General features: G+C 37.6%; 1 long non-coding RNA gene across 5 annotated transcripts; it reads right to left on the bottom strand.

Annotated features, from left to right (window-relative positions):
* Positions 1 to 37,367: 37,367 nt before the first annotated feature.
* On the bottom strand, positions 37,368 to 104,243 carry LOC131066085 (uncharacterized). Of its 5 annotated transcripts, XR_009111565.2 has the most exons (7): positions 104,001 to 104,243; positions 94,589 to 94,677; positions 87,847 to 88,789; positions 82,233 to 82,403; positions 81,999 to 82,130; positions 81,561 to 81,817; positions 37,368 to 37,604 (listed from the first exon to the last, which is right to left on the bottom strand). It is a non-coding gene; the product is annotated as an uncharacterized LOC131066085 (long non-coding RNA). The 5 variants fall into 5 exon arrangements; XR_009111563.2 differs by lacking the exon at positions 37,368 to 37,604 and having other exon boundaries at positions 81,418 to 81,817; positions 82,219 to 82,403; XR_009111564.2 differs by lacking the exon at positions 37,368 to 37,604 and having other exon boundaries at positions 81,418 to 81,817; positions 82,233 to 82,399; positions 104,001 to 104,241.
* Positions 104,244 to 144,179: the final 39,936 nt, after the last annotated feature.

Below are 144,179 nucleotides of genomic sequence, written 5' to 3' on the forward strand. Positions count from 1 at the left end.
CATACCATAGCATTCTTCTTCTCGGGTTTATTTGATAGTACATGAGCATTCACATTTTTGTATCAGTTAGTTAAATGTCCATATTTGTTGCAACTGCAACACTTAGATATTCCTCTGTCCTAAATTCACCGAATTTGTTCTAGATCTGCATTGATTAGCTTTGTGACCAAATTTATAGCATATGTGACAATAACCTTCAAAGGGCTTATTTATATGTGATCCATTTATTCCATTCACAAATGCTATATAGCTTCTATTCATAACTTGATTACTGTAGTTATTAGTCTTATATCCAAAACTTTTACAAATAAAGCATTGAGTATTCTAATTTCCTTTACTTCTGCAATCTACAGCTTTATATCCAAAACTATTGCACTGAAAACAATAACCATTAAAAGATGGGTACCTTTGAACATTAGGTTGACAAACTGAAGATCTATTTGCAACATGTCTTGGATTCTGGACTTGGGTTGAATCTTCAAGTTTCTTCTCAGATTCCACCTTCTCCTTTCCTTTGCTTTTGTCATTCTGATTTGAGCACTCTTCGAAATATCCTAATCCTTTCTTGTCTTTATTAGATTTATGCATTGTTAAGAGTTTATCGAACAATGCACTGCTTTCACTGACTTTTGCTTCTCACTTCAACTTCATTGTTTCTTGTTCCAGCATCCCACATTCTTCTGACTTCTGATTAATTGTATCCTTCAAACATTCTTCCACCACCTTGCTTTCTTCAATTTGTTGCTTCAAACTCACAATAGTTTCATTTGTTTGCTTTAATTCCTTGCTAACTTCTCAATACCTTTCTTTGAACTTCCAGATCTAATCTCTCAGCTTCTTCACACATTGATTTGCCACTTTAAAATTTTCTTTCAAATCTTCATTCTCAGATTCCACTCTCCAGATCTTCAAGCATTGTCTTCAATTCTTCATCCAAATAGTATTCTCCTATCATATCCAAAGGAGCCATCTATTCAAATCAAGATCTCCCTCAAGCAGTTAAGCTAGCAACAAGGAACCAAGCTATGATACTAAATTTAAACACACATAAATTCTAGAAATAAATTTGATCACAGTTAACTTTACCATGAAGCAATTGAAATGAAATCCAAAACACATACAACCATAGGAGAGACACCATTTTTATATATGTGGAAAACCCAAATGGGAAAAACCACGGAGAGGGTTAACTCTCAAGATAATATAATTAGTTATATGGGATTACAAAAGGAGACTCACTGCCCAAATTACAAAGGCTTGCTGCCAAGAAGAATAAGAATGAACTAAGAAAATTGCATCTACATATGTATGTGATTAATTCCTGTTAAACTCAGACAATGCATCAATTGCTTGCAGTACATTCGGTTAAGAAACTCTGCAACTCATTCACTATTTGCCTGCTCACATTCAAAATAATATCTCACAAATATTGTCCTTCTTCATGAATCTTTCTCACTCTATTGCTTATAACCTTCTTCACTCATACTTCGCTCTGCGCTGCTCTCTCTCTCTCTCTCTCTCTCTCTCTCTCTCTCTCTCTCTCTCTCTCTCTCTCTCTCTCTCTCTCTCTCTCTTATGTCTAATATATCCGAACATAATGCGTATATGTATTTATATATATATATATATATGTGTGTGTGTGTGTGTGTGTGTGTGTGTGTGTGTGTGTGTGTACCGATAAGAATATACATTAAGTCGGCCTTAGACACACTTACCCAAATGGCATCCCAACGGTAGGATCACACGCTATAATCACCAAAGTAAAACAATAATAAAAACATTTAAGGTCGGCTTTGTTGAAATCAAGGGAACACTGAGAGGGGGGGTGAATCAGTGTTCAACAAATTTTAACTTTAATGATCGGATCTTCAACCACTTAATGCAAATAAAGAAAAGTAAAGTGCAGAAAACACAAAATGTGCACACACTTCCCATATGTAGGCTCAACAACCTCACCCACACAAACAACCACCAAAATCATTCCACGCGATCTGCACACAGAATCTTCACACACTACAACCAATTAACATTGTTCTACCAGAAAATTGTCTATTGGATCTTCTAGCTTACTCAAAACTTATCAGTGGACGCCACAAACCTGGAATAATGTATATCATATGACCACAATGCTTTGCCGAGATCCACAACAGCAAATGCTCACCACAACTGAATCACCAACCACAACATTGTGCATTCTATCATATGACCTGCTCTTCTCACGGACCTTACCAAACCTCAATCATGAGCTGCGGATTGGATATCTAGCTCAAGTTGCCTCAAGTTGCCATCAATGACAACATCTGATCATCAATGTAGTGTCTCTTGCCAACAACCCTGACCCAAAATGATCATAACCTTGAACTTCCACAAGAACACACTACCAAAGCATAAAGAACACAATCCACCTTAGCATAGGAAATTTTATGGACATGAACAATAGATCATCAATAGGATTAACATTAGATATCAAAAATTGGAGGCAAACTGGAGCTCATAGAACCGTTAGACACTACATAGTCAAATATATCTTTGTAGCACAACATTCAAAGCACAACTTCTGAAGCACCAGAGCTTGAATACAACAATGTTGAGCAATGACAACCAACGTATCAAAAAATGTACTATCATATCTACAACGAGACATGAATGTGGAGCACTGCAATCTTGTCAATTGAATATCCCCAGACTGCGATATTAGTAAAGCATATACATCTGAAGCGTGAAACTAATTGCCACAACCAACATCAAAACTTAGACACTATGAGAAAGATGTCCACGAACTGACACTACACAATTCTGAAGCAACAGTCTACCAAAAGAGTATACTTACAACCACTATTGTTTGTCTTTCATTCATACATAACTATCTTCCATTGTTCTGCACTGCCAACATTCTGCATACTCAACATACAATGCAAACACTATATACTGCAATATCTAAATCAATCCAGATAACCAGGATTGACATCAATGATAACCAATCAAGCATTTATAACAACATCCAGCCATATATGTCATGGTACCAACATCAAAGCCCGAAACTCAACAATCATAACCTAATAGGATAAACACAGGCCCCTTTGAGGAATCTCTCGTCGCATCCAAGCAGACTCTGTCGACCTGAGTGGTTGTGCCTATACTCGATCGAACTATCATGACTCCCTATGTAGTAGGTGTCCTTCAATGATGTACGTTGTGTGTCAAATCAAAAATCTGGTTTGATAACAGTATGGGATCTCTCTCTCATCATCCTCCCATGGCTCACAATCCAAGTATGGTCGCCAAATCCCTTTATCAATATCATTTATCACACAACGCCAATACTCCATCTTCCCAAGCTTTGGTTGGGAAACGATCATTTGGTACATATGAACATAGGGCCAGCCTACCCCACACCCCCTGTAGCAAATAGGCCTCGTCACTCCTATATGCTAGAAAGCCCAAATCTGTAATAGAGGGACCCTTGGTAAAATGCCACAACCTCAAATATACACGAACCAATGCAAATCATGGTGCAAATGAGCCAATAGGCATGCCCTCCAAGTGAATTGTGTGCCTTGAGTCACCATAATCTCCATGGCTTTGCCCCATCAAATGGACATGCCATGGGTCATCTGATCCGGACAAATGCACCCGTTGATGACCCTATCGACAACTACTCCCTGAACATATCTTTCTTCGTTTGAAGGCAACTAAGATCTATCTAATCGAAGGGAGTTTTCAACAAAAGCAAGCATAAGGAGCCTTCTATGTAGTGAAAGAGAAGCCTATGTGGAGTCTTCAAAAACATTCAACAAGCATTTGTCAAGCATTCATCATCAATTAGGAGCCTTGAAGACATTGAAGAATAATAGGACATCTAGTGGCAATATCTCTCCCTTGGGGATTGGTATGATTTCATGTTATTTCCATGTCTTTGTATGAGCTTCTTTACATCAATTTGCATATTTACATTCATGCTTTAGATCATTTAGCATATTTGGTTTGAAGCATTGTTATTTACATTCACATTTACATTTAGGGTTTACTCTCATGCGTAGGGTAGATCTAGTTTCTTTCATTTTAGGATCTTGCATACACACAAGGTTCTAGCACACACATTTTCAGTACATTATCGGTTATTTGTGGAGGTGGAAATCACCAACACGGGGGTTTGACTAAGGCAAAACCCTATATAGCCACCCAAACCTTCCCTTTTTAGTTGCAGGTGCAGGAATAGGTACCCGGAGGCAGTTTTGGACCAAGAAAAGGCATCAACACCACCCAGAAGTCTCAAAAGTGCTAGAAAACTGTCGAGGACAAGGGCATGGCGCCCTGGTCCTGTTCAGGACAGGGGCATGGCGCCCTGGTCCCTCCACTTTGTAGTGAACTTTGACAGGTTGCAGCTCCAAGATCTCAGATTTGTTGTTTCTCAATTATAGCTCTATGTCAGTCCATCAAGGACAATGGCATGGCACCCTGGTCCTAGTCAGTTTTGTTCAATTTGCAGCATCAGGTACACATCCAAAATCCTCTCCCTTTCATGCTTTCAGTATCTCAGTTTTAGATCTACAAGTTTGTTCAATTTCAAGTTCATTTATGCTTCATTCTTCATCTTCTAGTCTAGTTGATCATTCAAACCCTAGTTGTTCTCATCATTTGCAACAAGAGGAATAGAAACCCTAAGAGTTAATCCTCGGCTCTCTCTTTCTCACAAGAAGTAGCCAAAGTGAGCTATCTCCCTAGGCTCTTTTACCCATGTGTTTGTAAAAGTAGGACTAGGTCCTAGTCACCCGATCTCGCTTTTCCCTCCTCCACATTTTGGTGAACCCGACGTGAATCCAACCTTCTTCAATTCAGATTTATGTTCTCAGATCTGAGTTTTTTTTTTTCTATTTCAAATTTAAATTTACATTTACAAGTTTCAATTTCTTGCAAATTTAAAAAATTTAGAGGTTAATTTTGTTAAAACTCTAATTTTTCAATTCAAAATTGAACTTGAGGGTAGCTTAATTTGGATCATTAATTTCAGATCTGATTTAGGAACACATTTCACTCATAAATTTCATTTTCTAAATCAACATTTAGAGTGCTTGCATTGGTTAAAATTTAACATTTTCTTTTATTTTGCATATATTATCATTTGAAAGAGGAAATTTTTTGTCATGATGCATTCATTTCATAAATGTGATAATGGGTTAGCTTCCCTTGCTTCAATTTTTCCTTCTCTTAGAGAACCACCTCTTATTTATGACAACATTTTAGTTCCTAAAAGAGTTGTTACCAATCCCTTTAAAACTCTACCATGTTTTAAAGATGAAGATTTGAAGAGTGATCTTGACAATTCTCCTAAAATGTGCCCTTCTCATCTAGCTATATTAGAGGAAGAGTATGATATCATAAACACTTTTCTTAATGTTACCTTACCTTACTTACATGATGCCTCTCTAAGTGAAAAGGTATTGATGGACATTGACTTATCTTCTCCTAAATTTCATCTCACCAATGGGGGCATGTTAGTACAACAAGAGGTTATGAGCACTTCTTCCAAAGATCTCCTTCCTAAGCATGAATCTTTGGAGAAAGATGTCCATCTCCCTTCTAAAGAATACTCCCCTCATGAGGATCATTTTGTGCAAGAAGACTCTATTGTCTCTACTTTTCTTTGTGATGGCATTTCCTCTTTTGATTACAACAAAATTCCCACTAGAGATAATGCATTAATAAGAAATGCTTTCCCTTCTCCTAAAGTTTGCCTTACCCCTAGAGATGCCTTAGAGAAAGAAGATGAAATCATAATAAATTTCCTTAATTCTCTCTCCCCTAAAGATCCTATTGAAGACATTTTGAGGAAAGAGGATGATTTAGATACATGTAGTGATTCTCTCCTTCCTAAGGGTGAAGAATTAATGAACAATGTTATCCCTTCTCCCAAAATTGGCAATAGCAAGAAGGACATCTTTGTGCAAGATATTTCTAATACTTCTCCTAATGATCACACTATTTGGGATGAACCATTAGAAGGTGGTGTTGATTATTCTCTACCCCACGAGAGAACCCTATCCCAAGGGGATGAAATCATGATTGATAACTCTCTTGATAGCATCTCACCTTCCATGAATCTCAATCATTTTGTTTCTAAAGGTAAAGCATCTCCCTCTCTTCAATTTGGTTCTACTCATAAGGATACCCTAGTTCAAGATAAGATGGTTAACATCTTTTTCAAAGATCTCCCTCTCAAAGGTGAGACTTTAAAGAGTAATGTTGATCCTTCTCCTAGAGAGTTTATTCCCCATGTAGATCATTTGGTGATAGAGGATGATATGACCTTTCCTAAAACATCAATGCCTACCCCTAGTCTCCCTCCTAAAATTGATCTTATCCGTGATAATATCTTAGTGCAAGGAGAGACTATCAACAATACTTCCAACAATCTTCTTCATTCTTCTTCTAAGGACGCCTTTGATATTCCTAAACCATCCTTAATCAATTTGATACATGTGAATGAAACACCTAATAAACCCCTCTTCACAGTTCAAGGTGCTTCTTCTTCTCAAAATTCCCCACGTAAGCCTATCTTAGTGGTTCGAGGTGGTTATGTCAATGATTCTTTTTGCACTCCTAAGAAACCTATTATTACTGTGCAAGGAAGTTATCCTACTAAGAGCCCTTATGAGTATGCTAAGAAAATTACAAGAGAGAGTTGTAATACGGTTGCTCATACTTACAACACAAGAAACAATAGGCAACCTAGTCCTCCTCCAGTTATCCCAACTTCGCTTCCTCTCAACCTATTCTTCCACAAGCACCTCGTATATCAAATCTTAGCAAGGAGTATGATCTCATTGAACAACTTAAGGCCACTCCTGCTAAGATTTCTATTTGGGATTTGGTTCAAACTTCACCTGTTTATCATGGGATGTTACAAGATGCTTTGAAAAACTTAGATGTCCCACCTGCGGTGACACCTAATAACATGTCTTCTTTGGTTGATCCTACAAACAAATTCAAAGCTCAAATTGTATTCACACAAGATGAGTTACCTTCTCTTGAAATCCAAAATCAATATGATCCTCTTATGATTGTGGTTATCATCCATGACAATGCTATAAGAAGAACCCTTGTCAACAATCGATCTGGCCTTAATGTTTGTGGTGTGGACTTATTGGATAAGATTAATGTGGATCATTCTCTTATCGAACCTTCTTCTTTTACTATTCGAGGTTTTGATAATGTGGCTAAACAATGTCTAGGTGTCATAACCTTGCCTGTTAGAATAGGTCTTGTTGTGTTACCTACACCTATTCATGTTATACATGGTAATTTGACATATAACCTTCTATTAGGGAGACCTTGGATTCATAACATGCAAGTTGTCCCCTCAACTTTGCATAGGCAAGTCAAATTCATTTATAACAATACAACATACACCTTATTTGTTGTCAAACCTCAAGAACCATTAAAATCTTGATCTTCTTGTTCAACTACTTCCCATTCTTCTTCCAATCCTTCTTCTTCTTCAAATACATCTATTTCCTTTAATGATGTTGTTCCTTCTAGTACTCCTGATTCTCCTACTCAATTGGAATCTCCTCCCAAGGATATATTTTCTCCCGAAGAAGTGCTTGCAAATGATGATCTCTAGACTTTACCCCTACTCTTATAGGAGAATATAGAGTATCTTGGAAAGGATCTAAGACTAAGAAGGAGAAATCTAAAGAGGAACCCAAAGGGCAACCTACTTTGTCTAAACAACTAAGTAACAACTTTATGGCTCCTTCTAATTCAAATAATTCTTCAAATCCTTCCTCTAAATCATATAGCACTGAGACCTATGGGGCATCACCATCTCTTTCCGATTTGGCATCCCTTTATGGTCCTGGTTTTCACATTTTAGCTAAGAGTGGCTATGATGGCAATGGTTGTGGTGCAAATGAACAAGGAATTAAAGTTCCTTTGGAACATAATACACATGAAGCTTCATTTGGACTTGGATATAATCCCTTTAAGCCCACCAAAGCATCTTGTAGACACCTAAAATTGTCATGTCTAATTAAATAAATATTTTATTTATTTAATTATCTAAGCCTAACTCTTCTATTAATTAAATAAATTTTTATTTATTTAATTAATTCATTTATCCTCTTCTAGCCTTATTTCTCATTTAAATAAATACATTTATTTATTTAAATTATCCTTTTCCTAAATTAAATAAATATTTTTATTTATTTAATTATCCTACTTCTTCTATTAATTAAATAAATCTTTATTTATTTAATTAATTCATTAGCTTTTTCTACCCATGACACATGTCATTCATCTCTTAATTCATACACTACCTACCTCTTTCATTATTTTGGTATTTCTTTTACCTAGCCGACCTCCTTTTTTACACCTCTCAATCTTATCCCTCCATTTCATATTGTGTCTTCTATTTAAGGAGATGCTTTCTTCATTGTCAAACCCTAATCACACATGCTAATGATCTTTTATGCAATTGACTACACTACGATCCTACTTGCAACCACATTCCGTTCTTTGTTGAGCTCTTGTGCATATAAAAATCTGAGAGCAAATATATCAAGCAAGATCAATGGAGATAGGAAGAATGGAGATCAAAACCCTATTGGACATGTGATGGTATAATCTTTGTGATTTTGAGTTATTTTGCATTGTCTTAGGTTATCTTCATATGTTATGGTGGATCTTTGTTCATTGTTAGGCTAGGGTTTTGTGGTTGGATTCATTTAGTCTTTCAATATTGTTGTTTATTGTTATCCATTTTCACCATATACATTTTGGCACGCCCGGTGGGACCCTTGTCCCTTTGCATTTAACAATTTTGTTGCAGATTTTGCATTTTTGAAGTTGCAGATCGGACAGTTTTCGATGATATTTTAGGTTTTTCCGCGTCTGCGAGTGTTCGGATCACGTTTTTGTGTTTCAGAAGCGTCTGCGATATCGGGAATCGCGTCTGTGTTTTTGTCAATTTTTATTTTGCAGGTTCCCGAAAGGTGCGTCTGTGATTCAGAACCGCGTCTGTGCGTTATATTATCGCGTCTGCGTTCGGGAGAGGCGTCTGTGACCTCTGATCACGTCTGTGAATTACAGAATCGCGTCTGTGTCATACAGACGCGTCTGTGTCTGGTATAGCAGCGTCTGTGCTTTCTGTTTTGCGAATTTCAATTTTCTTTGATTCGGATTTTCGGATTTTGTACTTAGGGTTTCAGATCTGGTTTATTTTCGGCTAACCCTTGCAGATTTAGCTAACCTGGTTTGTGCAGCTTGCTTTGGAGGCAAAAACGTTTTTGTTGAAGACCCCTTTTCACAAAGTCTTTTGGGTTTTCTAAAATTTACCTAACTTGTGTGCTTGCAGGAAGGGGTGATCATTTGAAACAACCCAAACTACTAACAATTTTGTTGCAGGGCCTTAGCTAGGGTTTTGTAGTTTTGTTGTGTGCCTTGTTTTCATAGCTTAGCAAACACTTCCATTGGTGCACTAAAATTGAATCATTGTCTTTTGTGTCTTGAGCAATAGGCTCTTTTTGTTTAATCTTTAGAGGGCCTGTCTTCCCGTGTGGTCATTAGGACTACTAGTGAGAAGAGAACGACCCAAGTGGTAGCGAGGAAAACCCACATCTTCCAAACCACTATAATCAAATGTATTCATGGTGAAAACTATGGATAACGTGTGCTGATTAGTTCATACCGACACTATGTCTCCCCATAAACCCGTTTGATCAAATTTATTTGATCATTTGTAAGGCGTAACCCCTACCGGCTGGGAGCCTTCTGTATTTACAGAGCTGAAAGTGCCGCATGTATGGCCACACGAGCGGATGCCCTTACTAGCACCTTTTTGTTTTAGAAGCCCAAATCCTTCTAGTTGTTGGGGCAGGAGGTCGGACCTCTGGTAGCGGCCCACACACATATGGTTCTTAGTAGAGATACAAAGTTCGCCATGGGGAGTTTTCATGGGGACTGATGCTTGGCTGACCCGAGAAGTGAGTGCCGAGGGTGGAGCCAGTGAGGTCAAGCATCTAAGTATCCGCTCTGAATAGCATAGCCTCGGGGGTAAAACCCTATGTGGGATCAACAACTATTGTCTTGGCCAGCCCTAAGATTTGTGCTTGTCTTATGCTAAACACTCAAACATTCAAGACAAAACAACAAAACATTGTGTCTTTTGTGTCTTCAAGTGTATGCAAAAACTTTTTACATCAAACAACACACTTTTGGAGTCTAAACAGTTTGCAAACATTGAGTCATCAACATTGTGTCCTTTTGTCACGAAAAACAGTCGAAAAATCAAATTTGGTCACAACAAAACAACTTCACAGATAGGAAAAATTGCACTAAGGTTACAGAAACGCGTCTGTGTCTGTTCAAACCGCGTCTGTGTCAGATAAGCGCGTCTGTGAAGTACAGAATAGCGTCTGTGTTCTTATCAGCGTCTGTGTCAAACAGAGAGGCGTCTGTGTCTGGGAAACGCGTCTGTGAAGTATACAGAGGCGTCTGTGTCAGGATTTGAAAACTTTAACAGTCAAGCAAACAAGAGAAATCAGTTTCGGCATACTTGAGCTTCTTAGGTTGTCTCTTCAGGTTTCACCTAGCATTCAGCCTGTTCGAAGGTTTCACACAGTCCATCATTGCTTCACATCTCATTTTACATTCATACTTGTCTAAACTTGAGTCAAAAAGGTCACTTGCTTGTCCTCACTATACTCTTTCAACACACTACATACAACTACACTTTGCTAAGTGGTCCCTCATCAAGGTTTCTTACCTTTGGGTCTCATTTGGTCTTACTTAGAGTCAAGGTCAGCTTACCTCATCAAGAGAAACTATCCTCTCTTTGGAAGTCACGCCTACTCTACTACTTACATACTTGGTCTTACACTTTGGACATTGCAAGTACACCTCAAGATTCATTTACACTCCATACAACTCTTGGTCTTCCATATCTTCTCACTTTTCGTCTAGTTTCTTACATATTGGTTAAAAACCTAGTTCATGGTTGAAACCCGCCTTCAAAAATCTAGGAGAATAGCTAAAGAGGCTCAAGAATCCGTAAACATGAGTTCTTATGAGTATGACAATGATCTATTCTACAATCCGGAGCACACTACATTACCAGACATGAATGTTTATAGACACAATCCAAATGTGGAAAGCGCAAACACTATAAACAACAATGCTACACACAATGACACAGTGGACAACTCTTCAATACTATCAGCAGACATACAAGAATCCATAATGGATCCTCAATTCAATAGATTGGTTGAAGAGATAATGAGGAGAGATCGTCAATACTTTTTAAACATGATGGCACAAAGTGGAGCTAAAATACCGCATGATTTTGACTTATCTCAACTTATGGAAAGTCGACCCTCACAACAAACTCAACCCAACATGGATCAAAGGAGACCAAATAGTGGAGGAAATAGATGACCGAATAATATGATGTCGGAGTCACCATCAGCTTTGCTTCAAAAACCAGAGATCCCACATACACAAGCTCAAACATATGATACTTACACTCAAGGACCATCATGGAGGCCTTATGCTCAATCACATGCTCAAGGTATGAATCAATCAAAACAAGTGGATACTCAAGGACATCCTCAAAATTTTGACACAAGGAGACCTCATGTCAAAATTGGGGGCAACACAATGGAAAATGAAAGGCCTATTGAACATGGTTTATACACACAAAACAGATATGGGGTCCCTCAACAAGAAGTTACGCCAAGTGCTCCATATATGTCACAACAATATAGACCTCCATATGGACATGTCTACGATCAGTATCATCCATACATGCAACAAGCTCCTCCTCAAATGGGTGTTTCAAACATGGGGTATGCTACAAGAAATCCATCTCCTCCCAAGAATAATTTGGAGCAACAAATTAGAGATCTACAAAAGAAAATGGAGGACATGAGTACACCAAAACCTACATACACTATGAGAGATATATGTCCTTATCCCTTTGATAAGAGCATTCCAATGCCTCCATTTCCTCCACATTTTGTAACGCCAAAACTTGACAAATATAGAGGGAGAGGAGACCCCAAGGCACACATAAGACAATTCTTCACAGCTTGCATTGAGGTAGCGGCAGAAGAAACATACTTGATGAGGTTATTCCCACAGAGCTTAGGCGATCAAGCTATGGAATGGTTTTCTCAATTACCTCCTGGTATTAAGTCATGGGGCGACTTAGCAGAGGCATTCATTCAGCATTTCTCCTACAACATTGAAACAGATGTCTCAGTTACTACCTTGTGCAATACGAAACAAAAGGAAGGAGAATCTTTCGCAACATTTTTACAAAGATGGAGAAATTTAGCTAGCAGATGCTCTTGCGAAATCCCACAGAAACAAATGGTGGAGATGTTCACACAAAACGTTAATAAGGCTATTGGCTATGATCTAAGGAAAGCTTGTTTGTCCACATTCAAGGATGTCATTGAAAAGGGCATAGCAACAGAAAAGGTCTTAATTGAACAAGGAGTTATCAAACTATTTAAAGAAAACAAAGAGGACTTCAAAGGAAAGGACAAACCAAAATTTTGGAATAAGAACAAGAACACGGTTAATGATGGTGTTGTTGATGCCAATACAGTGAGACCAAAGTTCGTCTTCTCTGGATCAAGTTCTACCAACAATCAAGTGAACAATCAAACAACTTATAAACCACGAAGGAAGTACACTCCATTGGGAGAACCACTTGAATCAGTATTCAAAAAGCTTGTTGCAAACAAAGTGATTACAGTTCCAGACTTTCCTCCATATGAACCAAAGGTCAAACCGAATTGGTGGAATGATGATGAGTTTTGTGAGTTTCATAAGAGCAAGGGTCACAAGACAGGTAATTGCCATCGATTGAAAAACATTGTGCAAGATCTCATTGACAGAGGAGATATAGAGATTGAGGGACATTCATCTAATCAAGAACATGAGATGTTTAAGGAACCATTCCCAAAACATGACAAAGGAAAAGGCAAAGTCACAGATGATCAAGCCAATTATACTAGAGCACCTTACAATTATGATTCTATTATCAATCACATCTCAATGGACAATCATATCTCTACCATTACTGTCAAAAACAAAAATCCTGAGAATTCTTCTCAGAGACCCAAGATCGTCCTAAAAGGTGTGGGATCTTCATTCGAATCTACCTCTGAATGTCATGTTACAACCCGTCGAGGTAAGATCACCTTGCCAGGTGCCTTCACTAAGAATACCAATCTTTCATCAACCAAGCCTGAGTACGACCTTGTAGAACAACTAGGGAAGACACCTGCACTCATCTCTATTCTTGAGCTCTTACGTATATCTCCTGCACATAAAGCTATCCTTGACAAAATCTTGAGAGATACTGTTGTCCCTACTGATCTGAACGTGGACCAGTTTCAAGCCATGGTGGGATACCTATCCGTTCCACACTCCCTCACATTCACAGAAGCCGATGACGCCTCCATAAGTCAGCCACACAATGCACCTCTACATGTTGAAGCCTTCATACATAAACACCGAATAAAGCGAGTCCTGATAGATGGAGGAGCAGGTCTTAATATTTGTACCTTGAGTACCATCAGACAATTGGGATATTCTGACAAAGCTGTGAATTCTACAAACCAAATCACCATTAAGGCTTATGATGATGAGGAGCGCTCGTCCAAGGGCACGGTCACCTTACCACTAAGAACAGGGCCAGTCACAAAGGATGTGGTTTGTCAGGTCCTAGATCTAGATCTCACGTATAACATATTGCTAGGACGTCCGTGGATTCATGAAATGAGGGCAGTCCCATCAACATACCATCAGTGCATTAAGTTTCCTCACAATGGAGTCGAGGTAACGGTCAATGGTGATCCAAATCCATTCATATATTGTAATAACTTGAGATCACATAGTGAGACTATCATCCCTAGCAATCGTGAGGCTACTCCTTCTTCAGCGTATATTGATCCTGAGTCATTAAAGCCCTCGACATCCAAACAAGGTGAACTTAAAGCCAAGTTTCAAGACAAAGGCATGGGAGAATACACTTTGAATCAAACAATGTTTTTACGACAAGTCATGACCTCTCCCAAGGAATATGGGAGGCCGCATCCTAACAAGCAAATCTCCATCATGATGCTCAAATGGGATCCTACCATCTTTCAAAAATGGGGTGAACTAGAAGAAGAAAATTTATATAAAATGCTCTATAAGGACGTTGAAGAGGACACACATAATCAGATTATTATACCCTGTGAGAACTATGGCAACGGCTTCAAAATTTTGCAAAGATTCGGGTATGATGGAAAAAGCCCTCTAGGACTACGCAAAGAAGGTGTCATGGAGCCCTTACAACCTGAGCTAACTACAAGAAGAGAACGCTCCAAGGGGCTTGGTTTTCTGAATCCCAGACTACAAAATAAAAGAACAAAAGAGGTATGGCGAATCAAAGTTGCCGAAGTTCAACAAGAACATTAATATTCCACAGATTCCAACGAATGGGAATGGGGTTCAGACAAATCCTCCAGTGACTATGAGCTCACTGAAACATTCAGAGAGCCAGATGAACCCACAGAGAAGGAGGAATTTTACAAAAAGTTCAGAGTTGGTCAAGAACCAACCCATAAGGATCCCGCACAAGCTTCGTTTCAAGGTCCTAGGTCAAAATCACATAGGATGAGGACACCTGTCCCAGAAGGCTCTACTAGTGATGACAATTTGGATTCGCTCACGATCGAAACGGATGAGGAGAGTGCCATCGATGACCTCGACGATTGCCTTGACATACCTGAATATAACCACATCTTCACTATTAGTCCTGCAAACCCTGAAAGCACTAAAGACCTTCCCCTTGTTCACCCCCAACTCATTGACTGGGATCATGAAGGACCAGCACAATTTGATACATTTCAAAATGACGAAGCTATTACCGACTACCTTGGCATTCGAGATGATCTTCCCCCTGGAGACCACAAAGCAGGATACCTCATAGAGCTCAACAACATAGCATATTTTGGTGAGGGTGTCGGGCCTTCTAGTCGCAAAAATGTGAAAATAAAAACAAAACAAGGATCTTTTGGCGAAAACCACACTATGGCGCTATCTGACTCCAAAAAAGTAAAAAGAAAGGACGTATCTGAGGGTGAAAACCTCTCTCAGGCGCCCGAAGATGGAAGGCTCGACATTCTCCCAGCATCATACGAGGAAAAATCATCCATATTGGTAGAGGAGACTATAAAGACAAACATTGGTGCAACAGAGGTTCCACACAACATATTTTTGGCTCAATCATTGACAGAGGCCGAGAGAGCAAAATTCATACACTTCTTTAAGGGACGACAAATCAACTTCGCATGGTCTTACGCGGATATGCCTGGGCTAGACCCGGATTTGGTGATGCATCATTTAACAGTCAAACCGGGGGCAAAACCAGTAAAGCAGAAATTAAGGAAAATGCATCCACAAGTGGCATTGCTAGTCAAGGTAGAGCTAGAGAAATTATTGGATGTCGGATTCATACGCCCAATTGATTATCCTGAATGGATTTCTAATTTAGTACCTGTCAGCAAACCAGATCGCAGCATAAGGATATGTACAGATTTCAGAGACATCAACAAAGCTTGTCCGAAGGATGACTTCCCATTATCAAACATTGACTTGATCGTTGATCTCACAGCAGGTCATGAAATGCTATCTTTAACGGACGGATTTTCTGGATATAATCAAATCAGGATTGCGCCTGAAGATCAACATAAAACATCATTCACTTGTCCATGGGGAACCTTCTGTTGGAATGTCATGCCCTTTGGGCTGAAAAATGCAGGCGCTACTTATCAAAGAGCGATGACCACTATTTTTCATGATCTCATGCACATAACCGTAGAAGATTATGTTGACGATCTTTTGGGAAAATCGATAGACAGAGATACACACTTGGACATACTTTCAGTTGTCTTTGATCGGCTGGAAAAATACAAAGTAAGATTAAATCCAAAGAAATGTGTCTTTGGAGTAACCTCCGGGAAGCTCCTAGGATTCATTGTGTCTAAAAGAGGAATCGAGGCCGATCCAGCAAAAGTCAAGGCTATCTTGGACATGCCGCCACCGAGGAACATCAGTAAACTTCGATCTTTACAAGGGAGACTCCAATCCATACGAAGATTCATAGCACAACTTGCAGATAAGTGTAACCCTTTCCAGCACCTGCTACGCAAAAACATTCAAATGGGATGAGAATTGTCAACAGGCTTTTCAGGCGCTCAAAGATTATCTTTTAAACCCACCAGTTTTGATGCCACCAATTCCAGATCAACCTTTGTTACTCTACATATCAGCTACTCCAACGGCACTGGGGGCACTCTTAGCACAACAAATACCTGACGGCAAGGAAAAAGCAGTATACTATATCAGTCGCACACTGGTGGGATATGAGCTAAATTACACACCAATCGAGCGTGCCTGTCTCGCTGTGGTCTTTGCTTCACTAAAATTACATCATTATATGCTCACTCACAAGACTAAGTTGATTGCCAGAATTGATCCATTAAAATATCTTCTCAACAAAGCTACACTTATTGGGCGGCTGGCCAAGTGGGTAATGATTTTGAGTGAATTCGACATTGAATACGTGGATAGAAAAGCTATAAAAGGACAAGCAATTGCAGACCAATTGGCAGATGCTCCCATGATAGATGATGCTCCTCTACAGTCAGAATTTCCAGATGAGTCCATTCTAACAATATCACCTGCAAAGCCATGGCAATTATATTTTGACGGCTCATACACACAGCACGGGGCAGGAGCGGGTATACTCTTTATAACTCCCCAAGGCGATTCTATACCAAAGTCATACCGCTTATCATTTCCTTGCACTAACAATATAGCGGAATACGAGGCATTAACAACTGGGTTAAGAATTGCAGTTCAATGGAAGATCCAAGAACTTCGTGTTTTTGGGGATTCTCAACTTGTCATCCGTCAAGCAACTGATGATTATCAAACAAAAGATGAAAAGCTAATGCCTTACAAACAACTGGTAGATGATCTGAAACAGCACTTTGCAAAGATAGAGTTTGAGCAGATACCAAGAGAACAGAATCGCGCTGCTGATGCCATGGTTACAATTGCTTCGCTCATTGATCTACCACAAAACGAGACCTGCTATGAATTCCTGGTAGACAACCTGCTGATTCCGTCATATGAGATCACTCCTACGGAAATGATATGTGTTGTTGGTCCTGAATCCCAGTTATATGGTCCCATATTCTCATACCTTCGCGACAATATCTTACCTCCCGATCTATCGAACAATCAACGCCGCACTTTCATTCGCCAATCCTCTCGATACGTCATTTTAGCAGATATCCTATACCGACGAGGTCTAGATGGCACCCTTCTTAGATGTTTAGAGAATGACGAAGCTCAAATTGCGTTGCGAGAAGTGCATGAAGGGATATGTGGTCCGCATACTAGTGGTCCTACCTTGGCCAAGAAACTCATCAGGACTGGATACTACTGGCCTACTATGGAAAAAGATGCATATCAGTTTGTCAAGAAGTGTAAGCAGTGTCAAATTCATGGAGACCTCATACATGCACCAGCACAGGAACTACAACCACTTGCATCTCCTTGGCCCTTTTGTCAGTGGGGACTCGATCTCATAGGCAAGATTCACCCTCCTTCTTCCAACGGTCATAAATTCATTATCACAGCCACAGAGTATTTTACAAAGTGGATTGAAGCCGTGCCTCTCACACAAGTTACTGGGAAACAAATTGCTACCTTCATCCTAAACTACATCATTTGCCGATACGGGATTCCTACTTCCATTATTACTGATAACGAGCGTCCCTTCAAAAATCAGGATGTTCGTGAACTCTGTGAGCGCTTCCATATCTCCCATCGTTTCTCCACACCATATTACCCCCAAGGTAATGGCCAAGCTGAGGCGTCTAATAAAACAATTCTCAAAATCCTTAAAAAGACAGTTGACGACGCTGGCCGTAACTAGCATATCCAACTCAATCCTGCACTTTGGGCCTACCGCACAAGTGTTCGCACACCTACAGGAGCTACACCCTACTCACTTGTCTACGGCACTGAAGCCATCTTGCCTATTGAGGTCGAGTTACTTTCTTTACGGGTCTCTTTGCAAAACATCATCAACGATGAAGATTACAGGGTCTCTCGCTTACAAGAACTAGAACTGTTGGATGAATGGAGACAAACTGCTTTTAATCATCTCAAGGCTTACCAACAACGAATGAGTCGCAGTTACAATCACAAAGTCAAGCCTTGCACATTTGAGATAGGTGACTTGGTTCTCAGAGAGAACCCCAAGAATTAACAAGACAGAGATAAGAAGGGCAAGTTCGAACCAAACTGGCTTGGTCCTTACATCATTACAGCAGCCTATGGATCTGGGGCATATCAGCTCTCAACTACAGAAGGTGAACCTTTGGAGGATCCTATCAACAGCATGCACCTTCGCAGGTTCTACACATAGCTCGTCGGAGTATCCTAATTCAAAAATACAAAAAAAAAATCAAAAAATTCAAAAAATACAAAAAAAATTATAAAAACAAAAAAAATCGTTACTTGGTGAAAACCTGGCAAACAGGCGCCTTGTGACACAAAAAACATTGAAAAATTGAAAAAAGTAAAGAGAAATAATTTCGTCCAATGGTGAAAACCACTTCGGTGGCGCCCTGGGCAAGTACCATGGTGAAAACTGGGTCACCAGCGCCATGCGTAGAGACTTTGCTCCTCCCTCTCTCAGGATTCTCTTTCATCTTTCACTTTGCACACACTCACAACCTATTTGTCCATAATAAACTTACCCATTCCCATCATGGCTTGTTATTGATCTACCTAAGATTGGTTAGCCATCCATAATCATCCATTTTCACTCCCTTTCCATCCATAATAAATCAGATCCTATCTGTGGCTAAGGCAATTCCTACGTCTAGTGATGGATGTGGAACTGAGAACATCACATGTTTCGAGGAGTACAGTTTCTTCCAACTTCCTCCAAGTCTATCCGCGCACAATCCACAATAAAGCAGCATTTGCATCACAGATCCGCAATAAAATTTCATCTTCTCCGCAATAAAGTATCAGTTTCATGGATTCAGTCAGTTTCAGATGAGACACAGCAGCAACAATGAGCTTCAACAAAATCAAATCTTTCAACAGACTCAGACAACATATGGTTCAGTGTTAATCTATCCCTTTTGTGAAAGTGAACATTGTGACCACAATCAAACATGACTTATACAAGTGACAAGAGACACTAAACTTGAGGACTACAGTGGATGTTGGTGTCGAGTCTTGGTTTTCTTTTGATTTCATCTTTTTTGGTGACATGTCTTTTAGCTTTTCCGGGATGTCTTTGACTAGAGATTCTATCTCCAGGATGTCTTTGACTAGAAAGGCAAGGATGGGGTATCGTCACCTATTTGTATTTGTTGTCTGTGGATTGTCTTTTTAGTAATGCTATGACTTGTCCAAGGATATGAGGACACTGTGAGTCTAGTGTGAACTGGGGCATTCCTTGTTTGTGACTGTCTTATCTCCATGCAAACGGGTACAATGACTTTCTGGGTCGAACATATGCCTCGATTGTCATAAACTATTCTGCCATAATAAAGCTCAATGATGATAACGCACAAGAAGCTCTTTCACGTTCATATCTTCCGTCTTCCATACCCCTTTCTTGATTGACTTCCATCGTCCTTCTCGAGTCCGCGTAGCCCGCTATCACATGACTGAGTATAATGACACACCAAAAACATTTGCATTTCATGTAGCTGCACCTACATCACCACATATAAGCATTTCATACATACATATAGATATCACAACTGCATCACATCCTGCACACAACACCTGTTAGCACAATTTACATCTGCATTATCATATTCATTTGCATTACATACATTCACATTTGCATCATGCATCACATATACAACATAAAAGAACAAAAATATATTGCATTGCATCATATACATATTTGCATCATATCATAAACATACATCATAAGAACATCTCATCACATAGGTACACATGCATATAGCTACCGCAAAGATGCATCATCTCATATATATATAAAGTGTCATGATACAATGATGTCAAAATCATATGGCTACAATCACCCGTAGGTGTCTACATCATTATATAAAATGGTACAAAACTGATACAGAGGAACTCACTTATCACTCCTGCCAACACTATTGGTAGTGCTAATCCTATCCATGTCATGGTATCCCATGCCACGTGTCCTGCCCTCATCTCCAGTCTTGGATCCTAGAACACTCATCTCAGTGCATCCTTGTCTCCATCTCAATCGTAGGGTACTAACTCCCCATCGATCGGTATATGCAGAATCCTGTAGACGTCCTCAAGCGTCACTGTCATCTCCCCCATAGGCAAATGGAATGTGCAAGTCTCGGAGTGCCATCTCTCTGCCAGTGCAGTCAGCAAACCCATGTTTGCCCGAAACTCGGGCACATATAGCACATGTGTGAGACCCATCTCCTCAATAGAAATCATGTCCTGAATCGACAACTCTGGTCGCAACCTCTGAGTCGATGGGAATCTCTCCCGTGACTCCAACATAGGCAGATACTCCTGCAGTCAACCAATCAATCATGTCAGTTATCGTGGCATTCACTGTTTATCACAAAATGCTATTTGCTATCTAAATGCATATGGTTATCTATCCTAGTGACACTCACTGTTCATCACAAAGTGTTGCTATCTATCCTAGTAGTGCTCCCTGTTCATCACAAAGTACTACGTGTGTGACATTCCCTGTTCATCACAAAGTGTTACTCACATTCGCACTCCCTGTTCATCACAAAGTGCTGCCTATCCTGGTGCTCCCTGTTCATCACAAAGTGCCTTGATCTATCCTAATCTTCCTAGAGGACCTGCTTGAGTGTATCTTCTCAACAGCTTATCCAATCGACAGCGTATGATCATCACAGAACTGCCGATTTGACCTAAAAGACTCAAACTATGCATTTTGACACACAAACGCGCTTTAAACTCCTAAACGCGCTTATAGACTGCACAAACGCGCTTCTACAACACAGATGCGCTTTCTGAACACAAACGTGCCTATACCATGCACAAACGCGACCAGGGAACACAGACATCCCTACATGACATAAACGCCCCTACAGGGCACAGACGCTTCTACATTTCACAAACGCGTCCGTATTCAGCACAAACGCGGTTCCAGGCATAGACGCGCCTGGACCCGACACAGACGCGCCTGTCCGACACAGACGCGCCTGGCACTGGCATAGACGCGGTTCCGCATTTTTGCATATTTCAACTACCCTATTCCTAGCGCATTTATTGCTACTTAGCATGCATTAATGACAAAACTTGAAATGCGTGAAAGTACGAGGAGGTTTTCGGGTACTTACCGGCTCTCCTGCATCTGCTGGTCGTTGAAATCGGCGAACGCGATCGGATCTGTGTACAAAGGCCATCACTGCTGACTGCTGCTGCTCTTTTTCTCGCTCTGCACTGTGATCTCGTGAAGGTGTAGATGACAATGAGGATGTCTTTTGCCCGTGGTCTATCTTATAGCCTACCCTCGCCCTCGCCTTCATTTCCCGAGTCAGTATTCTTCATCCTGTGACTTTGTCACTTTATTCGGTCAACCCATTCTATCCCGTCTTTCTTATCGAGAGATTGTCTGCAATCTTTTCAGACATTTTCATCCAATCTCTCGAGGGGGCATATCATTCCCATTCTGGGGCAACTCTGTATCAGTTCATCTTATCTTCTTTGAAACAACGCGACAAGCCGCATTGTCTCAAAGAGGGGCAAAATGTAGACACCTAAAATTGTCATGTCTAATTAAATAAATATTTTATTTATTTAATTATCTAAGCCTAATTCTTCTATTAATTAAATAAATTTTTATTTATTTAATTAATTCATTTATCCTCTTCTAGCCTTATTTCTCATTTAAATAAATACATTTATTTATTTAAATTATCCTTTTCCTAAATTAAATAAATATTTTTATTTATTTAATTATCCTACTTCTTCTATTAATTAAATAAATCTTTATTTATTTAATTAATTCATTAGCTTTTTCTACCCATGACACATGTCATTCATCTCTTAATTCATACACTACCTACCTCTTTCATTATTTTGGTATTTCTTTTACCTAGCCGACCTCCTTTTTTACACCTCTCAATCTTATCCCTCCATTTCATATTGTGTCTTCTATTTAAGGAGATGCTTTCTTCATTGTCAAACCCTAATCACACATGCTAATGATCTTTTATACAATTGACTACACTACGATCCTACTTGCAACCACATTCTGTTCTTTGTTGAGCTCTTGTGCATATAAAAATCTGAGAGCAAATATATCAAGCAAGATCAATGGAGATAGGAAGAATGGAGATCAAAACCCTATTGGACATGTGATGGTCTAATCTTTGTGATTTTGAGTTATTTTGCATTGTCTTAGGTTATCTTCATATGTTATGGTGGATCTTTGTTCATTGTTAGGCTAGGGTTTTGTGGTTGGATTCATTTAGTCTTTCAATATTGTTGTTTATTGTTATCCATTTTCACCATATACACATCTAAAAGACCATCTCTCAATGTGGATGCTATATTTAGTAGTGATGATAACCTCACCTCAATTAAATCATCTTCTACTTCTTTCAACACTCATCCCCCTCATAAGGAAATCTTGGTGATGAACAAATCTCTTTATGAATCTCCTCAAGAGATTTCTAATCCCCCTTATGAGACTTTATCTTCTACTCATTTTAAAATCCCTTCTTCTAGGAATAAGGCTCTAATGAGTTACACTTATCCCTCTCCTAAGATTTCTTGTGTGCAAAGAAAAGTATGACTTAGTGACCTATTCTACTCCTATAAACTTCTCTTTCTAAAGACTTTTTAACATTCATCATCTTACACATGTTTTTAATCTCACTTGCAGTAGAGTATTTACCATGTCATATTCAAATACCTCATTCAATCTATCATCTCTTTAAATAACATTAATGGCTATTATGTTGCTCATCATTATGTGACATTGGTACCTCACTTACTGGGGACTCATTGTCATTCATGATGGTACAATTTCATGTGCAATTATACTTTTTTGAAGCAACATAATATTCTATTTCTATCCCATCTCTTCTCCCTATATATATAGGGGGCAAGAGTGATTTCAAACATCTCTCCTTCTTAAGATTAAAATTTCCCCTTTGTGAAGTAGTGTCTTCTATGAGGATTTCTTATTGATTGTAGAGGTGTATTCATACTTGAATTCCTTCTCTCATATTGGAACAAGCATCCCTAATGGGTATCTTCAGTACATATCCTTAATTGGGACCTCCTCCTTGGTGTTGGAAGTCTTTGATCATTCATCAATTTATTTTCTTCATTGAGTAGTATCTTTTATAATAAACCCTTCTATTTTGTGCATGTGCATATCCCTCATGAGGATCTCTTGCCTTCCTTTACAAGAGTGTTGTTATAAATAATCTCTCTTTCATGTCATCTCAATCCTCTGCTCTTTTCAAATCTCTTGCATTCATTCATTCTAGAAGATGTTATATTTGTCTAAGACAACTCCTCTTGAAGGTAGATATCTTTTGAACAAAGATCTCTTCTCCTCCAAGGATCTCCTTTACACTTATATAGCAAGATATCTCTTTTGAACTATCTTATCCTTGCTTGAAGAGTATTGTGTTTCTTGCTTGGATTTATGACATTGCTGCATGATGGATATCTTCTTGGTGTCGAAGGTAGGTATCCTTGTTCTACTTGCACACACATGCAAGAGGTTGAGTGGAACTAACCGTGTTCTCACTCTCCTCCCTTACATGGATCATCCAGATGGACTCTGGGGACTAGTTTTCCATGTCCTTCTATCCATAGATCATCTAGTGTTAGGGGTGAGATGTTCATGGTTCATGTTCTCTTCTCATGAATCACCAAAGTGCGTATTCATGCTTTTCTATCTCTTCTTCCTTCTCTTTGCATTTGTTTCCATTTAAATCTTTCATCTTGTGTTAGAGAGCTCTCAAATCCTCGCACTCTTTGTTGTGTTGGAATTGAGGCTTAGTTCTCTTTCTTACCAAATGATTCTCCATTAATTTTTGATCTTGTATCAAATCTTCTTGTGAGCATTTGTCATCAATCTTCTTTCACAATTCGATGTGATAAACATGATACCCTGTTTCAACTCACTAAAGTTAGCAAGCCGAAATAAAGGGGGGCATATAGCTACCCTCGAATTTTCATCACCTTCCTTAGTAAGCATTTAGTTGATTTTGTGATTTTATCTAACATTAGTTTTTGTAGGGTGTGGATCATAACTGTGTACTGCAGATATCGTTGGGGGCTTCATTTGACAACTTGTGGATATATCCTTTTTCATGAATGTTTACTTTTATTTACTTTAGTTTGCATATACACATAGTGTCATATGACCGCTAAAGTGGGGGCTAAATGTAGTGTCGTAAATTGTACATCCTTTCTAGGGTGGTACAATTCCACACTTAGGTTAGCACCCGCCTTAGTGTGTCTTGCATCTTGCATTTCTAATTTCCCTTTAAGCATTTAATTAATTAATTTAATTAAATGTAAAGTCCTATTTAATAACTTCATACATCATAAAATTGAGCCCTTTACCCTAAGTCTGCCCCTTTTTATTTTATTCCTCCAATAAATCATTTAATCATAAACCCTAATTATGTCCTATTTCGACCTTTAAGGCCCGATTTCGCATATCAAAACACGACGAAATCAGTTGTAACTTTGGGATTCGCTCTAATATCATCATATCTAACGACCCTAAAAATTTGGTGAAAAGTTGGTCGGATTGTGGCAGGAGTGCACATGGTCCTCGGCTTTTTTCCCAAAATTTCGGGACTATAATTCTATGATATTATAATGCTTAACCTCAAAATATTGGCGGGAAATTCAATTCCTAGGTCGGCCTAAAGATGGAATTAAGTCAAAATTAAGATCTAGGGTTTCATACATAAGAGCTCTCTTTCTTCATTTCAAGGCAACTAAGATCTATATAATCAAAGGGAGTTTTCAGCAAAAGCAAGCATAAGGAGCCTTCTATGTAGTGAAAGAGAAGCCTATGTGGACTCTTCAACAAGATTCAACAACATTCATCAAGCATTTGTCAAGCATTCATCATCAATTAGGAGCCTTGAAGACATTGAAGAATAATAGGACATCTAGTGGCAATATCTCTCCCTTGGGGATTGGTATGATTTCATGTTATTTCCATGTCTTTGTATGAGCTTCTTTACATCAATTTGCATATTTACATTCATGCTTTAGATCATTTAGCATATTTGGTTTGAAGCATTGTTATTTACATTCACATTTACATTTAGGGTTTACTCTCATGCGTAGGGTAGATCTAGTTTCTTTCATTTTAGGATCTTGCATACACACAAGGTTCTAGCACACACATTTTCAGTACATTATCGGTTATTTGTGGAGGTGGAAATCACCAACACAGGGATTTGACTAAGGCAAAACCCTATATTGCCACCCAAACCTTCCCTTTTCAGTTGCAAGTGCAGGAACCGGTACCCAGAGGCAGTTTTGGACCAAGAAAAGGCATCAACACCACCCAAAAGTCTCAAAAGTGCAGAAAACTGTCAAGGACAGGGGCGTGGCGCCCTGGTCCCTCCACTTTGTAGTGAAATTTGACAGGTTGCAGCTTCAAGATCTCAGATTTGGAGTTTCTCGGTTATAGCTCTCTGTCAGTCCATCAGGGACAGTGGTGTGGCACCCTGGTCCTAGTCAGTTTTGTTCAATTTGCAGCATCAAGTACACGTCCAGAATCCTCCCCCTTTCATGCTTTTAGTATCTCAGTTTTAGATCTGCAAGTTTATTCAATTTCAAGTTCATTTATGCTTCATTCTTCATCCCCTAGTCTAGTTGATCATTCAAACCCTAGTTGTTCTCATCATTTGCAACAAGAGAAATAGAAACCCTAAGAGGTATTCCTTGGGGCTCTCTCACAAGAAGTAGCCAAAGTGAGCTATCTCCCTAGGCTCTTTCATATTCCCAATGTGTTGGTAAAAGAAGGATTAGGTCCTAGTCACCCGATCTCGATTTTCTCGCCTCCACAAAACCTAACCTAGATGCGCCAAGACTTGACATAAACACATTTTCGGCATTTATCCTATTGTCGTTTTTTTTGGTGACCTACTTCCTGGACCTATTTATGACATGTTGGGACTTCAAAAGTTTTGTCTAATTTTGAAGACCCAGGCTCGACATCTTGTAGATTGCATTCAGAATCGCCTTTCAAAGCAGGCTTTTCTAGCTCAGTTGGTAGGCTCATATTTTTGCAATGGAGAATTGTAATGCAAAATCCATTTGGGGTATTGTTGTACACCTTATAGACATGCCATAAACCTGTTTGCAACTTGCTTGAGTCAGTTCTGATAAGTTTGTGAAGTCTCCTTCGGAGGGCCTGAGGTTAGGGTTGTTGATTTACACCTTTTGCATTTTTCCAAGTAGCCAAACGGAGAGTTGTATGTGACTCCCTGCTATGTTTTGAACCCCTATGCCAGGTGGCAAAGCCCCATGAATCCATCTGCTCAGTTTTCAAAGTTGATTCAATTTGCAAAAAGTTCAATTTTGCAAACAAGATAGTGGCAAACAGGAGTTTGAAGTCCACTTTGTAAATTTGTATTTCATGCCTAGTTAACCTGCAATTCAAATCAATTGTACCCCATGATTCCCTATAAAATTTTCTACCATACCCCGGATTTGTAGCCCCCCAGCTTGTCATTTGAACACTTTTTGAAGCCCATTCCAAATGAACATTTTTAGGATTTCAAGAGCAGCATGTTCAATAATTTCAGAGAAGTAAACTTTGAGAGTGAATAATTTTCACATGATGCCCAATTAGGTCAAACCCTCTTACACACTCATTCAGGGTATATTCATCTACAAGTGTGCCAAGTGGCGGCTCATGAAGATGTGATTTGATATTTTTTTTAAATCAGGTTCTAATTGCTACTCAGGTTATTTTCACTAGTGCATATTCACAAAAGCTTGAGTTTGCAACTTTGTGGGTTAATATCTTTTGCCTCGAAATTCATAATGAAGATCCATCAGATGCCCTGGATTCTTCATATTACAATTTATCAATGTGTCGGCTTGCAGGGCTTCATAAGGTGTTTTGATAAGTTTTTGAAACTTACTCCGAAGGCTCATTAGGTGTTTACGGCTAGGTGTCAAGGTTGCAAAAATGTCAAGTTTATGAGTTGCTCGGTCTATTTCTCGCTCCCCGAGCACATTCAGTTAGCGTATCAGAGCATGTTGAGCAGTTCGTTTGTTTCAAAAAGGAAAAAAAAATCCCCAATGACACCAATTAAAGCTCAATGAATTAAATGTAAATTATTCAAAATCAAATGGATTTGAATAATGCTATATTTAAATTGATTTAGATGGTAAAAATGACAAGTGAATCTTTTAAATCATCAAATTGGTTTAAATATTGGGCTAGGTAAAGGGAAAAGGAATATTAAAAATGATTAAGTGGTGGCCATAAGAGACTTTTTAAAATCTTTTAATGATTTAATTTCTAATGCCTTCATTGTGGCAGAAATTTGGTGGGCCCGCAAGGGTAAAGGATCAGAATGGAGTAAAAATTCCCTATAGTTTTCACTATTTTCCTTGAAGGGGGGGGAGGCGGGGCGTGGGCATAAAGTGCAAATTGAAGATATGTTGCAATTTAAAAAAAAATCACCTTCGCAAGGAAATGAGTAGAAGAAAAAAAAATTAGTAAGCCTAGCAAATTATGATGAGGGCCCAAAATCAAGAGGCTTTACAAAATCTTCAAAATTTTCATCCTACAAAGTGTCAAGAGAAGACAATGAGCTCACGCGGGCTGGCGGGAAAGGAAGAGGGTTACTGTCTTCATTACCCCGCAAGATATTTCATCAAGCAAGGGATGGACTGCAGCCTAGCGGGAAGGGAGGCTTAGCTTCCTTGCCATCGCGCATGAGGCGCTGAAGATGCCAAAGTCAAGCGCGGGACAAGAAAGACAACAAAGAGCCCTCTCCTCCTGCCATCCTGCAAGGGCAGGTGTGGCTTGGAAAACACAATGCAAGATAACAAGAGGTCACAGAGGAAAGCTCACGAGAGGCAAATACAATTAGGGCATTAGCTAGAGATGGCATTGTGAGGAGTGAATTAAGTCTAGGGAAGCGAAAGAGATGGAGAGATCACCCACAGTGCCCAAAAATGAAGAAATTTTGAGATTTCGCCAATGATGGTGACACAAAGTTTCAGAAGCAACATTGGAGGTACAAATAGTTTGCATTGATTTGTTTATTGCGGGTATGGAAGCACAATGAAAACTAAAAAATTTCACACTGAGGAATCGATAGGGGTGATTTGAGAAATGGACGATGTGACTGTTTGAGCATAATGTGATGTAAATCAATGAAACAATCAGAATGTGGAGTCACAGATTGGGCTATCACGACTTGCTAAATGTTTGCTCCGAGAACACATTTTTCCCCGAATCCTGCAGTATTCATGAATGTGGAAGGCCGAATCACGAGGGGTATGTTCAAGCCTAATTGCCAGCGGTGGAAGACCATGTCCCGACAATAGCAGTCTATAATGAATAAATTATGTGACTATGGTTGCATATTGAAAATGCCTCAAGGAGGCGTAAATCCATGAAATGCCATGAAGTTGAAACGAAGGCTAAAGCAATTTAGCACTATGTATACCATGAAGTTGAAGGAAGGGTGAAGCATTTTAACACTATGTATAACAACGAAGCAATTTTATATTACTCAAGGAAGAAGCATCAAAAGCTTTTAGTTCCACGGGTATTGAATAATTGTTGCAATGTCTTTTGACTGTAGAAATTTGTGAAGCAACGAATACATATACGCTATCCTGAGAATGTGTCTAACCTATATGCAAATGAATGTAGAATTACAGACAGGGCTCTTGAGTTGTACGAAGGTGGAATCCCAGTCAAGGGACGTGGTCTGTCTCACAGACTCAATGGAAAGCGGTGATTACAGCGTATGCACAGAGAGTTTATCTGATGAAAAGGCTTTAGAAAATTTCAAACAAATATGGGCAAGCATAAAACCTCAAGCCACGATGGGTGCATAGGCATTACTTACCTATGGCAAGATGGGATCCGTTGGAGCGGGCCATGGATAATTGCCAACCCACAGATAAGATGCACATAGATGGTCGTGTTCCTCAAAGACGATGTCATCCCAAAGATGCATCAATTGTAGGATATGCATAAAATATATTTGTTCAAAGGGATTTTCATGCAGATGCACACGTTGACGTATTGCTAAGCTCCACACCCACAGCAGCGAAGAAACTTGGAGATAGGGTATGCACAGGTTAGGTAGAATGGCGGGTTTAAACCAAGGTTCACACTTGTTTCTTAGCAAAGACAAAGTGGAAAATGCCCTCAAATGGTGATTTTGAAATGCTCAATGTTATGCTTTGAGTTGTATTGATATGTAGAAGGTGAAATAATGCAAACACTTTTCTGATTTCCTTTCTATGAGGGGACATGTGCTCGTTCCCTAAGACCAAACAAATACACAAAAGGGGGTATGCAGTGGGGATGACCATTTTATCAAAACAAAATAACCATATGCAAAAAACAAAACAAAGGGAGATATTGTCATCTTTAACCACTAAATGTATAATTTCTTGTGATGAAGATGGTTTCTCACGAGGCATTTCTTCTAAAAGGGGGGTAAAATGGTTTTACAAGAACAGTGATGACATATGGTAACAGTTTTTCATCAGTAAATATAAAGTGCAGTATTATCAAAATGTTTATGTGGAAGAGGGATTTACTGAGGACCGTATTATTTTTCCCCTCGCGAAGTGGTCTATAACAATGGAGTAATTGTTTTCCATGAAAACATCATGAGCAAATCAAAGAGGTGGAAATCATTTTATCCAAGGGGAGATATGGAAAAAGGTGCTCAATTGGTATTTTATTCAGTAAGGGAGATATTTCAAACAAAGGGGGATTATTTCATTTTTCACTCAGAGGTATATGTGCAGAGATGAAAGTGACATGTCATCTCCAGCTGTGGGAAGATTTTTTATTTTCTAACCCAAGGGGGAAAAGTGCAACTAAAAGTCATTTTTTGACTTTCATCATAACACTTTCTTCAGTTTTCATATTATAGAGAGAAAAGAGAGTTCCTGCAACAGGAGCTAAATGTGGAAAACTTTGGCCAAAGTGCAAGAATTGAGTTGACAAGTGCAACATAAGGGGTATTTTCAGATTTTCAACTCAGTTTTCCAGCGGGGTGCAGGTGCTAGTTTTAGCAAATTTTGAAAGAAGAAGAGGAGCTGATTTGAAATGTAGATTTCAAGAAGAAGACAAGTCAATTCTCAAGATGCCTTTAGGGTTTTGATTAGGTTTTCTTCTTTTGACGTATATCTTTCTTCTTCTTCTCAGTTTTTGAGGATTCTGAATGTAATTCTCATTCTGGAAGCAAGGTTTCCATGCATATAGTGCAAGTTTTAATGTCAGTTAGAGTTTTCTTTCAATTTGTAGTTTTCAATGTTTCAAACAGATTGTAACCAGAATACAAGCAGATTTAGAGGTTTTATTTGCAGTTGTCTATCTAATGTATGCTCTATTTTATGAAATGAAATGATCAAGGATTTTTTGTCTTGTCCATGCAAGTCAGGTATATATCTTGTTGTTTGCTTCTCTTCAAGGAAGAGATTAATTTGCTTCTTCAAGGTATAGAAATAGTGTTGTGTATATGTGGCATTTTCAAGTATGGTTGTTGGGGAAACCAAAAGGGAGAATGTTGGTGTAATGCATTAACATTTCAAGCTCAATGGTTGCATGTTACCCTATTTGGATGTTAAATTTGCATATTGTGAAGTTAACTCTGCTACACATACAAGGCACTGGTCATGGAGTTGTTTTCAGTTTTAAGAACCTTTTCATATTTAAAATCTCTTTTATTTTATGTTTTCTTTTCTGCATTAGGAGTAGGATTAGTGTAGAAACCCTCCTCAATGAAGTGCATAGATGCTTAGAAACTAAGGTTAAAGCCAAAACTAGGAGTTAAACCATCTTCCTTAGTAAATTTTCATTGGGATGATTTGTTGTAAGTTGTAGTGTCCAAAGTGTTTTGAAGTTGAAAGTTGTTAGACACTGCATAGGTTCACCCGACTTGGTCTCGTAGAGCCAAAAGAGTATGATACCGCATTCCTGTGACTAAGTCTTGTTCAGTTGGCCAAATCCTTCCCAAAGTTTGTCGATGAGTTAGTGGCAATTCCTCTAGAACTTGGGGACTGTTGGTTTGGGAACCAACATGACCCAACAAATGCATGAAATCAAAAGGGTGAGAATGTATGCACCGACTCCCCATACTCCTTTGATCGCTCGTTCTGTCGGATTCGCTCGAACCTGTGAAATCACCTCGCCATAGCTCCACTGCTCATCTCTTTAGCTCTACTTCACTCAACGCCTTGATCAATGAAAGTAATTGATGCAAATGAAGTGGTCCTTATCCAACCCTCTTATTTATAGGTATGAAAACCCTAAGTGCCCATGGTGACCCCCAATGGTCGTCGTGATCCCTCAAAACCCCATTTTCACCCGTCATTGCCTTTTTCACCTACTTAACCTATCTTAGTCTTTTTTTTTCCTTATCGGGAGATTGTCGAAGTTTTTAGAAAAAAATTCACCCAATCTTCCAAGGCGACATGTTGTCGTCCTTACTAGGGGTAACCTATTGTATCAATGTATTAGTTTTATTTAAAATAAGGTGACAAGCTGCATTGTTTTGGGCAAAATGTAGACACCTACAATTTTCCAAGCCTAATTAAATAAATATTTTTATTTAATTAATTATTTTAACTAAGCCTTCTATTAATTAAATAAATCTTGATGTATTTGATTTATTCATAAAGCCTCTTCTAGCCTTTCCCAATTTGAATAAATATTTTTATTTTTTAAACTATTCTTTCCCTGAATTAAAATAATAATTTATTTATTTAATTGGCCCTACTTCTATTAATTAAAAAAATCTTTATTTATTTAATTAATTCATTAACCTTTTCCCCCATGACAAGTGTCATTCATCTTTTAAGTTAGCTTTAACCACATCTCTAATATTTTCTTATCTTCTATAGCTACCCTCTAATCAGAAACGACCATTTATCTCTCCACATCTTAATCCCAGTCCTCCATTTCTAGGGTGCTCTCTATAAAAGAGATCGCTTTCCCTATCTTTCTATACAATCAATTAATTGAAGTATCTACACTTTGTCGAGTTGCATACTTAACCACATCCATTCTATATTGAGCTCTTGTGCACATAAAATTTGAGAGCAACCATGATATCAAGCAAGCTCAATGAAGATGGGAGGACAATGATGATAAGCCCTTAGTGCATGTGAATGGTATAATCTCTTTTATTTTATGTTCTTGCATGATCTTAGGTTTTTCATTGGTTTTATGTTGGATTCCATTGTGTAGGACTAGGCTTTTAGTGGTTCAATCTATTAGGTTTTACAATATTGAAATATCCAAACCTAGCATAAACATTAGGAATATGACATCACTTTGTCAATATCCACATCTTCACCAAATCTTTCCAATCCACCTATACATTGAATTCTTGAAATAGCTTTAAAATATTTGTAATATCTTTAGTATGGGAATGTAACAATATATGGTCAACATACAGTTACATCCCAAATCTCACGATGACTTTAGTTCTTGAAAAGTCAACAATTACTCTTTAACTGCATTTAAAATAAGCAATGACATTATTTTGAAACCCAAAAGTTACAATATTTCGTATCCAACATCCCCTTTAAACTCCACAATATCCTTATTGCCCTTGAAACTCCAAAATAGCTTAAAAAGGGAAATTAAATTAATGATTTCAGTAATGACAACAAATTTTGAAGACACAAGATCGATGAATTATGGTGAATTAGGATGAATCGTCTACTTTTTGCATTGCATACTTCTTTATGTGGACTTGGCTTTATGCCCATGGATTGTACCTCTTGCAGATTGAATGTGAACCTTTTTGTGGTGATTGATCTTGTTTTGGACTCTTCATTGTTGTGTTGTATGTGATTTTGATTGTTATCTTATGCTCTACTTTGATATATGTTCATGATAATACTAGACCAGTGATGTATTGGACTGCTTCGTGGTGACCTTGATTATTTTACTGCATTGAGATGCATGATTGCTTCCTTGTGCCTAGTTGTGAGAACCATTGCATAATTGGTTGGATACATGACTCATTGGGTTGTTGTTATGGCATAATCTAGACATCTTGTGCTTTAATGATTTAGATAGACATATTGCATGATTTGGTGTTATCATATGTGAAATTTTTATGAGTCATGATTACAATGAGATAAATGATGTTAATTGGATTAGTTGATTAAAAGTAATAAATCATCTTTTATTTTATTTTTTAATGGCGTTGACCTAATTTAGGGAATAGAGGAATAATATTGATGATGTTATTTATGGAGGTAACTAAATGAAATTATTATTATGAAAGTTTAATTGGTAATTAGAAGTGAAAAGGATGATATCGTACCATTCAATTATATGAGAATCCATATGATGTTAAAATCCCCTTCAATGATTTGAGGTATTTGATTATTTATATATGCATAAGTATGTGCACTGGACGTGTAAAGGCTTCAATGACAATAGGTGCAACGCATCTACTCCACCTGGCTCCATAGCTCTGAGCGTGTTTGCATCCCCGATGGTGGTTAATAGGAGATTGGACATTGGCCAATTATCCCAACCCAAAACTTGTGCCCCTAATTAAGGCAATTCCCCAAATTTTACTATTTTAATTATTTTATGGTTTTGCGCCTCGACAACCGTAGTTGGTAGATCTCAGATACCCATTCGACATGTTGATTCGACTCATAATGATTGTTTGTGCATCTCCAGATAGTTGGTCATTTATTACATGCATCTATGGTAATTTGGTATTGTGGAAGTAATCCAATATTTTAATGTGGTATGACTTAAATGTATTTGATGGAATGAGATTTTAATTTATTAGGGGGTTTTTCAGGAGTTTATTGTATAATTGGATTTTAATTTGAGTTTATTATTTATTTTTTCTCACTCATAAAATTGAGTCCATCTAGATAGCATATCTAGAATAGGGCATTGTCATCTAGATGCGATGGTGAGCACAACCTCCTATGCACACTTTGACTATAGTGTAGACAAATATTACATTGTGGTGAACGTTCTCCACTCTCCCATTGTTTCTAATCAACTTGAATTCAATAGTCATATGTTTGCTAACATACACTCAAGAGAATGGTTTTCTCATATGTATAATTATCTAAAGTATTTAAGTTTTCCCGACAACACTAGTAAGAATACTCGTGTCTAGATTCAAAAACTTGTAGCTTGATATATCATCTTATCTAGTATTCTTTATCATAAATCTTATAATGGTCTTCTTCTTTGAAGTCTAATTAAAGCCAAGATACCCATCACCCTTTAAGAAGCTCATTTAAGTTGTAGAAGACAGTTGTAGAAGACAATTCACAAATTGATTTATATGGGATAATACTAGCAAACAATAGAACATGATTCATTTTCCTTTGTCAAGAAACGTCCTCAAGGTTAGCAACATAGCAATCTCATACAAGCTCTTGCACAGTATCTCTAAACTCAAACTTCTACCTGGCGTTTCAAACTTTCGAACTTGACATTATTAGGAAAATATCTCCCCCTTCTTCTAAAGGACACACCTTCACTATAACCGCTACAAATTACTTTACGACATGGGTTGAAGCTATCCTGCTAAGTTTCACTACTTCTAAAGCAATTCATAACTTTCTTCTAAACAACATCATTTCCCGTTTTGGATTGCCTTCAAACCTTGTTTGTGATGATGGTATTTCATTTAAAAACAAGGAGGTCAAACAATTCCACGATAAATTTCATATTCAACATCAATTTTTTACACCTTACTGTAGACACCCAAAATTGTCCAGTCTAATTAAATAAATCTTAGCTTAATTCTTCTATTAATTAAATAAATCTTTATTTATTTAATTAATTCATTTATCCTCTTTTAGCCTTATTTCTCATTTAAATAAATACATTTATTTATTTAAATTATCATTTTCCTAAATTAAATAAAGATCTTATTTATTTAATTGATCCCACTTCTTCTATTAATTAAATAAATCTTTATTTATTTAATTAATTCATTAACCTTTTCTACCCATGACACATGTCATTCATCTCTTAATTCATACACTACCTACCCCTTTCATTATTTTATTATTTCCTCTACCTACCCTCTAATCATAGCCGACCTTCTTTTACACCTCTCAATCTTATCCCTCCATTTCATATAGTGTCTTCTATATAAGGAGATACTTCCTTCATTATCAACCCTGGCTAATGAATTTTATGCACTTGACTACACTATGATCCTACTTGCAACCACATAATGTTCTTTATTGAGCTCTTGTGCACATAAAATCTGAGAGCAAATATATCAAGCAAGATCAATGGAGATAGGAAGAATGGAGATCCAAACCCTATTGGACATGTGATGGTATAATCTTTGTGATTTCATTTGATTTGCATTGTCTTAGGTAATCTTCATATGTTATGGTGGATCTTTGTTGTTGTTAGGCTAGAGTTTTGTAGTTGAATTCATTTAGCCTTTCAATATCGTTATTATTGTTATCCATTTTAAATCCAATGGTAAAGTTGAAGCATCAAATAACACCATTGAAAAGATTTGCATAAGATAGTTAATAAGCATGATAAGAATTGGCATTCTTAGTTAGCATATGAATTGTGAGCATATTGCATGAGTGTTCGTACGACTACTAGAACTATGCCCAACAACCTTGTGTTTAATGTTGATGCAATCATGCCTCTAAAGTTGGAAATTCCTCCTTGTGAGTTTCCTTTATGGGGTTAATTGATGATGACACCTATCATACTCACCTTCTCAATTAGCTTGAGTTGCTTGACAAGCATTGACTAGAGGCCCTTCAGCATATTAGTACAATTAAAATGTTCTCTCTCATACTTTCAAAATAGGTAAACTTGTTTGCTATAATGATCATAGAAATGTAAATGTGTTACCAGATATAAAGGAACAATTTAGTCCTAATTGATTCAATCAATACATAGTCACGTTCGTTTACAATTTTGGTGCCTACGGTCAATTTCACATGGATGGTACACCACTAAAAGAACCTGTAAATGCCACACACTTGCATCAATACTATGCATAGAATTACCATGTGTGTCACGTGCATGATACTTAGAACCTTAAGTTAGTTATGTTATGACATTCCTTCATTAATGCATTCTTTTGTTTCCTATGTTTTGATTAAAAAAGCAGTGTTAACTAGGATGCCAACCCTTTACATAGTCAGAGACTATAAATAACACTTTTACAACAACTAAAACCTTACAATTCAAAAACAACCCAAACCCAACTTAAGGAGGGATAGGGACACCCGAGCAAGGAGGGGTAAGGGGGAGCAAGGAAGAATTCCCCTTTCGCCTAAGACAAACAACAGTCCAGGCACTACTGTCATTGGGACTGTGAAGAGAAAGATCAGGCGGTAAGAACCCTGCTTCGGTATCATTAATAGATTCAAGGGAGTGAAGCTGCAAGTATTTCCTATGTTATGATGTATACATTTGTATAATTAATTTCATTATTTAAAATTTAGACATGTATGTTTTATTTCTATGCATGATATCAAGGTCTTATTTTGTTAAGTCATTTATTTTCTAATTTATCATTTATTTGGCATGTTCTTTTATTTATTTTGAATAAGGCATGACATTAAACCATACATCTACATCATCATATCATATTAGATCATCATGGTATTTTAATTAAGCATGTGTTTAACATGTGTGAAATGAAATGATCATAGCATTTAATCTAGTCACGCATCACATAAGCATCCATAATATACATGAAATCAAATGCATACACCCATAAAAACACAAGTGATGGTAGAATCAAATCATCATCTATATATCAATGTATAAGTTTGAATGTACATATGTTACATCACTACAAAAACACGTGATGTTGATATACGTGTATATGACTACATGGGTGTGTGTGTGTGTGTGTGTGTGTGTGTGTGTAAAGAATTATATGCATCGTCAAGTCTAGGATTAATGTATCTATATCAAAAGTTTATCTACGTAAAAAAAATTGGGCTCACAATCCTCCTGGTGCACAGATCTTGGAGCCTACACGCACTAGAGGATCTCGATCTATGCATGCTAGTTGATGGAATCAATAGGACTAAGATCGAGTAGCTAAAGCACTCCTGGTATGGAATCCCCTCAACTTTGCCATCATCTATGGTATAGTCTATCAATAGGACAATATTTTTCTACCAGATTTATGCCCAAATCTATATCCAAGAGGATAGTCCAAATCTCCACAATGGCACGATCACTCTGCCCCATGACGATGCTCACTTGTCTTACCTCTCTATACCAAATTGACTTGTGCCTCCTCGTAAGTTGTCTATAGTCAATTAAAAGCACAAAATTGTGTCATGTTTAAGACCTACTTATCATCATAAATGAATTTAAGTAATTCTAACTAAAAATTAATTTTAGTCAAACATATGGTCTATAGAGATTCTTTATAGATATCTTATATATGAACCACAACTTTTCCAATTGGAATTGTCTACTAAATGTATAAATTATACCACTTTGGATATATAATTACCAACTTTTATTTTTATTTTGAAAAACTTGATGTTTCAACAACTCGTACTCTTATAAATAATATTTTTTTTGAAATGTAAAAATATCCTTTTATAAATCTATAAGTGAATTTTCCAAAATATATATATATTTCATTTAGTTTTTATATTTTATATTTTATTTTTATTGAAAGTAGGTCATCAGCACTAAAATATAAATTTAATTATCTTTTAAAAGAAAAATATTATAATTTATTTAAAATTTTCGAAAAAAATAAATGCACTAGGGTGAACTCACAATACTTGTTCCCACTTTTTGACACATCTTGATTTTTGTTGAAATCATACATTTTTTATAAAATGTAATGATTTAATCTTTAAGAGGTCCCATTTGAAATAATTAATTGAAGAGAGTTAGATCAAAAGCTCTTAGATCAAAATTTCTTCGATAGAACCTCTTTATTTCTAAATCATACTCGCAATGGAGTCTCCTTTGCATCTATCAAATGCTGATAAAAAACCAATTTTACATTAGCTTTTGGGGGGTCAAATCAATTCATTTAGAAGTTTTTTTTTAAGTATTTAGTCCTTATTATAAGCTTTCCAAATAGTATAATTTTTAATATATTTAATTTCATTAATATATTTTTGTTTTATTACTTATGAATGTAGGTTTTTCACCAAACATCAACTTCTTTGATCAACACATTGGGAAAAATAGAAAAATAATTCTAAAAAAAATCTATGCCCTAGGTATTAATGTCTTATTTCTAACAATAAATAAATAAAATTGAATATATAAAGAACAAGTTATGTGTTCAAATGTGCACCTATATCTATATTATAATTAGTCAAACTTCAAAACTTAATAAAATGAAAAATATTCAATATATCACTATCAAATGTACACATATACCTATATTATAATTAGTCAAACTTCAAAACTTAATAAAATGAAAAAATATTCAACATATCACTATCAAACCAACTGCATGCCCTGGGTATTGATGTTGCAAACCAAAATTCAAAAGAATTAAGTTTTTATCATTTATACAAAAAAAATTATACATTTCAAGATGCACATCACTCTTAAAAAATGTTGTTTGTTGTCAAAAATTACTTTTTGAGGGAGATGGAAAAATCAATAAAATTTCATTTTAAAAAAATTGAAAAAATATATTTAAAATCTACAGACAAGATGTTACAAATCATTAGTTGACATCATCTTAAAATTCTTAACGGTTTAAAAGTTATAGGTATCGAAAAGTGAAGGTTTTTTTCAAAATGTTCATCTAAGTGTCAAAGTTGCTCAAAAAGTGGGAAGCAGTATTGTGAGTTCACCCACTAGAGAAAAGAGTCTATGTCAAGATGATATAATTATTTTTCTAATTTGGATAAATAATTAAGAAAAAAGGTGATGCCAAATCGAAAGAGTTATATTTCAGTACACACAAATTTTCAAATTTATTGAAAAATATATATGTAAAAAATTGTTGAAAATATATTTTTGCACTACAGTTTCAAGTTATCAATATACACAAAAAAATTAAAGAAAAAAACGTAAAATTTACTATAAAAAGTGTGATGCCCCGTGTAACTTCAATTTTAGTATGTTATCAGCAACTAAACCAGCGTTTACTTTATAAGTTATATTATAAAAAAACTTTAAATTTTTTTTTTTAAATTACAAACATAGAATACACAAAAAAAAATACAATTTATTAGTTTATATCATTTCAAAATTCAAAACACATATTTCACTTTCTATTGATTCAATTTAAAAAGTTGAATCAACATTGCCCATTTCCCTTATAAAAGTGTGACACAACTTTGCGCTTTTACCCTGTGCTATGGGCTCGAACAATTGGACATGTCGCCTGACTAACTCGTAAGTTCGGTAAGCACCTAGGAATATGTTCGCCATCTAAACATCGAAGATGGTCTCTATTAGTGCTTGCTATATAATCCCAAGCCACTCTAGTACATGCATTGCATACACAGAGAAAAAGATCCATATTAGTATCTATATCATATTGAATCATACAAATCATCAACTAAATCAAAGGAAATATATATAACACTCAAAATCACAAGTGTACCTAAATCTCCTGTCTACCAATTGCAATCTTCTGGTGGAGCCCTACTGCTCAAGGCCCCTGGAGTCTCCACTAGTACAATGGCCAATATGCTGACTTGCAATGGTTGTGGTGCTGTGCTCACTAATGGTGGGGATGACTGAAGACTTGAAGGCGACCTACCAGCGATGGGGGTAGCTACATGTTGTCATCGTCTCGTCCTCTCGAACTATGACTCTACTGCCCGGTTGGCTCCTGCTAGTATGGCCCCTACTGTTCAGAGTCCTCTACATCTACTACAAATAGCCTTGGGTCTCCATAAGGTGCGTCTGCCAAAAACAAAGGAGTTTTCCTTGTCACAACCCACAAGTTATTGAATCTGTCGGTGACGAGGCGAGAGGGCACACCGACTTCTTCCATCTCAACCCTTATTCTTAGATATCTTGTTCGTCTCTTATACTAAATAGTTAATAAAATGAAAAAAATAGGACTACGACACATGAAATAAATAATTACGACATCATCAATGTCTAGCTACGAAGAGAACACCATCATCATCACCCACTAGTGGACTGTATAGAACTTCATATGCTTAGCTACTAAGGGTCTTGTGGCGTCGCACTCCTAGCAGACCTCACGTAGGTAGTGTTTGTACTTACCCAAAATATTGCATGCATCACAACCAATAGTGGGGTACGATGATGTGACCATGACAATAAAAAAGGAACTAATCATTTTTTTTCTGAGGCATTTTTCTTGTCTATGGGCCACATATCCATGTCTTGGTAGGCTTGCCGAATGATAGCCAATCTCGCATCGATCATTGGTAACCCTATAATACATGAGATGACCCATTCTCTACTCACCACACCTTACTGGCAAGCATGGGCTCGCAACATGTCCACAAGAATGGTGCATAGATACCCTATCAACCTCATACATATGATGTTCACAAAAACCCATACCTGCAACAACGTGCAAGTGATAATGTTGTCGTAATTATGGTGGACGTACTAGCTCAGATCATGATGTAAATGGTCCAGCATACTTCGCCCCTAACAAAATATTGAACCATTATCCATCTCTCTAATGTATAAAATGAGGTTCGTTGGAAAGTGGAAGTCATTTGCATCTGACGTGACTCAGAGCACCAACATCGTAATCATGATTCGACGAATGAGTGGCATCTGTACACATCCTTACTTGAGACACCAAAAGTAGATATGTTCAATCGCATCTAAACTCAGCCTGTGCACCACTCCTATCTATCTTGGAGCTCTTCTGTTGATAAGTGCATATCTACCAATTCTTGAGGACCTTGGATGGGTAGATGGAGGATCTTGTATACATCAAGTAATGTCAACATCATCTCCCATGTCCAAAGATGAAATGACATAGTACCAACATCTCATCTCTCGATGAGTGCTCTCAATGTGGGTTCTGAAATTTGAACTTCGGGATCAAGTACATCCACCAGAGTCCTCAACGTAGCAACATTCGATATCCTCCTTGCAACTCACCAATGTGATCACACAACATAGTTAGCAGATGCATGTCGATATGCTCACAAACCTCCAAAATAACTTGCATCAGTATAGCTCCATTAGTTTTACATTCTAATCATATATACATCATACGCTTAACCATTTTTTTACTCTATCTTTTTATCTCAGTCCTAAGGACGCTCACGCAAACTTAGGATGTCAGCACGTTCGGGTCCCTAGACGCCAATGCATCTGAGGGACGCTAGTTTATTTAAAGGACACTAACATAGTCCTCATCCACAAACAAGTGTGCAGGTCCGAAACTTGAACACATACGCTATGATAAAAATTCAACGTGCTATAAAAGGTATGAAAAATGCAAAAAAGATGTGAAACTAAGCTTACCTCATCTGAATAGTCCCTCACAACAGTGTGCAACTCCTCAATGCCAGTAGGCTAGAGATCTTGTCTGTGTGGCATTTTCACTGCGGCTCTATATAAATCATAGGGGAAATCCTCACTATCAAAAGTGAAAATGACCCTTCATAGGCCCACCTCTTGAGTACATGGCCAAATTTCACAAATAATTTGCAAATATTTCTTGTGGTGGTTCTGGATCATCCTACATATTTATCCCCACCTAACTAGGTGCAAAACACAAGGGACCATATACACATAATTTATCAGAATTTTCCATTTGACTCTTACCAGTGCCTCTTAAGCACTCTTCTCATTGAATTGTCTTCCTTCGATGTTGGCACTAACCAATTTTAGTTTGCAATACCTATATATTCACACTAAACACTGTAGCTTTTCATTGAGCTATGGGGGCATCATTTATAACCACCTGGTTGACCTTTGTGGCCTCTACAATATCCTTTTTCAAAAAATTAACACATTTAATGCGCTACATGAGTTTAATGAAAATATCTTTCTAAGCTAATTTAGTGTACATGATCCCTTGAGTCGACCAGTTCACTAAAGTGGGGGCAAAATGTACTATAGCAAATTGCACCTAGTCCATTTAGCAAACTTTTGTATTAAGCCTGGTGCATTTACGATGGAAATTCATGATCAAAATTTTACCATTTTAACATCATATGCCCTTAAAAATGTAATGTTAACAACCCCTGATCCAAACTTGGGATTAATATGGTTAGATGGTAGTGCAGTGCACAAACCTCCTTAGAAGATTCTAGATTCAAACGAGTATATTCTATATCAAGCTTCTTTCAACACATGTCATTTCATTTGAGCACATTGGAAACAATCCTTCCCACCTATTTTGAGCAAGAAAACTCTATTTTCTCAACAATTTTCACAACTCCCACTCTTGGATCTCTCAGTGCACAACCAAGTTGTTATCTTAAAGAAGGTATTATTAGTATCTAAAACTCTTCTTCTCTTATCTCTCTTATCCATTGCATTGCAATACTATCTAGTTTTATCAAAATCTCTACGCGCATCTACTATCTAGTTGCATTTAATCTATTTATCATTTTATCTCTTGGAATAGGGGTTTTCCTCCACTATGTGAGGTTTGTTTCTATTGCACAATCTAATGTATCTCTTTATCCAATCTATCTATTTGGCTATCCATGGAAGTGGAAACACAAAATCAGGGGTTATATTGAGTGAAACCCTTATACAGCCTCAATATTTTTCTTTGTCAATGTATGCAACGACAAATGCATCCAAGGACCATGGAGCTGTTTTTGGGGTGATTTCTAGAACTTTATGTTCTCTGGTTGTATAAACAATAGCATGCCACACAAACGTCCCAACAGCACACTTGTCTCTAAGAAAGAAGCTTAACCAAAACAATGGTAAGACTTGTATTTTGTGATCTTTTTTTCTCTATAGTCAAAACATTTTTATGATTTCATATTCTTTTGTCATTTAGTAATTTATGTTTATTAGTTTACTATAGTTTGTGTCATTTCTTTCACATTCATCTCCCTAGCTCACCAAAGCGCCACTTAAGGTAGTGTCGAACTTATTTACTCCTTGAGATCTTGTCATCTAGAGGACAACAAATCCCATCCTCTACGCATTGTAAGTTACTTAATATATCTTTGTGAGAATAGATGAAAGCAATAAATCCAAGTAGATATTCTTGTCTCCATTTTTCCCTTCTAGGTCTCCATGAAAATTCAATATTCATTACGTGGGTTTGTGTTTATGTTCAATATTCTTTTTGATGTTATAACTTTGGCTCCTTAGGTATTCCTGAACATCTCAGTAATCTCTTTTACTTCTTCTTTGGTGTTGTTATTACCAAAGATCATTGGACTCAGGAGCTTGGGAGAAAAATGAACCTCCATTAGGTGAAATCTTCGTAATAACTAGTCCAAGATGTAAAACAATAGCCCCGTTGTTATCTAGGATTACATGATTCTGAATGAGAACTTGATAAGGTATATTCAGTCTAATGCTATGCATTGGGATACCTAATATCGCAGGACTCGCTATATTTTGCATTGCTTCAGTGCTTGGTCCAGTCGTTGGGCCATATCATATTTGTCTCATCCCTTTGTTTACGCTTATAGCTTTTGCATATGCTTCAGAGAAATTTGTTAGTGCGAAGACTTTCCTAGTTACAAACATTGAGGTCAAAGGTTCTAGGGCTACATAATATATTGATAAAGCAACTTGTTCAATTAATGTGCATGAAGTTTCTAGTTTGTGAAAGGCTCTATGAAATTTATCATTGAAGCAATCTATAGGATGATGTTGCTCTCTACGAATCAAAGTGAGCTGATGATATACTGTTGCAGGATCAATAAGAGCTTTGAAACAAGATAACAAAGCACTTTCTAATAAATCCCATGAGGTTATGGATCTTGTAGGCAAGTTGATATACAAGAGATACGCTTCATAACTTAAAGTATAACGAAACAATCTACAAACTACATCCTCCTGTGGAACTCGAGCCCTTTCGCACATGTCTTTAAAGATGCGGAGATGCTCCTCAGCATCACTGTGAATTTAAAATTTTGGACAATTTATCCGTATTCTTTGGCAAGTCATGATAATTAGCAAACCGGATGGGTGAATTAGCATTAAAGAAAGACATTGGTTGGGGTGGAGGCAGTAATTACACAAGGTTAATTGGATTTATATGATTTTGAGTCGAAGTCTTATTGTATGAACCCGAAACAGGACCAACTGAGTTAGCCCTGGGCCTATCATAATTCATCCTATCAGTTAATTCAACAAATTAAAATCCCGGTTCACAAGACCTAGACGTAGTCACTCTCCTGTACTCTAGCCTATGGATTCTAGTAAAACTAAACTTCTGACCCTCCTTCTACCACCAGAATCTGTTGGTGTAGATTTTGAGTTCACTTCAACTTGATAAACTCTCACTTCGGAATGAGTTTATTTATTCGGAAGATTAATAAAAATCTTAATCTCAAGGCTCACTACATCAATGTTTAACCCTGTGATGTTCATGCACGACTCATGCATCAACTATTATTCCAAAGGGATTTTTGGTGATCCACTAGAATTCATACACAATTTTTTAAATCCTAGGGTATATCTTCTCTGAATTACTCAACCAAACTATATTACTTCATGAAATGAAAGAAAAGAAAAGAACATGTGAAAGTAAAATATATTCCTATCTATTGGCCGACCTCAAAATCAAATACAATCTTTTAAAGTAAATTGCTATCGATAGAGAAAATTGCATAACACACCAAAACTTGTCTACATAGAGCTATGTATTTACATGCCAATAACAATATCTGCAGTCTGGTATATTTCAAAAATTGAGCTTCAACTTCACCAATCAAACTACTTGCAAAGAAAACACCAATTGCAAAAACTGTAACAACTTGGAAATCAAGAAACAGAGCTTCAGGAAATATTTTTGAGCTCACTCAAGGATAAAACTCCCAAACTTAACAAAATGAGGACTTAAAGTCGTTTTTATAGTGACAACTTAGAATAGGACAAAATTGTCTGTTGGGAAGTCCATAATATTTATGCTTTGACAAGTAAATCCTCTCCCTTTTCTTTACTTGGCTTGTTGGTCTTTTGCTAGAGCAGCAAATACTCCTCGAAGGCAGCTATGACCCGAACTATATCGGTCTTCTCACAACCCTCAATTGCAAAACAATTTAGTTCCTGAACTCGGAAATGATGTTGCATTTAATCGATATCTTGCTCCATCGAACAAATATTATTTTCAAACTCTCGAACCACTGATTGCATTTGTGCAACATCCCTTAAAATTTGCAAACTGTTATATTTTCCTGAGTCGAATAACCTTTGTTTCCAAGCACATTCTCAAATATTGATAATTCCCCACATCTCCTAGACTCACTACAGCTTCAATCAATTGTCCCATTTTGTCACGTAGTTTCAATAGCAATTCTCCTTTTACTTTGCAACTTACTCCTACACTCGTTCAGTCTATCCAATTGCCACTCATTTAAAACCCTCCATGATTCCATTTCATCTACCTACTCCTTTAATATTCCCCGCTCTATCACTCTATCAATTTACTAGCGAGTTTTTCTTCCATTTCATCCAATCTCTTGGATTCCATTTCAATTTGTTCCAACAACTCTCTACACTTGCCTTGAGTTTTTCTTATTCTTTTTATCAACTGTGTCCATGCAAAATACTTTCACACCACCTTATGCAATGCAGCCTTGGCCTGAATCAAAACCTCATCAATTTATTCATCTATTACGCTTGATTTGTGTTTTAGAGTGGTTATTGCATCTCCCTCATCCTTGGACATTAAAACTAGATGTCGCGGTATGGCCTGCAAACTTGATCCTAGTTGAATGATTGGCCTAATGAATTGGACCAATTGTTCTATCTAACTCTTATGCTCATTTAATTTCATTTGATCCCTAAGTAGCCTAACCTCCATGATCACCAGACCTTCCTTAGTGATTCTGGTATTTTCAAAACTTGAGCATCTGCCTAACTGGATTGTTGTGATCTGATAATCCTATGTAGTCAATACCACAGCAACTTTATCAGTTGTTGGCTCTACAATGTGAAACTCCTTTTCACCCTTCGCATTTAGTTGGGTAACATATTTGATTTTGGGTTTCCTTCTTTTCTTTACACTCGAAGGATCGGCCAGCAAGTTATTAAAGTCTAGTGGACCACCTCTACATTTTCACTAGACAGTGTTTGTTGTTGCAACCAATCGGGTATAATATTGCTTTCTGCTCTGACCATGAACTTTCTTTCTTGTGGTGTTTCTCTCTTTTCTCTGAGTTCTTGATTCCCCAACTCTTGATCAACTTCCCGATTAACATTCATTTCCACATTATGCTCGAGATTTTCCTTTTCGTTGTTTTCTTTCTCCTTTTCAATTTTTTCTGCATCCTTGGTTGAACTCTCTACTTAAACAGTTTGCACATCATTAGTAATTTTTGGCGAAACATTCTACAGTGCAGCTACTTCACCTATCTCATTCCCTCCATTTATTTTTTCACTTTCCACCTCTCCTTGTTGTTCCTTTTGGGCACCATGTTCCCCTTCGATACTCAAAACTTGTTCTACACCAGCAAATGTTGGTCTTCCTCTTTCAATCTGCTCTTGATCCAACAAAGCATTTCCTAATTCCAGCAGAGTTTCCATCTCTTCCTCTACAAGTTCTTCATCTTCGGATTCCACTGATTCTTCCTAATCTATATTTATAAATTATGGCACTACACTCCAACTTGTAATCTCCTTTTGTGTAGCCAGCTCTCCTTATTTCGTTATAGGTGCTGAGCTTTTCCCTTTTCTAACCTCGAATGCATAGCTCCAAAATTCCCTATAGTAAATCTTGAAACTACTTGATGCAATTCCTAGTAGATATCGATCCTTACAGGGTCTTCTTTCGATAAGGGCATTTGTCCTATTATCTGGATTAAGGCATTATTAACATACGAGGGTGAAGTGAACAACAGTGTCCTTGATTGAGAGAAGACTATGGGTATAGTCTGAAGCACTTGTGTTGGTTGTCCTTCCTTCTCTTGGTCTCAAACAAGTTCCAAGGTTGAACATTCCACGTTTCTACTTCCCCTATCCTGAAGTTCTGCAAGCTTACTCCTAGCCATCTAGTTTAAGTTTGTGTCTATTGCCACAACCTCAACTCCTCTCATGTAGACTTCAGGGTCTTGTCTACTAGCTTAGTCATATCTACTAGCTTAGTCATATCAATGCTCCTTTTATGCGCCAAAAAGTAGTCATATCCGACATCTTCTCTCTCTCCTCTTCTTTTTCTTAGGCCACGACAGGGAGAATCACCAATCCAATGGATGAACAGGAGAGAAAGGAGCTAAACGCCCCTTAGAATAGTAGGGCAGAAACAACCAACCTCTCTCCCGCCCTCGGATCCGAGAGGAGATATAGACCCACTGAGCTACTGTCCACCCGGGAGACCCGAGATTAACAAAACCTAATCAGTTCTAATATGGTTGTCCCAAATAATGTTACGACTTAAAGTGCTTCTGCCAGGTCCCCATAGAACAGTAGGGCAGCTGATGCCTTTACCTCTGTCTCTACCTCCACTTTTGAAACTGCTACTGCTAGAACTGGCCCCTACTATTCTATGGGCTTCGGATCTGGAACTGAAATAGTTGTTGCCTATGCCTCTATAGGCAAACTATCAGTTCTCGTTATTGTGAGGGGTATAGTTACTCAACCTTTCAAGCTTAGCTGCTGGGAGCTGCCTTCTGCGGAGAATTGATAGCCCGAGCGAGGAGAAAGCCCATGTTGAACCACTCTCTCGGCGATACCTATCCTCGACTTTAGTCAATTGGTCCTCTATCAATCATGGAACCTTTCAATGCCCTGGAACCGGGTGACTTGAGCTCTAAAGTGAGTGTCAGGAAACCATAGTTGTCAATACGTATATAATAGACTACTTATCCTCTCCTATCATTAAGGCACATAATGGGTTCAAAGCCTCGACCAAACAAAATCTTTTGCCCCTGCTTCTACAGTTTGGTCTTATATTCTTCTATCTACCTCTAGGTAGCCCTTAGAATAGGTTGACTTAGCACATCTAGGGATACTATCTCAGGATCAGTGAGACAAAGTTTTGCAATAGGCCTATCTTCAATTTTGTCCCCTACATAACCAAGTCATGGGACCTCTTCATCATCATCCACTATTCACGGAGGAACTTCGATTCCTATTTTGTCCAACCCCAATGTCAATATGTGATGCAACGTTAACCTCTGGTATTGTCTTTTCCTTACCTGCTTCTCATTCTTGAAATCTTTCTAATAGTCTTCCATATCTGGAACATGGACGACCATTTTGGTAATGTGATGGTATATCTTCCACAGGGGGTCGTAGTCCTTACGTTCATATTGAAAATAGGGCAAGTGTATGGCTAATAAATCCTCTTTAGCCCTCCTTGCGTTTTCTAGAGCATTGCAAACAAAATACCCCATTCTTATTGGGAATTTTAAACCTAACTTGTGGTGGGAGCTAAGATAGGTATCATGAAACTCTAGCATCTATCGACAAAACTCTGTTAACCAAGCCCATGTGGACGGATATTTGAGTAATTTGAATGGTTGACTAGAAAACCATTTGACCAGAAAACCCTTACGCTCTCAAATATTACCATGTTTGAAATTGTATATACCATCCGCCAAATAATCTAATCACTTCTTGTACTTCTTTTGGAACTCTTTCTCGGGCTCTTCCTTCCAACTCTCTGGTGAGCTTCATTACAAAATAATCATTGACTTGTCTATAATGTAACAACACTTGATCTTTTGTAAGTTGCAGATGATAAGGATAGACTGAATTTTCACCCAGGTTAGTACCCAAGATACCCACTGTGTTCAAACGCTAAATATTGGCCTTGACTAGGCAAGCATAAACTACATATGAAGACATATAAAAGCTTTTGGATGGTTGCAAAACGAAGTCACGAATCGAGTCACTTATGAATTGAGCCCAATCGAAGGACCCTTTGTTTCTTCTAATACCCTCGATATAAGCAATCATCCATTCTTCGAACTGTCTGCTAAATTCCAAACTTGCGACTCTGCTCATGTACGTAATAGCTTCGTGCACTTCTGGATGTAAGTCCAACCGAAGTACAAGCTTCGGTAACTTAGTTATCACCCTTCCCTGCTTCTTCTTGAACCACTCTTCTCGCATTCTCTTTGCACAAGTCAGCCTTGCATTATTAAAATCAATTTTTGCTTGGCTTCTAGTCATGGTAGTGATGGACTTAGGCTTAAGTATTCCAAATAAGTCTATGATACAACTTGGTGTCAAATCTGCATATGCTTGGTTATTCTAAATCACCTTATGCTCGTTGACATCATAACATCAAAGACAATGATCAACTAACTCGTGAGCTTTCGTGGCTATAGTTGCCTTGACCAAGCCACTTCTCTCCAAATTCTTCATTTCCTCTGTAGCTATGGGTTGTTTGATTTTGTCAATCGGATCCCCTAAATTGCAATCACCTAGATGAGCATCGATGAAAAATCTCCCCCGGGGTAGTACCTGAGTCAGCTTCCATTCGAATTCACACCTAAATTTTGTCTTCCCGGTAACCATGTTGTCTTCTATGGTTCCTAATGAAATATTACAATAACAACTAATCCTACTGAAAAAAATTTATTCTGAAAATTGGATTAATTTCCTTATTACCTAAATAACACATAATTCAAAGTTAGGTACTAGATACTTACCTGTATCACTGGTTGAGTCACCTTCTACGGTTGAATTAGGCACGAGCTCTTGTGTATCTTTTTCATTCGTTTATCCTTGCCTGAATTTTATTTTGAAAAGCACTAAACCTTAACTCTAATCTAACTATTACATTTCCTTCCTTGAAAGGCCCTAAAGTGGTTGTTACAGCTCAATATGGAGATAATTGTAAATGTGGGTTTCACTTCATGAGAAAGCCTTATTCTTCGAGTGAAAGATTTGAAAAAACACAGCTATTTTAATGCAACTGGTACTTTAATACCAGGATGTAGCTTTTCTTATGATCACAATGGGTGACTCCATCTTACCATTATCATAATTTGAGGTTTAATTCTTTTACCATCACTACACAGGATGTGGGCAATTTCGAATTTCCTTGACTATAAGTTGTTCAAGTTTTAATTTTTCTTAACTTCTCGGAAGTCTGCCAAGGCTTTCTTACCAAAGAATTTTCGTTAATCCTCATTAAGCCATGGTATAAGGTTAATCTCTTAGGTGAAGGTTTTTAAGGAATCGAGACATATATTACATTTAACATTGCTTGCTCATTTGCTTATTAACTTTTAAAACTTCCACATAGTTTGCCCCATGTTACATCTATTCATTGTGGATGGCAGGAGATATTCAAACTTTTATTTCCATCACCGCTTAGAAGTTTCACTATATTAAAGATTACGTTTCCCATTTCTCCAACCACAAGCTCAATTCTTAACCCTTTAGCCCGCCTTTTAGAGACTTTCAACATTTCATGGATTCCCATTTCTTTTAGAAATAAATGAAGCGCATTGTGAACTTGCCACCCTCGAATACAAACCAAAAAATTCTAACCTTAACCATAAAATAAATTTATATCCGCTACACATGAGATAAGCTTGGGAGAAATTACCTTTGTGCCCAACCAATATTAAATCTATATGATGTGGAAGCCAACCAATTTCTCAATTGTGTGCATGTGGTTCTTTTCTTTTCTTCAAGGATTATCGAGAGTCCAGTAATTTACCAAGCTACATAGTTTAATCGTTCCTCTAAACCAACATTGAATAGAGCCTTACTGCTAGTCTAACGTCTATAGCCCCTATGAGGTTATTTCTCTCGTTATTCCTAGCCAGCCAGTCGGACGTCCATAGCCTCGATGGAGTTGTCTAGATGTCTTTTTTTCTTTTTTCCTTATCGAATGACATTGCTTTTAAGCACCTTTCATTTTGCATAAAGCATATGATATAGCATTTAAGCACATTTCCTTTTTAGCCATTTTTGGATTTATTTCAGATTGAGTAGGGCAGCGGTAGCAACGATGACTTTTTGATTTTTCACTTGACAAATCACTAATACTGTCGATAATGCCTTTAAGAAATACTTAAGATGTTTATATATAGTCACTAATTGGCCCCACTCAAAGTAGGTATTAACAAAATTTAATTTAGAGCATAATTTCTCCACATGACACTCACATATTTTGACAAACATCTATTATATGGAGGTGGTCATAAATTTTCTCAATTTGGATTTAACACTACCAAGAGTGCCAAATTTATTCTCATACGCTTATATCATGAAACCCCTTTCATTAATGAGGATTAATGCTTTCAACCCCTCAAGGCTGACACACTTGTGCAAACTCACTCAAAATAATCACATTTTCCAAAGCATTGATTGTTCATCGCCTCATCTTTTCACATGACAATCTTAAAGCCACCAATCTACCTAGCATTCTTTCTCATTCCCTTCAGACCATACAATTATATATCACTCGCGGAGCCTTCTCAAGATTTGCTTAGACTTAAATTAGTAACTTTCTTTTTACATTGATAAGACATGCATTGAATGCTTCTCTATTCAAACCACTTATATATACCACTTAGCTCATTCACTCTACGCGCTTCCTTAGCTTATCGAGCTAGCTATGTCCATATCTGTGGCTAGAAAATTATCCCCTTCAGTAGATTGAGCAATTTGCTTAACTAGCAGTGTAAGTCAATTGGCCTTTCTAGGCTTTATTACTTCTCAAAGGCTACATAGGGTCTTTAAGCTCAATACTGTCCAAGATATGGACTTAGTAGAAAAAGCGATCAAGTGGATTTTAGGCCATGAATTCCTAGTATCTACTACAAGATATGGGGTCAATTATGATATTGCTTCCCGCTTTGTAGCCTCACTAATTGATTTACGGGAAGACGAGGGTGTAGTTTATGACTTGTGCACACTCATATTGAGAGATGATTTCATAGGCGGTCTAGATGTCATTCTAGAAGTTGCCTTACCAGGCTACGAGATTCCAATGCCCCACGATATTGAGGCCTTTTGGGTTTCCCCTACCCAAGTCTCTATCTATCAATTCTTGTGCAACTTCAAAGAGAGTACTATTGAAAATCATAGGGAGCGCTCATGTCAAGCCTGTTGCTTCATCAAACAACTCTGCAAACTCGTTCCAAACATTGGAGCTCTAGGAAAGATGGAGTTCCTCATGTGGATGCTACTACGAGACCAAGATGGCAATTGAGGACATGCTACCACTCCTACCCTTTTTGAATCTAGTAAACGTTCTCTTTCGAATACGAACATACAACTTATCTTTTGAGAATTTTTTCTTTGAAGTGCCCCCTCTGCAACAATTACAATTTTTGTATCTCTAACGTATGTATACCTATGAATTATTAATGTTTTGAGCTTAAAGTTGACTCAATTGCATGATAACTCGTATTTTATTTACTGCCTTATGCGTTTAATATTTTCCTTCTCTTGGATTGTATGGGTTAATTATTTCTAACGCTTAACCTAATTATTCATGATTTCCAATGAATCTAAAGTATTTACACTATTCATGTTATGCGCGATTACTTACGACTTACAACGACTATATTTATGATGCTACCTATTTATATACAGTATTTATAGTTTACCACTAAGAGGGGGGTGAATCAGTGGTTTGCAAACTTTTCCCTTTATCTATCCTATGTATGTATACCGGATATCAAATCTAACAAAAAGCTAACTTACCGGTTATAGGGGAGACTAACACAAATGCAATCACACATGAAAGAGACATCACATAACACCAACATATACGAGGAAAACCCAACCCAAGGATCTACAACCCCTGATTTAGGGTACCAACCCAAGGATCTACAACCCCTGATTTAGGGCACCAACCCAAGGATCTACAACCCCTGATTTAGGGCACCAACCCAAGGAGCACCGACCCCTGCACCAAGCTCCAACTCAGTGATTACAAAATCATATTTTGATACCAAATTTATCTTCTCGTTACGAAAGAACTTTGTAACTCTCAACTATGTCTCTCCACCGATTCTCCTCTCTACAGATCTTTGTCGGTTCTTTGTTCACCTTTTCTCTGCAGCAACCTTATCTCCTGTTGACACCCACTCTCTGTTGCACCATTGTCGGTTCAGCCTCTTCTCCTTCTTTGTCGGTTCTGCTCTCTGCCAATACTCTCTTCTCTCAGCTACATTGTTGCTCTCCACCAGTACTACACTCTGTCGGTTCTATGCATGCCTTCTCTGCAGTCTTCTGCAACTCTTCTCTGTCACTGTCGGTTCTCTCCTCTGTCAAACTCAATGGTTGACTGTCGATAGCCTCACCGATTTCGGTTGAACACTTCAACCCGATTCTCTCACACTCAGTCTCTCCTCTGATACTAGTTGAGCACTTGACTGATTTCTTCTCACATGCAGCAACACTCTCATTCAACAGCAGCCATCATCGATTTTGGCTTGCATATTTATAAACTGGTTTTCCCGCCAAAAACCAATTCAAACTTTGGGCGGTTAGGGTTTCCTCATGACCTTGAGGCAAACCAAATCCAATCAGATCTCATTCGATCTGATCACCCTTGATCGATGAACTATAACTCATCAATCAATCCCGTCGTTGTCATGCCTTGCAGAACACGCCTTCCTCATTTAGCAACCTGCATTTAAATTATCGGCGAATCTCTTGGTCGATCACGAAGAATGGTTTTGCATTCTCCTTCACCTACCTCGATCTACTCAACCATTCTATTGTAGATCTTTGTCATCTGTGTGACCTCGAGCCGCAAACCTCTACTACACATCTCGTGAATCAAGCAGTCGACATAAAGGTCGACCTGTCACCAACTACCTCGCCGCCTGACACTTTACCAACTCAACATGCCAACATGTGCATGCATGCCACTTCAACTCCACGTGGCCCCATTGTCGGCATCCACCTTTGCTAGGTCACCTGTGTCGTCTGGATAGGATGCCCGAACAACTCCATTATAGGGTTCATCTACCGATTCACAAACTCTGTCGGTTATACCCTAACCGGTTTGCAATCAACCGTGTACTCTGCTTCTCTTCCAATGGAACACTCATCCGATCAGCACTCTTGCTAACCTACCTTATGCACATCCTCATCAGATAAGAGTCTTATGCATCTGTACTTTATCAGCATTACCGGTGGACATACTTATTAGTAACCACCTTGATGACACCATGTCATCAACCTTCAACAAGCTCCATCTTCAATCCAACAATGTTCTTTGTCTATAATTGTTCCAACTTTGCCTTCTTCATCATCTGCCCGGACATCATCTCGACCAGTTTGTCAAGGTCACAAACCCATCACTTCTTTACCTATCCCGGTACCTCATTCTACCTTCTCTGTCGGTTCAGTGCATATCTTTGATTTCATAGACCTGAGGCATTCTTTTGTTTCACCGGTAGATTCGGTGTGAGCCTTCAAACACCTGCCTTTAACTCTTATTTCTTATCTCGGAGGACTATGATGCATTTTATGCATAGTAGGAGATAAGCTCCACTTACCGGTGGGAGTGGATCCTTGTCATTTGCATCCTGCCATGCACCAATGTGGCTTCCCTGTTTGATCAGCATATCTTCAAATAGGCACATGTGATCCGATAGGGCACACTCACTGTCAGTCTTCTCTTCAATTGGTGATTGAATCTTTATCTAGTGGGAGTCTTGTTGATTTGCATCCACACAGCATACCAGTGACCTGTACATACTTCTCCTTCAGTGTTGATGTGATATTGATAACATTTTGCCTCTTCCTCACAATCAACAGCCCAACTCTCAGATGTCATCGTTTACCGGTTGTTATATCATACCGGTCTCCTGTCCATATCTTCCACACAAGTCAAACACTAACTTGTGTACCACTGACACCAATGGTCATTGTACTGAATGACAATCTCTCCCTTAAAAGTGGCCTGCAACACTAGGTGACATCAAAGACATCACAACCTGTATGCAACAATGACAGTACTGCACATACATCTCTTATACCGGTAGCCATCCTATACGGTTGACATCAATCACAACACAATGCCAACAATCTCCCCCTTTGGCATTGATGTCAACACATGTAGTATCCGACATACTACATATTCTCTCTTCCCCTTTGTGTGATCCATGGATTCTCACACATGTAGTATGCGGTATACTACAGAATCTTTCTCCCCCTTTGACAACAATGGCAAAGGGCACTGTCAGGGTTTCTCTACTCCTTGTATCTACAGGGCACTGACAGAGATTTTTCTCCCCTTTTTGCTCTAACGGATGCATCTTCTTCTTTGATCATCATACCTTGCATCCTCTCAATCTCACATCATTTGAGATGGAGGGCTCAACCATCAACTAACACCAATTGAGCATACTAAACTGATACCAATTGTTAAAGCACTCAATTGCAGAAGGATGTGTCAGTGAATATTGCTTACCTACTGGTCAAACTGCATCATCCCCCATCTAATCCCAATTTATCTTTAGAATCAAATGTGATTGTGCTATGAATGCAACCAATTGGGAAAGTAGATACACTTAATCATGAAATTCTACTGGGTATTCCTACAAAAATTTCCATCATCTACAGCTTAGGCAGTCAGTACCCTCACAAGTTCAAGCATACCGGTTCAGCATTATGAGCACTTGAACTGTTCTTGAGTCATACATCTCAGGTCCACAATGTCGGTCAGGTCCAATACCGGGGCTCCAATCATCTCCATATACCGGTTGAGTTGTGCTAATGTAATCATCTGATGATCTTTCAACTCCATTATATCCACCACAGCCTATGACATGATCCTGGATGTACACAATGTCATCATCATGCCATAAATAAAACCAGTCAGCGCAAGCCTACATGATCAACAACCAGGCCAACATATGCCATTCAGGTCTTCATCAGCACCACCTAAGACATAAACTCCTCATTCCATGCTACTGGGGTTAATGCAATGATCTCGAACTTCATTGTCTTACATAACCTGCAAGTACCTGTTAGCAATCATACCGGTAACATCTTGCCCATACTAGTTTCTTGTACCAGTCCATCATCACTATCGGAGCACCTTCCTGTAACTCCTGACATCATGTGTCAATTTGCATCTAATCCCAATTGCAAATATCCATCCATTGACACAAGCAGTAGTGATCCATCTTTCATTTGTAGGTGTGTAGCCAAGGCAGCCACTACACACACTTGTCTTCTCATCTCCTTCCTTCGTACCGGCAGCACCTTGTTCTTCCATGTGTCCTTCTTCACTGAGGGGGTGAATGATAAGGTCAGTGTACTACTCCCCCTAAGGTCTTGCATCTCCTTAAATCCTTAGGAGATATCACTTGTACATTGAATGCACAGTGCCGGTACAAGGTCCTTCCCACTTCTTTCTTCCTCCATACCTGCATAACTTCACTTTTCTTCCCAAGTTCAATCTTGGGAGCAGGCATTACCTTCTTCTGTTGATGGATCCTTCCATTTCCGGATTTTTCCACATAACCGGAAGCAGTGCTATAGTAGCACACAACATCCATGCCAATCTCATGATTGGGGAACCTTCTAACATGTCGATTAGACCATCTTCTTCTGGTCAAGCTATTGTACCCGGCTACAGGAATTGGTGGTCCTCTTGATCCTATAGGGACATTTCTCCTTTGGTTCCATGCAGGTCTCTGACTTCCATATGCTCTGTATCCATTTCTATGTTGAGCAGAGCTGCTATATCGGCTTCCATATGACTGCAAGTTCTTCCTGCATTCAAACTCTCTATGGCCAAAACCACTGCAGTTATAACAAACATTATTTGCATAACCGGGAGAGGGCATATACATGTATCTACTCCCTGATACATTTTGCTCATATGCATGATATCGATGAGATCCTAGCTTATTCCTTCTAGATCCCTTTCTACATTCTTCTGCCATATGGCCATGACCATTACGTGCAAAGCAATAACCGGAGAAGGAAGGTTTATAACTTACAAACTTATTCTGCCATGCATGGGGAGATCTTAACAGTTTAGAATCTTCATTTCTACTTCTTCGGGGATGGATCTTGGATTGTCCACGCTTTGCAGCTCTTCCTTCTGATGTCTTCTATTCCCACACTTGCTTTGTCTTGTGGGCAGTAGCATTTCCTTTTCTTCTACCAATGGGGAGTCTTCTTTGTTGTCTTCGCATGTCCTTCCTTCTGGTGAAGTTGTCTTCTCCCATGTTCCCTTTTCCTTTGGGATCTGCATTGTACCTCCTTGTAGCACCGGTCTTCATCCTTTTCTGCATGTCTTCACCGGTTGTGGTTAGATCAACCAAATTTGATATACGAAATGTTTTTATTTTTGTCCTCTTGTCAAATCACCATTTTACTACAGCTTGGTTTTTGCCCATGCAATCTATGGCTTTGTCTATCTTTTCATCTAGGTTTAAAAGTTGGACTAAACGTGCTTCTTCTTTGTTATTAAACCCTACAAATTCTTAAATAAACTGCAATGTCAAAAAATTTAATTTTATTTCCAATACAGGATCTATTCCATACATTAAATGGTAGGGAGAGTTTCCCAAATTGTTCTTAATGTGGGTTCGATCTGCCTATAGGTCATACTTAAGTACCATATGCCACCCTCTAAAGTTTTTATCATTCAACTTTTAAATGATACTTATTAGGTTTTTATTAGTGGATTTTGTTAACCCATTGCCCTATGGATGATAATTCGATGAAAATTTTAAAATGATTCCCAATTCAAATGCCTAGTTAGCAAATTTCAACGAAGAGAATGCAGGTCTATTATCACATACCAGAAAATAAGGAGTACTAAAGCGTGTAATGAGATTGTTCTCCAGAAATTGTATCACGACCTTCATTGTCCCAAATTTCAAAGATCTCATTGCAGACCACCTTGTACAGCAGTTTGTCATTGTCAAGATATACCGATGTCCTGCAAATGAGGGTGGATTGATCATCCCAATGAAATCCATCCCCCATTGTGCAAAGGGTCTCATTTCTGCCACTTGTGGTAAAGGTCATGCTACATATTTGCCTTTGTTTGCATGAACCTGACAAATGTGGCAGTGCTAAATATGTTGGTGTTCATCACAAAAGACGATAGGCCAATAATATCCAACCCTAAGAATAGCATCCAGGAAAAGTAGACAAAGGCAATCAGATCCAACTTTTGGAGGCATGAAAAGTGGACAAGAAGGTTGCCCAACACACATATCTCTAACAGATCCAATTCAAGTCAAACAAAGTTTGCCCAACTTTTTCAATTTATGTTGCAAATTTCCTTGCATACAATGCTTTGCTTGGTTATCCTTATTTAATTTTGTAGGATTTCCTTACATATTATGCTTTATTTGGTTATCCTAGTTGCGATGTCCTGGTAACACATTTGCAATTGCTTGCCTCATGATAAGAAAACTTCTCTTAGCAAAATATTTTCTTTCAATTTGCACTGATCAATCATCTTACTATAAGAAAAATTTGTTTGGTGCCCCTTTTGCAAGATGAGTGGAACCAACAAAACACGGCTTGCTAGACTATTTTGACTCTTCCTTTCCCTTTCCACACAGATGACACAACACAACTTGTTGTCTTGAGAGAACATCTGCTTTCATAAATCACCTAGCATAACACATCTTGCTAGCTCGTAGAATCCATATTCCTTCCCTCTCTATAATGGATCACCTAGCATAGCACAACTTGCTCGCTTAAGGAATCCATCCTTCCTTTCTCCTTCCTCATGAACCCATAGCATAACATACCCTGCTAGTTGTTGGATCGTGATTCATCACTTAATGCATGCCCTTGCTCTTTCCATGTGAACACTTGTGCTCTTGCAATAGCATTTTGAGAATGATATTAGCAGTTAACACATTTTAGTTATCGAGGTCTCTTCAACTAGTTGACTTGAAGCCTTTGTTTTTAGAACTAACCCCTTTTTGTGTGCCTTTTGTCATTGTTTGCCGTTTTGACTTTGGTTTGTTTTTTTTGTCTTGTTTTGTGTGTCCTTCTATGTGATTGTGTGAGTTAAGATCTTAAGGTTGGGGGCTTAGTCCCTCGAATTTAGTGGTGTCTTATCTCCTTGTAGTCTTCCTCCCAATTGCTCATATCTCTTTCTCTCTTTCGAATTTACCATGAGTATATGCATAGGGTCATACTCCCGCTTAAGTGGGGTCTAATTGTAGTGTTGTAAATTGTAACCGTATACCATTTACACCACTTATCTACCCCTGCTTTAGTGTGACCCATTTTAGCTCTCATTGAAACCTAATTGCAACCATTTACCTCAAAACTAATGTCATCACCTCCATCTTGGACTATGTGCACCTATCCCCGACCTGTTCAGCTTATTTTGAGCGGACAATGGTGCTTGGGGTGCGCTTGTCCCCCAAAACTGGACTCAAATTTGAAAATGTCGATGTCCACTTCCTGCCAATTGGTTTTGGATCATGATCTCTCAATTTGCCCATTGGAGATCGACCTAATCTAGAAAATACCTTAAGAACCCTATCCAAGAGCATTCCTCTAGTTCCATTTGATATCAAAAGCATTTGTTACCAAGCAGTCCAATCATCAAGCATTTATTGAGTATCAACACGACATTTCATCCCAACATGTCCTTCAAGCATTCTTCAAGATCTAGACATCACAGAGCAACGAATAACATTAGTCTTCATGCAAACATATGCTTTATGATTCAGTCATTCATGTCTTGTCATGTCATGTTATTGCATCAACACTTATGATCACATTCAAAGAGCATTGCATCATCAACCTTCAATCATCTACAACATATCTGACGTATAACATTCAAGATTTACTTCAATATTTCAATTCAGTTTGAGGGTTACTTCCAATCAGAGTAGACAGAGACAATCAAATTCATCTTTTGCATGCACAAATAGCAAAGGACAAGGTCGCCCCACCCACCTATGTCCGACAAATTTCCAGCAAAACTTTTGGGTAGAATCCAAGCATCATTCTAGTTCTCAGAAAGTTAATTTCATTTGCATACGACATTCTAAGAACAGGGTCACTCAAAGCACCATTGTCCCACTTTTTCAAGCTCAAATTCTAGTTGTAGGTTCTATTTATCTTCCTTATCTCAAATTTGTGTTTACAACCTCACATTAGATCTACAACTACCTGTTCATGTTCATTTACGTCAAAATTCCATCTTTAGCCCTAGATCTAGCATTCAATTTTTATCTTTGCATTATCCCATTCAACTCAAATAAAGGAGGAATTGAATCCAATCACCATCCAACCCTTTTCATACAATTGAGATGGAAATTGAATCTATTGATTTCATCAACCTCCCAATGCAATGTTTGAGAAATAAGTCTAGTTTGCATGCATAAACTTGTGAACACCTATTTCCCCTCATTACAACTAGAAGAAGGTAGAACCGGGGACTACATGAGAGGGAGAGGGTTAGGGTATGCTTGTTGAATTTGTTCTATGCAAATCTCTATGCATTTGTGATAAATGTTTGCTTTGTTCTCGCATTGCAATAGGGTTTCAAGATTCCAAGCGACCTGAGACCGACCCAACCACAAGCAGAGCATCCAGAGCACTCCCCTACAGATCAAAAGAAACGGATCAAAAGAGTGGGAGTGGGAGTAACCAGCAAGCCCAGTAACACCAACAAGTGTTTTCCCAAGCAAGAGTGAATCAAATATTGATTACATCCATTGTTATCTATAGCACAACATGCACATTTTTTTGTTCTTGCATTCTTATTACCTTTGTTGCACCTTGATCTATTGCACCATTATTCATAGCCCTCACAACCTCACCCTAAACTTCTGAGTTCTTGCAGTTCTTCACACCATCGCTCCCTACGCACATCTTCACCAATATTAAGTTAATTTGGTTACCTTTTGTAAATAAAACACAATTAAATATTGCTTATATTGGAAACTTCTTACAATCTTCGTAGGCACCAACCCATAGTAAACACTAATCCCCTCAGCTAAGCACCAACTCAGCAAGAGAAACCAACCTCTTTTAATGTGACACCAACCTCCAATGAATGATGATTTATATGAACTTCACCAAAATCTACCTTCGTGTATGCTCAAAAAACTCGTACATCTGTTGCAAATACCTTCAAGAATTTACTCAAAATTACTATGTAAAACTACTCACAAACCCCTGCACGAGATTTGCATAAATGTTGCTCAAAAATCTGTGATAAATTGATCTCAAACATTGATCTTCAATCTTCTTTAGGTTTAGTCTTAAAATAAGAAAGATATTCATTTATTGCTCGTGAAATGAACATCAAGAGACCCTCTATTTGTACACCCTCAAACACCTCTTCAACTAGAGTTGCATCCCCTCAAACAAGTCCGCCAGGTCGCATGCATATGTTTTTTATTATTTATATGTCATTGCCCAATGCAGGAGTTGGCTTCAAAGGGGTTGTCCCATTTGGCATGCACTCTAAAAATTATCTAATTTACATTTAAACATTATTCTCCAAGACGGGGGATACCCCCTTTTATTGTAATTATTTTGCATTTTTTATTCTATTTTTTCCTCTTGAGCGCTAGAAATGGGTTGGCCTATGTAGGCCAAAACCAATTCTTCCTTGTAGACAAAAACACGATAAAACGTGCAATAAATTTGGCACACATTAATTTCTTCATCCATGACGCAATCAATTGCCCCTTTCACATCAATGACAATAATCCAACACTCTCTACAAGGCCTTTAACATAAGCCATGTTTCTACCAAATTCCACATCACAATAGTGGGGAGTAGGCATATTGGATCAGAGGATGATTTGCAACCTTTAGGACTTGTAACTAATTAGTGGGGCGATTCTCAACAACTTGTTGATGGTCCCATTCACAACAAGTTCCATAGTATAATGAACTCAATTTTACTAATACTATTTTGACTTATACTTGTAAAGTAGTTGATATTCTTTCTCTATAGGCCTTAGTAGAATCATTTCAAACATGATCTTCTCCAAAACAGTTGGTACACCTTATTTCTTGGATTTTGTTGTTTCTCCCCTTCCAATGATACCCTTCTACAGTGTCAATTGTTCTATCGCTTATTGTAATTTTTCAAGAGCCTCCTACCCATCCATATATACTTTATGTGAAGACATGGCCTCTATGCAGTACGCCATGGTGACATACAACATCACTTTGATGTCTTTTTGCAATCCACCAAATCTTTTACCATAGGCTTTGACAAACTCTTCTCTCTAAACTAAGTCGCTCATTTTACTTACACTCTATATAGGGATATTTGAGTGTCAAAATTTGCTAGAAATGTCCTCTTAACTTCTTCCCATTTTTTCTCATCATTCAGCTACGTCTTCTTATACCAATCTAGTACAGCTTTTTGCAAACAAGATAAAAAGTCTAGTAATTTAACCTTATCTTGTCTTTCCCAAAGTGATTCTAATAGGAAAATATATTATGTAGCCTATGTTGTATCTATGTCAATTATTGGTAGCTTGATAGAGGACTCCAATTTTGTTTATTGAACTTCTTTGTTGTTGAATTGTGGATTGGCACAATTTTTACTTTTCTAAGTTCTTTACACTCTTTACTATGTGGGGCTTATGTGTTGTACCCTTATCTCTTGCTAACTCAATTTCAAATCACTCCTTTAGCAAAATCTCTTCCTAGAATAATGCATTGTCTTCTCTTTCTTTTCTCTTATTTTTGCGGCATCTCTTCAACTAAACTTCTCCTTTTATTATGCGGCTAAGAAGGATGGGTCTTGGTCTAAGGGTTGTGACTCTCCATAACATCTCTTTGTTTCTTTATTTGTTAATGATATTTCATAAATTTGTCAACATAATTCCTCTCCTAAATTATCTAGTCGTCTCTTTTTTTGTTTTTCTTCTTTCCTCAATTTCCCTATGCTTCTATTAATTAATTCCTTCAAATACTCTTCTTGAATGGAGAGAAAATTTTCCAAAATTTTTAAAAATTCAAGAAACCTATCATCCAACTTGATTGTTAGGTTTGACATGTCCAATTTGCTTTATGGACTTTTAGAAAGTTGTGGTAAGTGGAGGTTATGTGCTATCTCAATCTGGTAACAACTTTCTCAATCTTATAAAATCATCAATGTTTTTATCCAAACTAGTTAATAGCTCTCCTGCTTTTTCCCACCTTGAACTTGATTTTTTCAAGGTCTTTCATTCCCCTTCTATGTTTTAATTTCCTTTCTCTTTGGCAGCACCCACCTTAGCACACTCAACAACACCAATATTGGCATACTCAATCCTTATCGATTCCACAATTCTCATTCTCTTGTGGTGTCTTTCCTCTCTCTCAACATCTCGTCTTTGTCTCCTCGTCCATTTGGTCCTACCATGTTCACTTTCTTTGTTAATACAATTTGTTCTCTAATTTCTCTTGCATTCTTCTTATCTCCTTTGGCCATGGATGTGTTTAATTTGGGATTACGTTACTCCGTTATCTTTTCCCATGTTAGTTATTCGGTATCTTTTATATTACTCACATCCCTTAAAAAAATTATTTCAAACAATTTCCCCCTTTCCATTCTTCATCACCTTCGTGCCTAGCTCAAACTATGTTTATAAAAGAGAACAAGGAGTTAATTTGGATAGAGTAATAAATAGTTAACTGAACATAAAAGAATAACATATAACACATCATAGATGGATTTCAATATAAATCAAGTGCATTCATTTCATCCTTATATCTCCTTTTACATCATATACATTCATACTCATAGATATATGTGTTTCTTACATACATCCTCTTATATTCTTATTGTTTTAAATATATCTAGCAAATGGGGCATGATCCATCCACTCTATTCCTATCTGAGATGATGTCTTTTCAGTATCAAGCTTCACGAGCTACTTGGAATGATGTGGTATGCTTTGCTTAACTATCTATTATGCTCTATTATCTTACCAACAGTACCAACTCCCTTTTTCACTAAATGCTACTTCAGCCTCACAAGATAACCTCTTAGCTTTATCTCCATTCATTGACCTGACTAGCCACATAAAGATGGCATCATTGGTTCTTGCTAAGGCTCAATCTCTTTCTAATTCAAGATAATGATCATTAAAAAAACTTGTCCTAATCAAATTCCAAGAACACCAACATTTTAAAGCTCGTGTAAACTTCCCGTACATCAACAACATATGAAGTCATGGAGAATATCTTTTGCTCCTAGAAATCACTATCTGGGTGTACAATATCTCACTAATAAACTTGGAGCAATGTAGCATTTCTTATCCCAACTAAATGGCTTTGATGTAGGCATACATCCATTCATCAAATATCATCGAATGTGGTACACCAAATACTCTATATCGAGAGTCGTTGTGTCTCCCAATTACTCAACAAAATCACTAAAATAATGGATCTTGCGCAGCTTGGAAATTAATTACACTTCTAGTTTCATCATCAAAATTTGCCATGGCATCAAATTCCCTTATGATTGTCATTCCTGTATAAATGGGAATATTGAACACATGGGCAATCAATTTCTCAAACAAGTCTGCATACACTTTGTCTTCAACTCTAATATGTTTTCTCATTGAAATTCTTCATATAATCAATTATGACCTATTGAGCAATGCAACACTACTAGAATCATGGTCAATTTATCTAACAAGTTCAGTGTAATCTTCTCTATCCATATTGTCATGTTAGGGATTTGCAACCTTCAATGGAAGTTGTTCATATTCTCATAACCTAAATTAAACTCATTTCACTACAACTCAATTTAATCTAGGATGGTAAGAAAATCCCCTTGAATTCTTCCTTCATCCTCTTGACACAAGAAGTCATTTCTTGAAAACAAATTGTCATATATCACTAGATTGCAAACTAGGGTTTCTTTTAACTAAAATAGGATTAGAGCATGTTCATTCAACTTCAATTCTTGAATCTTTTCATTTAAGGTCAAGCTCTCATATTCATTAAGGATTTCATTTTCATTCTTACACATCAAATTCATCACATTCAAAATTTTACTACCAAGTTATTCATCAAAGTAAACGACAAAGTTGTAAAAAAATACCTAAATTTCTTAGTAATATATGTCAAAACTTCATCAGTTGAATGCAATGTTAACGTCTTCACCTTGTAGTTACCTGTTAACACACCTCAAGTTTGTATATTTGTTGCAATATAGCTCATCAAAGAATTAATTCATTTATCACTAGCTCGAGATTCAGGAGATTCAAAACATTTAGTGTTTAGAACAACAAATTTGCATTTAATGCTTAGTAGGGTAAGCCAAGATTTCCAACGGCTAAAATTCATGTAAACTTTATCAAGTGAACCAAAATATTTCATTATGCATTTACGGGTCGAGTTCAATTAGGCGATCTTTTTCCACACGCATACTTTTACCTTCTTATTGGAGCAACCATGCAAGTGTATGTGAAAAGAAAATAATGGCAAACTCAAGAAATTCCAAAGATGTCATATTTATGTCGTGGGAATACATTATAAACTATCAGGAGCGAATTGGTTAAGACAAAAATAAAAGCTTAACAATTACTATGCAAAAAGAATTAATCAAACTAAATTGTGGGGGAAAAGGGAAGTGAATAGAATAAATCGTTTGAAACAGTTTAGTTTCATCTTTTGATAACGCAACGAAATTTGTGACATTACCAGTGCAAATGCAAAAATGCTTAGTCCAATTAGATAAGACAAGTAGACTCGACAGGAGACTACAACGAAATCGCATGACGACCAAATGCACTGCTTGTGGGGATTAGTTAGCAAACCATGTATATAAGTTGCAGCCATCTAGATGAGTGTGTACTAGTTTTAGTGATAATTCAAACACTACCAAAAAAAAATATAAATATTGGAAAAATGAACCCTGATGTTTACAAATTGTGAATGTATGCAACTAGCCTCTAAGAATAAGTGGAAGTGGGGGTCCCTATTTTTTTAAGAGCATAAAATACAGCAAGTTATCAACAAGCACAACAATGACCAGCAAACTCTCTATAACTTCTATGTGTGCTTTATGACTGCTCTTTCATGCAAGATAAAGTATACAGGAACAGATCTTGTTTGGTGTTAGACGATGTTGAAAAGCCCCTAATGGAGATGAAAAAGCCAAGCAATTCACAACTTGACCCTCCTCCAACTTAGAATTTGCTATCATTCTTTTCCTCTACTTCATATTTTGGGGAGAAGGGATACCCTTGATGACCAATTTATGACTGAACTATTTCTTTGATATCTCCAATAACAAGTTTCTATTGTGCTCAACCATTGCAATTTCAATTGTTTTGCTGCTAAACTTGTATTGATGATATCAAGAATGTGCTACTTGGATTCCCTAAGAACTCAATTGTTTGTTGTTGTTTGACATTCCAAGGCAATAGGAATACAGCCTTTAGTTTTTTGTTTTAGATATACATAAAAATTCTTACCATTTTACAAAAAACACTTAAAACCCAAAACATATTTGTGTAGACCTTTATTGTTGTTATAAATGTAAGATAGGCTCTTCCAATCCATTAGCATTGATGTTTGCATATATGCATTCATTATCATTCAATTAATCAATTCCATTTAGCCATGTTAACTATGTATCATGCTAGACCAAATGATTCTCTAAAATTACTCAAACATCTAGCAAACCCATATATGTTAGAAATAAAGCTTTGCAATCTCTAGCATTATGGCTATCTTTTGATATGCATCTATCCATTCTTGGAGATTGACTCCTAAAGCTTTTGTTGGTGCTAACAAGAGTGTACAACCCAAGTTCTTTCTTCTATCTATGGCACAGGTCCTACAAGCTCACACATATTTGGCAAAATCGATATCAAGAATCCAGACTAAACCCAAGTTGGATGCAAGTATAGGTATGTAGGTGCATGTTGATATGACAAAAAATTTGGACTGGTTATGTTCATACAACATATACAACCAGAAAACATAAAATAAATTTAAAATACAGATCCAACTATATAAGATGTCATTCCATCCCTAAATACAAAAATTAAATTCAAAACACCATCATCTCCTTTGGCAAATCCATTTGTATAAGACGACATTCTATCCCCAAGAACTCCTCACAACTCCATTATACACAAATTAACATTCCATCTAATTTGAAGAAGACTCCTTAAAACACGAGTTTGACTACATAAAGCCTCTCATTTAGTGCACACCATTTGGCAGGTCCCTCCTTTTTACTATTTCTCATTAACCACCTCAAAACAAAAGGCCCCTATCTAACCACATCCCCCACCCATCCACCACACATTTATTTCTCTTAATAAATAGGAATACAATAAAAATATGAATGAGTAAAAACTACCCATCACCAATCCCCATGTTAACAGAGGGGAAGCAAAACAAGGATTAAATGTTGCTCATCATGGAAAACTAGTAGTAAGGAAGGAATATCAATATCCTTATGCAAAGTTGTTAAAAAAAAGGTCCCCGTCCACAAATGTCTAGCAAATTGAATTGAATTGAATAATTTCAATTACGTCCACAAGACCAAGTGGTCTAAGGGACCAAAAGAGCAATTATTAATCCATTTTCATGTTTTGTTCCACATCGACTCTTCTATTATGTATCCTGATTAAGAAACTTGCGATATTGTGAAGCCTTACCTCCTCAAAGATCTCATTCAGATTGCCCACCTACAATATGTTTCCAAATTGAATGTGAATATCCTCATACACTACAAAAATCAACAATGAAGTGTTGTTTAGTTTCAACCACCCCTTTGCTGCAAAAAATGCATATTCATTCTTCCCAATCTTCCTTGGGGAGCATCTATCTACCTGTCTCACATCTGAGATGATGGGACCTAGTCCTCAACTAAGCAACTAAAATCATTGCTCGTTCATTAATGGTAGCCTTTAAATAAACTTTCTCATCATGTTTCCACAAGGTGTTGAACACTTTGACATAATGTGCTTTTTTTCAACCAATTCGTTTTGTCCACATGGCAGTCTTCAATTTTTCTAACACCTGATAGTCTTGAATTTTATAGCAAATACTTTTTAATCTCTTCGTTGGTATTAGGACATTCCTATGGATTAAAGTCCCATTTGTTCATCCACTTCTTGTTCTGCTTCATCCAAGGCTTCTTCCTACAATCTACCTCCTCAACAACCATTTTGGGCTAGATATCTTTATCCATGTTTTCAACTTTTTTAAAGTAGCTTAGCAAACGTATTATTTTTTATGCTTCCATTGGAAACATACATGCTTCAACCAAAAGGATCTTGAAAGCAATTGTAGATTTCTTACTCTAAGACTACTCTTAATTAAATATTTTAGGATTATTTGAAATTGTCTCCATTTGAAGTTTGACATACTACTCTCACAAACCTCACACCCATACAGGACGATTGGCATGACTAACAAACCAAAAAGAGTTTTCTTGGTTTTCCTATCTCATAGCTCCACTTTGTTGCACTTGTTCTAAGTAGGTAAGAAGCTCTCCATCCTCCTTGGATCCTTTTGTCCTACAAATCTCCCAATTGAGCTTGTTCTAAAAATTAACTCCTAAGCACTTGTATTCTTCCACTATCTCCAATGGTCTTCCCTTAAACATAAAGTTAACTTGTTCCTTCTTTCTTTTCAAAGAAAAGGTCATGATTTTGCTCTTGTTGGTGTTTACTTCCATCCTGACCTCTTAAGAAACGAGCTCTAAAGCCTTCAAATGTTCTCTCAAAACATGAGCAAATTTTGCATATAGATTAAGGTCATTTGCATATAAAAGTGACTTCACCACGAAACCTACCAGTTAGAAGCCTTCTCCCATGGTCTTGTTTAACCTACTCATAAATTTTGTGGAGTAATGCTTTAGAATCATTAGGAATCCCAAGCTCCTCCATTAGGTTCCAAAGCTTATGTCTAGGAACAGCGTCAAAGGCTTTTTTGAAATGAACAAAGTAAAAAAAACGCTTCTCCTCCTTCGGTGTCCCAAACCTTTTCAATGAAGTGTCTAAGAGTGATGCAAAGGTCAATGGTAGAATTTTTTGGACTAAAACCAACCTGTCCTTTTGCAATTCTTCCTTCTTTTTCAACCCACTTGCTTATTCCACGTTCAATAATGCTTCCAAAAAGTTTTCCAAGTAGAGGACTACTTATAATACTATGATAGTTGGAAGGGTTATTGATATCCCCACTTTGGTAGATAGGAATAACATCAGTAGTTGTCCGGTCAGTGGGGAAGTTGTGTTGTGTCAAATTAAAAATTCTCTTAATGTGTGGAGCAAGAAGTTCCATTCCCCATTTTAGGAATTCAAACTGTAGCCCACCAATATCTTGAGCTTTACCCCTAGCTAAATTCTTTATGCCTTGTTTGATATCTTCTACATAAAAGAGCTCAGTTGTATGTCAATCATGGGAGAGTTACTCTTCACCTGAACCCATTCATAGAGAAGCTTCACATAATCTAGCCAATGGGCCTCTAAGATGTTATTTTTTGTTACTTTCCTCTTTTGTTATAGCTCCATCCAAAAATCTTTGGGATTATGGTTCCCCAAGTATATTAACTCTTTTCTCCTCAAAATCACATAGCTTTGTTTTTTGTCTTTTATCAGTTTTTCATATTGTATTGTACTTTCTTTGTTTCACTCCTTCAATTAAATGATCTTTTAGCAGCCTTACATTCTTTGTCATACCAAGTATTAGTGGGGAAAGAGTTAGAAAGCTTCTTTATAAGTCAAGATCTTCTACAAACCTTTAGAGCCTTGCATATTATAGGTATCAACAAGTTGTTGTGAATGCAATCAATTTCTCATTTGTTTTTCCCTATCTCCAACGTTGATTTTTGCCAACTTATGATGTCCCTTCAAGGCCACAACAAAAAGTTTTTGATTTTCTTGATTAACAAAAATTTTACCCTATTTATGGACTTTCTTGTTTCTCATGGGGGTTGTTTTTGTGAATGGCAAACTTTACAAAAAGAGGCATATAATCTGATTTCAGCTCCATCAGGCAACTCTTGATATTGAACTACAACATCCTAAAAACAAAACTTTGACTCGTACCCATTGTAGGTTTTACAAGTGAATATGTCGAATCCTAGCCCAGGTCTCATGCAATTATAGATAACCAAGCCATACAAACTACATAGCCCAAGGAGCTATATCAGCTATGTCCCAAAGTGTGACAAACTCCCATGCTCATCTGGTGAACCACTTTCCCACAACTTATCCATGTTTGCCTCTAGCCATAAAGGGTTGTTAACCTCTCTCTCTTTGTTGTCCAGTTGGATAAATTAATGGTTTGTTGTCTTAGCATTGAAATCACAAATTAGAACAATTTCTCTAGAGGTACTAAAAACATATGTCTTTTTTAAACCAACACAAGGATCTTCACTATCTAGATTACTCTTCTTGTAGAATTTTGAAATAATTGGAGCAAAGTAACAAGCAGCAAACCTGATTGTTACCTCATTGTCGATTATTTCTGACCAAATGAATTGTTTATTTAGATCCTCTTTTTTCAACTTTTATTATTCCAACCCACGTTTCTCTTATTAGTATTTTGATTCCTCAATGTCCTTTACCTTTTTTAGTCCCTTCATTCCAAACTGAGATTTTATTGTAGCCTTCAAAAATAGGAACGTTGCATCCATCGTGTTCATGTGTTTTTGTGAGAATAACAATGTCATTCCCGTCTACTATAGGCCCCAAGCCCAATCCTCTTCTGATGCAGAGAGTCTTGGAGTAGAGCCAAATCACCTACTTGTCTTCCTTGTTCTTACTCCAACCTACTAATCACTCAAGCCCTTCCAAAGTTACTTGGTATAGGTTTTAATAGTTAGACCTCCAAGGCCTAATGCACCTTAGCTTGCCTCCAAGGTATAACCACAAGTGCTTTACTCAACTCTTCCTATTGAGGATTCCACCTCAATCCCTGTCACACCTTCCTAGTACTCCAACAACCTCTGCAAAGGATCCCACTTCAAAAACTTGTTTCAAGAGTGCAGCATGAAGTTATACAATGTTTTTGGTGGTTTCAACTAGTTTGGTCACCTTCAAACCCATCGACAAGCTTTCTCAACCTCTCTTTGTCTCTACCGGCTCCAAATAAGCCTAATACAATTAGCCCTCCTATGGCGGTTTTCAGGTCCTTGTTCCAGATTTTCCCACACAAGGCCACAAATAAATTACAGATTCGAGTACCCTTTTCAGAGTTGCATACAATATCTCAAAATGCCATCTGGATTCTCCATACACATAGGGTTTCCAATGTTGCCCTATTTTTAAGGGTTTAGGCATACCCGGGTGACTTACAAATTTGGTCTTAAAAATCTTCACCAGTCAAATCATCTGCACAAATCAATTAAGAGTTCTTTAAGGGCACTCAAAGGGCTTTCCAACCATGCATCAGTTTCCCCTCTACCAATCCTTATGTGCTCTTAAATCGCACCTCTTTTGTTGTCCTAAACTCACCAACTCCTAGTTGTGAGCCTAGGGTATCATTGTAGAAGCACCACAAAGGCCTGCAAAACCAAAACACCTACTATAAACATATGTACAGACCCTAACCTAGCATTCCACATGATTACAACTAGTGCCATCAATGGATGGTCAGGTTAGAGCTATTTTCCCCTTAAACCCTACTTTGCAAGGGTTTTACACCTAGTCACAGAGAATGGATTAGATCTCTGCAACCAGACACAGTCAAATTTGCTAATCTACCTTATTGGTAAGTAGACTCAACAATCTTTCATCCCCTGCAAGTAAATTCCTCTGTCAAAGCCGTATTGGACCGTACAATGCAACCAAAACAAAGAAAACAGTCCAAAAACCAGTATCAAACAAGATTTTCCTTCAACTCAAAAACTTGCTTTTGCATTCCAGATCTTCTAACCCGTACAATGAAGTTGTTTTTGGCTTATACGCTCATGATTCAGTTGGTTGAACCAACTTTTCAATGCCAATCAACAAAAATGCAACTTTTGCAAATGTTGCAAAATGTTGCTCAACAACTTTTACATCTTTTCACCCTGATAATGCAACTTTGCACTCAAGTGCATTCCAAGGCTCAAAAAGGCCCTCAATGCATTCTAGTAGACTTAAAAACAACATATTGCACCCTATTACATAATGACCCTGTTCTAGAGTAGTGCACCTAAGACCATCATCAAGATTACAACTCCTAGGATATTAACATCCTGGACACTACCAAAGCTTGGACAACTCAACCATGGCTCCATTGAGTCCCAAATAGTTGGTCCATTATTACAACATGAAAGACACATAAAAGAGTTTTAAGAACAATACAAAATTTACCTGGAGTGATAGGTTCCCTGCACCATACTCCCTTGGGACAGGGAACTCAAGTCCCTTGAGTTAGGAGGTCTGCAATTTCCACACCATGCTGAAGTATATCTGATTCTGACATCCACATAGCATCTGACTCATGTAACCCTGCCCACTTTACAAGATAATGCTTGTAAACTCCTTTCCTTGTTTTCTTTATCACCTTGGAATCCAAGATACTTTCCAACTTGACCGGTTGGCTTGGTGGCAAATCTCTCACCCTATCTTCATTACCCTGTGATGAGGTGTCCAACTGATGTGTTTGTGATTCTCCCTTGTATGAATAGAGATCACATACATTGAAGATAGGAGAAATACCCAAGGTGGGAGGGACTTCAACCTCATATGCATTATGTACATATTTGTGCACCACCTTGAGAGGTCCAATCTTCTTTATCAACAGCTTGGTAGGCTGCCCTTTTGGAAGTCTCTCCTTCCTGAGGTATGCTAGGACCAAATATCCAATATTAAATTGCACATTCCTTCTTGTTTTATCAGCATTCACCTTATATTGCTCGGACTTTTGTTGTAAGGTTTGTCTTACCTTATCATGCACTTCTTTGATACCTTCTGCAAAATTCTCACCTTGTGCACTCTTAGGTGCCATAGAACTGAGATCTTTGAGCTCTAGTATGCCCCTAGTATGAAATCCATACACTATCTCAAAGGGACTTTTACCTGTACTTCGGTTAACTGAGTCATTGTATGCATATTCTGCCTAACCAATTACCAAATCCCAAGTCTGCCCAAATCCCAAGTCTGCCCATGTTGTTTGGTGAGACATCTTAGTAGATTACCCAATGATCTGTTGACAACCTCTGTCTAACCATCTGATTGAGAATGATAGGCAGATGAAAAGGGTAATCTTGTGCCCAACTTTCTTCAAAGTGTCCTCCAAAAGTGGTTTAAGAACTTCACATCCCTATCACTAACTATGCTGATTGGAAGGCCATGAATTCTGACTATCTCTTTGAAGAAGATTCCTGCAATGTAGGTGGCATCATTGGTGCTCTTCCAAGGTATAAAATGTGCCATTTTACTAAACCTATGAACCACCACATACACACTATCAAATCCCCTTGGAGTTCTTGGTAGGCCTATCACAAAATCCATGCTCAAACATTCCCAAGGCCTCTAAGGTATAACCAAAGGTTGGTACAAACCTGCATTACTTGATGAACCCTTTGCTCTTTGACAGATTGCACATTGTTCTACAAACCTTCTCACTTCTTATTGCAACTTGGGCCAATGGTAAAACCTACTAACCTGCTCCAAAGTTTTATCTATACCAAAATGACCTCCTAGACCTCCTTGATGCTTTTCTTGGATAATGTTTTGTCTCATAGAGCATTGGGGAATGCAAAGAAGATGTGCTTTGAACTGCAAACCCTCTTGTATCATATATTCTGAATAAGAGACATGTGAGGTGTTAGAAAAATCAGAGCAAACAATACATATCTCTGCAAAATCTTTATCATCCTTGTAGAGGTCTTTCAACTCAGTCAATCCCACACTTTGCAATTGTATCTCCTCCATAGTCATGACTCTCCTACTTAATGCATCAGCTACCTTGTTTGCAGTGCCCTTTTTGTGCTTGATAGTGAAGGTGTAGGATTGTAGGTATTCCACCCACTTTAGGTATCTTTGATTCAAGTTCTCTTGCCCATTGAGGAAACTAAGGGCATGGTTGTCAATGAAAACTAAAAACTCTTTGGGCAACAAGTAATGACGCCACTTCTTCAATGCTTGCACCATGGCATACAACTCCAAATCATATGTGAAGTATCTTTGCTTAGCTTCATTCAATTTCTCTGAGAAGAATGCTATAGGAAGACTTTCTTGGCTTAAAACTGCCCCTATTGCCCATTGGCTAGCATCACATTCTATTGTAAACAACTGACTGAAATCAGCCAATCTAAGGGTTGGCGGCTCTGCTATCTTAGCTTTCAACAATTCAAATCCCTTATTGGCTTCCTTTGTCCACTTGAAGTTACATTTAATCCTCCTTTAATGGTGTTGAGTATAGGAGCACAAACATGGCTAAAGTTTCTCACAAACTTCCTATAAAAAGATGTCATTCCATGAAAACTTCTAACATCACTTATGCCCCTAGGTATAGGTCAATTAAGTATTGCTTCTACTTTACTTGGATCCATCTTTAAACCTTGTGAAATGACAAAACCAAGGTAAATTAGCTATGTTTTCAAGAACTCACATTTTTCAAGATTGATTTTGAGTTGAGCCTCCTTCAACTTCTTCAAGACCATCTCGACATGCTTAAGGTGTTCCTCCTTGGACTCGTTGAAGAGCAAAATGTCATCAAGATACACAATAACAAATTTGTTAATAAACTCAACTAAGACTTCATTCATGAGCCTTCGAAAGGTACTAGGTGCATTGGTGAGGCCAAAAGGCATCACCAACCATTCATATAGGTCTGCATTAGTTCTAAAGGTTGTCTTCCATTCATCACCAAGTCTGATCCTTATCTGATGATAACCAAACTTCAAGTCCACCTTTGTGAAGTAGCTTGCTCCACCTAGATTGTCCAATAGGTCCTCTATCCTTGGCATGGTAAACCGGTATCTTATAGTGATCTTATTGATTGCTCTTGAGTCAGTGCACATCCTCCATTTTCCTCCTTTTTTAGGCACTAATACAGTACAGACAGCACATGGACTCAAACTCTTTTTAATAAACCCCTTGTCCAAGAGTTCTTGCACTTCTTTAGCGATCTCTTCATTTTGGCTAGGTGTCATTTTATAAGCAACTTTGTTAGGCAGATTTGCCCCCGGCATCAAATCTATTTGATGATTTACATCTCATTGGAGGCAAAGAATCAAGCATATCATCTCCTATAACTTCTGCATATTGCTTTAGTAGCCCTTGCACTTCTTGAGGCACTTCACTCATTGGATCTATCTTAGCTTCATCTTTAGGTTTTAACACTATAGCATGGCCCTGATGGCCTTCTTGCTTTAACACCTTAAGGAACTCTTTGCCTCTCATCAACATAACACTTGACCCTACTTGTTTTTCCTCCTTTGGATTAGGTAATGGATCCATCTGATATTTCTTACCATTCTTGGTGATGAAATAATTGTTCTTTTCTCCATCATGACAAGCTTTCACATCATATTGCCATGGACGGCCCAAAAGCAAATGACAAGCATCCATAGGCAATATGTCACATAGTAGTTTGTCTTTGTATTCATCAATTTCAAAGTCCACCCATGCTTGTTCATCAACTAAGACATGTTGACCCCGATTGAGCCATGATACCTTATAGGGAGTGAGATGAGGCAATCTTTTCATTTTGAGTTTATCCACCATTTCAACTAAGACAATGTTCTCAGTGGAACCTAAATCCACAATCACCTTACAAATTTTGCCATGTGACCTACAAGTGGTCCTAAATAAACTTTTCCTTTGTGGTGGCTCTTGAGCTTGGGGTATCTTTAGCATTGTTCTTCTCATTATCAAGTTTTCTCCATCTGTCACTGGCCCTGCCTTGCTGATTGGAGAGGCCTCACTTTGAGTATCCTCCTCTTGCACTAACTAAGTCCTTCTTTCACCCATGTATGAGCTTGATGAACTTGAGGCCTTTCCCGGGCACCTACTCATGGTATGTCCAGCTTGGTTGCAATGATAACACCTACCAGTGAAGACTGTATTTCCTCTCCCTGAGCTTCCAAACCTACCCCTAAAATTGCTTCTTCCTCTAAAGGATCCTCTATATGTTCCTCTTTGAGAGTCCCCACTTCCTTCTTGGTTTTGATGATCTTCATTTCTTGTAGCATTCTGCCCTCTACCAGAGGTTTCTCTACCTATGAAGTTTTTACCATCTCTATGTTTCTGATTTTGCTCACTTTTCCTTTTGATCTTTTCCTCTGCCCTTAATGCCAACTGAAAACACTTATGAACAGTGTTTGGTGTGAGGATGCTTATTTCATCTTGTATGTTTTTCCTAAGGCCATTCATGTATCTGGCCAATTTCTCCACTTCATTCTCATGCTTCCTAGCTCTCAAACTTAGTTTATGGAATTCCTTAGTGTGTGCATTGACATCTAGCTCCCTCTGTTTCAGATTTTGCAATCTCTTGTGGATTTGAACTTCATAATCCCCTAGTAGGAATTGAGCCTTAAGCCTTATCTTCATACTCTCCCATGAAGTTATATTTTTCTTACCTACGTGTACCCTTTCTTCTTGCATCATGTTCCACCAAACCAATGTCGATCCTCTCCATCTTGACTTGGCCACATTGACTCTTTTCTCCTCTGCTACCTCCTTATAATCAAAATGATTATTTAATGCCTCTATCCAAACTAGTAACTCCTCTCCATTGAGATTTCCTCCATAGGTGGGTAATCCATCCAAGTTATCCTTGGAGATGGATTTGACTGCATCCAAGAATAGTTTTTGGTCTTGGGGCATTGCTACTGTTGTTTGGTCCTCCTCATCTTCCACTTCTTCATCTGTCTCATCTCCCCATTCTGTCTTAACCTTCCCCTTCTCCTTCTCAACATCTCTGGTTCCTTTACTTCCTTCCTGATCCTTCAATCCTTCTAACATCTCTGTCACCATTTGTCGGATGGCTTTTGGAGTCATTGCCTTTGGAGGCATTGAACTTGTTGTTGATTCCTCACAGTCTGACATACACCAATATTTCAAAGGGTGGCTCTGATACCACTCTGATGCAGAGAGTCTTGGAGTAGAGCCAAATCACCTACTTCTCTTCCTTGTTCTTACTCCAACCTACTAATCACTCGAGCCCTTCCAAAGGTACTTGGTATAGGTTTTGATAGTTAGACCTCCAAGGCCTAATGCACCTTAGCTTGCCTTCAAGGTATAGCCACAAGTGCTTTACTCAACTCTTCCTATTGAGGATTCCACCTCAATCCCTGTCACACCTTCCTAGTACTCCAAAAACCTTTGCAAAGAATCCCACTTCACAAACTTGTTTCAAGAGTGCAACATGAAGTTATACAATGTTTTTGGTGGTTTCAACTAGTTTGGTCACCTTCAAACCCATCGACAAGCTTTCTCAACCTCTCTTTGTCTCTACCGGCTCCAAATAGGCCTAATACAATTAGCCCTCCTATGGCGGTTTTCAGGGCCTTATTTCAGATTTTCCCACACAAGGCCACAAATAAATTACAGATTCGAGTACCCTTTTCAGAGTTGCATACAATATCTTAAAATGCCATCTGGACTCTCCATACACATAGGGTTTCCAATGCTGCCCTATTTTTAAGGGTTTAGGCCTACCCGGGTGACTTACAAATTTGGTCTTAAAAACCTTCACCAGTCAAATCATCTGCACAAATCAATTAAGGGTTCTTTAAGGGCACTCGAAGGGCTTTCCAACCATGCATCAGTTTCCCCTCTACCAATCCTTATGTGCTCTTAAATCGCACATCTTCTACTGTCCTAAACTCACCAACTCCTAGTTGTGTGCCTAGGGTATCATTGTAGAAGCACCACAAAGGCCTGCAAAACCAAAACACCTACTCTAAACATATGTACAAACCTTAACCTAGCATTCCACATTATTACAACTAGTGTCATCAATGGATGCTCAGGTTAGAGCCATTTTCCCCTTAAACCCTACTTTGCAAGGGTTTTACACCTAGTCACAGAAAATGGATTAGATCTCTGCAACCAGACACAGTCAAATTTGCTAATCTACCTTATTGGTAAGTAGACTCAACAATCTTTCATCCCCTGCAAGTAAATTCCTTTGTCAAGGCCGTACTGGGTCGTAAAATGCAACCAAAACAAAGAAAACAATCCAAAAACCGATATCAAACAAGATTTTCCTTCAACTCAAAAACTTGCTTTTGCATTCCAGATCTTCTAACACGTACAATGAAGTTGTTTTTGGCTTATATGCTCATGATTCAGTTGGTTGAACCAACTTTTCAACGCCAATCAACAAAAATGCAACTTTTGCAAATGCTGCAAAATGTTGCTCAGCAACTTTTACATCTTTTCATCTTGATAATGCAACTTTGCACTCAAGTGCATTCCAAGGCTCAAAAAGGCCATCAATGCATTCTAGTAGACTTAAAAACAACATATTGCACCCTATTACATAATGACCCTGTTCTAGAGTAGTGCACCTAAGACCATCATCAAGATTACAACTCCTAGGATATCAACATCCTGGACACTACCAAAGCTTGGACAACTCAACCATGGCTCCATTGAGTCCTAGATGGTTGGTCCTTATTACAACATGAAAGACACATAAAAGACTTTTAAGAACAAAACAAAATTTGCCTGGAGTGATAGGTACCATGCACCATCTTCCTATTGTATAAAGGTCAAGTCTTCATCTAGATGCATGTGAGTTCCTCTAACCAACCCCCTATTTTTTAGAATTGCCATTTTCTATTCTATGCTTATTAAAACAACTTTAACATGCCTTTTTCTTCCTCCTCCTAATATCTTTCCAATCCTATTTGTCAATTGCATACAACATGTCCATTTCAGCTTGTCCTCAAAGAATTATGTTGCTAGAGTATAGGTTATCTCCTTTTCACCAAAATCCTTCAATTATTTGATGATGATATTTGTTGCCTTGTCTTGTTTGTCTTTTTCTCCTTGTATCTGTCTTTTGATGTGTTTCTTCCATTTGGTCAATTGGTAGGCCATTTACAACTAAATCCCAAGACTTGGCTTCCTCTATTTGTTCTCTTAGTTTACTTTCTCATATTTCAATGCTTACCAATGCAAACTCTTCAAACTCTGAAGTGCCACTTACTTTCATTGTCTCTGAGTTGTTTTTTTAATTCTTTCAATTGTTCCAATTCTTGTTTTAAATAGATTAGCTCCTATTGTCCTCTTTCCATACTACTTTGCAAGTTTATTACTTGCTATTTGAGCAGCTTGTAATCCCTTTCAAGATTATGACTATCTTCTAGAGTTTGCTTTAGCTTAGTTTCTGCATGTTGCCCCTTCTTTTCTATAAACTCAATACTCCTTTTTAAGCTTGTGCGCTCATTTACATAGAGATCGAACAACCATAATAGTAGAGTGGTTGTGGGGTTGTATGTGTCTTTGAAGTTTTCTCCTGTGTCTATTGATAAAGTTTCAATTTTACTATATTTTAGTCCATAATCCTCTTGCAACAATAAGTTCTCTTCATTTTTCCCTTTAACAATAGCCTAATTTGTTAGTTCTCCTACTAGAGAACGGAATTTGGAAGTTTTGCATGTTTTCGGTAAGATTGTAGTGAGTTTTTTCCTCTACGACTACCTCATTTTCTTGGTTTGTCTATGCCTCAATATCCCTTATATTGTTTTGCATTTACAAAGATCAACTTTTTGTCAAAACCAAATGCATTGGTTAGAGGGAGCCCTGGCAAAGAAGAGTTCCAAGCCATAGATAAATTCCCTGCCAAGATATTGGGATTTGAGTCTCTGTGTCATGTGATTTGGGAGTTTTGATTTGGAGGGATGCTCAAACCCTCCATACAAAATCTCTTCAACAAGGAACCTAAAATTTGTATCTAAAAGCTATCTATTGTCTCCAAATTGTTTGCAGTAGAAACCCTTGATCCTAGGGTTTCTATTTATGTATTTTCCACTAGGAAAAGTGTGTTTCCTATTCTTTCCCACTAGGCTCCATAATAGGATGCGCTGACTTTATCCTTGTTGAATAAGAATTTACTGATCTAGTTTTAGAGATTGTTTTAAAAGTCCTAGATTGTTGCATTGAAAAAAGACAAAAAAAAAATAAGCATGAAAACCCTGAAAACCCTTAAACAATGTGTTATCTTCCACTATTTACACTTGGTTCCACGCATTGACCTTGACTACTCTATTCACTACTCCCTTGCCTACTTGTTGCCCTCTTGCCTTCTTGTTGCTCCCTGTTCAAACCACGTGCTCTCAATAACAAACTATAGTATAGCTTTTACTTTTGCAAAGTATAGTTCTTGATAAAAGACTGCCATATTTGTTATTTCCTAAAGTAAATATGGCCATCATTAAGGACCATTGTTCAAGGTTTGAGACTCATTTTTTGTAGTCAAAATGTTAAACAATACATCGAGATTTTTGTCTATTGCTAGAATTGCCCTAGAAAAATGCTTTGGAAACACCTTGACCAAGCTAGAATTCCCTAGGTATGCTATATGCTCATTTACAACTCTAAAAGAATAGGCCCCTCAAAATATGTAGCCTACACAATTTCATAGGGGTTTTGTAACCAAATCTGATTCGAAAATGAATCATACCTACCATTACACCAGCAAGAGTCCTTACAAATACACCCTAACATAAATGTTTGTTACATCTCCACTCCCCTTGTGCTACACCATTCCAAACTAAGGTGGCCATCAATGGCTTGCGAGAAAGTACATAATACACAGAAGATAGTCAAACTAGCCATAATTATGACATGATACTAAACATAAATGGGTGATAAACCAAGATGCAATGCTCTTGAAGCTGAGGAATAAACACTTACCTCAATAAAATACCACATAAAATATTCTAAAAAATTTGACCCCCAACACATGCTAATGCCACGCAATAAAGTTAGTGGTAAAAATTGCCCTAAACATACCTCAGAAACTCTACCCACTTCAGTGACAATGCCATCATTAAGGAAACACAGCCCTTCAAGAAGTGGGGCTTAAGACAGGTTGGCTCAGAAGTCTTTTTCATAAAAAAGAAAAAAATTAACTTTACTAATCACTAACTTATAATACGATTCGAATAACTCTTGCCCCCTATTTAATCCATGTCTAAGCTGCAAAATACCATTCCACACTCCACAACAATATACCCAATCGACATTTTCATCTAAAGAAACAAATTGCATCGACAATCCCCAATTCTAATAGAGAGAATATTTGTAGTAAAAACAAAAAAGTAAATATATACAAAAGAGAATGACTGCACTGGGCATTGTGATAAACCCGGTACCTGAATAACCGATTTTCTAGAATCTTGCAGTTCATTTGCTTGGCATTGTTTGTTCAACGGCTGTTGATTCACCTTGAGAACTTTCCATTTCATTAATTTTGTCCTTTAGACCATTCTTTCAATCTTCTTAAAATAATCTGAATCGCTCAAATCTTTTACTTGCTTGATAGAAATTTGATCTCCAATTCTGTTCTCTCTCTATATGCTGACTTTTTTGTTTGTTGATGGAGTTGGATATGTAAGTCCCTTTTTTGTTTCTGCAGAACATGATATTGCAAAAATTAAACCAAACATTCTGATCAATTATGATCCCTCTTATGTGTAAATTAATTGGGAACAACCATGAGCTTGAGTAATGACTGAAGAAATTCATCAATTAATGACTTATTTTCACTAAAGAACTAATCTCTAGATTGTCTTCTAGTAGACGGAGACAACCTCATTTTATTATGTTTTCCTATTGTGCCCTCTGAATTTCATTCGCCCTCTGCAAATTTTCAGACATAAATAAAGCAAGCATGATAGTGTAATTTCTTTGGCCCTTCTCAAATTCTCTTTCAGGCTGTAAACCTGAAAAAGTACACAAAAAGAATGATTAATCCTCTATCACTCCAAATCCATTAACGTTGAAATACTAGAGATAGTAAATACACTATACCTATGCTCACAAACCTTTTTTGATCCTCTAGTTTTTCATTCTCCAAGTCACTCTGAGCTTCTCACTGTTTTAATTCTTTGCAACTCTCCTCCATTGCATTCATTTGACGCTCCAAGTCCTTGCTAAGTTTCAGGGGTTCCTCAATGCAACTATCAAGTAGAGTTTGTACTTCTTGCTCTGCCTTTCTAAACACCGAGGGAAAATTAAACATTTTAGTGATCACATCTACAATAGGTGTGGATATGAAGCAGCTAATTCCTAAGGGTATACAAAACCTAGATGAGAAATTGAATGTTGCAAGAAACATCTTTGAAATGTGAAGATATAGTTTGTAGGATTCATCTAGAGATATGAAAGTGTGATTAATGTTGTGACATTAGACATTGTTTGAAATTTGGAGTATATACAAACTAGCAAAAACATTACTTCCTTAAATTCAAAGATAGAAAGTGATAACTCATTCACCATAACAAAATTTTATAAATAAGCCACTTAACAGATGCATCCTAAGACTATGACTTATATACATGGTGTATACTTAATTTACTGTCCCGCAGTTAGTGCTCTTGTGATTACCATTGTTATTTGTAATTATGATTCGTCGAAATTCCATATTACTTTATAAAGAAGGGATGCGCTTCTAGGAAGAATGGGACATGTTATGAAATAGCAAGTAAAATGCTCTAATCTCAAGGTTTATTGCACACTTGTGCAGGGCCAAGAAAGCATATACTAAAAGGATATTTACTCGCTAAAGACAGAGGCTCTATAAATGTAAGATGATTCCAAGTGGGCACTTGTGGCTATTTTCTTTGCATGATCCGTAAAAGTTGAAATATTTCAGGGAAGCTCTTAGTAAATTAATAAATTAGACTTGTTCATGACACACTGAGCTAAAGCTTTCGATCACACAGAGAACTACCAGGCACAGTAATAGCCCAGGTCCAACTACAACTTTTCCTGGTAACTTATGGAAACAAAGGATAATAGATACAAATGGAGACTCAAGAACATATGACTAGTTCAAAAAATATGCTCCAGCAAAGAGTGCTCAACCATCATCTTTCCATGTCAATGTAAATCCAAAAAGTTCTTTATCAAAAAGAAATCCTATTAATTAACTGGGATAACCTAGGAACAACCATTGGAGCATGTAAACGTATCCTTCAGATGCAGAAAATGGCACCAATTCAGCTATCTGGAAAAAGTTATCTTCCCTATTACAAGAGTAAAGAAGTATAACAGAGGAAAATACCAAGAATTATAGCCATAAAGAAAGGGCGTAGTGTTACTGTTATTAGTCAGACTCAGATAAAAATAGCAAGCTGATTTTCTACTTAATTTCGGATTCTGCAGAAAAACACTGGCCAAAACTCAGTAAAAAATTGAAATTAATATATATATATATATATGAAAAAATATTTTTGATGGTTTTTATTTTAAACTTTCCAGTTGATTTTCCATTGTTTTCAGACTGAACTGAGACTCATGAATCTCAAATGTCAAACTTGGCAAAGTTTGTGAGTCTCAGCTATAGATTCACCGGGCCTAATTCGAACTTGCCAAAAGTCGCAATGTATAAACACAGTTATCAGGAAAGACACACAAGATAAGCTATGTTCAACTGTATTTCAGGAACAAGGATGTCCGAACAGAAAGGGACATTTCAAGGAAGGAAATCTGGGGCCCATTTTGTGGGCACAACAAGGCAAAAACAGCATATATATATATAATCAGGGCATGAGGGCATCGTAGGGGCCCTACTCTCCACCCCCCATGGGGCCCTCAATCTCTCCATTCAGCAAGTGGCCATTCTTCAATTTGCTTGCAATGCTCAGTACCAGAACAATTTTTTCTGTTGCTCTCATGGAACTGCCCTTTTGTATCATCAAGCCATCACCCATTAATATAGCTCCAACATTATCTGATTCTAGATTTAGGGCAATACCTATTGCACCATCTCCATATTCTACTAATTCCCCTGCCATTACTTTATCAAGACCATGAATACGAGCAATGCCATCTCCTACTTGAACTACTTTGCCAATATTAACAAATTTGACCTCGTTATTATATTGTTCAATCTGTTTACATATCATACTACTGATTTCATCAGGTTAAATAGTTATCACTTCATCCATATAACTGGGTTCAAATTTCAGATAATCCTAGGACTTAAGTGCCTATAAAAGCTATGGCTTTCTTTAATTCAGTACGCCTTAAATGAGCCTTACATCGTTTGGCTTGAAGGAGTCAGGAAGAGCCCTTCCCTTCTATAGTGAGCCCAAGGCATTGCCTTTTGTCACTAGTTGCTCTTGAGCCTCACACAAATCCTTCCGATGAATATGCCAAAGTCAGAAATGGAATCTAGCCCTCCACTCATAGGTATAAAACTGCACAAGCATGCTTGATCCTGGACCAGCCACCAAAGCCCCTATCTATTATGGGTACCTGTGCCCAAAACTCACTGTTCTGTTGATCCCGAGAGATATCGACTGATGGCGGACATAGAGAACATGCCAAATCCAATGAAAGATGGCAATCTCAATGGTACAGTATAGATCCAAAGAAGTTTTTGTTTCTGCAAAACCCCCTAATATATATACATATACATACATACATGTATGTGTATACACATATGTGTGTGTGTGTGTGTATCTGTGTGTGTGGGGAGGGTACTAGCATTTCTGCAAGTTTAACTATATATGACATCAAATCAAGGTAACGCCACCGGTAAATCTGGTTAAGGCGGTGACAACAATAAAATTATAAATGTTAAAGAATTAAGACTAAGATGACAGAAAAAGCTGTATAGCAACAATAAACATATCATGATTTAGATTCATAGGTTTAAGGCAAGTTTATCTGTAAGCAGTGACAGCTGTATAGCTACAGCAGCAATAAAAAATTAAGACAGCAGTATAACTTCCTTCAGACTGACAGAAGAAAACTAAGCTAGCTGTATAACTCAAAATCCCTAACTCATAACTACAAAATAATATCATTGATACAGTCAACAAAATTTCAACAAATCAGGTGTACAAAGTCAATAATCAAGGATTCAACCAGTGAGTATCTACAGTCCCTGAAACCTTCAATATAATATCAAATAACAGAACCAAGGCAAACCTACAATGGTACGACCTATCAAAAGATATACAGTCAATAAATACTGTCCATTGATACATAATGACAGCCAATAAGTACTTTAGAGTGATACAGAATCATAGTTAAATGAGCATTTGCTACTAAATCTACTAATATAGTCTAATAAGCAAAAACAATTCATAAATCGGGCAGAAACACTTTTTTCTCCCAGGGATGCCTGAACATCCATAGAATGGTCAAGGGACATCTCAGACATCCCAAGCTGTTCCTGGGTCATCCAAACTCCCTTGCTATATCAGGAACATCATGAGCCTTGTGATGTTTTTCCTTTCTGGAAAGATTTGGGGACAGCCAAGGAGACTCTCCTACTGTCCCACCATCTTGGAAACATGAAATGAAACAGAGACACTGGTTTTAGGGTCAGAGATGCATCTGCATGTAACACTGAAGATAAGCCCAGATGAAAATGTAAACACTTCATCACCAAAGTACGAGAGCATCCACAAAATAGTGTGATACAGCTAAAATAAGTTTAATTTGAAATATCTAATTCCTTTTTTTTCTACAACAACTAAGCACCAAAGATAGTGGGGAATAAATTGGAAAATGAAGTGGAATAGAAAAACATCATTGATAGTATAGAAAAACAAAAGAGAAAAAGTACAATATAAGCACGTTGTGGGAAAAACCAAGTGGTTGTATTGAAAACACAATGAGAGAGAATCAAGAAATAATAGATAGAGAAATAGAGTAACATCAACACAACCTAAACAATCTATAACCTATAAAGGCTATGAAATCCAGCAACTGTGTGCTATGAATGCTCTGAACTGTTGAGTTGAAGTAAAAGCAATAGTTGAGGTGAGAAATTCTCCAATTGAAAAATCAAATCCTGGGGCTGAGGTATCATAAGCTTCATCCATTGCTATTTGTTTGTGGTATTTGTTAAGGCATCAGGCAATGGTAAGAGGATGAAAAATTTAAATGTCATTGTTAAATAAATGTACATCAGGTAGTAGGCAGGGGATTTGATAGAGACGAGGCATGGAAAACCAAATTATGCCACTAGAGGTAAAAAAAGGCGGAACTACACCTTTTCACAACAAAGTTTGTGAAGTGGTTTACGGCAAACATCCCGGCATTGTACCTTTTTATTAGAAAAAATTGGTTTTTTTATCTTAAGACGAAGAATCAAAATAATGTCTGACTTCATAGGATGTGAATATTCTAACACCCTAAAATTGTGCTCACAGCTATCTGTTTTACTTGTTTATATATTTTAAGTATTGTTGCCATGATTCTAGTTCATGCAGACACTAATGTTCAAACTTGAAGCACATTCTAACCTCCTCTTTTAGAGTCTTCATTATGTCTATCCCATGGCTTCCGCAAACCAAGCAAACAAGTATTTCTTCCTATACCCTCAAGTACATTCCATTAACAATGGTTGCATTCTTATGTCAATCATCATGAGATGTGCTAGGTTGATCTGGCAATTGTTTGCAACATTTCCCATTCTGCCAAGAGTCATTATCTGAGGTGAACAATATACATACATTTATTCTCATGCACAAATCTGTGAAAGTCATCCAAAAATAGGAGTGTTCACTGTTGAAACAACAAAAATTTATTGTATGCCTTACTGAAATCATAGTGAATTACCTCCATCATAGTTATCAAATGCAACTGTGTTTGGTTCAAATCTGGTTTGGTCTGGATGTTTTGGACTGTCAGATTTGTCCAATTCAGTCTGGGATTTTCCATTGCAAGCTATAGAAATTTTAGCAAAAACTTTTTACCTCCTAAATGAATCAGAATTTTCTAACTGATTAACTATGATCTCCAGAAAATATAATTGAGAATGATTACTTCTCAATTTGACAGCAAGAATTACATTTACCATGTTTTTTTTTTACAGTTTAAACTATAGATTTCAACATTTTTTTTTTTTTATAATTGGTTGATGTGTTAGACAGGCATGCAAACCAACAGTTCCATAGGTAGAGAACTTTAATCCATGAAAATATAGGAATGGGATATGTCTCGATGAGATAATTATGTTTATCGACCTCTGTAGGGGAAAAAGCTAGTACAATAATATTTGGTATGCATTGACTATTATTCAAACTTGACAAAAACTGGAAAATCTTTAAATCTAGAGATAAAAATAATCCGGCCGCATATTCATCATAGTACAAATAAACTTTACTCACCTTTACAGTTTACAGTCCTTTGAAATCTGAAACTCACTGTTTATTTTCACAATTGGTCGATGTGTTACACAAGCATGCAAACCAACAGTTCCATAGGTAGAGAACTTTATCCACGAAAAGATGGGAATGGGATATGTCTCAATGAGATAATTATGTTTATAGACCTCTGTAGGGGACAAAGCTGGTACAACAATAATTGGTATGCATTGACTATTATTCAAACTTGACAAAAACTTGAAAAATCTTTAGATCTAGAGATAAAATTAATACACCTGCATTCATCATAGTACAAATAAACTTTACTCACCTTTACAGATATGGTCCATTGAAATCTGATGCTCACTGTGTTAAAATATGATAATACCCAATCTTCTCTATGAAATTCCTCACGTTTCTGTTTCTCATCTTCTGCCTTCTAATGTGCAGATTCTATCATTGCAAGGAGATATTTCATTTGTGAAAGCCTTACTTCTTTATGTCATTAGGTACTTATTCTTTTCTTGTATATTTGCAATTCTCTGATTGATCTGTGACAGGGTCTTATGATCCCCTTTTGAGGGAAGATGTTTGCCAGCAGGACCTCCAGTATCATAGTACTCAGCTCATCATATTCCTTTAGGCTTCAATTATTTTTATGAAGGATTGTTGTACCTTTGTCAATCTTTATTAAATTCAACAACAGCCTTGCCCTGCTGACCTCTGTAATTCCACATTGTGCAAAACTGCACCAGATAGAATTCTGCAAGTCTCTTTCAGCTCACTGTTACCAAGGCAATGTACTTTCCCTCATTGAAATCCTGTGGATATCCACAATAATTCCCATCCAGAGCCAAACATGGAGTTGTTCATTTGGTCTGTGGAGCTTCCTACTCCAAATGTACTGTCCTTAGTTTTTGTGGCTCAGCAGAAGCTGCAAGCTGAGTTTTCAGAAATTTCTCAAGTTCCCTATGCACCCCGTAGTTTTTGCTACCCGTTTCCTGCACTCCACTTGCATGTTGAAGTACATCTGTGTATCTGTAATCCTTTTTTCTTCCCTCTACAGAACAGGCATCTCAAATTCTCCTACATGTTCTCTACAATATGATTTCCCTTCATTAGATCTTCATATGATTTCTCTTCATATTCTTGTATGTCAGATTCACTAATATCACCATCACTGTCATTGATCAAACCAATTGCAACACTAATCTAGATCAGGACAAATCAAGATGATGCCAATTTCTCAGCACTAATTAGGTGCTCCTCAAATCCTGCAAATTTTGATATTGATGATATGGAAAGTTAGCTCATAAATTATTTCTGATAATAATTATCATATTGAAATCCATATGAAAAGAAAGCTAGATAAATGAGAATCAATAGCAATTAATTGAGTACTCCATTGACACAAAAAACATTCAATTTTTTTGTAATATTTAACAATGTGACTATCTTTAGATTTAACTGGGGATATTTTGTCTCTTCTGTTATTTTTGTGTATGAAGTGCTCAACCACAGTATGTGATTATATGCATTCAGACTTGTGACGTTTTCACACATCGTCTCATTGCAAATGGGGACCCCCTACTTTTTAGGCCCTCTCGGTCTTTTGGTTTTTTTTTTGTTGGGTCTTTTTGCGGCAGTCTCGTCAGTTTCCTCAGTTTGCAAGTGTTTGGGGGTTAATTTGTTCAGGTATGCTTTTCGTTTGAGCAATTTTGGCTAAGTCTAGGGCTGGTTTTGTCAATTTTAGGGTTTCTAGGGCTGGTTTTGTCAATTTTAGGGTTTCTGCCTCCAGCCCTAGATTTAAGGGGTTTCTATTAGGATTTTGGAAAAATTGAATGTAGAATTGGAGTCAGGACCCTTCAAGCAACCTTCCAATTAAATTTGAACGAATTCTGATCACTTACTATTTTTAGTATGTCTATTTTTAGTAAGTTTCACTGCCTCCCTCCCGGATTGGTCTAATTTTGCCAAAAATCAAATTTACTATTTTTAGTAATTTCTATTTTTAGTAAGTGCTTTCCTGACCTGTTTTGTCCCAACCCTAACATTTTGAAACACTTACTATTTGGGAAAATCTATTTTGGCAGGTTCATCTCTGAAGACGTTGCAGACTGAACATTCCTGAAGATCATTTCTAAATCCGGAAGAGTCAGAAGACGGACAAGTTGGATCAAAAAAAATGGTTAAGTATGGAACTCCTATTCCAAAAGTGGAATGCATGCAAAATCATCTAAATCTGGAAATTCACATCAATCCACAAATGTCATCCTGATCCGAAAATGGCCTGAAATTTGACTAAGTTTGAAAATTTAAAAGATCTAAAACCCAGAATTTGCATTATAATTCCTAGAGATCTGAAACCACTCTCCAACATCCTGCCAATATATACATGAAATATAACTTAAAGTATAAGTGGCATTATTTCATGTATATATTCTGATGAAGAGAATGAGACCGAATTGGAAAAGTGAAAATCATGAAATTTCCCTCCCCAAAGCAAAACAGCGCCCAATGATGGAGTAGGCCACTAGAATCACCTAGGCATGGAGAAATGAAGAAAAGGTAAAAATCATTGCTCCATGCAAAATAGCGCTCAAAGGAGAGCAAGGGCGCTAAAACCAAGGTTTTCCTCCACACCATGAATTCCCTCACACATGCAAAATTCTGCCCAAGGTTGGATTAGGACACTAAAGGAAAGGGGGAAAGGAAAATCAAGTGATGAAGGATTTCCTTCATCAGGTGGAAATAGCACCTAGGGAGATGGAAGAACGCCAAAATCCAAGGAACAAGGATGAATGCTTCAAGATGAAATTTCCTCCATCAAGGTCAAAATTCCACGCCCAAGTCAGAAATTCAAAAAAAATTCTGAGGCAATTAAATCCAGGGGTCAAGGAAGAAAAAGCAAGAAATTCCCCTCCGGTAAAAATACTCAATCCATACTGATAACCTCTTGAAAATTCAACCCAACCTATCAAGAGACTAGGAAACATACTCAAGGTGGAAGAAGAATCCCAAACAGGATCAAGGCACTTTGTCTTTGATTACCGATGTGTGTGCAAGTGTATTCATTCCTTCTCAACAAGAACATTATGACTTCCAAGTTCCATCATGATTAGCTATGTGGTTTGTCTAAACTCCATAGGCATCCTGGATAGAGCCTCGTTGCCAATCGGACGTCTATAGCCCCGACGAGGTTATCGTTGTAATCTCACGAATATTGCTCCATTGCTAGTCGGGCGTCTCGCATGTTCCCATAGCTAATTTTGATATTTCATTTTCATCCATTTTTTCTTTATTTTTTCCTTTATCTTCCCAAATTTTTCTCTTTTGATACTCTGCTTTCTTTTCTTTTCATATTCCGTCAATTCCTTTGGCTCGTAAGCAGTGAAGCTTACTAGTGCTTGAATCTCCCCTACCATGTTACAAATTGTTGAGGCAATCTCTTTTGGGGAGTGAACAAGTATAGAACAACTTCAAGGTTATAGGAGCAAGTGGTTACAGGAGGCACATCACCATGGAAGTCACACATTGTCATTGTTTAGAAGAATTACTCTTGTAGAATGAGCACAAATCATAAATTTCTGAAGATCATCGCCTATAGCATGTCTTTACTCCCACTGATTGATGAACTGTTAGACCAACTTCAACATGCCACCAAATAACTTTCTCTAACCAACATTGGATTGTGTAGGAAGTCTCTTGGAGAGTAATGTAGTAAGAAAACAACTTCAAGAGCAGTCAAAGCAAGGTGTAATGTGCCCAAGAACTTCACCCATTGTCATGGATTAAAAGAATCTAGATGTGATAAGATCATAGAGACTTGAACAAGATCACTAAAGTATAGCAGAATGATGATTTGTTGTGACCAACATCAGCATTCTAAATACTTTACAAAGATGTACTTCAAAAAAAAATACCATCAGGTGTCTATGAATCAAGAGATATGGAAGACAACCTTTAAAACAAAATAGGGTATATGTCAATGGTTGGTACTTCCTTTTAGTTTGTGGTACTTGCTACATTTATAAGATTCATGAATAGTATCAAAACTTGAACAATTTCAACATTATGAAGACATTGAATATAGCATAAAGATGATTTATTAGACCAAAATCAGCATTCTAAATATTTTACAAAGTTGTATTTCAAATTTAGGTACCATCAGGGGTATTTGAATCAAGAGATATGGAAGACAACCTTTAAAACAAAATAGGGTCTATATCATTGGTTGGTACTTCCTTTTAGCTTGTGGCACTTACTATATTTAACTTACTACATTTATAAGATTCATGAATAATGTATTGTGAATATTCATGGATAAGTGTATTAATGTATCTACACGATATTTTAGTTTTCAATTTCTCCATGGAAACAAAATCTAGCTCATTTAAAGCAAGTCTTGCAAGTGTTGAAGCAAAAACAACTTTTATGCAATATGACGAAGTGTGAATTTGCAAAGCAAACCACTAGTCTATTCAAGGTGTGGTTGAAAAAGGTGAATTAAGAGCTGATCCAGCAAAACTTGAGGATATTACAAATTGGCCAATCCTAAGAATACTATAGAAACAAGTAGCTTTGTTGTAGATCAATGCATGAGGTTGTCCATTCATTCATTCTCTACAATAGAAAATACCTTGCATGCTATTGCTAAAGTGGCAAGAGTTTTAATTCATACTAAAGCTTTGAATTCGGTGAAATATGAAATCAGACATGCATAGATCCTTGCTGCGCCTAGTTTGCAACAAAAATTCAAAGTGAAAATGCATGCTGGTGAGTTACATTATGAGGGGCAATTTTATTCCAGCATCATAAGAACACTAATTGCTGTCCAAATATTTATGAATTTCAATTATCATTCATGTAGGACCATGAAAACATCTATGGTTTCCAAATTAAAACTTCTATTTTCTATTGTTTTGTTGTTTTTTTTGCTTAATTGTTTTCACAGATATTTTATCTTTGATTCATCCACTATCCAACAAAGATTTCAGCCAAATGAAGTAAGAACCCTCCAAATTCAAACTCATATAATAAACCTGTTACCCTCCTCATTTTCCTGAAGCATTTTGTTCTCACGTTATTAAAAAAAAAAAGGAGTGTTTTATTTAGTTTGGGCTTGTGTAAGTCTTGGTTTTTGTTTTGTTGAAGTTTTTCTTGAACTGAACCTCTCACTTGAACCTCATCTAAGTTCAAGGTTCAAGTTCAAGCGGAGTATGTTGTATCACAGCCTTTTTTTTTTAAAAGAGTTAAAGGTCTTTATAACAATTGTCATTGAACTTGAACTATTGAACATTTTCAAAAAGTTCAAGGTTCGGGTTCAAAGTTCAAAGTTCAAAGTTCAAAGTTCAAGATTTGGGTTCAAAGTTCAATGAGTTCGCAGGTTCAATTTCAGAGGTTCAAATTTAGAGTTCAGAGATTCATCAAATTAAACAGATGCAAGTTCAGAGTGTGTGAGTTCAAAATTCAGCGAGTTTAATAATCCAATAACATTGGCATGAGTTGTTTGATGTTTTAAAGAAGTAGTATAACATGTTGGTTTACCAAACAAGCTAATAATGGTGATTTGTCTAAGGCTCGATGTATTTCGGAGGTGCTCCTGGAGCTAATTAATGTCAGTTTTAATAGCAGGGATGTTTTTAAAAATGATCACCAAGCTGAGAGTAAAAATGTTTGGATGACTTTCGAGATAGCCAAACTAACAAATACAAAGTCCAACCTTCATGTTACAAAGGAACATTCGGCTTCTTAAAAGTTGAATTTAGTTATGAATCCATATGTTGATAACAGAGGATAGCAGCTGATAACGTTTTCAAAGTATTGTTTCAGCAACACGGTATTACAAACAACCTAAAGAGTTACAATCCTCATCTATTCTAAAGAGAGCTTTGTCTTAAAATAGAGCTCATTCCTTCAAATGACAGTTCAAAGTGGTGATCCATGTGTAAGTTTTGGCATGTATACTATTTGTAGTTTTCAATGCAACCTGTAACCACGAATTTTCCGAGTCTTTTTTTTAGACAGAAAAATCAGTCTCTGTGCGGGGGGAATAACTCTAATTCAACCGTTGGATCTCGATGAATTTTTGATATGTTTTAGAAAACCTAGTTTTGTAAATCCTCACCGGAGCAATTTCCAAAATTATGTCTGGTTCGTAAGATATGGATAACAGAGCACAACACTGTCAATGACAGTCACATTAATTGGGAGATACTTGGGTTTTAACTCACATAAACTCAAACACTAAGGAAAGTGGGCAAGTATTTTCACCTATAAGTGAGAATGTATTCACCGAGGCTAGCGAGGGCAATTATGTATTAAAATATTTGAGCTTTATTTCCCTAAAGGTGAGAATTGTATTCACAGGAATGTTAAGTGAGAAAGAAATAAATAATCTTTTCAAGAATCAGTTATTGATAACTAAAAGTCTCTTAAAAAAAAAGAGGCTATATATATGTAATGAAAGGAAAGAGCCAGGATTCTTTTTTTGATGTTAAAAAAGAGAGGGCAGCGTAGTTTTCTGGACTGCACAGTTTTATTTTATAGAGGTGTTGAGTCTGTGAGCCCACATTTTGGCATTGTTGGAATGAAGAAGATTTTGTGATCTATGCATTTGTCAATATTTTCTTTTGATTACAATGAGCTTTGTTTCTCTTGTGATTACCTTTCATTGTCTTTTCTGTTACATCAAACTGTGTATATGCATTTGATTCTGAAACTTTGATTTCAAAAATAACTTGTAAATTGGAAAGAAATCTGTTGTTAGCTCTTTGCCTGGGTATTCTGATCCCCCTTGTCCTTTGAGGCATGAGAGAGACTCGATCAGAGTCCAGGGCATTTTGATTCTATTGGAAAGGTTATTTTCGTGGGTGTGGGTAATTAAACTGTGTTTTACTTATCTTCATTCACTTCATTTTAAATCAGTTTTTCACATCTACTTTCATGGTTATGGGTAGATGTTAGTTTGCCTTTATTGCTTTTTAGTTAAAAGCATATTCAGAAAACATACATTTTATCCAACGAAGGGAGTTGTACCTTCATATCAAAATTCAGAGAGCACATGCACTTACCATTGCAAGTGACTCAACTGTTGGTTTTCTTTTGTCTTTCAACTTGGGCATTGTGAGTCAAGTTTGGAGGTCTTTTAAGGAAGACAAATCTGTTAACCAACAAAACCAACCAGTATTTATGAAAAAGACCATTAACATATTCTATAGAGCACTTCCAGAGGAAAATAAATAAATATCAAGAAAACAAATTAAAAACCTAACAAAAATATATTGATGTTAGATTTTAAGCTTAAGTGAGATTCTTCAAAAAAAAGGAAGGAAATTAACATATAATATACTAATAAAAAATCACACAACTAATGAAATTTTAAACCTCATAAATTAATCCATATTACATTGTTAAAAATAAAAATATAAAGATAAAGTATAAAATGAAAAAGCAGCATACATTTAAAAATATTCTTAAACATATAATTGTAGTAGATAAATCAGCAAACACAGTTCAAAACCAATCATAAAATGCACTCAACTGATATCCTCTAAAACTTAAACAAATTTGACATTACTTCGCTATACAAAAACATTTTTGTCGATAAAGTTAAAACTCCTCAGAATGGATCTTTGTATTAATTATAATGAAGACTATAGTTATGTTCATAAAAAGTTTTTTTTCCTTTGATAAAAGAAAATTTTATACTGAGACAAAGATATTACAAAAAAGCCTTTGTCTTTTAAAGGAGAAAAGGTCAAGGACAAAAAGGTAATTCTAGATACATCTTTTGCAAGAGTTCTTAAAAATTCTTCAAGGGCAAAGGAGAATCAGCGTCAAGCAAACATAGTTCAAAACCAGCCGAAAGAAATATTCCTGGGATCGGTAAGGGCTATGTCGATGCGCAGGAGACTGGGGCTGCAACCCAAAGAGTTTAGAGACTTAAGGCAGAATGACCGGCCAAGATACTATGCGAATCCAAGCTTCCGATCTTGGACAAAACCTAAGTGGACCTGGGAGGGTACGAACAAAGTGTCGGGGTTTGCTACAGAAGACAAGACAAATGGTAGACGGAGAAAGGAATTTCATAGACCCAGAAACGCTCACCAAGACAGTTTCAACAATCGCAATATCAATCATGTAGGAGCAAAAACGGATTGGCAGAAGGTTTGTGAAAAGGAATGGAGGCCGAAGAAGATCCCCAGATCGGAGCCATTGGAAAAGGTAAAACCTAAACCGATGGAATCCCAAAAGTTGTCTTTTTTTCAAGACTGTAAAAGCTGGAATGATTCGGTTGCTTTCTTTAGAGAGAGGATTTTTTTTCTGAAATACTTTAGGGACTGGCTGGCTATGTGCCGTGTCAAGAAATGGTGTGAGGAGAAGTGGCCTTTTAAAGTGGAGATCAAGACAATGCCAAATGGTTTTTTTTTGGTCATCACGGAAAATAGTAAAGATAAGAACTGGATACTAAATAATAAGCCTTTCTTCTTGGGAGGCAGAGATTTGTATATCAGAGATTGGTAACCAAATTTCAATCCTATTAAGGCCCCTTTGGAAGAGGTTCCAATCTGGCTGCGTCTCTATAATCTACCGAGGGAGTACTGGAACGAGGAGACTTTCCAAATGATTGGGAATAAACTCGGGTTTTATCTCAAATTGGATGAAGCTATTGAGAAGGAAGATTTTAGTTCGTATGCAAGAATTTGTATTGGATGGAAAACTTAGTACCCATTACTTGCATAGTTAGAAATAAACACAAATGCGGGTTGTTGGCTACAACAGATCGAGGTTGAAAATCAACTGGAAAGATGCTCAGTGTGTAATAAGGATGGACATTCGGAGGAGGTCTATTTGATTGGTCCTAATGGCAAGTCTGTTGAGTCCTCACTTGAAGCTAGAGTAGCATAGTTTGCAGGGGAGAGAACAAGGGGACAGGTCAGTCAAAGACATTGGATAATGGTGCTTCATCTTCCATGAAGGTGCACGAGAATGGGGAAAATGGAACAAATGCAGGGAATGAACAAATGGTTGATAAGGTAGGTGGGGACAAGTTCGCAAGCCAGTTGGATGCTACACATTTAGTGGAAGAAGCCCTCAATAAAGTTGAAGCTGCCATGAATGTATAGGATGTGATTATTGAAGGAACATGAAAGGTTAGAAATGTAAAAAGAGACCCACTTCAGGAACAGGTTCATTGTGCTGGCATGGAAAATGACATAAGGATTGAGTGTGAAGAAGGGGGAGAAGATACCATATGGGAGGAAGATGAGGAGGATTGGGGTGCTTTCGATGAAGAGGACATTATTGAGAGTCGGACCATCAATCAGTCTGATTCCCAACTTGTTGATAAAGTTGCTATACGGGAAAAGAAGTCCAGAGGAAGGAAACCTACCAGAATCCGGATTGCTATGGCCGGAAATGCTAAAGGACAATCCAAACTTATAGTAGGGAAGGGAGGCCCCCTTCCTGAAGGAAAATGAAACTCATAAGTTGGAATGTCAAGGGCTGCAATGCCCTTGACAAGCGTCGTCTGATCAAGCGTTGGCTTGAACAGATGAAACCAGATTTGGTTTGTTTACAAGAAACTAAGATGAGTTTGGAGGAGGTTGAAGGGTGGATGAAAGCCTGGAGATCGTGGGCTGGGGTTTTTTCGAGTGTCATGGGATCCTCGGGCGGGCTTGGTATAATTTGGAATCTTGTTCTCATTCAAGTGGAGGAACTCATTAACTCTCATTCATGGCAACTGTGCAAAATCCACTCTTTTAGCATTAACTGTGATTTCTTTTTGATTAATGTTTACGGTCCTGTGAGAGCTAACTTGCAATTGGAAACATGGAAACAAGTGTCTGTGATTTTAAGTAACTTGTCTCAGCAATTGGTGGTGCTTGGGGGAGACTTCAATGCTATTTTGGACTAGGCAGATGAGAAAGGTGGAAATGTGGGAAATACTGCCTCACAAGTGGGTTTCCAAAACTTTGTATCTAAAAATGGTTTGCAAGAAATAAAGACTAACAAAGGAACTTTCACATGGTCCAATCGTAGAGTTGGAGGGGATCATATAGCTGAGAAATTAGATAGGTTTTTTGGGGGAGGAAATTGGGCTTCCAAGCCTTTAATTTTTAATGCGGGGGTCAAACCGATTGTTGCTTCAGATCATTTTCCTATAGAACTGTTGATATGCCTAGACAGTGTCACAATCCGATGTCCTTTTAAATTTGAAAAAATGTGGTTAAGGGACTCTAGTCTGAAAGATTTAACCAATTCTTGGTGGATGGAAGCCCATGTGGTTTATGGATCGTGGGCGTTCAAGTTTTTTAAGAAACTGCAGTTTCTTAAAGGGAAGCTAAAGGAATGGAATAGAGTTAAGTTTGGGAATATTTTTGTGAACAGAGATGAAATAGAAGCAGAGCTTGAAGACTTACAAATAGTCATTATGGACCAGGGCATGACAATAGAAACTTTTCAACAAGGAAAAGATCATTAAGACTAAATAAAATGAAATCTTGGCTAGAGAATAGGTGTATTGGAAACAAAAGTCTCGTGAAGGTTGGTTAAAGGAAGATGATAGAAATACAAAGTTTTTTCATAATTCGATAAAGGTCAGAAGATCCTGGAACAAAGCATTGGATAAGGTTGAGGATATTAATAAGGAAGCAATGGATTTCTTTATAGAACTTCTAACAAAGGACCAGAGTTTAAATTTTCGACATCAAGACACGCTTTTGAATTATATTCCCCATGTTATCTCAGACAACCAAAACCAAATCCTCTGCAAACCTATCCAGATTGAAGAAGTGAGACAGGCAAATTTTTCAATGGTGGGGGACAAGGCACTGGGGCCTGATGGGTTTCCGATGTTTTTCTACCAACAGTTTTGGGATGCAGTTGGTCCTGAAGTCTGGCAGGTGGTGGAAGAGGCGAGAGTTAATGCAAGGGTTGCTAAAGAATTGAACTGTACTTTTCTTGCTTTGATCCCCAAAGTCGAGAGACCGGCTTCTTTTGGAGATTTCAGACCAATTTCTCTTTGTAATGTGTTGTATAAGGTGATTGCAAAAGTTATCATGAATAGATTGAAACCTCTTCTGAAGTATATTATTTCGAAGGAGCAAAGTGGGTTTGTTCCGGGAAGATCGATTGTGGAAGGCATCATAATAGCTCATGAAGCTATTCATACAATAAGAAAAGCAAAGGTGGAGGGGATGTTAATCAAATTGGATATCAGGAAAGCATATGATATGGTGGATCGAGATTTCCTTTTCCGAGTTCTGGAAAGGTTTGGTTTCTCCTCTCATTGGATTAACTAGGTGAAGGCATGTATTGATGGATCGTGGATTTCTGTATTAGTTAATGGGAGCCCGCGAGGCTTTTTCCAATCATACAGAGGTTTGCAGCAAGGTGATCCTCTTTCTCCCTTCCTCTTTATTCTGTTGGCAAAGGTTTTGGGAAGATTTATTCAGCATCTGAGATGTGAGGACAAGTGGAAAGGTAGTGGAAAGGTGTACTTGTTGCGGTTGGTGTTGATGCGGTCACTCATCAGCAATTTGCTGATGATACAATTGTTTTTGGGGATGCCTAGCTAAGGGAAGCCCGCATTATAAAAAAAAACTCTTGATGTGTTTTGTGAGGCGTCTGGGCAGCAGGTAAACTGGGCAAAATCAGATATTTTCTTTTTTAACAATGATTTGAGGAAGCAGAGAGAGATTGTTAGGATTTTGGATGTCAAAGTTGGATCTCTCCCGGACGGATTCCTGGGCACCCCGCTGTTTGGGGGACCAAATAAGACGAACATGTGGCAAAGACTAATGGACAATTGCGTAAATAAATTAGAAGGATGGAAGAGTAAATGGCTTACGTCGGCTAGTGGGTTGTTGTTGCTAAAATCTATATTATCTGCAATGCCTATATATTCCATGATGTGTTTTAAAGTCCCAAAAAAGATTGTAAGAAGTATTAACCATTTTATGAGGAAATTCTTTTGGAATGGTAAGAGCGAGCAAGATAAGATCCCGTTGGTTGCATGGGATAAAGTTTGTCAACCAAAATTGGCAGGTGATGGAGGTCTTAGAAAGTGGAGCTTATTGAATGAAGCAATGGGTGCAAAACTGATATGGCAAATATATGAAAAACCAGACCAAAAATGGGTCCAAATCCTGAAACATAAGTATCTGGACTCAAATGATAGAGAAAGAATTTTTACAGTTCAAGACCCCCCGAGAGGATCTGCGGTGTGGAATTTTTTGCTAACTTGTAGGAAAGTGATAACAAATCATATTACATGGCAATTAGGGTACTACGAGAAAGCAAATTTCTAGATGGATTCGTGGGATAGCAGACCAGCTTTGTCTTTAAGGGGGGAGGTAGCTCAAATCAGACATGTGACTGAGGCTCTCTGGGGATCAAAAGTTAAGGATTATTTGGTTAAAGTGAGATGTAATGGTGTGGATGAGTGGAAGTGGAAGGATGTTGATATGCTACCGTTATCTCCTCAGTTAAAACTTTTGTTTAGCAAGATTCTGGAAGAGTACTCACCAATTCTTGGTCTGAAAGATGATGTCCTCAAATGGTGTGGATCAAAATCAGGGAACTATTCAATCAAAGTAGGCTATAATCTCATTGAAAATTCAGAGACTCGATCTAAGTGGCCTTTGAAGCTATGCTGGAGTTCTAAGTGCTTACCTAAGGCGGGGGTGTTTTCATGGCTAAGGAGAAAGGGAGAATTTTGACGGGAGATAGAATGATGAGGCTGGGTTTCAATGGCCCTTTCTAGTGCGTTATGTGCAAAGAAAGGGAAGAATCTTTAGATCACTTGTTGCTACAATGTGACATGGCCCATGGAGTGTGGAAATTCTTATTAACAAAACTGGGGTGGGAAATTCCTCTCCCAGATAAAGTAATTGATCTTTTCAAAAGCTGGTTCATGGAGTACAGGAAATCAGCCCTCTCGAGTGTATGGATTGTCTCGCCTTCAATTGCTATATGGGAATTATGGAAAGAAAGAAATAGGCGAGTATTTCAAGATAAAGAAGAGACGCTAGACAGAGTTTGTGAAAGGGTGGAGAGGGCTATTTCTGAAGTAGTCTCTTCAGTGACAGCTAATCATAATTTTGTGAAACATCCGTATGGCTTAGTGGATAGCTTATTCAAGCCAGGTGGCCTTTGATTCAGATCAGACTCGTTCATGGGTTTCCACGGGTTAATCATTTTTGTAAGGATCATGAAAATAAGGAGGAGATTTGGTCAAAACCTGAGCAGGGATGGGTTAAGATCAACTTTGACGGGGCCTCTAGGGGCAACCCGGGTATTTCTGAAGCGGGATGTGTGACTTGCGATGATGAAGGGAAGGTTCTTTTTAAAGGTGCAAAAAGGCTGCAAGATGGAACTAATAATGACGCAGAGGTGCAAGCGGCTTTGTTAGCAACTGATTTGGCTGTTAACATGAAGGTTTCAAAAGTCCATTTGGAGGGAGAATCTCAAATTGTGGTTAATGCAATCATGAAAGGAGTAACCCCGAGTTGGAGATTAAATAAGTTTATCACATTAATCTGCTCAAAATTAGAAACCTTTCAAGATTTTTGTATTTCTCATGTAAGGAGAAGTGGAAATGTCATTGTTGACGGGTTGTCCAATGTGGCATGCGATTTAGCTAAGGGAGAGGTGAGGTGGTGGGATGGAAATGATAGCACCATTCAATGGAGTTAAGGCAGCCTGCTAATTACAGTACCAATGACATACTTGAAATGTGCGAAATGTGTTTTTTCCTTTGTTCGTGTGCCTAGGTTGGCTCGAGCATTACGGGCAATTAATGTCGAATTCCTCTGCAATGGCGGCGGAAGTTGGGAGTGCCTCATTAATAGTTAGAATGAGAATGTACGCTCATTCATTGTGACAGATGAGCGAATTTGGTGGTGGTGAAAGCGATTTCTTTGCAGAGATAGGTGGTTGTGTGGTGCTCGATATGGAAGCCAATTTCACGCTCAAAACGACTAAACTCATGCCTACCTTTTGGGATCCGGTTCATGAAAAACGGCTGCAAAATATGTTTCTTGCAAGGGATCCCCTGTTCTTGAGGGTTGTTCAATTGGTCCTAGGAGAGGAGGTGGCAGTCATTGGTCACAAATACAGAACAAGGGTGGATATCTACTCTTTAAATCTGGTGTGGGGGCTCAAATTTGGTTATTCCTGTGCAGAGGTTAGAAGTGTGATGACGGCAATAGTGCTGAAAGATTACTTGCTTAATATGGATTCTCTGTTGGAGTGGGCGGTCCCGGGATGGGGCTTTAATGTTTCGAAAGGCATCCCAGAGGAGCATGCAGAACTTAGAGGCAGGGATATGCGGATTCCTTTTTTGCGACGCCGAGAAGAAGTAAAAGCCAGATTTCACGAGGATGCGAGGAGAGGGTGGGAGAGCCTGAAAATGTATGTTCAAATCATGGAATTGGAGAAGATCATCAAGTAGGCGAGAGAGGAAGTTGGGGTGGTGGATGAGGAGTGAAGGAAGCGGCCGATAACCAGGCATCTATCTGCGGAAATGGCCAAGCAAAATGAGTCGCTGGCAATCAGACCGACTGATGGAGAGAACAGGGTGGGTGGTGTTTCGAGCGCCTCAACTACAGAAGTGGTGAAGAAAGAGAGATGAAGATTCTGCGGGCCAGGGTACCTCTTGGTGCAAATTTCCTTTTTTTTGTTGATTGAATTTTATTTGAAAATCTTAACTTTCTGTTAGAAACTGTTTGAACAGTATATGCCAAATTTAGTATGGCGTGATGTATATGGACATTTTCGTACTCGTAGTAGAGGGGTGTGGAGTTTGAGCAGGTTACTGGTTTGAGAATTTCCTTTTGTTGATGGATGATTTGGAGTTTTTGTGGGTGGTTTTTTGGGGAAGTGGTTTGATAGTTAAATTCTGGATGAAGATGTACTGTTTTAGCTTTATTTAATAAAATCACAAATATTACCGATCAAAAAAAAAAAAAAACCAGCCAAAAATAAAATGCATATATTTAACAACAATTCTTCTAATGTTTATCATTTTACTAAATGAAATTTCTTGCAAACAATAACTACAACTAGAATTTATGAAAAAAGCTTCAGAATATGTTATCAACATCACTTTAGAGCTACACTTCATGGTAAAATACAGTAATTACATCAGGAAAATGCAATTCACATAAGAGAAGGCTTGAACAACAGAACACGGCAGATACACCAGGCTAACTCAATTTAAAAATTGACCAATACAACACAGGCATATTACCAAAATTCTTAAAAAGAGACCCGACAAATCTATACTCTCCTACGCTGCCTGAAGAGACTCCAAATTAGTGTTGGAAATGGAATTGAACGGCTGGGATACACTGCAAATTAACAGTTGCCCTGGGGATACACTGCAGATGGTGTAATGGAATACAAAATATTCTTAAATGAAATTAACTAAGGGAATATTATAAGTATAGCCTGTATAGGTATGATTATTAAGTCAAATTCAAATAACCTCGAAAGTATTTAGCATATATTATAAATGTAGGTATGATTAAAAGGCAAAGACAAAACGAACTAAGTTCAAATCCCACTGTAGCCATCAATACAAAAATTCTTTAAAAGGTTATTGAACAGATTAACATTTCCAACACACTGAGAATAGTTACTTCAGCTACTGTTGTGAAAACGCCTCCAACTGAAATCCTTTACAATAATGGAGCCACATTTCAAGGAAAAAACACATTTTATTGACAAGAATTTACAAGAGAAATTATGCACTAAGGAAATACACTTCAAACCTCCAAATATAGAATTACCTAATTTTTTTCCAAAACTTAAAAATATTGACACTGTATTGCCGTGACCTACATTAAATCTGGTAAGAATAGTTGAGTTTTAGTCTACAGTTAAGAATGTCATAAAACAAAAAGACGGAAACATTTACTCTAATATTTGAAAACCTCGAACAAAATTTTAAGTTTCTAAAAAAAAATCAATTAAATGAACAAAACACTATAAAAAATAGCTGTATTGAGGAAAATAGCCCAACAATTTACAGTTATACCATTGCATAAGCAAAATTGATGAAACACAATAACTAAAATCCTTTCAAAAGCCTCGACTATAATAGATTTGCCATTATTAGACTAGAATTCCTTTTAAACTTAGAAAAGAAAATATGAAGAGAAATATTTCCGCTTGCAATCGAAGAAATCTTCATAAACAGAACGAACAAAATATTGAATTAAAAACCTCAAGAGAAACACATTATGCTAACCCTCTTATCTCGGGTAAATTTTCCCATGAAAAGAAAATCACATACCTACATTAGAAGACAAATAAAATTAACTCAACATTAAGTAACATTATTCTAAAACCAGAGCTAGAGCTGACGCTTCTCCATTGTCTAAGCATATATTTGCTAATTTAGCAAAGAAAAAAGCAAACAAAACCTACATTCGCAGGAAAAGTGCTAAGAAAGCCACAAATCTTGTAAATGAATACCTATTTCAGCGCCAAATTTATCCGCAGAAGCCTTCCGTAGCATAATGAAAAACAAAAGACCAGCTCGCCAACTAGTTTTAAAAATAACACTCAAAATCGAATTGCTTTGGCATGTATAACGGGATACCAACCCCTGAACGCCAGTAGTATGGTCCAGACGACCGGCTACAGCAGGTTCTTTGACATGTGGCACTAGAACCGTTGGACACGAATTGGCATTTTCACCTAATTTACCTCGCAGTTGACCAAGATTAAAAGAAGCTTCAAGGGAATGGAATCTGACGGCTAGATATACGCTACAGAAGAACGGATGGTCTGTGCCGTTGCATGGAATGATGGAACTTAAAATATTCTTAATTGTTATTATTATTATTAACTAAGGGTACTTAGACATTGCTTTTTTCTGTACATAGATTTTTTCCTTGGTTTTGACTGTTAAACAATTCCAATTTATTTGCCTTGTGCTTACAGCGAACTGCTTTGAGAGAAGTTTACCGCGAGGTAATTTGATGAAGGGTTGGACTCGCGTCCAATTATTCTATCTTAGTTATTCAATTACGGTTGTAATTAAATATTTACCATTTTAAACATGCATAGAAATGATTGTTTGAAACTCATCTATATTATTTTACTAGCAATTGCATTTTTGGTGTGCAATGGGTATGCCTAAGAGGTTTGGAAGGTTAATTAGGGAATATTTTGGTATATTTCTTTGCATACATTTGTGTACTACATGAAGTCAATTAGGAGGCCCTTCCGCAAATGATGACGTTTGTGCAACAAAGGTATCGATGAAGAAGTGATAGCTTCAAAAAAATTATGGATCCAAACATGATTGAAAGGATAATTAGGTTCCACTACCAATGAGCTCATACCATGTTTGCACAATAGAAAGAGAGGGAGAGGAAGAAAGAGTTGGGAAAGAGTGAGACAGAGTAGGTTAAGAAGATAAAGATAGAGAAGAAGGTAGAGTTTGAGATAGAGGATGGGAGGGATATGGTGAGGAGATGGAGATAGGTATATATAGAGAGAGAGACAGAGACAGAGAGAGAGATAGAGAGAGACAGAGACAGAGAGACAACAATATAGAGGAGGATTATGGAGTAAATAAGAGAGAGAGATATAGATAAGAAAATATATACAAATAGAGAAAAGGATGGAGAGATAGGAAGATAGAGATGGAGTGGGAGAGAAAAAGAAGGTGACATACACAAGTAATAAACATAGAGGCATAGAGAAAGGAAGAGATATAGAGAAGGGGAAAGAAAAAGAAAAAGAGATAGAAATATAGGGAGATAGAGAGAGAAATTGAGATCTAAAGATATATAATAAGAGAGATGGAGTTAATGAAAGAGACAGAGGGAGGGAGGGAGGGAGGGAGGGAGTGATATAGAGAGAGAGAGAGGTTAGGGGGAGATAGAGATAAAGGTATAGAGTAGGAGAGATGCAGGGTGAGATGAAGTGAATGAGAGTGGGAGAGTGAGAGAGGGAGGGATATAGATAGAGGGAGATACAGAGATATAGAGAGGGATAGAGAAAGATAGAGAGACATAGATAGAGCTAGAGAGATATGGATAGAAAGAGATAGACATGAGTGAGAGGGAGATAGAGATATAGTGAGATAGCTATATAGACTAAGATGGATGGATTTAATAAGAGAGAGAGGCAAAGATAACATGATATAGATAGAGAGGGGGGGGTGGAGATAGAGAGGTAGAGATAAAGAGGGTATGAGTGAAAGAGAAAAAAGGTGACATAGACAAGTAATAGAGAGAGGCATAGAGACAGAGGGAAAGTTGGAGAGATACAGATACAAACAAAGATAGGGAGTGTGTATGACTGGGAGAGAGAAATGGAGAGATATATATAAATAGATATAGAGAGGGTGGATAGGTAGAGAGAAAAAGAGATGAGAGAGAAGTAGACAAATATAAAAAGAGGAAGCGATAGCGAGAGAGGGGGAGATGGAGAGATATAATAAAAACAATGAGAGATAGAGACAAAAGGATAAATAGAAACAATATGAGTTTTAAAAAAGACAATTAAATTATATATTTAAATATATTTGTTGTTCAATTCCAATTACATATATTTATAAGGATAGATATAAGTTTAGAAAAGACAATTATATTATATATTTTATGCATTTTAAATTGCTAAATGTAATTTACAAATCAATTAAAATTATATATTTAATTTATATTATAATAATTATTATTAAATTTTCATTAAAAAAAAGTTATTTAACATATTAACTTGTTACTTATTGATTTTGGTTGAAAGTATAAAGATAAGTTAAATATAAAAATATAAAATAATTAACTTACTAAAACTTACAATTAAGAGAGTAAACTTATAATATAAATATAAAAAAATAGAATACATGGCTATTTCATTTTTTTATGGTATCTTTCAAATGAAATTAGAAACGATGCATGAAGCTTAAATATGTGTCAATCCCATAATTTATAATATTGAAGAAGCCGAAAAAAAATTGGATAAGATGTTGGAAAAAATGAAATCCTTTTTTCGAATCATATCTTGTGGGCAATGTTTCCCAAATCACCAATATTGATGAGAGTAATTGTTGAATGTATAAGTAATTATGGTTTTACTTCTCGGACAGAGAAATTTGTACATAATGGCCTCATTATTTTGTGTCTTGCCCTATAACACTACAATCTGTAGATTAATCCGATAAAAAAACAACGAAGGAACACGGGACAACAATTTAGACTTTGAAAGGGCACCAGCCACAAAATTTAATGTTTGTCCGGCGCTTTTAGGCAATCCATTCAATAATGTGCTCACAAAACGAGACCAATGAATAGGCGATGATATTCACGGACACAATCATCGTCCAACCTTATATCACGGGCAAAACAGTCGGAAACAGTAAAAATAGGGAAAAACAATGAACGGATGATATCGGTTCGATCGTCTTGCTGCTCTTCTAGAGAATTACCCATCGTTGGATTAAAAACTTTAGGTTGTCCATTTCATAGAAAGAGACGCCTTCGACGTAAAAATGTAGATGAAGATTATATGATCAATTTTGAAATAATAAGTGAAGTGTGATTTCAATTTTCAAAATGAGAAATCCATTTTTAAAGAGAACATGGATGGATTCGGGGATAGATATTCAAGGGGGTGAGTCAAGTTTTAAGGGGTATTCATTACGTCAAAATCTGTTCAGGGCACGACCTCATGCTCATCCTTTATGGTGTCGGAGTCTTGTACTCAACAATACTTGATCCTTGGTGAGTTCATTTAGAACCATAAAACTTGACTAGGAGACCAAAGGCCTGCTGACAAATAATATAATTTTATGATGGAAGAGATAAATATTAATAATGACTTGAGGAGCAAAAGGAGGTCAATCGGGAATTTAGAGTTTGAATTTGTCCATTATGAGCAATTTGGTCTTCATGTTATTCTTGTTGGCAATATGATTGACCAATTTTGGGAGAGGGACAAGAATTATTCATCAATGCTTCATCCTTAGAAGGGGGAGCATTAAAATAGTTGCTAGTGTAATCATCCTCTTGCCTCAAAATATCCTCATGGATAGGAGGATGTTTAGGAGAGGGGTGGAGGGTCATAAGAAGGTCTGAGAAATAATCATGTAAGGCAGAGACAAGTCAATCAAAGGTCGACATTTTATCTCAAAATTAATGACATGTAATGGGATTTGGGGCAAAACCCCAAAAAAAAATTCGCAACATGAAAATTTTTTAAAATGTCCTGTTTTTTCTTTTCTTTTACGTCTAATGCAATGAAACAAAGTGGTTTTCTAGAATATGCAATGAATGAAGAAATGATGTATTAACTAAGCAATGCAAGAACATAAATTGAGCAATTGAAGTAATTCAAGAGCATAAGTAATGAACGAATGCATATAGATATGAAAATGTCAAGTAAAAATTAGATCTCAAACTAGAAATTAGAAATATGCAAGTGCAAGACATGTCGGGTTCACCAAAATGTAATGTAGTGGAAATGGGATTCACTAATCTAACCATGCAAACTAGGAATTAAACCCAATCCCACCAAATACATTGGATAACAACCAATAGGCCTAGCTACAAACTTTTGGGAGATTTGGGCACAATGGTTGATTAATCTCTTTTTGTGTTTGATTGATTAAAAATTAAATATGCAAGAAATAGGCTAAATTGTGCAAAATTGACAATTAACAACATAAACAAACAAATGTAGTTTTGGAAATGAACTAAGATCTACAAAATTGGAAAGGGGATGTAGGGAAGACCCTGTTTTTGAATTTTGAGCATGAACTAGGTGGACACTATGGTTAGCCTCCCTAATCCTAACAAATGATCAATTGAGAGTGGAAATTAGATCTAGAACCCCGAGGCTCTGCACTATCTTCTTGCTAAATTTCAACTTGAATAGTGAGGACTATGGTGTTAGGCACCCTAGTCCTAGAGGACTAAGGCACTAGTTGCTAGTGTCTAGGTGTTTTCTGATGAAATTTATACAAAGACCTTGTTTTTGGGTCCTGGGTACTCATGTATCTTCAAACTAAACATGTAACCTATTCTAGAACCTGCAAATGCACAAAGGAGAGGAAAAATAATATTGATTTATATAGGGGCTTGCCTCAACCAAACCCTAAGTTGGAATTAACCATACAACAATGATGATTAGGAAAGAAATAGAAATCTGAAGCAATATACTAAACTAAAATAATATTTGCTCAAGCTTAATGATATTTATGATGTAATGCTCTTATGATAGGTCATATATGTGTTGATACAATTAAATGATAAATCATCAACAAATCCATCATGAAAATATAATTGAAGATGCTTTGTTGTAGCTTGTTTCTCTTCAAACTCAAATATGCTCTTGGAGAATAATAATTGTTCTTGAATTGTAAGAATGAGATAAGATAGATGATGAAATGAATTAGGAGTGATGTCTTATATGGGACTCTCGAGGTATTTTCTTTTTTAGGTAGATTTACAATAGTCATACCCCAACTTTGAGGATAGACTTGGAATCTCAAGGCTGACACATTACTCTCTCAAAATTTCAACCGAAAAGTGGCACACTTCACTTCTTTAAGGTGTCATGACAAAATAGGCCTAAATTTTAAAGGCAACGAGATAATAGGGCCCTGATATTGGATCTATAATTTATATTATTAATGACAGTGTTTTAAATTTTAAAATAGGATAGAATCCAAATAGACTTGAAATAAAATAGGAGAAACAACACACTTAAAATAAGGGCCCAAAGAGTAGTGCATTGAAGTTTTAAAAAATCATAGTACTCATATTCTTAAATTTAGGAAAATAATTAAAGGCAAGAAATGGTCCCAAAATGCCTATAGGAATTGGAAAACTAAAATGAGTGCTAAGGAGAGTGTGAAATTAGACTATAATTAAAGGACTACAATTTACAACACTACACTATGATCAACCAACAAAATTCTAGAAAATGGCTTACACCATTGGAAAGTAGATGGAACCAATTTTCTGATAATATCTTATTTTTTATTTTATTTTTTTCTAAATTGCCAATTTCATAAGATATTTTGAGGGATAGGCCAAAAGGATAGCTCTACCCAAAGGAGATCCTAATTAGGCCATTCAATCAATACTAGGGTGTTATCTACCATCCTTAACCTCTTCTTTGAATGCACACCAAAAGATTAGAAAAATGAGATAAAAAAATTAACATAGTAAGAAATACCATCTAGTTTCAATGAGATAGGGCTAAGACAAAAAATAGAATGAAGAGGTAAGAGGATCAATGCAAAATTGTAATACATATAGTGTTGTTTGAGACAGATACAAAGGGAAGACCCATCTTGTAGCTTGAGTAGTTTTTGTAGATACACGTAAAGAAGTTGAGGATATGGAAAATCACATAGTGCCTTATTAATTAAAAGTATTTGTTTGTCAAAGTTGTGACATGGGAAGATGAAGACTTTGTGTACAGAAGTATCCATAATTAGCCAATTCCAAAGATAAAACTTTTGTGTGTTGGCATATGGACACTCCAATGAGACATTGTGTGTGATTGAAGGTTTTGTCATTGATGGCAACCTTGCAATCCTATGGCACCGGCAATACATCATACCGGCAAAGCATTATTCAAGCAAGACAGTGCACCGACATCAACAAGATCACTCTACACTGGCACCGGCACCGGCACAGAAGAAAAGATGTATACCAGCACAAAGGCCGACAAGATTTTTGATATGTAATATTTTGATTATTATTGCAAGCCGACTTGGCAAATTGTAAAATGACTCTTGTATATAAAGGAGATCATTATAGACATTTGTAGGGATAGGTAAGCGAGCATAAAGAAAATTATTAGACAGACCTAATGTGTGAATTATAGGTCAAGGGTATATATAAAGAACAGAGCAAGAACCGGTACTGAATCTGGCATTGGAGATGCTATTATAAAGCAGTACAGAATATTGGATTAGTATAATCCTCATTGTAAGTCAGTGTGACTTCTCATTGAGCAGTGTGCTCTAGGCAATTGGCCTTCCTGCATGTGCAGGCCCCTATTGTAAGTAATATTCTCTTATTGGCCACTAAGTGAATATTGTGGGTCACAAATCCCACCAAGGTTTTTCCCACACCGGGTTTTCTCGTTAAACATCTTGTGTTATGTTGTTCTTTTCATGTGGATGTTTTTGATTCTATTTATTACATTAATTCTTGCATACCGGTACACTGTTACTTTATGTTCTGCATGTTTTATCGTAAGAAAATTTGAATACCGATCAAGTACTGATTCACCCCCCCTCTCAGTATCTGTGGGAACCCTAACAATTGGTATCAGAGCCTGGTCCTCTATTTTCAGTAGCCTAACAACTTGAGGAAGATCTTGACACCGGTAAAGATGAAAAATCTGATGAAGCAACTTGAAGGAGCTCTTACTGACTATGATACAGAGAAGTTGAAAAATATCAAATTAGAAGATGATTTAAAAGCAGCTCGGGATATCATTCAGGCACTTCAAGAAAATCTTACTGTTACAAGAAATAAGAGAAGAGAACTTTGTGAAAAATTGCAAAATGGGAATGATGAAAAGGAACCACTTAATGATATGATAAGCAAGTTGAAACAAGAGATCATGACAACAAAAAATGAAATGCAGGATATGACTATGAGATTTTGCAAAGAGATTGAGGACAGAAAGAAGAATGAAGAAGAATTGACCAGAAGACTAAGTCATGCAGCAAATGAGAACACAAGACTTAGCTATGAAAATCACATGTTGAAGACAGATCTGATGCATACTCAGAATGACTCGAATGAACTAAAGAGACAAAAAGAAATCTTGGAAAGGGAATTGGAAACTGCAAATCAACATAAAGAAAAATTCAAGAAAAGCTCAGAAGAACTTGGTACCTTATTGAAGAATCAAAAACCCAAAGGTGACACTTCTGGAATTGGATTTGAAGTTGGAGAAAGCTCAGCTACTACAAATACTCAGGATCACAGCAAACTGGTAAGACCTCCTAATACTTATAAATTCAATGGAAAATGCTTTAACTGTAATAAATATGGTCATAGGGCAAACGAATGTAGATCTAGGAATTATCAGAATATCAATCCTCCCACCGATCAATGCTCCAAATGCAACAAAGTTGGTCATAACTCTGAAAACTGCAAAATGAATGTAAGATGTTATGTTTGAGGAAGATTTGGACATTTATCAAATCAATGCAGAACACAAACCGGCATAGGTTATGGGAAAGCTATTCAGAAAAATAATGTAACTTGTTATGCATGTAACAAGATTGGGCATATTCCTAAATTTTGTAGAAGTAAAGGTACACCGGTAGACAATAAAAATGCTAGCTTGAAAGGTAAAGAAAAAATTGAAGAGGTTAAGCAAGAATTCTCAAAGCAATGGATTATAAAAGCTTATCTAAATATTGGGAATACTGCTCCACCAGCAGGACAAAGTGATGCTCCACCGGTAGGACAGAGCAGTGCTCCACCGATAGGAAGTTCTTCATCTAATTGAAGAAAATTATCTTGAGGGTTTGGCAATCTAATGACACATGTGCTATTATTCCCTCGGTTAGAGAAAAGAAGTTGAAATCACTTATTACCGGCAAATAAAGTTAAGTGAATACATAACCGGCATGCAATTAATGTGGTAGGTAGCGAAAAAGACTTTATAAAATAAGGTTTTGGCTCCATTTCATTTCACCATGATTTCAAACTTTTAGAGAGCGCGAAGATTTCTGAGCTAAGGCATTTCGAGCAAGAAGCAAGCACACTCCAAGCAATCATTCATCCAAGACAGAAAAAGGTATTTTATCATGGCATCCACCTCTGCAATTGAATACATAGCGAACCATACTGTTGTGGAAGTAATTAAAAGACCTAGGCCTGTATTTTAGTTGGTCCCTGAAATAGCAAAGAAAGATGATACCTTAGGTGCATTCTCTCAAATCCCTAAAGGTGTTGTATATGCTGAAGACCCTAGAATGTATATTCACTGCAATATTGAAGAGCTAGGAGACAAGGAAATCAAAACCATGTACAAAACCGAGATATGTGATGATACCAGCAATATCAAAGCTGAACACAAAGTCATTGAAACCCTAGGATTCACAAAAATCCTTAGTATTCCTGAATTTCCTAAGGATGTGATTAGGATAGTGTTAAGCAGAGTTCATGGAGAATTTTTCTGGTTAGATGCAATTCATAAGATCACCAAGCAAGCAGTAAAGGTTGTCACAGGGTTACCGGCCACCGATAAAAGACCAGATAAAAACAAGAAAGTTTCAAATGATTTAGTCATTGACCTAACAGGTGCAACATCTGATAAAAAAGATCTTTAAGGGTTAATGATGTAAAGGATACAAGTGTGAGATTCATAAGCATGATATTAGGTTACAAAGCCACTCATGCCAATAGACTCAACTCAGTTTCAAGTTTATGCATTAAGAGTGCTGATGACATAATAACCAACAATGCAAAAATTGACATCTGTGAATGGCTAAAGGATGAACTGATAGACAACCTTGGAAAGATAAAGAAGGATAAGAAAGGAACCTTCAGATTTGGAAATCTGTTAGTGTGTCTAATGCTTCATATAACAAAACAAGTTCCCGGTATAGGATATAAAGAATTCGGATATGACATACTGGTAGGAAAGCAACTGACAGAACTGTTCAATACCATGGGTGAGAATAAGGAAAACAACATTCATGACTTTTTCCAAGCACTAAAGACAAAAATGAAGAAAAGGACAAGGTTATCACAAAAGATTGTAGACAAATACAAAGATGATATATGCTTTGTTATCAAAAAGGATGAAATATGGATGGAAGCAGTCATCCCCAGGACAATCTAGGTAACAAAAATGGGCTATGAAACAGATGACCACACAGTTGAAACTTATGCCAAAGCACTTTTGGAAGCCCCCAATGAACCTGAAGAAGAAATATTTGGTAGTGTTGAAACCATAGAAAGCCAAATTCAATCAAAGAAAAGAGTGAAAAAGGTTGAGGCAGTTGTGAGGAAAGGATCTAGACAAGCAAAAGCCATTAAGGAAGATGTATTAAAGAAAACCGGCATAACTGAAGATGAGTTGGCAGCCCCACAACCTAAAGCTCATCTATCACCGGTAGGTACTTCTTCATAAGGAGATATGCCAGCAACCTTTAAAAGAGTTGTTAGGAAAAGAGATCCCTCACCGGCAACCACTCCTTCACCTAGAAGGACAAGGCAGAAGCAACAAGCTGTGAGTTCTTCGGTCAGAAAGGTCACACCTAAAAGGAATCTGACTCCTAAGAAAAAGAAAAAGGCAAAAACTGACTTAGCACCTCTAGACATTTTGTTAAATGAGATCACAGAGGAAGGAAAACTGAAGGACATAAAGAAAATTTATGACACTTTATCGGCTGATGAGAAAGGGCAAGTTGAGGAGAGTGTAATACTACACATGGACATGTTTAAAAAGGTTTTGATGGAGTCATAAATGAAATTCCTGATGACTTATACAAAAGACTTGAGGCCAGAAGGCAAGGAGTAATTGAACTGGACAAGAAAATAAAAGTAGAAAAACTACTTGCTGTATATCCGGTAAATTCCCCAAAAGAAATTGATGATCTGATAGGTCAGGCCAACTGGACAGTTTTTTCCATGGCATGCCGGCATATTTCACTAATGGCAGGTAGAGTTACAGAGGTTTCAGAGGAAACAGAAGATGGTTGGGACATATTTTTGGTTGAAAAAGATAAACAAGAAGAATATAAGAATCCCAAGCCTATTAAGGTATATCAAAAGGATAAGGACAAAGGAAAAGGGAAAGTTGGTGGACCTCCAAGCATAAAGGTTAAAGATAACCTACCTCCACCTGTAAAAATTGCAATCCCTGAAAACCAACTGGCAGCTGAAAGCATGGATGCAGAGGATAGCAATACAAATCCTGAAGTCCTATTCATTGTAAATGTTGATACCCAAAAGATCAACATAACAGTTGATAAAGACCCAAGTGAAAAATTAGATATGGCCAAAGAGCCTCTGGTAACAGGAAATACAGAGCAACCGACAGCGAATACAGGGAAAAAGATGGAATCTGAAGCACAAACAAAGAAATCGACAGAGCTAAAGGCTCCAGAACAGATGCCACCGGTAAGCAATGAAGCAGGAAAACCAGTGTTAAAGGAAATGCAGACACAAACTGACCTGCCAGAGGTCAATACAAGCATGGTCACTTCCACCGGTACTCAGTTTGTTGGGTCACCATCAAAGTCAACAAATGTGACTGAGGTATTACTTGAATCCATCAAGAAAATAGCTGACTATAGTTCACAAGCTTACAAAGCAATAGATGATTCAATACCAATTTTGAAAACAATCGCTCCTAATTGTAATATAGATAATAAAGATTCTTTAGGATAGTTGGATACACTATGTAAATACATTTCTGGAAATATTGAGCAAATAAAGGTAGAATATGTAAAGGACATTGTAGAAAAGGAGAAATAGAAATTCTTTGAGGAAGAAATTAAGAAGTGTAACAAAGATTTTGACACACTTCTACCAAAACTGTGTAGTTTGTTAAAAGAGTACAAAAACATGTACAAAGACACATGCAAAACAAACTTCTTGACTATAGATATAGACAAGAAAATAAGCAAGACACAGGAAGAGATAAACAAGCTTGCAGATAATTTTGTCAACTCACCGGATTCATTATCTGTTTTTGAAGATAAGTTAGCAAATTTTGAGACAGAATTACTTAAACAGGAGAAAGAGAAAGAGACAATAATAAATAAGGCAAAACACTTGAGATCTAAATTGAGTCCAAAATTGGATTATCTAGCATCTCTACGGAAGGAAATCTTAGAGGCATTAACACCGGGAAGTAAAACACCAGCAGAGCAATTGCAGCATCTCACCGACACTGTGAAGAGAACTGAAACAACAATAAGAGATAGCAAAAAGTTTATGGATAGTATAAACTTAATTTTGGGCGATCTTTTTCAGATAATAACTACCCAACTACAAGGTTGAGGTTATGGACCGGTATAACTACAAACTCTACTAACATCTTGACAACCTTTGTCATTGATGCCAAAGGGGGAGTAGTAGGATGAGAAAATTCAAAACACAGGGATCATATGCTGAGGGGGAGTCCCTCATTTTTTGGGTAAATTTTTGGTCTACACATTTTTGGACATCTTTTTGGAATTTCTCATGAGTGTTGCCATCAATGCCAAAGGGGGAGATTGTTGGCATATGGACACTCCAATGAGACATTGTGTGTGATTGAAGGTTTTGTCATTGATGGCAACCTTGCAATCCTATGGCACCGGCAAGACATCATACCGGCAAAGCATTATTCAAGCAAGACAGTGCACCGGCATCAACAAGATCACTCTACACCGGCACCGGCACAGAAGAAAAGATGTATACCGGCATAAAGGCCGACAAGATTTTTGATATGTAATATTTTAATTATTATTGCAAGCCGACTTGGCAAATTGTAAAATGACTCTTGTATATAAAGGAGATCATTATAGACATTTGTAGGGATAGGTAAGCGAGCATAAAGAAAATTATTAGACAGACCTAATGTGCGAATTATAGGTCAAGGGTATATATAAAGAACAGAGCAAGAACCGGTACTGAATCTGGCATTGGAGATGCTATTATAAAGCAGTACAAAATATTGGATTAGTATAATCCTCATTGTAAGTCAGTGTGACTTCTCACTGAGCAATGTGCTCTAGGCAATTGGCTTTCCTGCATGTGCAGGCCCCTATTGTAAGTATTATTCTCTTATTGGCTAGTTAGTGAATATTGTGGGTCACAAATCCCACCGAGGTTTTTCCCACACTGGGTTTCCTCGTTAAACATCTTGTGTTATGGTGTTCTTTTCATGTGGATGTTTTTGATTCTGTTTATTACATTAATTCTTGCATACCGGTACACTGTTACTTTATGTTCTGCATGTTTTATCTTAAAAAAATTTGAATACCGGTCAGATACTGATTCACCCCCCTCCCCCCTCTCAGTATCTGTGGGAAGATGAAGACTTTGTGTACAGAAGTATCCATAATTAGCCAATTCCAAAGATAAAACTTTTGTGAAGGGAGATATGTTATGCCCTCATTTTTATATTGTGCATAAGATATGAGTAGTCAGACTATGACTACCATAACTCTTAATTAAGTATTGTAATAATTAATGTATCCTTACATAGGTAGTTAAGTAGGATTGAGTGGTATCTGTGACATAAGTATGGTATGCATAGGAGGTAGGGATACATTTAACACATTACACAAGATATACATGGGGAAAACCCTTTCAAATTTCAAACCCAATTAAGAATTATTTTATTAAAACACTTACAAAATATAATCTACTAAAAATAGTTTGAATATGAGGTACTTCTCCTTACTTCCACATGAGCGATAATACCTTTTGTGCATGGTGATATAACTCATTATAAAACTCCAAATTCACATCTCTCAAATGAGAGAGAACCTTCCTAAATATGGAGGAAGGGTGGAAAAATGTCTAATGTAAGGACCTGTTAGTCCTAACCTTAAAAAAAACTAATACAAATGATTCCTAATTAAATCTAAGTAAATTTGCATTAACATAAATGCAAGTTTTAAGTTAATTTGCATGCATTTAAACAAATTACTATTAACATAGGCATAAAAATTAACATAAGATATAAGTTTAAGCAAACATAAGAAAGAAAAAGTTGGAGTAAGGACTTTCATGTAGGAACATAGATTAGAGTGAAGATTGATAAACATGTAAACCCAATTAATGAGCTATGATTAAGTTAACCACTCAAATTTTAGTATGAACATGCATGCAACCATAAATGGAAAGATGGAGAACTAACCAGAGAAATGGTAAATCATGCACATGAAAGACGCATGTTAGTGGGTTAGTGGTTTTCCATACTTTTTGGTTAGTTGCATCTTACATAGCGACTTCCTATCGCAACAATGACACTAGACCAGATAGGTCTTATACATAACTTATTCATAGGACCACATAGGCCATTTACACAATTTACATCATGAGACCTTATTGGTCTTTTAAAATGATTCAATAATACAACATACTTTTAATACATAGGAATTTTACAATGATATAATATGAATCTCTGTCTCTAGATGTAGTGTCTTCCTTGCCATCGGACTCACCTCCATCTACAATATGGAAGACGAACATATGACCCAGGCATTTTATTCGCCCAACCAAATGAAGCTTACGCTTCTCAGTGCTCTTAACAAGCTCTCGTCCCTCTATGCTTCTCAGTGCTCTTAACAAGCTCCCGTCCCTCACGACGAAGTTTCCTAGCAAACCAACATCAACTTGCGGGAGTGGAACCTATGCGTGCATGTAGTATCTAACAACCAAACTGTTGAACTTAGCTACATGTGTTATGGTAGGGATAAATTAATTAAGTTTAATGGCCAATTAATCTTATTGGGGTAGGTGAAAACACTCTTCCCTGTCTACTCCATAATCAAGCATATCTTCCCAACATACACCCATCATAGACAAATAGTTTAAAATTAAAAAATCCCTCCTATATTTTGAATCATTCTATGTATAGATTCATATATTACTAATAAATGTGATTCATTTGTTTTTTCATAATTTGGAATCTAATCTTTACCCAAGACTCCCTAATTACTATTTAACCAAAATGCTCATCCATAAAAATGGATCGACCAAGGAAACATTACTGGTTAGTCTATGGTTAATGTAATTTTTTTAATAAAACTCCCAACTCTATCTCTCTCTTTAGAAGAACGACTAAACTAGTTCATTAAGTGTGCCTGGTGATCAAGTCTACAAACAAACTTAGGGTGGAGAAAAAAAATGATTTCATCAATAAACAAATTTAAAATATTATGAAATTTTACAGATCACCCTTTGGAAATAAACATAGAAGAAAGAGGAGGATGCGATTTTAAACAACTCATCACAACTCCTCTGTAGCCACGTGGAAAGGGAGGCAGAAAAGCGATGTAATTATCCTAGCATAAATAAAGCCTCCAAATCACTCCTGGCAGGTCATTGTATGTGCTGAAAGAGTGAAGGAAGGGGGGGTGATAATCAAAGAAAAGTACTCTGTCAAATGGGATGAAGGGGAGTGTGGTGAGAGGAAAGGAAAGAAGGCGTGATCACCAATTTCACCTCCCTGATGCCTAATCACCAGTCACTCTCTTCCCAAAGAAACTCATTCGCTGACCCAAAAGATGGCAAGGGAAAGAAGATAGAATAAGACAGTAGAATCTACATCAAGTTGATGTAATGACAAAGAGAGAGAGAATAATTTGATATCTCTCTAGGCCTTTTAATCATTCTAGCTGAGAGTTCTTCCCTGAAAGTGTGGATCAAGATTGGAGGAATTTTTGAAGTGATTGAAATTTGAAGTGGAGAAAGCTCAAATTAGATTTGCCAGTTGGGAGCGCTGATCAAGAGTTGGACTGGACTGATTAGTCAATTATGAATAACAAAAAGAGAGTTGATAGGAAGATACAAATAGTTCGACACTATGTTTCAAATTTGATAACTCGAGAAATTTAAAATATGATTAATTTTTAATTTTGATATTTTGATTTTTTAAATTCATTAAATTCAATTTTATTATTATTATTTGCTTAATTATTTAAAAACTTTTTCATTCATTTAAAAACAATTAATTTTGGTTTCAATATTTATTTTATTTTATTGAATTATTATTATTTGTGTGTTTGTGCGCACAGGTTACATTCCATGGGCTACTACCGACGAGCTAGGAGACCCCTCCTCGGCCATATGTCCACCTTCGATGGTCAACCCTGCATCCACCTCATACTCGGCGAAAAAGTTAGATCACCATATTAAAATTTATTAACATTATCATGAAATTTATAATATCATCAATAATATCAACTAGCATGATCAATAATCATTACATTAACATAATGTCGTCAAGCATCATAATGTCAAACAAAAATAATGTCACGAGACACATCAAATATCATAATATCAATGTCAAATTTAAATAATATCATCAAGCATCAATAATATTGATATCTAACTTATTAGCTTAGTCTAAAACTAATTCATCCAAATCAGGTCGTGACATCTGAAAGGGCATCAGTCGCACCTATTCAATAACTGTTGTTCATAATTAATTGATAATCTAATAATTATTAGATTACAATTATTTTAAATAGGAAATGCTTAATAAAACATTTAATGCATAAGGTTTTATAACCTTATATTACAATAGTATATAAATGTTATAAACCCCTAACAACATAATGTTCTAATGAGTTGATGCTAGCTTATTATCATTGTATTGTGAATTGTGCTCTTCTTGGATAATTTTGAGATTTCTCCCTTCAAACTAGCTTATTGTTCTTAAGCATCATAAAGTATTTACATCATATTCCTTGTTGTAATATTCTTTAATGCAAGTTATTTATTACACAAAATGTATAAGAGGAGAATAATTGATATTGATACTGATTCCTTGTGAGAAACCTATATATTTGACATATCAAGTGTTCCTAATGTTGCATTCACATAACTTATATATGATCAAGAGCCTTGATTTGATATCTGTTAAGTCCAGTCTTCTTCCTAATATATGAAGCAACTCACTACATGAAATACAACTAAAATATGAAGTAGGTGGATGCCAAATTAAAAAATATATGGAGCAAACATTTTCATCCTCATATTTTTTACTATAATAGAAAAAAGAACTGATGCTCTACAAAAAGGAATGGTTAGGATATTGTCAAAACAACACAAATAAACAAGCAACAAACAAGTGTTAGTGTTAGAAATCACAAATCAAACACTATCCTAAGAAAGCATATCAAGAGAGACACTAAAAGAAAAATAGAGAGCTTAACAAAGAAAATAAATGCTCCAAGACATCTCCAAATGCCTTCCACCATGCTTGTAACTTCTCCTCCCTTGTTCCTCTCCTCTCCAAGTTCCCAAATGAGTGTAGCTCTCAGTAGCTTTTTGCACTATTTTGGATGTCTTATGGAGGTTCAAGATTGTAAAATGGATGATTATGAAATTGCAAATGTGAACAAGCTAAACTGATATATTATCCAATTATCTAATATTAATTTTAGCCCAAAATGACAAATATAGATGATTATACTAAATGCTCTCTAAAATTCACTATAAGTTAGATGCATACAAGATTTCAGGATCTGGATTATGAAGAAATGAGCTCTATTTATAGGTAAAATGGAGCAATGGATGGTTGAGATTGAACAATCTCAAGAAGGGTCAGGATTGATGGGTTTATGATCCATGTGAGGACTTTCAATCCAATCCTAGGATGACAAATGTCAACAAGAGATGGGTTGAGAGGAGAGGGAATAAGCATTAAATGTTTGACATGACTTGAGGGTTAACTTGGGATGTAAGGTTAATGCTGAGTTGAAAGAATAAAATCATTATCCAATAAATAATGTCTTTATCCAATGGATAAACTCTTGTGCAAAAGTTAGTGAGGATAACCATGGTCAAAGCAATAAATACTTGAAGAGACCCATGGGTTAAACGAGGGTTGAGTTAGAGATAAAGTCTCTAACCAGGGGGGCAAGTGGATTTAACCATAAATGGTTATGTAAGAGCCATTAATGGTCATGTAAGAGCCATTAGTGGTTTGGAAGACTTTAGAGGTTACCTTGTTGAACACATAAAGCATTAAATACTTTTCAAAGACTTTGGAGTCTTTGAGAAATGACCTCAAGTTGCTTAGGAATGTGACAATATTTAGGGAATGGATTAGGCTAATTAGGAATGGTTTAGGAGAGTCTAGAAGGGGATTTAGGATTTGCAAGTGGGTTTGGTGGGTGAGGGAAAATAGGATTTAAATTAAAATTAAATTAAATTATTTCAATTGTGGTTGCAACTTGCATTTGTAGGAGAATGCAAGTGGGGGGTTTTTTAATGATTTAAATAAATGTTTTATTTATTTATTTAAAAGAGGAAAGGGGATTAAATTAAATAAATAGAATTTATTCATTTAATTGATTGTGAATTTGGTTTAATGAATTAATTGAAATTGTAGACACCTAAAATTGTCTTGTCTAATTAAATAAATATTTTTATTTATTTAATTATTTTAGCCTAATTCTTCTATTAATTAAATAAATCTTTATTTATTTAATTAATTCATTTATCCTCTTCTAGCCTTATTTCTCATTTAAATAAATACTTTTATTTATTTAAATTATCCTTATTCCTAAATTAAATAAATATCTTATTTATTTAATTGATCCCACTTCTTCTATTAATTAAATAAATCTTTATTTATTTAATTAATCCATTAGCCTTTTCTACCCATGACACATGTCATTCATCTCTTAATTCCTACACTACCTACCCTCTTATTATTTTCTTATTTCCTCTACCTACCCTCTAATCATAGCCGACCATTTATCTTTTACACCTCTTAATCTTATCCCTCCATTTCTTATGGTGTCTTCTATATAAGGAGATGCTTCCTTCATCATCAAACCCCGACTTGACTACTAGACTACACTACACTTTTGAACTTTCATATGCGATCAAGCCTACTTGCAGCCACATTTTCGTTCTTTGTTGAGCTCTTGTGCACACATAAAATCTGAGAGCAAATATATCAAGCAAGACCAATGGAGATAGGAAGAATGGAGATCCAAACCCTATTGGACATGTGATGGTATAATCTTTGTGATTTCATTTGATTTACATTGTCTTAGGTAATCTTCATATGTTATGGTGGATCTTTGTTGTTGTTAGGCTAGGGTTTTGTGGTTGAATCTATTTAGTCTTTCAATATTATTGTTCTCCATTTTCACCATAAACATTTTGGCACGCTCGGTGGGACTCTTGTCCCTTTTGCATTTAACATCTTTTGTTGCAGATTTTGTGTTTTTGAAGCTGCAGATCTGACATTTTTGACAAGATTTTGACATTTTCGTGTTTGCGCACTTTGGGATCGCGTTTTTGATTTTATGTCGCGTCTGTAATCTTTGGGATCACGTCTGCATATTCGACATTATTTTTTTACAGATTATAGGGTCGCGTCGGCGTTCCCTAATCGCGTCTGTGAGGCTTTCAGACAAGCCTGTGTTCCCGCGTCTGCGTTCCCTAATTGCGTCTGTGAGGCTTTCAGACACGTTTGTATTCCCGCGTCGCGTCTATGTTCGGGAGACGCGTCTATGTCAGATCTAGGCACGTTTTCATATTTTTGTAGCGTTTGTGTTAATGTTAACCGTGTCTGTGTTTCAGTTTTTGCATTTTGGTTTCCTTTGATTCAGTTTTCTGTCATTCGGATTTCAGATCTGGTTTATATTGAGCTAACATCTTCAGATCTAGCTAACGAAATTGGTGCAGCTTGTCTTGAAAGCAAAATCATTTTGTTGAAGGCCCCTATTTCACAAAGTTTTTTGGATCTAAAATATACCTAACTTGTGTTCTTGCAAGAAGGGGTGATCATTTGAAACAATCCAAACTACTAACAAAATCGTTGTTGCAGGACCTTGGCAAGGGTTTTCTTCTTTTTTTTATCCTTATTGTGTGTCTTGTTTTCATAGATTATCAAACACTTCAATTGGTGCACTAAAATTGAACTAGTATCTTTTGTGTTTTGACCGATAGGCTCTATTTGTTTAATCTTTAGAAGGCATGTTTCCCTGTGTGGTCATTAGGACTACTAGTGAGGAGAAAATGACCCAAGTGGTAGCGAGGAAAACCCACCTCTTTCGAACCACTATAAACAACTGTATTCATGGTGAAAACTATGGATAACGTGTGTTGATTAGTTCATACCGACACTATGTCTCCCCATAAAGCCGTTTGATCAAATTTATTTGATCATTTGTAGGGCGTAGCCCCTATCGGTTGGGAGCCTTCTATATTTACAGAGCTGAAAGTGCTACATGTATGGCCACACGAGCGGATGCCCTTACTAGCACCTTTCTATTTTAGAAGCCAAAATCCTTCTAGTTGTTGGGGTAAGAGGTCGGACCTCTGGAGCAGCCCACACACATACGGTTCTTAGTAGAGATACAAAATTCACCACGGGGAGTTTTCGTGGGGACTGATGCTTGGTTGCCCCGAGAAGTGAGTGTCGAGGGTGGAGCCAGTGGGGTCAAGCATCTAAGTATCCGCTCTGAATAGCATAGCCTATTGTGGGATCAACAACTATTGTCCTGGCTAGCCATAAGAATTGTGCTTGTCTTATTTTGAACAAATCAAACATTCAAGACCAAACATCAAAACATTGTGTCTTTTGTGTCTTCAAGTGTATGTAAAACAATTTTACATCAAACAACACACTTTTCTTTGAGTCATTTTGAGTCTAAACACTTGCAAACATTGAGTCCTCATCAACATTGTGTCCTCTTGTCACAAAAAATAGTCAAAAATTTAGATCTTGTCACAACAAACAACTTTACAAATTGGAAAAATTGCACTCAATTTTCAGAAATGTGTCTGTGTTTGACAGAAACACGTATGTGTCATCTAACCGTGTCTATGAAGGGCAGAAACGCGTCTGTGTTCTCTTGAGCAACATTGCATTTACAAAATCTCAGAAATGCATCTGTGTCTGACAGAACCACGTTTGTGTCCTTAAATCACATTTGTGAAGTATACAGGCACGTCTGTGTTCAGAATTGGAAAACTTTTACAGTCCAACAAACAAGAACAGTTAGTTTCAGACTTATTGAGCTTCCTAGGTTATCTCTCCGGGTTTTCATCTAGCTTTCAACCTATTTCTGGGTCTCACAAATTCCATCATTGCTTTACACCTTACATTACATTCACATTTGTCTAAACTTGAGTCAAAAGGTCACTTTCTTGTCCTCATCTTACTTTGTCAACACACTACATACAACAACATTTTGCTAAGTGGTCCCTCATCAAGGTCTATCACGTTTAGGTCTTATTTGGTCTTACTTAGAGTCAAGGTCAACTTACCTCATCAAGAGAAACTATCATCTCTTTGGAAGCCACACCTACTCTACTACATACATACTTGGTCTTACACTTTGGACATTGCAAGTAAACCTCAGATTCATTTACTTTCCATCCAACTCTTGGTCTTCCATACTCTTTTTCATTTTCATCTAGTCTCACACATCTTGGTCAATACCTAGTTCATGGTTGAAACCCGTTCCCAAAAATCTAGGAGAGAAGCTAAAGAGGCTCAAGAGTCCACAAACATGAGTTCCTATGAGTATGACAATGATGTCTTTTTCAATTCTGATCATACTACATTACCTGACATGGATGTCTATAGAAACATTCCAAATATTGAGAACATGGACACTACAAACAACAATGATACTCACAATGACAATATGGACAACATTTCAGTACATTCAGCAGAAGTGGAAGACTCCATTATGGATCCCCATTTTAATCGATTGGTTGAGGAAATAATGAGGAGAGATAGACAATACTTCTTACAAGTGATGGCACAAAATGGAGCCAAGATTCCTCATGATTTTGACATGTACCAAATAATGGAAAATCGACCTTTGCAACAACCTCACCTCAACATGGATCAAAGGAGGCCTAATAGTGGAGGCAATAGAGGACCACATATGGTGCCTAACTCACCATCATCTTTGTTTCAAAAACCCGAGGTCCCATACACACATGGTCAAGCATATGATACTCACCTTCACAGACCATTATGGAAGTCTTATGCAGAAAAATATACTCAACCACATGCCAATGCTAAGGACCAACCACCAAAGCAATTGGATATCCAAAGGCATGATCAAAATTTCGACACAAGAAAACCCCGTGTCAAATTTGGGGGCAATACATTAGAACAAACTCGTGACATACTTGTAGAGTAGGGTATACATGGACAAAGCAAATATTTCATTCCTCATCATGACTCTATACCAAGTGCTCCATATACCCAACATCACTATAGACCTCCTCCATATGAACATGTGTATGATCAATACCATCCATATATGCAGCATGCTCCTCCTCCACCGGGTAGCTCAAGCATGGGGTATGGTCCAAGAAGTTAGTCTCCACCTAAGAACAATTTGGAGCAGCAAATTAAGGACTTACAAAAGAAAATGGAGGACATAAATACACCGAAGCCAACTTACACAATGAGAGACATATGTCGCTATCCATTTGACAAAAGCATTCCAATGCCTCCTTTTCCTACACATTTCGTGACACGTAAGTTTGATAAGTACAGAGGAAAAGGGGATCCTAAAGCACATATAAGATAGTTTTTCACAGCTTGCATTGAGGTAGCAGCAGAAGAAACATATTTTATGAGATTATTCCCACAAAGCTTAGGTGATCAAGCTATGGAATGGTTCTTCCAACTTCCACCTAGAATTAAGTCATGGGGTGACTTAGCAGAGGCATTTATCCAACATTTCTCATACAAAATAGAGACAGACATATCAGTCACCACTTTGTACAACACCAAACAAAAGGATCGAGAATCTTTTTCATCATTTTTACAAAGATGGAGAAATCTAGCCAGCAAATGCTCTTGTGAAATTCCACAAAAACAAATGGTAGAAATGTTCACCCAGAATGTTAACAAAAACATTGGTTATGACCTAAGAAAAGATTGTTTGTCCACCTTCAAGGACGTCATTGAAAAAGGCTTAGCAATGGAGAAGGTCCTAATTGAACAAGGAGTAATTAAGATATTCAAAGAAAACAAAGAGGACTTTAAAGGAAAAGACAAGCCAAGATTTTGGAATAAAAACAAGAACATAGTCAATGATGGTGTTGTTGATGCCAATACAGTACGACCCAAAATCATTTTTTAGGATCAAGCTCTACAAACAATTAGGTGAATACTCAAACAACTTCCAAATCACGAAGGAAGTACACCCCATTGGGAGAACCACTAGAATCAGTTTTCAAGAAGCTGGTGGCAAACAACATAATAACAATTCCAGATTTGCCTCCATATGAGCCAAAAGTTAAACCAAATTGGTGGAATGATGATGAGTATTGTGAATTTCATAAGAGCAAAGGTCATAAAACAAGAAATTGTCATCGACTGAAGAACATCATACAAGATCTCATTGATAGAGGTGACATTGAGATTGAAGGACACTCATCCAATCAAGAACATGAAATGTTTAAAGAACCATTCCCAAAACATGACAAGGGAAAAGATAAAGCCACAGATGACCAAACCAACTATACCAGAGCATCCTATAACTATGATTCAACTATCAATCACATTTTGATGGACAATTACATCTCTACCATTATCATCAAGGACAAAACGCCTGAGAATTCTACCCAAAGACCCAAAATTGTCCTAAAAGGAATTGGATCTTCTTCCGAACCTACCTCTGAATGTAATGTTACAACTCATCGAGGTAAATTCACTTTGCAAGGTGCTCCATCTAAAAACACCACTTTCTCATCAACCAAACATGAGTATGACCTTGTAGAACAGTTACGGAAGACATCCACACTTATCTCCATCCTCGAGCTCTTACGCATATCCCCCGCACATAAAGCCATTCTTGACAAAATCTTGAGAGACACTTCTGTCCCTACTGATCTGAACGTGGACTAGTTTCAAGCCATGGTGGGATACCTTTCTGTTCCACACTCCCTTACATTCACAGAAGCTAATGACGCCTCCATGAGCCAGCCACATAATGCACCTTTACACATCAAAGCCTTCCTACACAAGCATCGAATAAAACAAGTCTTGATAGATGGAGGAGTTGGTCTAAACATTTGTACATTGAGCACTATTAAACAATTGGGATATTCTGATAAAGCTGTGAATTCTACAAACAAAATTACCATCAAGGCATATGATGACGAAGAGCGTTCATCCAAAGGCACAGTCACCTTGCCTCTCAGAGTTGGACCAATTACAAAAGATGTGGTTTGTCAAGTTCTTGACCTAGATCTCACATACAATATATTGCTAGGACCTCCTTGGATTCATGAGATGAGGGCAGTCCCATCTACATACCACCAATGCATTAAGTTTCCTCGTAATGGAGTTGAAATAATAGTTAATGGTGACCCTAATCCATTTATATATTGCAATAACTTGAGACCAAAAACAGAGACGATCATTCCAAGTAATAGAGAAGTTGTCCCTTCTTCTGCATACATTGATCCTGAATCATTAAAACCTTCAACATCAAAACAAGGTGAGCTTAAAGGGAAATATCAGGACAAAGGCATGGGTGAATACACTTTGAATCAAACCATGTGCTTACAACAAGTTATGAGTTCACCAAAACAATATGGACGACCACATCCTTCTAAACGAGTATCTATCATTACACTCAAATGGGATCCTACTATCTTCCAAAGATGGGGTGAAATGGAAGAAGAAGACTTATACAAAATGCTTTACAAAGACCTTGAAAATGGTACACAAGATCACATCCGCATACCATGTGAGAAATATGGCAAAGGATTCAAGATCCTACAAAAATTTGGGTATGATGGTAAAAGCCTCTTGGCTTAAGGAAGGAAGGTATCATTGAACCTTTGCAACCAGAATTGATATTTAAAAAGGAACGCGCGAAACGGCTTGGTTTCATGTCTTCCAAGGTAGATACTCGAAAGACAGAAGAAGCATTACAAATCAAAACTCCCAAAAATCAACAAGAGAACCGTTACTCCACTGACTCCAATGAATGGGAATGGGGTTCGGACAAATCCTTCAGTGACTATGAACTCACTGAGACATTCAAAGAACCAGGTGAACCCACAGAAGAAGAAGAATTTTATTAAAAAAAATACAAAATTGGTCAAGAAACAACCCCTGAGGATCCCACACAGTCCTTGCCTCTAAGTTCTAGGTCGAAATCACAAAGAATGAGGACACCTGTCCCGGAATGCGCTACTAGTGATGACAATTTGGATTCGTTCACGATCGAGACAGATGAGGAGAGTGCCAACGATGACCTCGACAACTACCTCGATATACCCGAATATAACTGCATCTTCACCCTTAGTCCTGTTGACTTTGAAAATATTAAAGGTCTTCCCCTTGTCCACCACCAACTTATTGACTGGAACCATGAAGGACCTACATAGTTTGAAATATTCCAAAATGATGAAGCCTTTATTGATTATCTAGGCATACAAGATGATCTTCCCCCTGGGGACCATAAGGCAGGATACACTATAGAACTCAACAACATGGCATATTTTGGTGAGGGTGTTGGGCCTTCCAGTTGCCAAAACATAAAAATAAAAACAAATCATGGGTCTTATGGTGAAAACCACATTGTGGCACTGTCTGACCCCAAAAAAGTAAAAAGCAAGGATGTATCTAAGGGCGAAAACCTTTCTGAGGCACCCGAAGATGGAAGGCTCGACATTCTCTCGGCATCATATAAAGAAAAATCATCTATGTTGGTAGAGGAGACCATCAAAACAAACATTGGTACAGAAGAAATTCCACATAACATATTCCTAGCACAATCTTTGACAGAGACAGAAAGATCAAAGTTCATAAGTTTCTTCACAGAGCGTCAAATCAATTTTGCATGGTCATATGCTGATATGCCTGGACTGGATCCGGATTTAGTAATGCATCATTTGACATTCAAACAGGGGCCAAAACCAGTGAAACAAAAATTAAGAAAGATGCATCCACAAGTGGCATTATTAGTCAAAGCGGAGCTTGAAAAATTATTGAATGTCGGATTCATACGCCCAATTGACTATCCTGAATGGATCTCCAACTTAGTGCATGTTAGCAAACCAAATCATAGCATCAGAATATGCACAGATTTCAGAGACATCAACAAAGCTTGTCCTAAGGATGATTTTCCATTGCCAAATATTGACTCGATTGTAGATCTCATAGCAGGTCATGCGATGTTATCTTTGATGGATGGATTCTCTAGCTATAATCAAATAAAAATCGCATCTAAGGATCAACACAAAACAACATTTACTTGTCCTTGGAGAACTTTCTGCTGGAATGTCATGCCCTTCGGGTTCAAGAATGCAGGCGCTACATATCAAAGAGCCATGACTACTATCTTTCATGATCTCATGCACGTTGCTATGGAAGATTATGTTGATGACCTCTTGAGAAAATCAATAGACAGAGATACACATTTGGACATACTTTCACTCATTTTTTATCGGTTGGAAAAATACAAAGTAAGATTAAATCCCAAGAAATGTGTCTTTAGAGTAACTTCTGGGAAGCTCCTGGGATTCATTGTCTCAAAAAGAGGAATTGAAGCCGATCCAGCAAAAGTCAAAGCCATCCTAGAGATGCAACCACCAAGAAATATCAATCAACTTCGATCTTTGCAAGGGAGACTCTAGTACATACAAAGATTCATAGCACAACTGGCCGATAAATGTCATCCTTTTCAGCATTTGCTACATAAAAACATCAAATTCAAATGGGATAATAACTGTCAACGGGCTTTCTAGATACTCAAAGATTATCTTTTGAATCCTCTAGTCTTGATGCCACCGGTTCCGAATCAACCCCTATTACTATACATATCTGCTACTTCAACAACACTGGGGGCACTCTTAGCACAACAAGATGCTGAGGGCAAAGAAAAGGCAGTCTACTACATTAGTCGCACTTTGGTGGGATATGAGTTAAACTACACACCAATTGAGCGAGCATGTCTCGCTATGGTCTTTGCTTCGCAGAAATTACAACATTACATGCTAACTCACAAAACTAAGTTGGTCACAAGAATAGATCCATTGAAATACCTTCTCAATAAAGCAACGCTTAGTGGTTGACTAGCCAAATGGGTGATGCTCCTGAGTTAATTTGACATTGAATATGTAGACAGAAAAGCAATAAAAGGACAAGCTTTCATAGATCAATTAGCAGATGCTCCCATGATAGATGATGCTCCTCTAACTTCATAATTTCCAGATGAATCCATCTTGACAGTATCACACACAAAATCTTGGCAACTATACTTTGACGGCTCATACACACAGCATGGTGTAGGAGCTGGCATCCTCTTCATCACACCTCAAGAGGATTCCATACCAAAATCATATCGATTATCATTTCCTTGCACTAATAACATAGCAGAATACGAAGCATTAACAATTGGATTACGGATTGCAGTTCAGTGGAAGATCTAGGAACTTCATGTTTTTGGGGACTCTCAACTTGTAATTTGTCAAGCAACTGATGATTACCAAACAAAGGATGAAAAATTAATGCCTTACAAAAGAATGGCGGATGACCTGAAACAACATTTCACGAAGTTAGACTTTGAGCAGATACCAAGAGAGCAGAATTGAGCTGCAAATGCTATGGCTACTATTGCTTCACTGATCGATCTACCACAGAATGAAACCCGCTATGAGTTCTTGGTGGATAACCTTCTAGTTCCCTCATATGAGATCACTACTACTGAGATGATACGTGTCATTGGTCTTGATTCCCAGTTATATGGTTTCATTTTCACATACCTTCACAATAATACCCTTCCCCCTGACTTATCCAACAACCAACGTCACACTTTCATTCGCCAATCTTCTCGATACATCATTTTAGTCGATATCCTATACCATTGAGGTCTAGATGGCACTCTTCTTATATGTTTACAAAGGGACGAAGCTCAGATTGTGTTACGCAAAGTTCATGAAGGGATATGTGGTCCACATTCTAGTGGTCCTACCTTAGCCAAGAAACTCATTAGAATGAGATACTACTGGCCCAATATGGAAAAAGACTCATATCCGTTTGTCAAGAAATGTAAGCAATGTCAACTTCATGGAGACCTCATTCATGCACCAATACAAGAACTTCAACCAATTGTGACTCCTTGGCCCTTTTGCCAATGGGGACTCGATCTCACAACCAAGATTCGTCCTCCTTCCTCCAATGGCCATAAATTCATCATCATGGCTACAAAGTATTTCACAAAATGGATCGAAGTCGTGCCTCTTACATAAGTCACTGGAAAACAGATTGCTACATTCATTTTCAACTACATCATTTGTCGATACGGTATTCCTGTTTCCATCATCACTGATAATGGGCGTCCCTTCAAAAATCAGGATGTTTGTGAACTTTGTGATCGCTTCCATATTACCCATTTTTTCTCCACACCTTATCACCCCCAAGGTAATGGCCAAGCTAAGGTGTCTAATAAAACAATTCTTAAAATCCTAAAAAAGATAGTCGACGACGTTGGCCGCAATTGGCATATCCAACTTAATCCTGCACTTTGGACTTATCGCACAAGCGTCCACACACCTACAGGAGCTACACCTTATTCACTTGTCTACGGCGCTGAAGCTATCTTGCCTATTGAGGTCGAGTTATCCTCTTTACGAGTCTCTTTGCAAAACATTATCAGTGATGAAGACTACAAGGTCTCTCACTTACAGGAACTAGAGCTATTGGATGAACGAAGACAAACTGCTTTTAATCATCTCAAGGCTTATCAACAATGAATGAGTTGCAGTTACAATCATAAAGTCAAGCCTTGCACATTTGAGGTGGGTGCCTTAGTTCTCAGAGAAAATCCTAAAAATCAGCAAGATAGAGAGAAGAAGGGCAAGTTCGAACCAAATTGGCTTGGTCCTTACATCATCACGACAGCCTATGGATCCGGTGCATATCAAATCTCAACCACAGAGGGTGAACCTTTAGAGGATCCTATCAACAACATGCACCTTCGCAGGTTTTACACATAGCTCTTCAGAATATCCCAATTCAAAAATACAAAAAAAATAAAAATAAAAATCACAAAATTCAAAATACAAAAAAATAAAAAAAATAAAAAATCATTACTTGGTGAAAACCTGGTAAACAGGCGCCTTGTGACACAAAAAAATTTAAAAAATAAAAAAAAAATAAAAAAAAAGAAAAAAAGTAAAGAAAAACATTTTGTCCAACAGTGAAAACCACTTCGGTGGTGCCCTGGGCAAGTACCATGGTGAAAACTAAGTCACCAGCGCCATGCGTAGAGACATTTCTCCTCCCTCCTTTAGGATTCCATCTCATCCTTTCACTTTTGCACACACTCACAGCCTATCCATCTGTAATAAACTTACTCATTCCCATCATGGTTTGTTATTGATCTACCTAAGATTAATTAGCCATTCATAATAAACATTCATTTTTCACCCTTTCCATCCATAATAAATCAGCTCCTATATGTGGCTAAGGCAAATCTTACGTCTAGTGATGGGTGTGGAACTGAGAGCATCACACGTTCTGAGGAGTATAGTTTCTTTCAATTTTCTTCAGTCTATCTGCGCACAAACTGCAATAAAGCAAACTTGCATCACGGATCCGCAATAAAGTTTCATCTTCTCCGCAATAAAGTATCAGTTGCATGGATTCAGTCAATTTCAGATGAGACACAATAGCAACAATGGGCTTCAACAAATCAAATCTTTCAAAAGACTCAGACAACATTATCGTTCAGTGCTATCTATCCTTTTGTGAAAGTAAACATTGTGACCACAATCAAATAGACTTATACAAGTGACAAGAGACACTATACTTGAGGACTACAGTGGATGTTGGTGTTGAGTCTTGGTTTTCTTTTGATTTTATCTTTTGGTGACATGTCTTTTAGCTTTTCCAAGATGTCTTTGACTAGAGATTCTATCTCCAGGATGTCTTTGACTAGAAAGGCGAGGACGGGGTATCGTCACCTATTTTTCTTTGCTGTCTGTGGATTGTCTCTTAGTAATGCTATGACTTGTCCAAGGGTATGAGGACACTATGAGTCTAGTGTGAATTGGGGCATTCCTTGTTTGTGACTGTCTTATCTCCATGCAAACGGGTACAATGACTTTCTGGGTCGAACATATGCCTAGATTGTCATAACCTATTTCGCCATAATAAAGCTCAATGATGATAACGCACAAGAAGCTCTTTCATTTTCATATCTTCTATCTTCCATCCCCCTTTCTTGATTGACCTCCATCATCCTTCTCGAATCCGTGTTATCCACTATCATATGACTGAATATAATGACACACCAAAAACATTTGCATTTCATGTAGTTGCACCTGCATTACCACATATTAAGCATTTCATACATACATATAGATATCACAATTGCATCACATCTTGCACACAACAAATGTTAGCACATTTTACATTCTCATAATTTGCATTATCATATTCATCTGCATTTCATACATTCACATTTGCATTTGCATAACATTTAAAAACATAAAAGCACACAAACATGTTGCATTTCATCATGTACATATCTGCATCCATATCATAACCATCACATAGAAACATACATCATAAGACACATAGAAGCATCACATAGGTACACATGCATATAGCTGTCGCAAAGATGAATCATCTCATATATATATATATATATATCAAAATCATAAGTGTCATGATACAATGATGTCGAAATCATATGGCTACAATCACATGAAGGTGTCATCATACAAAATGGTACAAAATTGATACATAGGGAGCCCTCTAAGGCTATGATGAACTCCCTCCCTCGAAGCCGGCTGGCCTCGATGGAGTCTGAGACCTGGAAGGACCTGCCCCAAGATCATCTCTCATGTCCCCTTTATCTGGTGGTGGTGGAGGACCCATGACCCCACCATTAGACGCATGTCTCTTGTCTCTCCCTCCAGTGGTCGTCGTTGTCTGCGATGGTCTACGAAAGCTCCTAGCTCATTGATCTCGTGGCACTGCTCCATAGTATAGGTCTCTCTAGTAGCCTATATCCTCCCCAACTCACAGAACATAGGCATATCCAGCTCCTGTGTCCTCTGTTGCCTGTCTCTCTGCCCTCAGTACTGTCTCAACCTCTGTATAGCATTAGATAGCCTGATCCCTCTCCCGCTCCGTATCCCTCAGCTGTTCCTAAGTCTATCCCTCTCCCGCTTGAGATCCTAGATGTCATCTGCCTGTCCCTAGCAGATCTCCCTCAAAACCAGTAACTCATCCTCCTCCTCTCCCCCCTCACCCTATGGCTACTCTTGTGGCTGCCCCTGTACCTGTGGCTTCTCCTGTGGCTGCCCTCGTCCCTGTCCCTGTACCTGTCTGGGATCTTGTGTTGCTGGCACCTGTAAAGGCAATCCGCCTCTGCCCCTCACCATGTGAGCCTGCCTCTCCTCTCCACCCTCCTTCCTCAGAGCCAATCTCCTCTCTCCTACTACACCCCGCCTCCTCCGTCAGCCTCTACCTCGGCCATCCCTATCATCATCCCCATCACCTCCGCCATCTCCATCTATCAGCTCTCCTGGGTCCGTCAATCGTGGAAATGGATGCTCAACCCAATATGTAGTATACTCTACATCCATCCCTGCATCCTCAATCTCTAGCCACATATCCCAAGGCAAGGGAATCATCTCTACCAGTTGCATAACTGCCTGATCATACGAAAGCAATGGCCTGAAGTGCGCCTGATCTCTCACTATCTAAGCATACATCTTGGAACCCCGTGGCATCTGTTGTATCCTACCGAACTGCCTGCCCACCCTATCCACCAACTACCTCTCAAGCACATATGGTGTCTGCCCAATCAGATACCTACTCCGGAATGTATATGGCAGCTCCATCGCGTCATCCTCCCACTCCTCGCACTCTCGGTACGGCCTCCATACTACAATGTCAATCTCATCAATGACCCTGCGTCAGTACTCTAATCTCCCAATCTGTGGTTGAGATGTAATCATGTTATACAGATGTACAAAACTGCGCCCATGGCCGCTACCTCTGAAATGAATAGGTCATGTCACTGGCAGATGCTCATATGCCCACACCTGCAACAATGTGACTCTACAGCCCAATCCTATCGATCCATGGTATATAAACTGATGAAGCTCATAGGACAAATGTGCCAGTAGACACGGTCCCCATGCAAATCTAGTGTGTTGTGTCACCAATGTCTCCAGTGTACCACCCCAGCCCACAGCCAATCCTCGTGTAGCCCTATCTGGACATAGGAACCCACTGATCACTCCTGCCAATACTGCTAGTACTACTAAACCTATACGTGTCATGGTATCCCAAGCCATGTGTCCGGCCCTCATCTCCAGTCCCGGATCCTGAAACACTCGCCTCATTGCATCCCTATCTCCATCTCGATCATAGGGTACTAACTCCCCATCGATCGGTATCCTCAATATCCTGTAAACATCCTCTAAGGTGACTGTCATCTCACCCATCGACAAATGAAAGCTACAAGTCTCTGAGTGCCATCTCTCAGCCAGCGCAGTCAGCAACCCCATGTTCACTCGAAACTTGGGCACATACAGAATATGTCGCAGGCCCATAGCCTGAACCGCTGCTCTCTACTCAACTGTCAGCTCTGCTCGCAAACTCTGAGTCGAAGGGAATCTCTCCCGTGATTCCAGCATAGGTAGATACTCCTGCAGTCAAGCAAATCAATCATGTCAGTCATAGTGGCATTCCCTGTTCATCACAAAATGCTGCTTATTATCCTAGTGCTTTTGACATTATATCCTAATAACACTCCCTATTTATCACAAAGTGTTGCTTTTTATCCTAGTGGTACTCCTTGTTCATCACAAAGTACTGCGTGTTTTGCACTCCCTATTCATCACAAAGTGATGCTCTTTTAGTACTCCCTATTCATCACAAAGTGCTGCTCTTTTAGTACTCCTTGTTCATCACAAAGTACTATGTTTTGGCATTCCCTGTTCATCACAAAGTGCCTTAATCTATCCTATCCCAGGGCCTCTGCTTGATTGTATCCTCTTGAGTAGTTTCTTGATTGGCAACATATGTTCTATCACAGAATTGTCAATCCTAGCCCTATCTGCTATCCTAGTCTTCCCTAGAGGACCTGCTTGAGTGTATCCTCTCAGCAGCTTATCCAATCGACATTGTATGTTCATCATAGAATTGTCGATTTGTCCTAGAAGATATAAACGCACCTTTATGACATAAACGTTCTTACATACTGCACATACGCACCTGCTCTGCACAAACGCTCCTGACATACATAGACGTGCCTCTGCTTTGCCTTAACACGACCATATATCATAGAAGCGCCTGTACAACGTAGATGCGCACGCATTTGACACAAACGCCTTTGTATTCATAGACGCGCCTGACACAAACACAGACGCACCTAGCCAACCCAGACATGCCTGACACCAGCACAAACGCGCCTTAGCATTTTTTGACCCCACTTGACATATTCTAAAAAGCATTAAATGTGCTACCTAACATGCATTTATGACAATAATTAATGTGACAAAGTACCAGGAGGTTCTGCGGTACTTACTGGCTCTCTTGCATCTGTTGGCCTCTGAAATCGACGAACACGATCAAATCTATGCACCAATGCCATTGCTGCTGACTGTTGTTGCTCTATTCTCTCTCTACACTCTGATCTCTTGGATGTGTGGATGACAATGAGAATGTATTCCCCTCATGGTCTATCTTATAGACTGCCCTAGCCCTAGTTTCCCCGATCAATCTTCTTTATCCCGTGACTCTGTCACTCTATCCTATCTGGTCAGTCCATTTTACCCTTTATTTCTTATCGAGAGATTGCCTGCGATCTTTCCAGACATTTTCATCCAATCTCTCGAGGGGGCATATCATTCCCATCTTGGGGCAACTTTGTATCAGTTCATCTTATCTTCTTTGAAACAACGCGACAAGCTGCATTGTCCCAAAGAGGGGCAAAATGTAGACACCTAAAATTGTCTTGTCTAATTAAATAAATATTTTTATTTATTTAATTATTTTAGCCTAATTCTTCTATTTATTAAATAAATATTTATTTATTTAATTAATTCATTTATCCTTTTCTAGCCTTATTTCTCATTTAAATAAATACTTTTATTTATTTAAATTATCCTTTTTCCTAAATTAAATAAATATCTTATTTATTTAATTGATCCCACTTCCTCTATTAATTAAATAAATCTTTATTTATTTAATTAATTCATTAGCCTTTTCTACCCATGACACATGTCATTCATCTCTTAATTCCTACACTACCTACCCTCTTATTATTTTCTTATTTCCTCTACCTACCCTCTAATCATAGCCGACCATTTATCTTTTACACCTCCTAATCTTATCCCTTCATTTCTTATGGTGTCTTTTATATAAGGAGATGTTTCCTTCATTATCAAACCTTGACTTGACTACCCGACTACACCACGCTTTCAAACTTTCATATGCGATCAAGCCTATTTGCAACCACATTTCCGTTCTTTGTTGAGCTCTTGTGCACACATAACATTTGAGAGCAAATATATCAAACAAGATCAATGGAGATAGGAAGAATGGAGATCCAAACCCTATTGGACATGTGATGGTATAATCTTTGTGATTTAATTTGATTTACATTGTCTTAAGTAATCTTCATATGTTATAGTGGATCTTTGTTGTTGTTAGGCTCGGGTTTTGTGGTTGAATCTATTTAGTCTTTCAATATTATTGTTATCCATTTTCACCATAAACAAAAATAAATTGAATAATTTATTTAATTAATAGGAGAATGGTTGAGGAGGAATTAATTAAATGTTAATTTAATTAACTATTGACTAGTGGGTTTATTAATCAAATAAATAGTAAATATTCATTTAATTAAATGGACAGATTTATGGGACTACATTTGCCCCTCTTTGAGATGATGCGGTTTATCGTGTCGTTTCAAAGAAAGAAAAATAAGTGTGATGAAATATCCCCCATAAATTTTAATTTAATGGGTCGTATGCCCCCTTGAGAGATGGGTCAATTTTTTTTGAAAAATCGGGCGATCTCTTGAAAAAGAACGAGAATTGTACGGGTAGGTAGAAGAGAAGAATTTAGCAATAATGATGAAAGAATGGAAAAAATCAGAATTAAAATGGAGAAATGAGAGGCGCTGGAAGTTCACGGGAACCACAGTGGTGAGTGGGGTAAAATTAGGGTTAGGGCTTAGGGTATATATGTGGGTTAAGAGGTAAAAACAGGGTCATTTGCATCGATCTCCACAGTGATTTAGAGCTCTGATAGTGACTTTTTTGAAATGGCGAGTAGCAGTTAGCATGCCGGTACCGATAGCAAATCATCGGCTAGATCGGGTCCATCAATTCCAATAGCCAGATGACTATGGATCAGTGGTACACAAATTTGAATTTTTGTGTTTCATGCATTTTTGATGTCTTTTTGCAAGTGTCCAAGTCAACCTAAGACAACAACGCTAAGACTATGTTTTAGCGCCTTTGTCCCCTAAAATAGCGATTTTGTGCCGCTATAGCGCTATTACATAGTAGTTTTAGTGCTATCGGCTGTTGTAGTGCATGTGTGTAGTAGTTTTAGTGCTAATGCAGTTTTCACACAATCGAGTCATTTTTGTAGCGCTATTGCTCTGTTATAGCGCTTTTGTCTAGGTCTTGTAGTGTTGTTGTTGTTGTAGCACTACTGCATGGTGTTTTTAGCACGATTGTCATCATAATAGCGCTATTATTTTGTTAGCGCTATTGTGGGCCCGTTGTAGCGCTTTTGTGTGTTTTAGTAAAATTACGCTTGTGTCAAAAATAGATGCCCCAGTGTTTTAGGAACATGATCTCCTAATGCTTGTGTTGGGTGGATGGATGGACAAGTTAGTTGTTTTGAACCATAGCAGTCTCGTTGAGACTAGGTCATTTAAGATAAATGTCTGTTGTAGTCTAGGTTTGCCATGATTGCTTACCTGTTGAGACCCGAAGATACTTGATCAGAGTATATGTTGATAGTCTAAGTTTAAACTTAAGAAAGTTTGAAACAAAACAACTGATGATGATGCGGACATGTGTTTGTGTAGGAGGATATTCTCATTCTGCAGATGAGGGAGCGACATCCAGCCACCTAGCAGCTAAGAGATCAGTTGACGGAGGTCGAGATCGATTACATTGTAGTGACGAGCCTTTATGATGTGATGCACATGCCTGTGATTCGAACGAATCATGACTTGATGACGACATTAGCGAAGCGATGGTACAGCGAGACTTGCACGTTCCATCCGGCTATGGGTGAGATGACCATGACACTGGAGGATGTGTGGCAGATTTTGCACATCCCTATCCGAGGGGAGTTGGTGACATATGACTAAGCATGGGGGACAGCAACTGTGCAACGGATATTTTCAGAGGATGTTTTTATTGATGATGGCTCGGTATCATGGGAGGAGATAGTTGTGTTATATGAGTCACTTCCAGTTATGTTATTAGAGATTGTTGGGGGCCTGCTATGCCCTGATCGAAGATCGCATGGACTGGTCGTGGGTTGGGGCTAGGTTATAGAGTAGATGGTGACTGAGGGGACCCGCTTTGCATGGGGACCGTGTGTTCTGGCACATTTATATCGGGATCTGCATGAGGTGGTGTAGCGAGAGATGAGTTCTCTAGGAGTTGGGATCACTCTTTTGCATATCTGGGCATGGGAGCACCTACCGTGACATGACCTGTTAGTTTGAGATTTAGGGCAGTAGATCAACCCTATGTGTACATGTACTGAGGTATGATGAGTCAGCCCCACCGGGGGAAGTTAGAGTGGTGGCGGCAGGAATTAGATGATTTGGATGCAGTGATATGGAGGCCATACATTGAGTGTGAGCCTTGGGAGGATGATGCAGAGGATTTGCCTTATGTATTTATGACATGGTATTTGATTGGTAGGACATCCTACAATGTTAAGAGACAGGTACCCGACAGAGTGATGAGGCAGTTTGGTTGGAGGCAAGGATTGTCGAGTGGATCAAGGGAGTATGCACGGGCGGTACATGAGAGATTCCAATGGGGGCCAGCGTTACCGTATGATCAAGCCTTAGCCAAGTTTCAGAATTTACAGGCGATACCATGGCATATGAGGTCGGGGATTTTAGATGCAGGGGTTACAAATGAGTATACCCAGTATATGACTGCACATCCTATTCCACGTATATCAGATCCGACGGAGCCGATTCCAGCTTTTGAGGATGATAGGAGACAGAGACAGAGGAGGAGAGGAGGTCGAGGACTTGTAGTAGGTGGACGAGGTAGAGGTGATGGAGTAGGAGGTGGGGGGGAGGTGGTGGTGGATGTGGAGGTGGTGGTGGATTTGGATGTGGAGGTGGTGTAGGAGGATGATTACAATGGAGAGGGAGAGGCAGGAAGCCATTGCGACTGTCACAGGGTCCTTTGATTTAGGGAGGAGTCACATTAGGTGGCAGGGATATTGGGGAGGGAGAGGCACCTATGGATATGGGAGAGGGAGCTACTGGTGGAGGAGAGGGAGCTACATGTGGAGGAGAGGATCATATGGGGATGGGAGGAGGAGATGTGCAGGAGCATATGCTAGTATATATGCAGTCTTGACTTACAACAGTCGAGGAACGGGTGGAGGAGATGGAGGCAGAGGTGGCAGCTAGAGATGTTCAGCTAGAGGTGGCAGCTAGAGATGTCTTAGAGCATTTATTTTCTTTGTTAAGCTCTCTATTTTGCTTTTAGTGTCTCTCTTGATATGCTTGCTTAGGATAGTGTTTGATTTGTGATTTCTAACACTAATACTTGTTTGTTTCTTGTTTGTTTGTGTTGTTTTGACATTATCCTAACCATTCCTTTTTGTAGAGCATCATTTGGTTAAGCCCATTATATGTGATGATGGACATAGGTACACCATACTGGCAAATGATGTAATTAAGGATGAATGAGGCGATCTACTTATCGGTGACTTGGGTAAGTGGAACAACTTCAATCCATTTTGTGAAATATTCAATGGAGGTAATGATAAATTTGTGGTTGTTGGATGAAGATGGATGGATTTTACCCACAAAATCAAGTTCCCATTGGCAAAAGGGCCATGGTGTTGTGATTGGTTGCAATTCCTGTGCTGGTGCATGTATCAAGTCTCCATGAACTTGGCACTTCTTGCATTTTTCTGAAAAAATAGTAGGAGTTTTTTTCCATGGACAGCCAATAGTATCCAGCGCGCATGATCTTCTTTGCTAAGGAAAGACCACTTAAGTGAGTCCCACAAATTCCTTCATGTACCTCTTCCAAGGCCTTTGTTGTCTCACCCTGTTCCAGACATCGAAGGAGAGTACCATCAAGACTGCGTTGGTATAGGGTTTCAACAATGATGGTGTATCGAGCGGTGTGGCGAATGAAGGTTTTGTGTTGGTTATTCGATTGATTAGGAGGAAGTGTGTGATCGCAAAGGTAGGTGTAGAACTCACCATACTATGGGGATTCAGAACCGACGAGGCAACATATCATCTCGGATTCAGGGATATCATAAGCGGTAATCCAAATTTGTTCTACTAAGAACTCGTAGCATGTTGAATTATGTGGAAGATCTAAGAGAGATGCAATGGTATCCATGGCGTCAATAGCTCGATTCTGATATCTGGGTATCTTCTCAAAGGTGATAGTCGTAAGTGATGCTTTTAAACTGTCCACCATTTGCTTGTACGACATGAGTTTATCATCCTTGGTCTAATATTCGTCTGTGACTTGTCGGATGACTAGTTGGCAGTCACCATATATCTGTAGCTCTTTTAGTTTCCATTGTATGGCTAGCCTGAGTCCTGTGATCAAGGCCTCATATTCTGCTATGTTGTTTGTACATGGAAAACTTAGCCTGTAAGACTTTTGGATGTTGTCACCTTGAGGTATGATAAACAAAATGCCTACCCCCGAGCCATGCCTAGTATATGAACCATCAAAGTAGAGCTTCCATGGTTGTGCTACTGTGATCATGAAGATCTCTTTATCTAGAAAATTGGAAACAAGAGGATGATCACCTGTGAGGGGTGCATCAACCAACTGATATGCAATAGCTTGGCCCTTAATAGCCTTGTGGTCCACATACTCAATGTCAAATTAACTCAGAATCATCACCCATTTGGCCAAGTGACCTGTCAATGTTGCATTGCTAAGTAGGTACTTTAGTGGATCGATCTTTGCAATGAGTTGTACTTTATGTGTTAATAGGTAGTGCCTCGGTTTAGTGGTTGTCAAGATTACTGCTAGGCAAGCTCACTCAATGGGTGTGTAATTGAGTTCATAGACGACCAGTGTGTGAGAGATATAGTATACAACACACTTTTTCCCTTCCGCATTGTGTCGTGCCAGTAGTACTCCCAATGCCATATTTGTTGGTGAAATATAGAGCAATAGAGGTCTACTTGGATCTGGTGGAATCAACAACGGTGTATTCATGAGATAGTCCTTAAGCATTTGGAATGCTTTCTAGCATCTAGCATCCCATTGAAAGTGGATGTTTTTGTGTAATAGTTATGTAAAGGGATGACACTTATCTGCCAGTTGTGCAATGAATCTTCAGATGGATTGTATCCGCCCTTGTAGTGTCCTTAGTTGATTGATGTTCCTTGGAGGTGGCATGTCCATGATTGCTTTGATTTTTGCCGGATCGACCTCAATGCCTTTTCTTGAGACAATGTATCCTAGAAGCTTCCCTGAGGTTACTCCAAAGACACATTTCTTTGGGTTCAGCTGAACATGATATTATTCTAGTTTGTCAAAGATTTTCTCTAATATTACAAGATGACCTTCTCTTGTTAATGATTTTGCCAATAAGTTATCAACATAATCCTCCATTATGGTATGCATCATATCATGAAAGATGGTGGTCATTGCTCTTTGATAAGTTGCCCCTGCATTCTTTAGACCAAAAGGCATCACATTCCAACAATATGTTCCCCATGGGCATGTGAAGGCAGTCTTATGTTGATCCTCTGGTGCGATCTTTATCTGATTGTACCCTAAAAAAACCATCCATGAGAGAAAGCATGGCATGTCCTGTTGTTAGGTCCACGATCATGTCAATGTTTGGTAGGGGGAAGTCATATTTAGGACATGCCTTGTTTAGGTCTCTGAAGTCAGTATAGATACAGATGCTCCCATTTGGTTTACCGACAGGCACAATGTTGGATATCCAATCTGCATAATCAATTGGTCTAATAAAACCAACATCCAAGAGTTTCTTAAGTTCTACTTTGACTAGTACCGCAATCTAGGGGTGCATCTTGTGAAGATTCTCTTTTACTGGTTTAGCTCCTTCTACCACGACGAGGTGATGCATGACTAAATTAGAATCTAGACCAGGCATGTCTGCATATGACCATGCGAAGTTGATCTGACGCTTCTGGAAGAATTCTACAAACCTAGGTTGCTCTTCTGGAGTTAAAAGAGATGCCAGATGGATTTGGTGAGGAGTCTCAGGGGTCACCACATTGAATTCTTTTGTTTCCTCAATAAGGATTGTTGATCGTTCTTGATTTGCATTGGAGGGGAGGATGTCAAACCTTTCATCCATAGGCACCTCAGAGAGGTTTTCATCATTGGATACATTCTTTCTTTTTACTTTTTTGGGATCAAATAGTGCCACAGTGTGGTTTTCACTGGAAGATCCATGTTTTATTGTAATATTTTTGTAGCTGAAAGATTTGGCACTTGCCCCAAAGTATGTTGCGCTATTAAGTTCAATCGTGAATCCAACTTTGTGATCCTCGCTTGGTATGTTATCCCTTAGTTCCAAAAATTGAATGATCACCTCATCATTTTGGAATTGGTCAAGGCATGGGGGATTTGGTTGGTTCCATTCGATGAGTTCAGGATGGATAATGGGCATTACCTCATCGACCAGGTTAAGTTCATAAGATGTGTCAGTGAGGGTTAAGCCATTGTGGTGAAGTTCATTGATGGTACTCTCCCTATCAGAATTAGGTGT

This window comes from Cryptomeria japonica, chromosome 11, assembly GCF_030272615.1.
Source record: "Cryptomeria japonica chromosome 11, Sugi_1.0, whole genome shotgun sequence".
Classification (NCBI taxonomy): domain Eukaryota; kingdom Viridiplantae; phylum Streptophyta; class Pinopsida; order Cupressales; family Cupressaceae; genus Cryptomeria; species Cryptomeria japonica.